At 38.6% G+C, this 144,179-nt stretch overlaps 1 protein-coding gene across 3 annotated transcripts; it reads right to left on the bottom strand.

Annotated features, from left to right (window-relative positions):
- Nucleotides 1-23,251: 23,251 nt before the first annotated feature.
- On the bottom strand, nucleotides 23,252-115,113 carry RELCH (RAB11 binding and LisH domain, coiled-coil and HEAT repeat containing). Of its 3 annotated transcripts, XM_075212946.1 has the most exons (30): nucleotides 114,535-115,113; nucleotides 97,292-97,381; nucleotides 92,797-92,868; nucleotides 92,631-92,686; nucleotides 86,623-86,736; nucleotides 84,633-84,812; nucleotides 83,499-83,590; nucleotides 82,412-82,711; nucleotides 81,146-81,221; nucleotides 79,277-79,372; nucleotides 69,986-70,098; nucleotides 69,245-69,335; nucleotides 67,089-67,160; nucleotides 66,130-66,270; nucleotides 65,824-65,988; nucleotides 64,811-64,958; nucleotides 56,737-56,893; nucleotides 54,749-54,872; nucleotides 54,541-54,589; nucleotides 51,748-51,827; nucleotides 51,371-51,477; nucleotides 50,957-51,056; nucleotides 45,383-45,465; nucleotides 44,752-44,815; nucleotides 42,354-42,492; nucleotides 41,676-41,792; nucleotides 38,358-38,446; nucleotides 33,507-33,577; nucleotides 24,591-24,707; nucleotides 24,025-24,136 (listed from the first exon to the last, which is right to left on the bottom strand). In XM_075212946.1, the coding sequence occupies exons 1-29, from the start codon at nucleotides 115,073-115,075 to the stop codon at nucleotides 24,593-24,595; spliced, it is 3,642 nt and encodes a 1,213-aa protein (XP_075069047.1). In that variant the 5' UTR covers nucleotides 115,076-115,113; the 3' UTR covers nucleotides 24,025-24,136; nucleotides 24,591-24,592. The 3 variants fall into 3 exon arrangements, with proteins under 3 accessions (XP_075069046.1, XP_075069048.1, XP_075069047.1); XM_075212945.1 differs by lacking the exon at nucleotides 24,591-24,707 and having other exon boundaries at nucleotides 23,252-24,136; nucleotides 114,535-115,111; XM_075212947.1 differs by lacking the exons at nucleotides 24,591-24,707; nucleotides 92,797-92,868 and having other exon boundaries at nucleotides 23,252-24,136; nucleotides 114,535-115,111.
- Nucleotides 115,114-144,179: the final 29,066 nt, after the last annotated feature.

Below are 144,179 nucleotides of genomic sequence, written 5' to 3'. Positions count from 1 at the left end.
TGATAGAGGTTTAGTGCTGTCTTCCTTTTCCCTCAGTCTGTTTCCTTTGATGAAAACCTGCCAGTAAAGATTGCAGCTGTGATGCGGTCTCACTCTTCTTCGCTGTCTGTCTCCTCGTTTTGTCCAGTTTGCATATCCTAGGACAGAGGGAAAGTGAAAGAAACATTGTGAGGTCTGTAACACAGTGTCTTTATTAAATAGTTCAAGGTTACACTTACATCTGTTTTAAATTTAAAAGCATATCACAATCGTAGTGTGAGATCCCTATTAATTAGAACATGGGACCTGCAGTTTCCTCGACGCGTTTCTTTGAAGGTCTGGACTTTTTCAAGAGATGGTAGGCTAGTGGGGGACTGTGCCTTAAATATAGCTCTCCCTAGTTCACTGATTGCAGGTGTGTGTAGGAGACTGATTGCGGAATGAGTAATTAGGAAAATGTGGCCTTTGGTTGTTGCAAAATATACATGTATCCAGCATCCAGGCACTGTCAGGACAACAGCAGCAAGGCAAGGTCAATATCCAGGCACAGTCACACAAGAAGATAGTCAGAACAAGAATGCAGGCTACATACATGCTTTTCAGTTGATTAAGCAAACCCGTGGCTGCAGAAACAGGTAAGGATTGTGCAGGGCATGACCCCTCCCACTTTGCGGAGGGGTCAAGACTCTTATAGGCCCCTATTTATGTTGCACTGCATAATATGAAAGATAGATTTCAATCCTTATCGAATAGATAAGGATTTAACTATATTTCATATTTATCAAAAAACCTACGTAGGAACAGCAGTTCCAATAAACTGCTGTTCCTGTGAAGTAAAAAAACTTATCACTGCCTCTTCATGCAAGCGTTAAGAATTGCGATCTTCTTTCCTCCTTTCATCCCCTGTGCACATGCGCCTACAAAAAAAGCTCAAGCATGCGCACAGAGAACCCTACTGTAGTGTACTAAACAAACTTGAATTATGTGGCAGGGAGGGATCACATGATCCCTCCACACATGCGCTGTCCAGTTCTGCTCTTAAGAGCAGAGCTGACAGCAATGAAAGTTTTCAATTTACGAAAATGTACGAAATGCATATATACACTTTTATGGATACTGCTCATTAAAATGAACATAGATGCAAATATCTGCTGTGATGCAATAAATGATCATAAATGTCAAGTTAACTTAGTTTTGCGGTTAATCGCCGAAAACAATTTAACAGAAGAATATTGTTTGATAAAAAGGCCGCATAATGTGGTGTCACGAACACGCTCCCAGCTGCGTGACTTTGGGGATGTTTTCTATATGAGGTCACATGATTCCATCCCGCAGTCTCTCTTTACGTCTCAGGTTGTAGACCTACTGAATCGCCCCCAAACAGCGCTCCCACTCACTTCAGGTTTGCTACCATCTATTGAATATGGGCAATAGGACCCCAATATACTATCTCACACAAGGCTTCTAGCTATTCACAGACTTGCAAGACCCACATTGGCAAGCGAAGTGTTAACTCTTCACACCTCCAGATTGTTACACAAATGTAAATGCAAGCACACACAGCTTGTTAATCAAATGTATCAACAAATCACACACTGGCATTCAAAGGGTTAACTTGGTCGAGCTATATTCTTCTAAACAGGCTAATGGATTTGTTAGAGTATCAAAGACGCAACATATTAAATTATAGAATATACAAGTGTACAGGGCATAGAGATATAAAAAAAATAATGAATAAACAATTAATAGATTGACATAACAAGCACAACAGTTTAAAATAAAAGGGGTTACATTCAGAGTGTCACTTACATGAATTGCATACTCTGTGCCATGGGATATTGGTAAGGAAGATGGACAGCTTATCAATGTGGATTGATTTGCCCAAAAATCTGACAATTTGTTGTAACTGGTCTGTGTTTTAAAGACACTTCCACACCTGTCTCCGCCCCCAGAGGTTGTGTCTGTGATACTTTTTACAATCCCCATTTGCATGTTGCCTGATTTACTACCCAATTCTATTATGTGACCTAACTTTTCTATGGAGGGTCATACAGACCCAATTTCATTATTAATAAATTCCCTATGAATTTGTCCATCTTTTGATGCCAAACAAGATGGAATTATGACAATGTGACATACCTTTTCCAAAGATATGTGATAACTGTTTCCGAATACCACCAGTACCTGTCATTCACAACCCTGGTGTGATTTCTGTACCTTGGTATGGAGTAGCACCCAGATTTACCAAAATATGAACTATGAAGACATTTTCCTTTGAAGCCCATATTTCTATATACATGTATAGGCTTTCAAATGTGGTCTTTGTCTCCCAGATTCTCACCTAGGCATCTTGCTCTCTCATTTACATTTAGTGGTTCTTTGTGTTTACACTACCTATTGAAAGGAAGTCAATTAGGAAGTGGAATACATGATCAAAAACAATGGATGCCTGTGATCTGGATATCTTAAGCAGGTCTCCTCACAAAAGGGTTTGCTCAACCTAATTACCTCCTACTGGGCTAATTGATTCCTTTTTAAAAATATTTGGTCAAACATTTATCGGAGTTGAAAATCAGGTTCATTTATGTATCAATGCAATATTTTATTTGGGCCCTGGCATTTAATATTGTATTTCATCATATCAGATTTATGCTCTCATCTTGACATGTGTTTTTTTCAGGAAAATGCTTACAAAAACTTATTTTTTTCTTCATTTTTATTTAAAAAATAGAATATAAAACTTACAATTATGTCACACAACATGATTATACAATACATAGACAGCTTAATGTAATACTAAGAATATAATTTAATTACCTTACATATTCCATACAACTTATTTACTCAATTTTAAATACATTTTTAAATACATTTTTAAATGTATTTTTAAATACATCTTCCAGGTGCGGTCATTTTATCTGAGTAGATTCTAAACCTACTCCAAGAACCTACATTCTACATAAAACCTACCTCACTTGATAATTGAATAAGAGGATTATTTAAACCTATCCTTTCCTCATATCAGCTTGTAAATTTAAAACATGAGAACATTTGTAACTTAAGTGTATTAGGTAATAGTTAAAAAAAGCTTTCCCATATTTCAAAAAAGAGTTTACTTTATTTTCCTTGTGCAAAGCGGTTGTTTGTGTGTCCACATTTGCAAAACACTCTTCCGAACGACAGCTGAAGAGCTCAAGAGTAGTTTTCTATTTCCCCTCATTATTCAGGAGGAGACCATCACAATTCCCAATACAGCCCACTCCGGGGATAAAGGAACATAGTTTAAAAGATGTGATGATGCATAATGATAAACCTGTCCCCCAAACCGTCTAATGTATGGACATTCCCACATACAGTGAAAAAACGTAGCCTTTGAGCTATGACATTTCTGGGCAACGATCGGTTTCAACTAAACCCATAGTATAACCTCGGTGTGGGGACAGATAACCCCTATGATATATCTTATAAAACATTTCCCTATATGTACTTGCTGGTAATGTCTTAATAGAAAATACAATTGTTTTAAAGACCATATCCAAAGTCACCTGATGAAAAAGATCCACCCAATAAGGCAGTGCCGAGCGTATTTTCGTATAATCAAACATTATTTGTAAAACTTTATAATGAACATAAGTAGCCCCCCGACCTAATATTGGCTTAGAAATTACTATATCTAATGAATTAATCCAGTCTTTGGCTGAAAGATGTTTAATGACCAAAGAAACATAATGTTGAGCCTGCTGTATATGCAAAGATGTGAATATCAGGCAGATCAAATTTCGCACTTATCTGAGCTACCGTAAATATTTTCCTAGCTTGCTGGTCCACCAATGATCCTATGTTAGAAATTCCCATATTCTGCCATACATTGAATAGAAATGTAGGTTTCCCCTCTTGAAAATCATGGTTTTTATAGAATGGTAAATAAATCGAATAAGTACAACTAAGCTCATATTTTATTCGCATTGTAAGCCAAACTTTCCTTGTAGTAAATAGTAAGGGCTTGTCTATCCATTCTTTCAATAGATCTTGTCTAGATAGATGTGAAAAAGAGACCAAACTACAAGTAGGCACAAAAGAACTATAAACTTCCAAATTGACAAACGTTTCAGGCATGGATCCAGTCACGAACATACCTAAGAATCGCTGCTTGATTATATATCTTTAAATTCGAAAAGTTGATTCCCCCTCTCGATATAGGCTGTTGCAGCTTAAGAAAGCCAATTCTAGATCTCTTAGCTTGCCAAATAAATTGACGGAATTCCCCATCTATCAATTTTTCATCTACGGCAGTTAACAGAACTGGCAAAAGTTGCAGCGGGTACAATATCTTCGGGAAGATTATATATATTCTTAGATAATTTAATCCCCAGATATGTCAGTGAATGAGATGCCCATGTAAACCCAAAGGTTTCTCCCCCATATTGGTTTTGTAACCAACCCCAAGGCTATTGCTACAGATTTTCCTTATTAACCGTAAATCCAGACACCTTCCCAAACTGTGCAAGTTTATCAAGCAGTGGTGGTATTGAGGAGTGTGGATCGGAGATAAACAATAAGTCATCAGCAAAAGGTACCACCTTTACTTCTTCTACTTCTTCTACCCCCCAAAAAATACCATGGAAATCTGGCATCTCTGTCAATATTCATAAAAGAGGATCAAGGGCCAGATTAAAAAGCAGGGGCGATAATGATCATTACTGTCATGTACCAGGAGTCATAGTTATTGGTTCGCTATTAATATCATTTACAGATAGATATGTAATTGAATTATTATATATGTATTTAACAAATTCCTCTTCAAATTGCCGGTACTCAAATATAAGTTGAAGGTGCTTCCATGAGATTTTGTCAAATGCTTTTTCTGCATCTATACTTAACAAAACATCGGCATCTGCCTTCGTTATATGTGATTTAACAACAGCTGCAATGGCCGTACGTACCCCTCGCACCGAATGTCGACCTTGAGTAAACCCCAACTGATGCAATGTAATCAAATCAGAAAGAATGCTTTGTAATCTATTCGCCATTATTTTAACAACAAATTTAAAATCCTGATTCAACAATGTGATTGGGCGGTAAGAGGATATCTTTTTCAGATCTTTTTCTTTTTTTGGTTTATAATATGTTCTTAAGATCAGTATATACAATGAGAGGATGACTAACACCTCCCCCCCCCCCCCCCCAACTAATGCCTCCATTCATCAAAATAGACCCACTTGATAGCTAAGAATTCACAATCCCATATTATAGTTAAATTCAGCCAATGCAAACTTCCTAAAATAAAGAGGCACGTGGATGCAGTTTATTGTCACCTGGTCCACACAGCTGGATTGAAAACTTTCTTAGTTAATGCTGTAATGGGAGATACTATGGTGGAAAATGATTTAATAAATCTCCTATTAGTGAAGCCCATACAACTGTATGGCCTAGAGATGGGTGGGGATTGGTCACACCACAATTGCCTGAAGTTTCCCAAAATTCATAGTAAATTTTTCTTGGGAAATTATATAACAACTACTTAGCATAAAACTGGTTCTCCCTTAGCTATTGTATGATCATTTTAACATGAGGATGATGTCAAAATAGACTGCCACAAATAAAACCATTAAAAGAATTGCATTTATAGGCTGCTGAAAAAGCAACGGTGCACTACAAAGGCCAAATGTCATCACAAGATACACATAATGTCCTGTATGAATGCTCTTTTCCACTCATCACCCACTTTGATCGTAACCCTGTAAATCGATCTTGGAGGAGATTAAAGCACCTTTAACTGGTCAGAGTTCAAAGGCAGTGGGTATTTATTTGGGTCAGTTATTTTGTTGAGACCTCTACAATATATGTGTCACAACTATATTGCGTACCTGCTATTGTTGGCGCAACTCAGAAGAAGGTGCGGAATCTAACATGCCCCTGGTATTCACCAGGAACCCCCGCAATAAAGTATGGACTCCACTGCAGGGAAAAGCAGGTCTCGGTCCTTCCACGAGTCAACAGCGAGATACAAAGAAGTGTCAGACAGGCCGGGTTGGTAACATTCTGGTAGTACGAGGTACACAAGGATATCCAGAAGAATGATGAGACAAGCCGGGTCGATAATGTTCAGGTAGCGCAATACAAAGGGAGAATCCAAATAGGGGTGGTCAAACGGTCCGGGTCAAAAGGTCACAGGCAGAACAAGGATGGTCAGAAACAATGCAGAAAACTGGTAACACACACTATAACGCTGGAGGCAGTAAAGCCCTGATACTCTGGCACAGGTGTCATGACAGGAAGTGCCTTATAAAGCCCAGGGGACCAATAGGATTCGTAATGGGTGGCAGCGCCGTGCTTAGCTGCCGTCGCGCTATCCAGTAGCGTCCCATTGCCTAGCAACGGGACGCCCATGCACAGACAGCCGTGCCAGGCGGCCGGGACTTCCGCGTCTGGTTGCCAGTGATGTAGGCGGCAGTCCCGAGGAGACAGCGGGACGGTGCCTGACAATATGCAGCGGTGTAAACCACCATCCTTTTTAGAAACCAAACAGAATCTGGCTCGGCTCCAGCAGGAGACTTGGACGCTCTGATAAAAAAAATTCTCTAGGTTTAATGTATTCATCCAAAGCTCTAGATTCAGGGACGGTTAAAGCATAACTTTCCCTGTTGGAAGATTAAAACTGGAATAATTCCTCATATGAAGAAGAAAGGTATTTTGCTGTTTTCTTACTGAATGCATCATAAAACTCCTGATACACATAAAGTAACAACCCAGTAATGAAACAGCAACACAGACATGTAAGGAGAGACAACATCCCATCCAAGTATTCCTCCACTGGACTACTCCACACTTAACCAACTTATATAAAGCTTGTGCACTGCCAACCAAGGGTAACCCAAGATTAAATGATATGTGCATGAGTATCAAAAAGAAAGAAATCTTATCAGTATATATTCACTCTACTGATAAGAAAAACTCATTTTTATTTCTTAGAAGGAAATACCTTTAGGCGGCAGTCCCTGTAGAAACCTAAAAATATGTTTAACTGTCCTCTACTAGTTATAATAACTCAGCGTCAATCCTCTTCTGGTTGTGGAGAAGGCTTTTGCTTGTGAACTTCTTATATTAACGGCCAGCTTGGAGAACCTGTGAGCAGTCTGGTTCCTTTTGTTTAGAATCATGTTTGCTGCAGTGGAGATCACCAAAACAGGAACTGAGATGGCAATAGTAATGACCCAGGTCCCAGCCATATCCACCTTGGTTTTTCTATCAGGAAGAGTCAGTATTTTATCTCACACCCATTTACAGTTTTACTATTCTACGTTTAGATCTTAGTCTCTCTTATGCCGAATGTATTTTTATTTCTATTTTTATATCATTTATATTCAATTATATCACAGTCTAAATTCACCTTTATTTTATGTATTTAATTATAAGCATTTTATTTCTATTTAATCTAAGTTAAATGCAATCCTGCAATCGTATTTATTTCTATTCTTGACATTACTTCCTCTCTCGAGTTCATACTAGTCCAGGCTTCCCTGACTCTTCTACGCCCTCCTCTCCTTCTGCTCTTGTCCACTATATCAAAGAACTGTAACAATGAACAAGCTGCAGAAGGAGAAAGAAGAATGAAAAAGACAATTAACTTAATAACAAGGAAAACAAGTACAAACTACACAGAAAATTGGTACACACCTACTAGGATAACTGGTAACTTGTGACAAACAGTCATGACCAAAAGTTTTGAGAATGACACAAGTATTGGTTTTCACAAAGTTTGCTGCTTCAGTGTTTTTAGACCTTTCTGTCAGATGTTGCTATGGTGTACTGAAGTAAAATTACAAGCATTTCATAAGTGTCAAAGGCTTTCATTGACAGCTACATTAAGTTCATGCAAAGAGTCAATATTTGCAATGTTGACCCTTCTTTTTGAAGACCTCTGAAATTCACTCTGGCATGCTGTCAATCAACTTCTGGGCCACATACTGACTCATGGCCGCCAATTCTTGCCTAAACAATTCTTGGAGTTTGTCATAATTTGTGGGTTGTTTGTTCGCCCGCTTATTCAGGATTGACCATAAATTCTCAATGGGATTAAGGTCTGGGGAGTTTCCTGGTCATGTACCCAAAATTTCAATGTTTTGATCCCCCAGCCACTTCGTTATCACTTTTGTCTTATGGCAAGGTGCCCTATCATGCTGGAAAAGGCATTGTTCTTCACCAAACTGTTTTTGAATGGTTGGGAGAAGTTGATCTTGGTGGATGTTTTGGTACCATTCTTTATTCATGGCTGTGTTCTTAGGCAAATTGTGAGTGAGCCCACTCCCTTTGCTGAGAAGCAACCCCACACATGAATGGTTTCAGGATGCTTTACTTTTGGCATGACAACAGACTCACCTTTCCTTCTCTGCACAAGCATTTTTCCAGATGCCTCAAACAATCTGAAAGGGGATCAGAGAAAATGACTTTACCCCAGTCCTCAGCAGTCCAATCTCTGTACCTTTTGCATAATATCAGCCTGCCATTGATGTTTTTCCTGGAAAGAAGTGGATTTTTGCTGGCCTTCTTGACACCAGGCCATCCTCCAGAAGTCTTCGCCTTACTGTGCGTGCACCTGCCTGCTGCCATTCCTGAGGAAGCTTTAAAGCACCTCCCTTCTTTTAAAGCTTCCAGTCTGTTATTCTACCTCAATCAGCATGACAGAGTGATCTCCAACTTTGTCCCCGTCAACACTTTCACCTATGTTAACGAGAGAATCACTGACCTGATGTTAGCTAGTCCTATTGTGGCAGGGCTGAAATGTAGTGGAAATGTTGTTTTTGAGATAAAGTTCATTGTCATTCATGGCAAACAGGGACTTTGAAATTAATTGCAATTTATCTGATCTCTCTTTAAGACATTCTGGAGTACATGCAAATTGCCATCCTAAACATTGAGGCAGCAGACTTTGTGAAAAATAATATTTGTATCATTCTCAAAGTTTTTGGTGATGACTGTTTGTCACAAACGCCCAGCCTGTCCCAGATACAGATATCTGAACAACTGGCCGTGACTGGCATCACCTTAGTGACTTAGCAATGAATACACCACAAAGGATATATTATGGTTTCCTTACGTTCACCAGAACCACTTATTAATGTTTCACACTTAAATCATATACAGATGTAGCATGAGACTCCCTGGCCTTCGTAAATTCACAAAGAATCACGGAGAATACACTAGATTAAATTTATTTAATCTGAAAAAAATTTCCAAGGCTTAGTTACAAAAAAAAAAGTTAACAAAACATACAATAAGTTTGCACAAATAAGTTTCAGAAAATAAAATAGGAAATAGTTAATAGTTAAAACTAGTTAATACTTACTAGTTAAGGCCTGATGTGTGAGGGAACACAATTGAGCAAAATGTGACATTTCAGTCTTGATAGACTCCCTCCTGAGACACAGTAATGTCTAAAGCAGAAGGTTTTAAACCCTTCTTACAGGCTCTTCACCCCCACCTTAGTTATTACATTTTCAATTAAGTCAGATTGGAAAGCTCTGTGTCATTTTGAGAATCAAAGTAAATTATCTATCACTAAGATATATGTTTAGGCACCTCAGAGAATCTCTCACCTCTGCTCAGCTTGAGTGGCTAGATGGTTTACAATTTTGGGGCTTCAAACTCCTCCAAGATCCTTATCTGTCTGGCTAATTTCAAAAGACACTTGGTTAATTGCACAGGTCACCCAGGTCAGTCAGCAAAAGCATACTTTAAGAGGCTACATAAAATATACACATTGTCATACATTAATTCAACAGAAAATAAGTCATTAGATATACTCATAATCGGCACACTGTATATACACACCAGAGACAAAGGCACCCTATGGAAATTAAACCTAAAAGGTAAGCTGCAGCCTGTAACCCCACTGCCTCACAGAACTCATCTACAATAGTAATTACAGTTGATAGCAATGGCAGTTGAACTGACTGGGTTCAGCACCTGAACGGAGATGGGTTTAGATTGTCTAAAGCACCTGGTCCTTGATGTAACAATGCTCCTCTGAACCACTTTATAATTTCCCACTTCCTTCAGAAACTTTAACAGATTTTAGATGTGGGAGGGAGGGCACAGAGCTGATTAAAATTGCAGCCATCTGCATACATGCCACAGTATGAAGGCAGAGGTGTCACAAACTTACCTGCTTCACACTCCTGTGCTGCTGATTTCCTCTGCCTCTGTGAAGAACTCAGTACTTTCTGGTTTGGGCAGTCACATGATCATGGCTGGGAGGCGGCATAGTCTACCTACAGAGTATATAAAGCTCACTGACACTATAGCAGTGTCAGAACAACAAGTGTCTCAACTTGACTGACTTTTAGCCCTTGTTCAGTTCCTGTGCGCTCGCTCCCTGAGTTGCTATCCTCTTCATTGACCACTTGTGTACCAGACCCTGGCTCTGTCCTGACACTCCATCTGCCTCCTGATTTTGTAACCGCATTGCCCTCCTGTGTAATAGATTCCGGCTCCGTTCTGACTATCCATCTGCCTCCTGACTCTGTACCCCATTGTCCGTCTGTGTACCAGACCCTGGCTTGTTCTGATACTCCACCTGCCAACAGTACCTATTACTTTATTAACCATTCGTATATCAATTCAGACTCAATTACTCCGATTGCTGTCATTTGCTACTTCCAGCTCGTGCTGTGTCCATTATCGTATGTTACACCTAGTGGCAGGTCAGGGTGACCATGACCTGCGGTTTCTGTGCAGCTAAACCCAGCCTGAATTGTGGCGGTTCTTGGTGAATACCATGGAATAAGTTAGACTCCACACCCCTTGTCGGTCAGCACCAAACTAGGTTAACACAAGGAATCCTACCTCTCAGTTTGTTATAAGAGACCAGTGCAAGCATCTAACAGACAAGGTCCGTATCCAGGTAGATGTCAGGGCAGGCAGCTAACCAATAATGTACTCCAAGCAGAGGTCAGGACTACAGCAAACAGTGGAAGTCAATATTAAGACATGGTCACGCCAGAAAACAGTTCGAAAAAAATGCAAGGTACAGTAACACACTATGTATGCAACTATCACAATCATGAGAGACAGAGGTTCCCTGTACTATAAAGAGCAGGGAGCCAATCAGAAGGCCCCAACAGAACAGAGCCCCTTCCTAGTGATTCATTACACAGCAATCATGTGATCACATGGCGCTGATTGCCTGCCTGCTTGTGTGTTGCCTAAGTAACACAGCAGCTGCAGAAACAGTTGAGGGTTGCGGTGTAGTGTGGGTGTGCCCACCAATCATGATAGCCATTCATACCCATTCATTTGAGGAGTCAATGTATTTCAAAGGGATTAGGAAAACTATTGAAATGATGATTGAAATGATATGACCCAGCATGCCCTGATTGAGTTTAACAAGCACCATCCTGTCCAAGCAGGCAATGGCTGCCAAGATTTGTAGTTCCACAATAGTATTAAATCTTTAAATTTAAAAAAAAAAATATTTACTTCACAAAGCATTTTCCTATTATTTTCAATTGGCAAAGCTTTAGTCAACCATTGAAATACATTGTCTATTGAAATAAAAAATAAATCTCACTCAACTTACTTGTTTTCAGGTAATCTCAACTGTCTGAAACCAGTGTGGTTATTTTTTAAAGCTTACATGGCGATTTTGCAAATGGATTGTACACACTCTAGACTTCAAAAGCCACCATACATCTCCCAAAGATAGATATTGATTTCTGAATTGTGGAGGGTTTTAGAAAATAGAGATTTACCTGGCAATTTGCCATTAGTATATTACACAATTTGCGAATTGCCATACAAACCACAAAAAAGAGAGTAAATTTGGTCAAAATCAACCTTTGATAGATTTCCCTCTGTGTTTATACACTTCTTCATTCACGTCATGTAATGCGCCGGTCCCACAGATAGTATCTGTCTTGTTACCTGCAGTCCATTCATCTGGAAACTTCCATGTTCCAGCATCAGACATTATCCAGTTCATTCATTCAGCTACATTCAGATCTGAGCAGGTGCAAGTCTATTGCACTTCAGGACCTCCTCCCTCTTTTTCATTGGCTAAGCACTTCTGGAGCACTATTTAAACCTCCTGGATTCACCTGTCTGATGCCTGTTCTTCAAGCTCACTTCCTGCAGCCTTTGGTTCTGGTTCCTGTTCTCCTTGTGGTTTGCCTATGTTCCAGTCTGCTCTCAGTTCGTGGTCTGTGCTAAACCATCGCTGCTCCAGTACCTCTCTTACCATCTCCAGTGTACTTTATCGTGTCAGCTCCGGTTCTCTCATCGCTACCACTCAGAGCCGCTACTGCATCTGTGACTCATCAGCGGTTACCACGGGCTACCTCTGCTACTCCAGTCTGCTCTCAGTCTCTGGCCGTGTTGAACTATCGCTGCTCCAGTACCTCTATTACCATCTCCAGTGTACTTCATCGTGACAGCTCCAGTTTTCTCATCGCTACCACTCAGAGCCGCTATTACACCTGTGACTTATCAGCTGTTACTACGAGTTACCTCCACCACACCAGTCAGTCTTCAGCCTCTGGCTGTGTTGAACTATTGCTGCTCCAGTACTTCCATTACCATCTCCAGGGTACTTCATAGTGACAGGCTCTGTCCTCTCGTTGTATACCACACAGCACCTATTTTCTTAGTGACTCATTGGCTGCTGACCATCAGCCTATATATCATTGTTGTGCCTGTATTTATACCACTCGTCTGTGGACTCCATCGTCTCCATCCACTTCACCTGGCTCCCTCACTTCGTTCTGCTGTACACTCACTCACGGGACCGCGACCTGCAGATTTGGTGCAGCCTAGACCATACCTCCTTGCGGGGGTTCCTGGTGAAAAGCACCTGTCTGTGAGACTCTGCGCCCGTGGGTGGGCCTAGCCATGTTCAGCAGAGCCTATGGATAAATTTCCTGTAAGCCAACCGTGACATGTCATGTGTATTAACCATAAGTGACCACATTTATAATGAATGCATGTAGCATCCATGTTTCCATATGTTGACTGATGTTCTTCAAAATGCTTTAGTTCATAATGGAAAGGTTGAGACTTGTTTTCAGTGCGAATAGTTCATTACACTCTCTCCATGAAGTGTTAGTAAATACATTGTTTCTTGTTCTCCAATGGGCAGTTCGCGGATTTATTTTTAGGATTGGAAAAAAACCAAACAAAAATGTATCCATTAGTATTTCATTAATTGATAAAAAGTTTCATGTTTGTGCATGGATAAAGGCTGGTCAAACGGCCGTTGTTTGCAACATGTGATTCTCCAGAACAAATAGATTACCCGGTACTCAGTTTTAAGGGAAATTTTATGACTAGTGTTTCCTTGTAGTGCGTAATCTGTCAGCCACCATGCAAATGTCAAACTGAAAAAATGAACCACTTTAAAGGATTAACTACATGTGGAAAATCCCTATTTGGCAGGACTTTGACATATATTGACACATGATGTATGTGTACCAATGAAGAGTGCCCATAGCAATTAAACTTACAGACAATAAAAAAACACAAAAAAAAACAAAACTGTATCCTTGCCTATCAGTAAGAATAAACAAAGGCCAGTAAAAATCAGACACCCCACACTATCACTACAATACACTTGAAAAAGTCATACTAAAAATTCTGAGAATGTGTAGGACTATTAAACCTGGCTTCTATAAACTCAGGGAGATCTTTATATGATGCAGTGTTCCCTATTTTTAAAAATGGTCTATCCCTTTTATTTCCACATATTTTATGCATTTAATTCAAATCAGTGCACACCAGCTACAAAAGATAAAATAAAATATTCTTTTTCAATATTTTATTATGAAAACATATGTATAGAATCCTACTTTTTGTGGTTTTGGAAAGGTGGATTGATGGTGTTTTCTGAAAATACAAAGTCTTCTGAAATAAATAAGGTATAATTTATGTGGCTACTACAAGAGCAAATTACAAATACTGATGTTGAATATGAACAGCCCAAAAATTGCCAAAACAAGGGTTATAAAATCTAGATTTCCAGTTGGTCTTTGTCCTCTGAAGGTACCAGACTTACCTCCCACAGTGTATAGGGTAAGTACTTAAAAGAAGAAAGATTAAACATATGATCTTGCAATATCCATGACTGGGAAAATATTGTCAATAAAGGAAGATCTAATAATAATATACAGTATTTTAGTTTGATCATTGGAGACAGTGGCCTGGTTAAAACAGATATCATTGGGAAACATAAACTAACTGAATATTACAAAAATAGGCTTTAGAAAACCCAAAAGCAGCTGCGTAAGTTACTTGTGTATAAAATGATCCCTGAAAACATTGTCGGGCTCAGCTGTTCTTTACATCTGGACCACATACATCCAAAGGGAGAACTGGTCAGATTTGACAGTAACAGTCCAGAGATGACTAGAAGCCAGACCCAATATGCTTCCCGTTGACAGTAGACCAGTTTGACAAGCCCATGGGAGAGGATTCTCAAAAGGATGTTAGAGTACTCATTTAGGCAAGAAGCTCCCTCCCTGAAATGGAGAATAAGGAGCAACTGGTAGAAACTGAACTCACACATTACCCATTAGATACTAAACCTGCACCATTTGTGCCAAGTAAAAGTGAGTAGTGGGCTACTGATAATCTGGAAAAAGTGGTATAATTCATAACAATAGCAGCTAGGTCCAAAAGGGAGAGACGGCCTGCCCAAATGTTTTGATGCAATGGGTAATTCAAAAAATGTAGGTGTACATGGTGTTAAAAAAAAATCATAACCTGTGGAGTTGAGGCCAATGAATGAAAACCATTGTGTAATGTATGAAATTAATTTTATAGTTGTAGAAATATGGTATATCTTTAGACTTTTGGATTTATTTTTGGGGAATTGCAATTTGTATATTTAGTTGATTCCCCTGTAAGCAAAGTTGATAAAATGTCCTACTCCTCTCAGGTTGGTTGCCATGGAGACAGGATTGTGAGGAATAAGGTATAGGAATATACAGAGGGGATTTGGGGGGGGTGAAGCTATTTTTTAAATTTTTCTGGAACTAGGAGAGGAAAGTAATCAAGTGCTTTGTACCCTGTTCTCAAATGAAGACCTGTCTTCTGAGGGACAGAAGACTTCTGCTGCAAGGGATTGCTGGGCAGGGATCAGAGGGACAAAAGCTGTACAGAGAATGTGGAGATTGTTGCTTTCAGGTTATTAACATAACCATTGAAGAATATAGTTCCTGCAAAGTGATTTGTTAGAGGGACTATTTTTAGAGAGGGACAGTACAACAGAGTACCCCCTTATAGAACAGGATATGTTTCATGCACAACGGTGTGAAAATAAGTTTTTGCTTAAAAACAATGCATAATAGAGATATAATTTGTATCAAACGTTCTGTGTGCATGATGCTACTTGGATGCCACATAGTACATCACCAATACTATCCACAATCCATCATCTCAGTGATAGTCAACCAGAGACACCACAGATGTTACATCATTATGTCTCACTGACTAGTGAAAGTCAGCTTCCTACAATCATTAAACTCATCGGTAGTGTGATCACATGTCCATGGGTTCCACTTCCATTGAGCAGTTCCAAAACATGAAAATTTCCAGGGCAGTTTCTGTTGGCCTGTCAAAGTAAACTGTAAATCATGGTGGTCATGCAAGAGAGTACAGTACAGTACTGTGCAAAGTTCTGGCACATGCAGAAAGTATTGGTTGCACTGAAGCATTCCTGACATCAAGAGCTCTGTTCTAAGCAGCTGTCCAGCTGGATCCAGTCATTTGATATGAAACAAATGGATATAAAACAAATTTCTACTGTACTTCCAAAATGTCCTAATACTTTAATAAAGTTATACAGAGCCTTAGTAACAATGCACATTAATCTTTCTCTAGAAAACGTGCACGAGTTATAATATGACTTTACTTCTCTTTTTGTGAAAGCTATGTGATTTAGTCTGAACTATGGTTAAATTTTGGATGTGAAACTAACTTGGTTTGACTGGCTATGGTTTCATAGCCCTGGGAACACAAAAAGTGACTTCAAAGAATGGTTTCAACTTTATGATGGCTGCAAGACCATCAGACATCAGATTAAACATTGTGGAATCTCTGCAAAAGTATTTTGTTTTTAAACATTACTAATTGTTCAAGCAAAGGATTAGATTGCTGTTTTTTGACACATTTTTATTTTATGTATTACTGACAACTTTCAAAGCAAAGTCTTACAGTACCCAGAATACTTGCCAAAATTTACTAACCTTTAAATTACTTTTTGCTGTAATGAAAGGGCTCATTTAATTTTACAAATAAAATGTTGCCACCCCAATAGTCTTAACAACATGGTGGAGTATTTTCACTTTCATGAAATATTTATGAGCAATACTTACATGTCCCCTCTTCCTAAAGAATGAATATGCGCCACATGATACTGAGAATATCAAGTGGAACATATGTATCTTGCCCGTGTTTTTGGACCTGCGTCAAGTAGCAGGTACCTGCAATATAAAAATCACTCATTGAATGAGCTTGAATAGAGAAAAAGACTAATTCTCCTGTTTTGTCACTGTGTGCACTGCAATCAGCATGGAGCAAAGAAAGAATGTCAGAGAATTGCCTGAGGATGTCAAACAGAAAATTGTAGCCAAGCATGGACAATCTCAAGGCTACAAATCAATCTCCAGAGATGTTTCTCTTTCCACCGTACGTAATTTTATAGTAAGTTTAAGGCCCATGACAGTGTAGCCAAACTCCCTCAATGTGGCAGAAAGAGAAAACTTGATCAAAGATTGCAGCACAGGATTGTTTGAATGTAGAAGCAGCTCGATCAACTTCCAAATAGATTCAAAGTGATCTTCAGAAACAAGGTACAACAGTTTTAACTCACACCACCTGTTGCCAACTCATTGAAAGAGGGTTATATGGTAGGAGGGCCCCACTGCTGACAGTGACATAAGTAAGGCCAATTGGAATTTACCAAAATACACATAAACAATCCAAATTTCTGGACGTACCGTGGCCAGATAAGATCATCAAAGCTTTTCCATAAAGCACATCAACTCTATGTTTAGAGAAGGCAAAATGAATCAGAGAATTTTCAACTAAAAAAATGAAAAAAACCACCAATTTCCTCTAGTCAAATATGGATGAGGTTCACTGATGTTTTGGATATGCTGTGCTGTATTTGACACTGGATGCCTTGAACATGTAAATGGCGTAATGAAATCTTGAGATTACCTGGCCATTTTGCACCGCAATGTTGAAGACAGCGTCAGAAAGCTGGGTCTCCGTCAAAAGTCATGGGTCTTCCAGCAGGACAATGACTCCAATCACCATTCAAAAACAGAGGAATGATTCAAGACAAAATGTTGGACTGTTCTTAAGTAGCGAGCAATGAGTCCAAACTTAAATCCTATAGGGAACATGAGTAGAGATTTGAAAGCAACAGTTGGGAAAAGACACTGTTCACTTCTGGGAGAAATGGAGCAATTTGCACATTTATAGTTGAACACAATGCCAGTAGAGAGGTACAGATCCATTACTATAGGAAGCTGTTGATTGCAGTTATTTTGACCAAAGGTTGAGCTACCAAATACTAGTGTGTCAATTATGTCAATGGTATATCTTTTCATTTTCTGAAAATTCAGTATTAAATAAAGAATCAAAAACAAAGAGTATGTATATTAACAGAAAAAATTCTGGAGAACAGAATGTAGTTAATTGCAACATCTGTTTAGAGGAAATTGTGAGTTATTTAAAAAAAGTGCAAGGTAGCCAATATTTTTGGCCATCACTATACGGGTCAAAGACACCAAGTAAAAAAAAATAAAATATCTTTAAAAAGAGGGATAATCTGTATACCCTATACCCACCTCAATGCCCTTGATGTTCTGATTCTGATTAATCGTGTCCACTTGGGGTTCTATTGTATGAGCAATGGACAACCTGTCTGGTATCATTTTAAATGTGTATGAGGTTGGAAAATTAAGGGGTCTCAGGATCAGGTCACATGTTTTCTCTGCATATCTACTGAAAGGATAAGACTAAAAATTTTTTAATTAAATTTGTTAGTGACTCACAAAAATGAAGACCTTTGATCAAAATATTTAAGCTTGCAACTTTTCAAAATACGAACCAGTACCACATATTGTGGGTGACCATGCTGCGCCCACATGCAGTGAAGCAACATCCCATTGTTAAGCAACGGGACGCACTCGCTTCGTTCTGTCAGTGGTCAGATACAGTCCCACCAATGAAGGGCCATTTCCCTTTATTTTAAGCTCCTCCTAAGTTTTGGTGCCAGAGTATTGGTATTTCAGCATCTAGTATATTTTTATGTCCCCTGCCATACAATTGTTCTAAACTGGACTAACTTTGATCCAGCAATGTGAAGAACAGGGACTGGTTATGATTGGGGTATAGGCATTATCTAGCGGAATCAGAAGATTATTCAATGTACCTAAAAGTATAAGATATCTACCCCATGTAGCCATTGCTTTAAAATTAAGATGATGTGCAATAAGGCTAATAACTTCCTCCACCTAAGAACACATGTGTAAGACAGCAGCACATGTAATACATGAAGTTACCGCAGTCATTTGTCTCCTGGGGAAACGCAATAAATCCTGAGTTGATGCAGAGTAAAGATGAATTTTCAGCATTTGTGATGAATGGTTAGAGCTTTAACATTAAAGGACACTAATTGAATGACAATAATATGTAAAATCAAATAGCAGATCCCAGGCTTAAAGAATACTGTGACCAGCAATTTTGAATATATGGAGGGGAGAAAAGGGTAAGGAGGGATGGTTAGGTGACAAATTGCACTTAAAAGTGCTAGCCAGGTTTGGTGAGTAAGAGATAAAGGCAAAGCACTGCAATCACTTCACGGAAGTGTTCCACAGTATTAGTGATTGTAACAAACTTACTTTGGTCAGTGTGGACCCACTGTTTTAAACAATTGTGTTATCATCCATGTCGCTATCATTAAAAAAGTTTTCCAACCATTTCATGAAGTACTTCCAGACCTGGGCATTTGTCGCATCGATGAAGCATACAAGTTTTTAAAACTGAAGAACAAACAAGGATTTCAGTTAGGTCTTTGTAGTCCATCTTTAGTGGTAGAGCAGCACCTAATAATTTTAAAGTTTTGGCAAACACACAGAATGCAAACCTCTTGCAGCAACACAGACACCACGGAGGTCACAAGGAACAAAACTTCGACAATCCAACTTGAATGTCTGGAAAACGGTCTTTGATAGCAAGATAAAGCTCTTTCAAGTTTACTAGGAGTAGACTTTTCTGTTTGTGAATTATTTTGTACTTCTGTACCTGAATAACGATTTGTACAAGGGCTTTCCCACTATATTTTTGACATTCTGCCAGTATACCATGGGTTGCTTTAAATTTTTTCAATTGTTTCACAATGTGTTCTGTGACATTAAATTCTTCTGCTGTCTGCTTAATTGTTCAGCTGTTTAATGCCAGAGTTAATATTTTAATGTACAACCCTTTGTAAAGTACATTGTACATGGCCCTATAGTTACATTACCCCATTAAGAGCAGCGTGAACAGCGTTGGCGAGGTCAGTGAGGTCATCCAGTGCGGCCGGCGTCTTCTGTCTTCGGGATTGATTGAAGTCGCTTCAGTGAATAGTCGTGATGAATCCTCATCGTGGAAGCAGCCAGCCGGACTCCAGATGTCGTGGTAAGTGTTGTCGGTGTAGTCAGCAGCGATCTTCTGTACCCCACCTGTCTCTCTGTCTCTGGAAAGTTTCAGTTTTGGAAAGAAATCCTCTTCCCATCAGTTTCTGTTAAGTTACAGTTTCTGTATAGTAGGGTTATCCCATTGCCTCAGTTTTGTTCACTTTTTGAGTATGATTTTTAACCTAGCATGATTCCTTGTGTAAACTATGTATGCGGTACAAGAGCATCAGAACATTAATTTCATTTTTTTTTTTCTCCACTATGAAACAGAGTACCATACTGATTTTTTTGTGTGGTAGTAATGTATAGCTTTGTTTAAGCACCTAAAAAAAATTGATATATAATGTTGATTTAACCTAGCAATTTTAAGTCTGTTCCAAAAGCTAGCATTGTTGCTGTAACTCAAAATGTAAGTAATTTGGTTTTGATTTTTACATTCGAGAATAAAAGTCACCATAGGAGTCCAAATTTTCTGATGATTCCTTAATAAACACCCGTGATACTTCAAATAAACTGGAATAAATAAGCCGCGATTAGTAAATAGTTTAATACATTGAAAATCAATATTTTGGAAATTAATGGTAAGACATGGAGATATTTGGCAGAAATAGTTTTTTGGACATCCTCTTAACCAAAAAAATTTCGTTAAAATCCAAGATGGATGGTGGACACACATGGTTGAACTGATGGGAAATGACCCTCAAAAGAATCTGAAATCTGGACTACTGCAAGGAGATTGTTCTGGATGAGGTTTCAGCAACTTCTTCATTTTAAAGTAAAAGCTCCCGAGAAGCCTGATTCCCCACCACTTTGGTAGTTTAGTAGTTACAATGGACACAAAGAAAAAAGGCTCCTGAATGTCTTAATTCAAATTTCAAAATCTTACAATATGGCTGCGTCCAGAGCAGGCATGTGGTACTTCTTAGATAAAGATATCCATATGCACCCCACCAAAAATGTGCAACCATTTAATACTGGTTTTTCCTTCACATTTCTCTCATTTTTATATACGGTTGACATTTTAATAGTACAATGTATTTCCATTACTTTTAATAAAGTCAATTAAAATAACATACTCTCAGAGCCCCCAGGAGCAGTAATACAATGCAGAGACCTTCTCTGTAAAATTCAGTAAAATATTGCAGATACACCTCCAAAGTTCTGCAACAAGGCAGCAGTAACACAGTACTGACTGTGCCTAGAGATGTTTCCATAAACAGACTTTAGACCCCGCACCCTACTATTTATGTTACATTGCTGGTCAGGACATGTGATATTAGCTGATAAAAAGGTTGATGTAAAGCAGGAGGAGCATACCATTAAAGTGCAAACCCCACCTCTAAAAACCCACTTGCCCATAGTAGGAATGATGTTAATTGTTGGTTGGAAAATGAGAATGATATATATTAGTCAAAACTGGTTACACTAAAAAGACACAGTACCAACAGAAAATATATGTTTCAGAATGGTCACTGTGTACAGAACTAACAGGTAACAAATAATTGTCACTTTCATTCATGACAATGTTAGATGGAAGGGTACGGGCATTTGATTTTTTTTATTTTAAACTGCTCACTAACTTATTACTTATGACTTATTACTGTAAAAAGGTGTTTTAGTCATAGATGGGGAGTACTAAACTTCCCAAGACAAAATGAACTGTGTGATGAAGTATGTGTTGCTGGTTTAAAAAAGTTACTAATCATAAAGTACACATTGAATTACTAAAGCACAGCTTTACACCTATAAATATACATACATGAATCGATAAACACTGCCTAAAAGCACTAAAAAAACAAAAAACAAAAACAAGGACGACCAATATAAACATATGAATTTAAAGAAAATGCTTTTTTAATTGAAAGAAAAAAAGGTTTGTGTAAGTTATTCATATATTAAAATCAGGTAATATTTTCCAAAACGTATGTACAGATACAATGGAGGTTTCACAAATACTGTATAGTGAAAACACAGTGTCAAAACGGAAAAGCTTCCCATAATAACCCATACAACTGTGTAAGACCATCTTATTTCACAGATAGAAACATTGTGCCCTCAGGTTGATGAGAATACAGAATGAGGAAAACACTGTTTGATAAGCTACTTCCAGTTAATCTCATTTGCAACAATTTAGGTTAGAATCTTTCAAACTGAAAGACTAAAAAAACCAATAACCCACAAAAACAAAAAAGAACCACAACAAATTTTGCTGACCTACCAACATCCAGCGCCAATTTTATATCTTCAAATAATTTATTTCAAATCTATACACAAAGGTTAAATCAATTTTGGGAAAACACATTAGTGTAAAAAAGACATACACTCGCAGGCATTCAGAATGAATCGGTTAATAAAGCATAAGAAACAAAAAACTTGCATTAACTCTGTTGTAAATTACAAATGATAGTTTATTTTTCTATACATCTATAATAACAAATCATTTACACCTAGTCAATATTTCCCTCCTCTAAGTTGTCATCTTGGATGCTATAATTTAAATAGTCTAAGCTGGTCTGATGTTACATAGTCATGAATGTGCCTAGTGGTATGTTACCTGCATTAATAAACCTACTAACACTTTATCGAAATTTGAGAGTGTGATTTGTTTGTGTGCTCTATTAAACAAAAGTTTATATGAAATTGTTAAATTGTATATTATTGACTTGAGTACATCTGACATTTTCTGGGCCTTTAAAAGTATGTGAAAATAAAAGTCTACATAAATACATTATGCATTATTGTGGAATAGTTTAATAATACAACAGACACAATTAAACCACCAAATTACTTTAATGCAAATGTGCAAACTCCGGCCCGGGGGGCGATGGAAATGCTTGCCTTGCACACAGGACATTTCTGTGCAGCAAGTCTGCAAAGCCAGTCACTTAAATTCTGCCTGCTTAATTATAGAAGCACATTCCTGCTAACATGGCCACTTGCTGCCGAGGACGATGGACATGTTTAGTTAAGTATAAACTCTCCAGTTATTTCATGTACATTAATTTTAATATGTAGCATTAATTGCTCTTTAGGTATAATGATCTTCATAATATACTGTAGTGGTCAACCTGCAGCAATTCTGAGAAAAATCAAAGCATACAGTTATGCTGTTCACAATGTGGGAAATGGACGACAGAAAAATAAAGTGTAACAAATAGTAACCAATTGGCTTTCCTCGTTCTCAGCCACACAATTTAAAAACTAAAATATAGCAATTTTAAAATGAGATCTATAATCAAAATTAGATTTGACAAATGCAGTGTAAAATGAAAGGGATGTATTAACATTTGGACCACAGTCCTTATTAAGTTTGGTCTCTCCCCCATTTAACACCATCTGAAGCTCCAATGGAGTCCCCTCACCTCTTGCTGGGGGGATAGGTAGGAAAAAAAACAATCAAACAAATAGAGCAAGACATTTGTCCAAAACTTAACAACCCCTGCATTTCATTTTATTTTTTTAGAATCTGACAGCTGTCCTGACACTCCGCTTTTCTAGCATCTTTTTATCAGTGAAGAACTTTTAGTCACAGCTGCTATTGCATGGACATCAGTAGTAACTGTAGCAAATATAATTAAAACAAAACAATAACAAAAAGGAATTTGTTTTTAATATTAAAATGTTCAAAAAGTTCAGTAATATTTTAGAGACGGCTTTAAATTTTTATCTACCATTCTTCCCATTAAAACAGAGCTGCATCATACTTATAAGCTACAAAACCACCATGGTATCACCACACTCCTACATAATGACAAATGTTGAGTTTAAAAAAAGAAAAAAAGAAAAAAGAGAAGTGGTTGAAAATCTCCAAAATGATGAATGTGTATTTCTTATGTTTATCCTTCTACCAGAATGAATCCAAAAAGGCACAAGGTAACTCTGGTTGACTCTTTTCTTATGTAGGTAAAAATCAAAACAAAATTGTTTGGTATTTTCATAATTTAAATACATAGCAATCTCTCACTTTATTACTTCATGACAATTAATATAAATTTACATATTTTAAGTACCATTGCAATTTGTGCAGTATTTAACAGATAGAATTGCCAATATTTCTTTCAGCAAAAAATACTTTTTCACTATATATATATTTATATTTTTTGTATGTATAAAAAAAAATTAGACAAAACACAGAACAGAGACATGGTATAGGCTAAGGACCCTGCTTAAACTTCAACTACAGTTATTAACTTTCAAGTCAACCGACATGCTGATATTCTAATGAAGTGCAAATATCTTTGGAGTTTTAATAAAATATATTACAAGAACGTAAGACAGAAAAAAAAAAAGGCAAGTACTTCAAGTACAAGGAGCAAGTGGTCCATCATTAGTGTTTTACTGGCTGGCAGGAAGCCATTTACTTCTTACGCTGAAAAACATTTGCCAACATTGCACCGGATGTTGTCAACTGGCCCATTTTGTTCAAAAACTTGGTCTTTGTATCTTCGCTCACAAGGCTTGCAGCAATTGACATGGAACTGAAAGACATAGATTGCATATAAATGAATAAAATAAAAATCACTGGCATGCCATCTATATAAATAACACAACAAATAAAAAACATGTGTGGTCTGGGCTGTATTCTTAAAGCTTGAGAAACCATGAGAAATAATAATAAAAAAAAATTAAAAAAAATACTACTAATGCCTAATTTATCTTATTGGCTCCAGAATTCTCCAAAATATTTTCACCCCTAGTAATTTAAACGTTATTAAAGTATTGATACATCTATAAATGTCACAAAAACTATGGAACAAAAATTCATTAAGTGGTGTATAAGAAAGCTCTACAAAGAGTGAAATGCATTTTACACAGCTATAATAATCCCGTGCACTAGCTAATGCTCACGGAATTGTTTTTGGTTGGAAAAACCTCAGCAATATAAAAGTGAACTCATGCATTGTACGTAAAGCCATAGAAACAAAAACTCACTTCTAACCCTTCTTTTCAGCGCCTGACTTGGACAGAGACCAAACGTTCCAGGATGGAGCACGAGCACACGAGGACATGGAAAACAGATTTGCCGGAAAAAGACAAGCTGAGAGCATTCTGGAATGAGAGCAAGAAAAGCTGAGAGTGGAGAGAAAGACGTACAGTGCAATTCAGTGAGGGTAACAAGGAAATGGAGAACAATTTGGAAGAGGCAGAAGGAAAGGAATGACAGCACTAAAATAGTCTTAAAGAATGTTCTCAGCCAGCTTTTAACTCTCATGTACTGTATCCACATGCTCCATCACCAATCTGAAACGTCTGGATTTGGTCATATTTTCATACAAAAAAAAATGTCTCTTGGGAAAAAAACAAAAACTGGATATATGATAAAACTGCGTCTTATATGAATATTTATGCTGAAACCTGTAATATAATAAAAGATCTGGAGTGACAAAAAGGTCAAACTACTAAGCAAATAATTGGTAGGGCATATTAGTTTGCCCTATGAATAATATTTCTTTAAAAGCAAAAACATTCATCAGTACTAATACATATTAATAATTTATTAATGGGGTATTCTTCAAAATGAAATCATATGCGCTCACAGGAATCAGTCTGCATGTACTTAAAATCTGGACCTGTCCAATTTGTCACATGATTCAACTTGAATGTGTTCCATACATAGACAAGTTAAAACTACCATAGGCTCATGCTGGCACTCATTCCCTAGCTCCCCACTCCACATTCTTTGCTCTAGATCAATCACCAAAACACTGGAGAGGTTTTAATATTCTCTGGACCAGAGTGCTTACATTTTCATGAGAACATGCTTAGAGTCCCTTACCTTAAGATGCTTGAACGATAAAAGATGTCTACTATTTACTTAAAGTTGTGGACAAACCAATAAATTGAAATTTGTCTGAAGGTGGACATTTAAAAAAATAAAAAAAAAGTAAAGTGTATTTGCATACTGGAAATATTAAATGGTGGGTATGTAATAAAAAATAAATATACATGTCACATGCTCTGCTTGCCAAATTTACTTTGCTCTAGTGATCTGATGTTTTGGCCTTTGTCCCATAACCTCCCCTTCCCTCCAAAAGCCTTTCTGTCAATCTTAATCATGTGTAGTAATCCTCTCACAATAAAACAGGTTGGAAGCAAGGACTAGCTGCAGGGTGCATGCTTTTATGCCATTAGGCGTGTGGTCGGAAGAACAGAAGCAGAGTAAGGAAGTAAGACATGCTGCAGCAAGTACAAAGGGTGCTTTTAAGTGTGCGGGACCACTGTGTGCGAGGCCTGCTCTATGTGGGAAAATAAACAGAGACATAGGGAGCAAATTTTGCGAGCGACTGCGATATGCTTACATTGTATTGATCTCTGGTACATGGCAAATTGGTGATGTTTTAATAAAAAAAAATTAAGTTAACGCACAATGGAAGCGCCACCATCTGTTTGATCTTTTATAATGGATTTTTGCCAATGAAGATCGGGTTTAAGATGGGGAGCAAAAGTCTGCTTGGTTTGGAAAATACAAGCACTGTGAGAAGGAAGGATTTATCACAGACATTTATATATACAAAAAGTATTTGGATTGTTAAACAACATTTGCACAAGTGCAAATGTTGACATATTGACAATTTATTATCATTTTGTGCACTATGAACTGTCCGTATATATATCTCAATATAGCTTTATCTCCAGTATTTGTCAGCATCTGAAATTATCTAATCTCTCCTTCCCTCTTATTTTTATAGGACAATGGCTAGAGGCAAGCAGTAAAGTTCTGATGAACCTTCTAGGCTTGAAAGCCAAGAAACATGCCATTAACTCTAGTTCTCCTAACATATTTACCATGACAAATACAAAGGAAGAATGTCATGGCACTGCTTCCTTCATTCAAGTCATGCCCTTTATAAACTCACATTGCACAAAAGTTAATGATTTTTTTTTTATTCAAGTCACCCACTTTACAATAGTAGCTTTGGTCAGTGTTTTAAGATGGTGGTATAAAGTGGGAGCAACATATATTTAAACTAGAACCATATATACCTTTCTAGGAACCAGAAGAAAATTGTGTCAAAAACTATGCAGCAGACTCATAGAAAAGAGCATATTGGAGACAGGGAACAGTAGGAGACAAATACATTGATACAAAAATGTAGTGTAAATGTTTAATTTCAAGATTTTGGGGACAGATCAGAGCTTTTACATGAGACAGGATTGTTTTAGAGTTTGAGCTTTGTATCTCTTGGGAGATTTCAGCTTTTGTAGAATAACTCACTTGCAATTGAAGACTAACATGAAACTTATTTGAAAATGTTCCTGTTGTTTCAAAAATAAATTATGTTTGTAGCACCAAAAATGGATTTCAGTAATTCCATTGTATGTATGTAAACATTGTTCTGAGTAAACTTCACAAATGTAGGGTACTGTGTATAGCAAGTATAAACTTTAAAATATAACATAAAAATAGCCTTCTGTAAAAGAGAATGTGATAACCAAACAATGCTGTTGGTGATAGTTTTGCCATAGAGCTCTCAGTAAGAAAGTATTTAAAATAAGATCTGGAAGGAAGATCTAAAAAGAGGAAGCTATTAGAAAGGAAGCAGCATGGAGCAAAAGGGAACTTCCCTTTTCAGGACAAGTCTTTAATTCATATGCTCTCTACACTATGAACATATTTTATAATAATATACCCTACAACGGGGTTTTAAACACACAAAACAGCTGTTAAATCAAAAGCCCCTTCAGGTGCAGTGTATCTGTGTCTAGCTTTATTTGTGAAGAATGATCTGTAAGTGCGGAAACAATGGATAGTAATTTGAAATTATTTTTAGCTTACTATACTATTCCTTGTCTCTGTATTCCCTAGTGGTCTAGTGTGACAGAAAGTGGGGCACTGTCGTGACCGGTCCGCATGATGCTACTGCGCATGTGGGAACTGCATTATTTTCTCCAGCGTACCCTCCATGGCGAGCATTGTGAGCAACTCGGTATAATACCTCGGAGCAGTACGTACGTACGTACGTACGTACGTACGTACGTACGTACGTACATGTACTGTATAGGACTGCTGCAATTCCTGTGTACAAGCATCACTGGTATTAACACTATTGATGGTACACAAAGGTACTGCAGGTTAAACACAAACAGATAGCTTGGTTAAGATCTACGATATGTGGACTAACATCCATATCCAACCAGCAGTAGCATATTTACAGACACCCAATACAGAAGTGGAAGTTGCGCAATCAATTTATAGGTTCATAGCAGTTGCTTGAAAATATTTACAGACACCGTAAGGTTCTGCCAATAAATATACATATTGAATGTGAAAATAGAATACTGAAAAAACAGTACAATACATCACAAGCTTTATAAATGGTTACAGACAAAATATATGTATTATTAAACTATGTAATAAATAAATAAAAGTAAAGCCCCATTTAATTGTAGAACATCGTAGAGAAATTCAGTATATAGGCTCAATTTTTTTAAAACAATAATACAGGATGTAGTAAATGGAGAGATCATGCCTATGCCATCTTTTCTTGATTAATATAAAATAATGTCCAACTCTGGTGTCAAGCATTGTAGTTTTACCACTCAAACTGTTTCCGGGCTCAGAATATCACCAGCTCATCTGTGTCAAAACACACAGGACACCCCAGCAATTGAAAATAATTGGGTAAAATGGAAGGTGTGAGGAATTTGGAATTATACTACAAATGTTGCCAGTTTATGGAATAGAGTTTTACACTTTTGCCAAGGTAATTTCTTTTTATGTTAAACGCGCTTTCAATGACTTTCCATCAACCCAATGCCACTCAGCTAAAAATCACATACTTACACATACAGTTGTGGCACTCTTGCACTTTTTCACATAACTTATCACACTTCCATGTAAACGTAAGTTGAAATTAACATTATTTGGTCTCCACAATTTTTCTCTGTTAATAAGCTTCTTGCAGTTCTACTGACAACTGCAAACCGCTCCAGTTCTCCCAACAATGTTTTCAGATCTGTCCCAGTTGTTCTAAGGGTTTTATATTAGGACCCATTGCTGGGCAATACAGAACAGCTCAGTGCCTTGTCTCAAAACACTTAATAAAAGCACCTAGAAATGGTTAGAGTCACTGTCCTGTTGGAAGATCCATGACCTTTGATGGAGACCCAGCTGTCTGACACTGGGGTAAACATTTAACTCCCAAATGGTGTGGTAACCTCCAGATTCCATGCAAATGTTAAAGGCACCCAGTGTCAGATGTAGCACAGCAAGCCCAAAACATCACTGAACATCTACCATGTTTGTCTGCAGAGGTGGTGTCCTTTTCTATGAAAGCTTCTTTTTGCTTTACTTATAAATTTGGCTTGTTAAGGTGTGTTTTGACAAACCCCAGTTGGCTTTCTTATGCGACTCTCTCCAGTGGGTCCCATCTGGGCTTCCTATCATATAACCCCTTTTCACTGAATTAGCAACTGATTGTGGGAGTTGAAATTGTTGTAACTTATGTATGAATGCCAGCTTCCATTTGCTTGGCAGTGAAAGCAGCTACATTCTCTATTTGAAGATTGCAGTACAGGATTTTTCAATCAAGTTTTCTCTTGTGGTCATGTCCAGGATGGTTGGTTACGTACAGTGGAAACTGGAGCATCAAGGTCTCTGGCGATTGTCCATGCTTGACTACAAAACACGAGAATGAGTCCTTTTTCCCTCTTAAAGCTTGTTTAATGAGTGATTTTTATATTACAGGTGTCTGCTAATCAGCACATACGTGTCCAGTTCCAAAATCATGAGTCACCTGCTTTAAATCAAACTACATCTAAAAGATTCCAAAAATTTTGTCATGCCCATTTAACAAATTTTGTGTGTAATTTTGTTTATACAACTTAGTCATTAGTAATTTTACGGCTTCTTGTGTTTTCCCCAATACAAAGCAAATCAAGACATATGGATACTAAAATATTTTTTAATGTCAACAACTTTCTGGACAAAAATGGTGCATTATTAGAAAAAAATTGCAAGAGTGCCAATATTTTTGACCACAACTATAGCACCCAATTGCATTTCACACTGCCAAACTTGACATTTTAGCTCTTCATACAAACAAGAAATACCTATAACTGGAAAGCTGCACTTGAACAAATCCCCTCTCTCACCCTTCAGAACATTCATTCAATTGGCTACTGCTGGGCGAAGTAGATCTCTTGCAGCATATATTAAGGCCACACACACTGGTCAATCTTTATCTCTCAATTTGGCCATGAAGGTCGCTGGTCAAACTGGACAAGATCAGGGACAGAACAGCCAAATCAATTGCTGCACCATTGCAGCCTGCTAGTGTGGTAGTTAGAAAACCACAGACAAAGGATGATCGGGGCTATAGGGGGTCATCATCTGACCATATTTTGTGGGAGAAGGGAGAAGAGAAAGGGAGGGGAGTGGGAAGAGACAAATGTGAAGGGGGCAAACAGAGAAAGAGGTGGGGGAGCAAGGGGAAACAAGGGAAGAGAAATTTGGGAAAAATGGGGAGAGAAAGGGAAGTGGTGAGAAACATGAGGTTGGAAAGTGAAAAGGGGTAGGGGAGGAAAGGAGATAGCAGAGATGAGTGGGTATAGCCAGGGCCGGATTAAGGGAGTGGAGGCCCCTGGGCTAAGGGGGCCTCCATTCCGCCGTGAGGGCCCCCCCGTGATCCGAACTGCCCGCGCCCCCCCCCGGGCACTTACCTCCTTCTCCGGCGCGCTGTACGCTCTTTACTGAGGAGATCTCCTGAGAGTGAGACTCACGAGACCTCCTCAGTAAGGAGACTACAGCGCGCCGGAGAAGGACCGCAGTGAAAGTGCTCAGCAGCACTGATCGCGCCAGGGGCGCCCCCGCTCCCGACCGATCAATACTGCTGCTAAGCACTTTCAAGGGCTCCCTGGATGCCATAGGCCCCTGGGCTGTAGCCCAGTTAGCCCTATGGTTAATCCGGCCCTGGGTATAGCGATAAGTCCCCTCCTGGGACCTGCTGCATTTTCTGGCTATATAAACTAGTAATGTCAGCTCTCAAATGCATGGTATATAATTGCAGCTCTCATTCCAACATATATTGTAAGTCTCCCATGATTATAGTACACAGTAAGACTCCAAAGCCCCTCTGTGTATATATCCGCACAATCGATTATACTGTACAGTACAGAAAAGCTGCCATGCCCTTAGTATACAGTGCAGCTCCCATGCATACACTATATAGTGCAATCACATGACCCAGTATATACAGTTCCTTGTGCTGCCACTGAAAGTATTCTGCTGTCGCAGTACTCAGCTGCTATTAGCCCGCACTGTCATACTTAAATTGTTATTTTTTATTCACTGAACTCCAATTTTCTACTAGGGGGGGGGGGGGGTCACAGAATTGCAATATGAGGTACACCAATGTGCTTGGCTTTTGTAGGAGAGGGGTTTATGTATACACACACTGTACTCCACTTAGTAAATTTAGAAAGAAAAAAGTTATACTTTGTTGTTAGCTGCTCATAGCTGTTAAAAGCTCTATGGCTACAAAGTTCACTAAATGAAAGAACACCAATAACCTATGAAAGAGCAGAATGCTACTAGACCATGAATGTTGGCACCCAGTGAGCCCCTTCCTTTTTAATTGCGCCAAGATGGAGGGCCACATTTTTACACAAACACAACACTCAAAACAAAATAAGAAAGCCTTCTATTACCACCAACCATTTCTCCTCCTTTATTTGGTAGAGGTTCTGTCCTCTTCCCATCAAGGGGGTCCTCTCTCACTGCATGCTCTTTTTTTTGTTTTACACACCTTACTACCCCCTTCCTCTCATGCCTCCTTGGCCTCTTCCCTATGATAACCAAGACTCCATGTTTCTTTACATTATCTGCCTGTTGCCCAGTCTCACATATGCTCCTTGTCTCCTCTATGTCTCTTTGGCCCAATGTCCCTCAGAGACCCAGTCCCCTTGCCTCATGTCTGCATGTTTCACCTTCATGTCTCTTCTGCCCATTGCTTTGCCCCCCCCCCCATATAGTTAAAATAAAAAACAAATTATGCTGCCCCTTGTCTTTCTCCATTATTCCGTTACACTGAATGTATTGTCTGCCCCCTCATCTCATTGTCTATGCCACTGTGTGCACTGTCCCCTGACATATCATCTACTTTCCTTGCAACATTGCTTATAACTGTCTTTTTCATTGCTTATACCCTTGTTTAACTCATATCTCCCTTCCAAAACTGTTGCTTGGCCCTTGCCTTATTGCTTATTATTTGACACAAGCCGGTTGTCATGCGTGTTCTTTTTCTCTGTTCCTTACACCCTTTTCTACTTAAGCCCTTTCCGCAGTCTCTGATCCAGATCCTGTGCACATGACAGAAAATGACAAGCAATTCTGTCCAATCATCGACTCCAATGTACATTTTGCATAACCACCAGAACAGATGAATGAACATCCCTTACCATCTACTCTGCAAAAGTTTACAGTACAGTCAGCGATCTGGCTAGGTGAATATGCAGTCAAAAGTATACATGGGGTTGTGACAGGTCCTTTCCAATTCACACTCATCCGACCTGCACCCCGAGCCATGGGTCATTCCGTGAAATAGGAATGGATGAATGATATTCAATAAGTAGCCTCCAAACAAAACTGCTGCTCGTAATCCTGAAAGATACCTCTAGAAAGTGTGGCAGTAAGGTTTAGAGTAAAAGGATAGGTTAAAAATTGCAGTTTCTTTCAATAGGCCCTGATCAAAACAATATCAACTGTTGTGGCCAGCTTTTGGAGCTCAGTAGCCTTTTCAGTCATTGTGGGGACCAGTCGAGGGGACATTTAACCCACTGGCAGTCTGAACCAGATAGCTGTGTCCCCATCCTTTACCTACATATCCTATTGGTCAAATAATATTTCCGGATCTCATCAACTTAAAAAAGGTATGACTGATCTGGGATAATGCATCTCCAAGTTACTGCCTCTGTTTATATAATGTGCTATATAGGATAGCATACTATACTGTACTTTAATATACTACACAGCGATATCCTATATGGCATATCATTTTCAGGACAGCACCCTGGAAACATGAGATCCATCAAAGTAGAGGAGAGAGAAAATCCTGTGCTCTCCCCACATCACATCAAATGCTAAAATAGTCAAATAAGTAATGAAGGTAGAACAGTTCATTGTAATTATAACAAACTGTAAAGAATGTGGGGAGGTGAGAAAAACAGTTTTAATGAGCACTAATGGGTAAATGAATTGCATCATTAAGCACTGCTCCAACAGCACAATGCTTGACAGAGGGCAAGGCTATGGTGACGCAATGGGGTCATCACACCCCCTCCACACTTGACACCTGCCCTCCTGGGGGAAAAAGAGTAGGAGGGGGGAGAAACTACAAGTTGGCAAGTATGTTATTGTTATTTACAAAAATAAATATTTAACAAATTTAACAACGGGCTCAATTAAGGATGATTTACTTAATTTCATTTATTTATTCAATCAAGATTGGTACAGTGGTAGTTGGGATTGTGGGATACGATTGTGCTGTGTATGAGGTTGGTTAAAGACCAGTACAGAAAAAGTGTCAGTAGGAGCCAAAAATATAATTTCAATGTCTACATAAAATTTACACACAAAACATTAAGCGACCACAAATTTCACCACTTACCTTTACACCGCAACCTCTCACTCAACAGCCATGTTCTTGTCAATGTTTTACTTTAAGTTATTCAATAGTTGTGTTTTACTTCTATTCAAGTATTAAACAGGCAGCCTGAACTCCATATATCTATATACTAGTGACATTTATCATTTCTTTAGGTGTTATAACTGAATTGCTCCATGATTACATTTATTACTACAAAATATGCTATGACGCAGCCGGAAAGACTAATTAAAAGTGAACCTACCCTTGAGGCTCCTGGACGGTCTTGTTTTCCACCTTCTGCTCACATTCTTTTATCATGGAGCTTAAAATAACCTAACAAAACAGAAATACAGCAGAAATCAATAGCAGAAATAAATTCATCAGACCGTGGCTCTGTATGCCCCATTATCTATGTCCAGGAGACAAAAATGCTAGCCTATATTGTTTTAGATAGGTTCCCTGTCGACACGTATATAATAAGTCAATGCTGTAATTTTTAAGTTTTGGACAGTACAGGAAAGCTTTCCAACTACTTTTTACAAAGCAAAAGGTAACACATTGTAATTATTGAATAAGCCCTTTCAGCTGTGCACCCACATTTTCATTTACACCAACTACACCAGTGTTCTCCCCAGGACCTAATTCCCGGGTGCTCCACCCGACTGTTTCTACCGAGCTCTTATAGTCTAATGAGTCCTATTATACACAGGACAAAACATTGTTTGCTCTATTATAATAGGCACTGCAGCCAGCAGAGTGTGTTACACCATTGACCACCAGTCTGATCTGTCCTGGCAGTCAGTTCAGGCAGGTGTAGGCAATAACCTCCATCATTTTTCATTGTTATTGTCAAGCATTACACTGTCCACACCCTACTACTTAAGGTCACCCGGCTAGTAAAATTTTCTGATAACACTGCAAACCGTACAATCCTGCAAACATTGTAATAAATATTACTTCCAATTACAAAGATGCAATGCATGCAATTTAGGCCAACCCGTGTGGTAAAACGAGATATAAACATTCCGATTTTACCCCTTACATGGCACAAAAGCTCAGTGCAAAAGATGGGCTCCCCGCACCTAGGAGATGACCATCCAATGCGGAGCAGCACTAGGTCCCGCCTGGTACCCCTTGGCCAGTGGGTACCAGGGAACATATATGAAAATCTACAGCAAGCGCTGACCCCCTAAAAAATTAAATAGTACTACCTTCTTTATCTAAATAATTGTTGAATTGTGCCCCTCAGTATAAATAATGAATTGTGCCTCCTTAGTATAAAATTCCTAATAAATATGTCGACATTATTTAGATAAAGGGGGCACTAGTATTTCATTTATTAGGGAGCCAACACTGGACATAATGCAGAGTAGCTTTGGGCATGCCTAAAATGTAAAAGTAGGTTTTTTTTTGTTTTGTTTTTTTATTTAGTTTTATATTTTTTCCACATTTAGGAACATCTCTGTGGGAACCACGACTATGATTTTTTACTAAAAAGATGCGGTTTGCCATGTGTTTTGGATAAGCTCCGCTTCATGCATGGGATGGAAGTAAACTTCCAATGTAGCAAAATTGGGTAGCAAAATTGGGGTTGCGGTTTGAAATCTTTCGAGTTTAAAACAGTGCGGCTTGCCCTTACTAATCCATCAAATTACAAACCGTACAGCAAAGCCTCTGAAAACCTGTGGTTTGAACAAACCATAGGTTAGTAAGTCTCCCCCTTACTGTATTAAGATAAAATAGTATGTTTACTGCTCTACCAACATGTTGCAATTATGAAAAACTACACTTCTTACAGTCAAAGAACCTCCATATTTACTAGCATCCAAAAGTTGAGTAGCAAGAAGATTAAATACATAGTTTTGGTTTTGTAAATAGGCACACTTTAACAATCCCGATTAAGATCAGACTTTGTATTATGAAAAAATGACAGAGACATATATACACCCCATTTATAAATAAAATTTATTTTGACATTACTACAAAAGTTCATATAACATATGGACATAAGCTACTCTGCTTTGACAACCGGATTTCTCTGAATATTTGCATTCAATAAAATGCATTTAAATACGACATAACTTATAATTATTCATGCCCGACGTACATAAACAGACAAGCTGTGGTGCAGTTTATAAACTTCCATGCTTGTGGCAGGAAATCCATGTGACATTATGACAATGTAAGGGATATTTCTTTGCAGGGCTGCAATACCATATTAAGTGCATGAGACTTACCATGCAAAGTTTTACAAATACTGTAAATCCATGCAAAATGTAATAGCAATTGACTTTAAGAATTTTGACTTTACAGGAAGCCTAGTGGAATCTCAGATGACTCATCAAGGTCTGCCATGGTGTTACAAAAAACTTCCTCTCCTCTCCCACAAAAATGATCCAAGCCTTAAAAAGTACACTTGGTAGACATCTAGTGTCCCACACTTGGGAGAACTAGGTGAAAATGTGGAGGTTAATTTCACAAAAATGTATTGCAATCCTTCAGGAAGTGTTTTTTTACATTTTATATAATGACCATAAAATAAAAATATGTTTAATGCAATATGCTACCAAAAGAAAGCCTGAAGTATGTAGCCTTTGAATTAAAATATTTTCCTGGCAAAGCCAACAGCACAGAAACGCAAGATTATTTTTTTTTTTTAGTCACTAAGGTGCAAAATACCTTCAATTATGAGTGTTTAATGTGGAAGATCAGCCATAAACATCAGCATAACCATGTCTCCAGTGAATACATTAGCATTAGAAATTGAAAAGTTTTGTATGAACCTAAGGGATAAGCCTATTTTTTTCCCTTGAAGATACATCTGCAGAAGTCCAAATGAAACTTGAACGTATTCCTTTACTGCTATGGGGAAATCCAGAATTAGCTATTATAGAAGGCTTAAAAAAATGTTTAGAATGGCCTTAAAAATAGTCCCAACCTCTAAAATCACCAACATATAGCATACTTGCCTACTTTTTTGTTCCAAAGAGCTACTCAATTCCACCGGGTGCATGGCCATGATAATGTAAATTGCATAATCAGGACCACCCTGACAAGGCAAATCCCATTATCAAGGATCTGGGTTGGTGGCTTACTCTCGCAGGACAACTCCCAACAATTCCTGAGTCTCCTGGATATTTTGGGAGAGTAAGCAAGTATGACATTCTGTGTATGAGAATTGGCCACTGAATAGCAAAATTTCTGTCTTTCAATCTGCTCTAAAATAACGTACCTATCACATATGCACCGTAAACAAAAGAATTAAACATGTTATTTACTGCATACTTCAACTGTATACTTTCTTATAAAAACTGTTTTACATGATAGATATCTTCTGGTTAAGAAAATGAACGAATATAAATAAGAGTTAACATCCCATGGACTGGTAGAAGCATGATTACCATTCACCTGATAAACTTTGAATAATAACATGAGATTAGTTTTACAAGAACTTCTGCCTAACCAACAGCTAACTTAAATGCCTTGGGCATTATTTACGACACAGAGAGGGAGGGGCACAGCACTTTAGCCAACTGTTCTCAAGATTAATGTGTGTATTAAATAATGTGACTAGCCATTTAGTTAAGATGTACAATTAGTCTTACAATCTTCAATGATGCACTACTACTAGGATACATTTGGATGGAATGGATATTAAAAGACTTACCGCCTAACATTTTAATTGCCCAAAGAAGGGCATTAAATGGGAGATTCACATATCTAGACCCCCCTCTTTCTAATTTGCCTTTTTCATATGTAACAAATAAGTATACACTTACCTTCTGGGCGAAGACACAACCCTTTTAGTACATTGGGCTGGGAGGGGCTAGAAAGAGGGGAGTCTTAGAACAGTGAATTTTCCCATTAAGTTTTTTTTTTTATACAGGAGGCACTTATTCTTGTGCCCACAGACAAATACATGGATTTCTGCTGATTTTTGGACATAAATCAACATTGGGAGATTCGTAGATATATACACCGATCAGCCACGACATTACCACCACCTGCCTAATGTTGTGTAGGTCCCCTTCGTGCCGCCAATACAGTGCTGACTCATCAAGGCATGAACTCCACAAGACCTCTGAAGATGTCCTGTGGTATCTGGCACCATGAGGTTAGTAGCAGATCCTTTAAAGTTCTGTAAGTTGCGAGGTGGGGCATCCATGGATCAGACTTATTTTTCGAACACATCCTACAGATAGTAGATTGGATTTAGGTCTGGGGAATTTGGAGGCCAAGTCAACACTCTCTGTCATGTTCCTCAAACCATTCCTGACCAATTATTGCAGTGTGGCAGGGCACATTATCCTCCTGAAAGAGACCACTGCCATCAGGGAATACCGTTGCCATGAAAAGGTGTGCTTGGTCTGCAACAATGTTTAGGCAGGTGGTAAGTACTCCCATGGTCCAATTCTGGTGCTCATGTTCCCATTGTAGGCGCTTTTGGGGGTGGACAGAGGTCAGCATGGGCACTCTGACCGGTCTGCGGCTACGCAGCCCGATACACAGCAACCTGCAATGCACTGTGTGCTCTGCCACCTTTCTATCATAGCCAGCATTAAACTTTTTTAGCAATTTGTGCTACAGTAGCCCTTCTGTGGGACTGGACCAGACGGGCTAGCCTTGTGCGCCCATAACCCTGTTGCCGATTCACCAGTTGTCCTTTCTTGAAACACTTTTGGTAGTTACTAACCATTGCATACCTGGAACACCCCACAAGACCTGCTGTTTTGAATATGCTCTGACCCAGTTGTCTAGACATCACAAGCTGGCAATTGTCAAAGTCGCTCAGATCCTGCTTCCAATACATCAATTTCAAGAACTGACTGTTTACCTGCTGGCTAATACATCCCACCCATTGACAGGTGTCACTGTAACTTGATAATCAATGTTATTACTTTCACTGTTTTTTCTTTTTAATGTCGTGGCTTATTGATGTAAATCAGATTTAAAAGAGACATGTTTTAAGGAAATAGTGGCAAGAGTCCAAAATAATTTCAGTAGGTAGATAGTATGCACTGTCAATGAGTACGTTTTCAGACCAAACCCTTCCCCGCCACTGAAAAACATAAAAAGTTTTGCTTAATCTTTAAGATACACCAACAGTTCTTACCTCATGTTCAGGGGATAGATGTTCCATATCAACACGTAGACATCGGAGTCCCGGTAAAAAGTGATTTACCATTATTTCTTCTGATATGACTACATGTAGTTAAGGCATTTTGACAAATGTTTGCACTACATCTTGAATCTTAGATCGTTATTTGCAGTCTAATATACATACATCTTTCGTAGCCTTTTAAGGTAGAGATGAGCACACTGTGGGCAGCATTTAGAGATCGGAATAAATAAATTTGCACATGAGCAAAACCATGTCAGGCAGCAAATTTAAAAACTGCACACAAATTTAGAATTGGGTGGTTTCTAGCTTACCACTAATTTGTAGTGTAAAATTAAAGCTGCCCAGTATTGTGCAATTACATACTTAAATTGATATGGTTGTTGAGAGGTGTGAGGTGTACAGTCAAATCACCCATTTGGGATTACCTGTTTTCAGAATTTACACTTTTTCATAGTCAATATTTTGTGAATACAATTTAGTTTGCCCATTTCTCTGGATGTATACTATTTGTTTCCTTTATTTTACAAACACAATATATTGTACTGTGACATACCTCCTAATTTAAAATGTCTAAACTGGGACATGGCACATGTTTCTGTGTTGGGGGCTTCTGAAGTGCGAGGTGAACCCCAAACATCCATCCCTCCACCGAAAACACTCTTGAATTGCCTTAAACGCCATGGTGAGCGAGGACATGCCTCTCCACTTTACGCGAGTTGGACAAAAATGCCGACCGTGGAACAGCATAACACTGTTCTAAAAATGGGAGAGTCCTAATGAAATCGGGACGTTAGGAGTTATGCTGTCATAGTACTATATAGTTGTTTTTGTTATGCAAATGAAAAAACAAAACAAAAAGGAGCCAGCAGTATCTGTAAAAAGGAAAAACAAACACATCCCAAATTGTGCTCAAATAACAAAAGTGAGTTAGCCTTGTACCAACATGCACAAGAAAAAAGGACTTATCAGATTATCTCTCTATGAATTTGCAAACTTTCCTTCCTGGTAAAGACACCTGGGGTAAACGTATCAAAGTGCAGATGTAGAGGTTAATAGTGATTTTATGTGCAATCTCGCCCGAGATTCAACAGAGAGGGGCGGGAAAAAAAAAAGCAAAATCATACTGTTAGGGCTGGTTATTCTTAACATTATGTAAAGGGATTATATGTAAGGGGGAAAAAACTTTGTGCCTATGTGCATACTGCCACTAGTAGTGCCACAAGTATGTACTTTAAATGGTGTCCCCATCTGGAAATATTAAGTGTTGCCACATCAGAAAAAAATATTATTGTTTCACTGGTAATTAAAATTGTATGCCACTATAATATAATAAAATAAAAAGATTGTTCTTATATATAATGACGAAATTTGGGCCACTAACTTATTCTAAAAATAATTTGGCCTCCATAAGATAATAATTTTTGCCCCTTTAAACAAGAAATCATGGTTAATTAAAACTTGTGTTGTGACTCTGCTATGCTAACATTGGTCAGCAGTGAAAAGCTGATATGTTTACTAATCTCGCCTAAACAAAGCACAGTGTTGATTCTGGTGATTTATCACAGCAATCTCGGGCGTGTTGATTATGGCGATTTACTATTCACTCGCACTTTCATACATTGGCAAACTAAAAAAAAAACAAAAAAACATGCAAAAAAACTCACATAACAACAAAACAAAAAAACGCTGAAAAAGGCAAATCGCAACTTGATATATTTTGCCCTTGGAGTCTATTTCAAATTGCTTTCTGTGACACTTTTCCTTATTTTACTTGAAACGTTAATCGTCCTACACCAGTTTTTCTCTTAGGGTTGGATTATATACAAATACAGGAGGTGTTTATAAATATGTGTGTCTACAAAAGTATTGAGGGGAGAAAATGTTACATCTGATTTAGAAGTGAAAATGATTATTATTGACAAAAGTAGGTCGTAGAGGTCATTAATAAATCATAATTGTGAAGCATTGAGTGCTAATATATTGGTGTAGTTAGCATGCTTTTCTCCTATATATATATATATATATTGCACACAATTGCTGCAAGGTAATCATATTTTGCAGCCTTGTACGTGCTCAGAACTGGATCTGTGAGGAATACTACAACGGAGACATCTCTGCCGCTCATAGATCCCGGCACCTTAACAACAGGGAGCTCAGATAAATCACAGATTAAACAACTGCAAATCCAGTTTGAGCAGAAATGATTTCAATAAAGAACAAACTGTATAGGAAATTAATTGACTGCACTAAGCTTGTGAATCACCACAAACATACAGTAACACACACCAAAATATTTGCATAACAATAGATATGAAAAAAGGAATAAAATAAGCGTTAAAAGCTGGATGACCGTACAAAAGAGGAAGGTGTTGGGAAGGAAGCAGCTATTGATTGACACAACACTGGAACTTCTCCTTTATAAACACAAGCTTGCCATTTAAGCTAAAATATCAACATGCAACTTGCACAACTGACTGAACTAATTTTAAATGGACTGTGCAGGAAGTTATGTGGCGGTAACACCAAATACACCACACATCTGCATCACAAGACAGGACAGAAAGCGGCTTGCTGTCTCTCTGTGTGTGTCATTAGTACAGACATACTAAAAGCAACATATGGAAATTACAGCAATAGAAATACTGCCGAAAAGATACCAGGAGCTTATCTTTCATGGAAGAAGAAAAAGATGCCTGGGATGCGAAATTCATCCATACAAGACCTCAATGTCCAAGTCAGTGATTCAATAAATATTTAGAGGTTTAAGACAGGAATTAGAGATTTACCAAACCACATTTTATTTCCCAGCAAGGAGACACTGCTGGAGAAAATGAGACATCCTAAGAAAAGAGGAAGTTCTATGCATGCTCTATATTTCAGCGGTATAGGATTTGTTTTTAAATTATGCAATCAAATAATTATACTCCTTTCTTAATGCAGATTTTAAATGAGATCTTTTTTGGCTAGAAGGAAAGAAACTGTATTGTGTTTTTTGTTCATTTGTAAGTTGCCCGTTCCCTCAGCTGCACCTTTTACCCTGAATGTAACAGTGCAATCATTCTCTGTTTAATGTAAGTAGCATCCAATATTTCACAGTTCACATGTGAAGTTTTCCATACACACTTTGCATAAACATGATATAGAGATATAGTTCATAGCAATTGTAACTTTTCAAAAACCATCCGATTCCTACCTAGGCTGTCAAATTTAGGTCATGTTGGGGCCTAGTCTGCAATGGTCTTCAGTTCTCCTTCCTAGCTAAAACAGACTAATGCTTTATACAGAGTAATTCCTCAGTGAAAAGGATACAGCAGCACGATAGAGCACTGTAAGCTTCAAACAAGTAAGTAGCAATGTCCAGTCTCTTGGAATCCACTGACTGTTGATTATTGACCAAAGATAATTTGTGCAAATGGGGAAGAACAACTAGAACACAAAAACAAATATTACAATTACATTTCTTAATGGCTTTTATTTTAAGTCTTTTCTAAAATTTTAGTCATGCTAGCGAAATGTAAGAGGTAGAATAATTCTTATGTGAAACAGTGACAGAACAATGCGGTCTGGGAGAGATTATGTCTACTGAAGACGGTTTTGGTGAATACAGACTTCATTATTGTACATATTCTGTATGTTCTATCCTGGGTTTGGCAATATGCACAAGCTGAATACATACTACACTTGTGTTTTGTGTGCTTTGGTTTCTAGCTAAATTGAGGATTGCACTCCACCGAGAAGAGCTGCATACAGATGTAAGTAGTGTAGAGACTATGGACACTGTATATGGATCTGAATAACTTTATCCATGGTGGTGCTTTATCAGAAGCGGTTCCTTCCTTCTTGCTTATAAAACAGTCAGACACATGGTGTAAGCCACAAGTACATGATGAGAAGCTACACACTGTTTGTGTAGCCAAACATGTCCATTGCATACTTTTGCTTGTGCCAAGCATGACCGAAAATCAGTCTAAAGGAATGGTCACTCACATTCATCTCTGAATCTTGGCTCTGCATTAGGTCCAACTCTCCCAAATGTCCTGATTAGCTCAATCTGCAAGGAGTGCTGATCTTGATATTGAGGGTCTTCCAGGAATGAAGCCAACTGCATTTTCACTCTCTCTAATAACTACAAACAAGAATGTTTACAGAATTAGAAACAAGCATAGACATGGGTATTTCAGATAAACTTTTATTTTTGATTTAGTGGTATTTGTCTTTATATATTATTTCTTGCCAAATTCACTTTTAAAAGAATAAATCTAGCATTTCTATTCACAAGAAAAATAAAATACGGTTTGACCTCATAAAATAGTTACTAAAATCCTCAACACTGTACTGCTTTGGGATAGCTACTTCTTACATAAAGACACTAATAAAACAACATTCCTCTGTTTAGGTTTTTTCTCATTTTCAAGCACTTTGTTGTTTACTAGCAACAAAGCTGTGTTAATAATTGTAAAGCTTGCACCAATTTTCATAAATGTCTTCTTTTTCTTTACCCATTGGTTTTCATTCTGTTAAGCTACTTCTTGTCCTGCATACTTTATAACAAATAAATAAAATAACTTACAACATACAGGACTGTGCCAAAGTCTTAGGCAGGTGTGGAAAAAATGCTACAACATAAGAATGCTTTCAAAAATGGAAACGTTAATAGTTTATTATTATTATTATTATTCAATTAACAAAATGCAAAGTGAATGAACAAAAATCTAAATCAAGTCAATATTTGGTGTGACTGTCCTTTTCCTTCAAAAGCTTCTATTCTTCTAGGTACACTTACACACAGCTTTTAAAGGAACTTGGTAGGAAGGTTGTTCCAAACATCTTGGAGAAATAACCACAGATCTTCTGTGGATGTAGGCTCTCTTAAATCCTTCTGTCTCTTCATGTAATCCCAGACAGACTGGATGATGTTGAGATCAGGGCTCTGTGGAGGCCATAATACCACTTCCAGGACTCCTTGTTCTTCTTTACAATGACTATAGTTCTTAATTACACTGGATGTATGTTTGGGGTCGTTGTCCTGCTGCAGAATAACTTTGAAGCCAATCAGATGCTTCCCTGATGGTACTGCATGATGGATAAGAACCTGCCTGTATTTCGCAGCATTGAGGACACCATTCATCCTCACTAAATCCTCAACTCCATTTGCTGAAATGCAGCCCCAAATCTGCAAGGATTCTCCACCATTCTTCACTGTTGCCTGCAGACACTCATTGTCCAGCCTTTCGGCAAACAAACTGCCTTCTGTTGCAGCCAAATATTTCAAATCTTGACTCATCAGTCCAGAGCACCTGCTGTCACTTTCTGCACCCCAGTTCCTAGGTTTTTGCTCATAGTGAGACGAGACCCTTGGCCTTGTTTCAACATTGAAGGTATAGCTTTTTGGCTGTAATTCTTCCATGAAGACCCCTTCTGGCCAAACTTCTCCAAACAGTAGATGGGTGTACTTGGGTCCCACTGTTTTTTTCCCAGTTCTGAGCTGGACATCTTCCGATTTCGAAAGCAAAAAAGCATGATGTGTCTTTCCTCTGATGCCCTAAGTTTCCTTGGCCAACCACTGCATCTACTTTCCTCATCATTGCCTTTCAAGATGTGATCTTCTTTTAAAGAAGCACAGTCTGCTTTGAAATCTTTGCCTGGGAGAGACCTTGCTGATGCAGTATAACTACCTTGTGTCTTGTTGCTGTGCTCAGTCTTACCACGGTGTATGACCTGTGATATGAAACGGTCTTCTACAACCTTACCTTTGCAGCAGAGTTTGGCTGTTCCTCACCCAGTTTTAAGCCTCCTAACACAACTGTTTCTGTTAATGAATGTGTTTTAACCTACTTTGCAAATGATTATCATCACCTGTTTGGTATGATTGGTTAATCATACACCAGATTATAATCCTACAAAATCCTCAACTTTGCGCAATTGATGCTGTTTTGAAGGTAAAAAGTGGTCACACCAAATACAGATTTGATTTTAGATTTCTCTTACGTTCATTCACTTTGCATTATGTTAATTGATAACAATAAACACTTCTATTTTTGAAAGCATTCTTACTCTGCAGCATTTTTTCCACACCTGCCTAAAACTTTTGCACAGTATTGTATATATTCAAGGAACTGGTTTTTTTTATATGACAAGGCATATCGCTTACATTTTATTGCACAATTTGTAGATTTATCTCACAATTCATAGAATGTTACAACTTGTCACAACCTAAAATTATTGTTCTTCAATGGAAAACATGTGATACAGATCCATATGCCTGTGAGCTACAGTTTCAATAAAGTAAACTGCACTATCTGCATGTATTCCAAGAACTGCTGCCTTGACCATTTTAAAATGTCCTAGAATTTCACATTGTGCTAGCATTTCAAAATAGTCTCACCTCCCTCTGGGTAACAGTCTCCATGATGGTGCCAAAAGCTGGGATTGTGGCAATTCTTACAGAGCTGCAACAAACGAGAAAATTGGCTACTTACATGTAAATACAACGTAATCAGACAAGAGAACCAATTTTATGGCTTTTTTGTTTCTAGTTATTAAAGGGTCAGAAAAAGTCTAAATAAAGGAGAATTAAAATGAGTCATTGAAATTGAAAATCCGGGGTCACTGGACAAGATAACAAGGGCTGGAAGAAACTTGCTTGTCAACTAAGGATTCACACAGCGCTCGGGAGAGTCAGCTGTACCCAGTCAACATGCAACACACATTGTTTGATAAACGCATAATAGACCACGAATAGCTATGATTGTGAATGGGCAGTCTATAAACCTGGCCTCTTTATTTAAATTATTCACTATAACAGGCATAGAAGTAGTAAAAACGTATAAAGCTCATGCTGCATTATCATTTTCTTAAATGGGTAAGTGAAAATGGTAAATATACTAAGAAATATTTAAGAAATGCTTCATCAGTTTGTATTTGTGTTTAAGTTTAGACTGTTTTTATTTACACACAGTGTAAAACATTTCCAACAAATCAGAATGCTCAGTGTATAAAGCAGCTAGGAAACTTACATTTCTGGATCGCTGGAGAGAGTGATGAGGGCAGGGACAACTCTCTGAGCTACTAAAGTCTCATTCACCCCCTTTACCAAAAGCTGAGGGGTCCAAGCAAATAGAGAGCCATGGTGTGGTGTACAGGAGAGCGAGCAATGTCACGGAAGGCAGAAAGGGGGAGAAACACAAAGTGCAAACAAAGATTAGAAACGACTACTCGCAGGCTACAGTATTATATAGGCAGAGAAGATAGGACAGTAACCTGAACACTGTTCAGTCAACAAGATAATCTCCAAGACTGTATAATGTTATTAATGACACTGGACACAAAATACACACATATATACTGTAGATATATCAAGAAAAGCTATTTGATGTGCATGAGACAGCATCAATACTGATTGAATACTGAATTGATTGCTAAAACCCACAAATAAAACACTGCAGATTGCTAGATAACTTGAGTGTGGATTTCATGTATTCCAAAAACATATCCACCTGGAAATTGAAAAGACCTTGGATAACAAATTTGACTATGATGATACCTGGCCCAATCAATGGTTTAGAAGGATTGACAGGTAGCTGTCGCACACTGGGCAATTAGTGTCTTACCAATGCCTTGGCTAGTTAGAGTATTTCCGTCTAGCCCAATACATCAAAGCAGCTGAAACTGCCTTCCACAATGCTTTAGTATCCCCTTAGACTTAGACCTTCTAGGCAACACTACTCTTAATAACCTCTGTTCTCACACATTAGTCTCAATATATTGGATAGAGCAAGTTTTCCTTTATTTTTTTTACATTCCACTTTAGATCTAAAACTTGGCTTTCAACACATGCAGATTTGTTACTTTCATAACAGTTCTCACTTGTCTATGGAGGCTTTTATGCGACTGACTGAAATGTCTGTGCCTTAACAGCTTCTCTTTACAAGGCTTCCATGTTATATTTTCTGCAACTTGTTTGTCAAGCTTACATAGCTGTTAGTGAGATGCTAATCTTGACCTTTTTGTTTGTGTAATCAATATGGAGAAGACCTACAGTACAAGCTTCCAGTGATTGTTTGCCCCATTCTGCTTGGCTAGGATTTCTCATTCTGTATCCACATACTGTGGTCAAAGTAGTTCAGAAAGTAAACACTAATTTACCCTTCTAGCAGCTATTCACTTCTGACCCAGGGGGGCCTAGTTAGGGCCCATATGGACCTATGGATTGATTGGTTTTCTGCAGTATATTGAAACATAAGCAGTCACTGAATAAAATGTATGTAAACAGAACAAAACAGGTATGGACTCATCTGTTCTCCAAATTTATTATATATCACAATAATTTAAATGCAGCTGTAAAATTATTTTTTATTATTATTATTATTTCCAAAGAAAACGTGTAAACTTCCCATTTATAATGGTCTTCTGTTCACTTATTCGCATATTTTGGAAGTTGAAAATCAAGTAACTTTACTTTTTACACGTTGGAAAATTGGTCTTAACACAACTGGCTGGGCATTAGTACAAATACGTTCCAAGCCCATAAAATTTTAGGTCTACAAATTGCAACATTGTTTACAACTTTATACTGGTGACTAAAAAAAGATCCATATCACAGAATACTTCAACAACACTGCTTGCTTCTAACATTCACAGACATATGTACAAGATCCCAAAAGCTGCATTACCACCTATGTGGCAGAACATTTAAATCTGCCACCTTAAATTGCAGAGATGGGGTGTCAGAGGGAAGACCAATCAGAATCCATGAAGACTGTCATTGGGCTTCTGATTGGTCCTCCCCCTTTCCACAGTATCAGACTATGGGAGAAACCTCCTGTGTGCAGTTGTTTTTCCCAAGCTCCAAGTAGAGGAATGAGAATACAAATATTGGGTAGTAATGCAGCTTTAAGGCAGAGCTATAGACGTCAAAGTGTAACTCCACAAAAGAATGCTAAAAATTATCTTAATTAAATCATTATGCTGTGTGATACATATTATAGGAATAACTCCTGTTACTTGACATAGGAAACACATTGTGGACTATTTCCATGGTTACAGAAGTTTCTAAAGTCAGATATTCACAAAAAGTTTGCCAAAAGAAAGCCATAACCAAGACTTCACAATCTGATTTAGGACAGAAATCCTATTTCACGAATCATGGCAACATTGTGCCAAGAGTGGTAGTGTCCACATTCAAGGTATTGTTCTGTGAAGTCATATAGTCTGTCCTGGTTGGCTGTTTATAGCAGTCCTGGCCAACCTGCGGGCTCTCCAGGTGTTGTGAAACTTTGCCAGTAGATAGCTAGTTTATAGCTGGCAGGGCAGGCTGGGACTTGTAGTTTCACAACAACTGGAGAGACGCAGGTCGGCCAGCTCTGATCTATAGTCTGAGAAAACGGTCACATGTGACAAGGAGGATGATAATGCGACATATACCTCCCCACATTGGAGGATAGCCTTTACAGCTGAATGTGTTACGACAGACAGAAGTGGAATTTAGTAGTTAGGAAGAAGGCTTGAGGAGAAGAAAGAGGAAGATTAGAGAAGCCTAAAATTAACATAGATTGCACCCCAATCAACATACTGCACTCTTCCAAGTATGGAAGTAGGGACAAAGTTTAAATAACCAACATCATTTTTTAAAGCCTGAAGATTCTATCTTTAAAAGTTTGTGTTGAAAAAATAAATTGCACTGCATAATCCATAACATTAAGGGGAAATTCAATTCGGCCAGGAATAATGCTGCGCTAATAGTATTACCGTTATACGGTAATTTTAAGATGGATTTCTGCTCGTGGCTCCCTATGCCGAGAGCAAAAATCAGCATTAAAGATTACTGTACTATCGGTAATAATGCGCACTATTACCGTATGAACGTAATGCGGCCAATAGAATTCCCCACCCTTAGGAGCCAATTCAATTATTCCTAAAATAACGCGGCCTGCGCACTATTACTGTTACGGTAATAGTATGCAATATTACCATTAGTATGGTAATGTTAACGATAATTCTTACACACAGCCCTCGGGCCTGTTAAAATTACTGTAATAATGGTAATACTATTAAAGCCGCGTTATTTCTAGAATTGAATCGGCCCCTTAGATGTGGCTCTCTCTCTAGGCATCAACATATCCAACTATTTAGTTGTTAATTTAAAGCAACATATTACAAATGCCATAATATTATTTATGCTTCAAGTGTTTCTGCAAATTGTTATAAACCTTTTCTGGGAATTGCATGCCAGAAAACATGTAATAGTACTGTATGCATATGAACTCAAGTTTCGCTCTGTACATTTCAATGTTTACACACCATCTCCAGGAAGTGTTCTAGCTTTAGGCATTTTATACAAACAACTCAAACATTCAAAATATGACAGTTTAAGAAAGTACCTACATGCTTCCCACACAAGACACTTTTACAAATTCTTCACCGAGAATATGTTGTCAAATCAGTCACCTGTACCAGGTTAAATTAGCATTATGCAATGATCCAATTCTACAATGGCTGGGAAGAAGCTGTGCAGAATGGCACTAGAGGACATTCTACTACTGACAGTTCAGCAAAATGACAAAAAGTGATCTATACTGAATTACATCCAGTGGTGCAGGTCTTAAAAAGCAAAGCAAAAAATCTGCAGTTCACACTATTACTAACCTGGCCCTTCCCAAGAGTCCTGGGTACTGCTCTGTGCAGCCGTTTTTCTAGAGTCTCTGAAAAAAGTCTTCTAGGAAAATCATGGTTGTATAACTGCACAGTTATTTGTGTGGGTGGGAAGACCAATCAGAATTCCAATGACAGACTGCAGTTTCTGATTGGTCCTCCTGCTCACACCTGCTCTATGCATTAATTTTAAAGACGCAAACTTAAAGCTGCATTACATCTTGACGGAACATTTAGATTAGTCCTGTTACTTTTTCATCTCAGTCAACTGGAAGAGGATAGATCCATTGTTGTTCTCAATTTTCACAATTGCTACATTTATTTAAACCAAAATAATGTGCACGCAGACTTAAATATGAAACATTTTCAGCAATAGACAAAAAAAAAAAAAAAGTATGAAACAAAGAAAACAAAAAAGAGTTCAACTAATATTTCCACCCCCCATAAAACCTCTACTTTCAATATAACATTTAGAAAACACATTATTCTCATTCACATCTAGTATCCCCCAGCAATGCATTTCCAGCAGGCAAACCACTTCAAAGCTGTGTGGAAATGACGTCATAAAAAGTCAATGACAATTTCTTATACCTATTCTCATCTGGAAATACCATAATGCATTGCACATTCAGATGAAAATGGGCAGGAGAGGTTGTAATACAGATCGGTTGACACTAAAAGCAATATTTTCATCAAGCAATGAATAAACCACTGAAAACTATGTGGCATGAACATGAACACCATGCAAGTAGAAGCTTGGGACTAGTCAATGCACATGGATACAAGTTTAAAAACCGCTGGTTTAAACAGTGCACATCCCAAGATCTAAATATTATCTCCATTAGATAAGTGTGCAATGTAATGCACACATAAAATACATTAATACAACATTTGTAATCAGAGGTGTACAGAATAAATCTCATACAGAGCAAATTTGTTAAATAAATAAATAAATAAATTAGGGAAGTGCAGAAGTTTAACCACTACATTTTAACGTCTAATACTTTTCCTAATACTGTATGCACATGGCCAATCTATTCCTGTGGAAAGTCCCCTGGGCTCCCCTAGTAAAAACCTGCAATCTCATGTTAAGTGCAAAGTACAAGGCTTACAACCTATCCAATGTCAACATCAGAATGATGTTAGAGATAGTCATTGCCTAGACTGTTATCAGCAACACCTGTTGTAGTGCAGTCCAAGACAAAGCAGTATTAAAGGTTTTCTCCACTCATATATAAATGTACTCTCATCTCTGTTCAATATGTAACATAATGTGTATACATGGGTCCAGTGCATAGTCATATTATCATATAGCATAATTATCTAGAGACATATTTGCATTAGAGGGCTGATAGTTGTTTTGTCGAGCTTGCAGGTTCACCTATTCGCAAATACATTTTCAACAATGCCATAAGCACATTTAGATACTTGGGTTTATTTCACTTAAGGGAATCTGTTTTGCCGCTCTGTTTAACATATGCAGTGCTTGTTTGTAATGTAGATGAACTTAACAGACACCCCTCTCTATTTATGTGGCCAATACTCTATTACAAAGTGTTAGTACAATCACTAACAGCAACACAACCAGTTACTAGATTTACTAAAGGGTGGTTTAATGAAACGGCCAGTTTCTGACATTTTTTCGGTGGTTTTAAAACTGGCAGATCTAATAGGCCAACCCACCAGTTAAAAGGCTGAAAATCACAGTTTTACAAATTCCCACCCCGATTTTTAACACAATCAAAATAAAAATTATTAAGGAATCCCTCCCAAATAAAAAAAAAGTAAGATCCTAAACGCAATATTTGCTTTACTGAGCTATTCAAGAACATTGCATAAGTAATCTTTCTGCTCCATCTCCAACACAAATGCATTAAAATAAATATTAACTGAGAATACAATTTCAGTTTGACAACTCTTTTAAAAAGAACATCACTAACCTCAAATATTCTTGCAGCAGTACAACGTACAAGTGCAGACGTGTGGACAACCCCATACCAAAGCACAGTCAATAGCAACTCATGGTATGCTGGATTAGTCCTGTTAGAGAAAAACAATCTCAGAAATCGTTTTAAGAAGTCATACATCATTTTAACTCTATGCTTGAAGCTCATGTGCAAAATATCCCTGGACCATTCTTCAAGTTTACCCCCTCCTTTAAAAAATTAAAACAAATGCCTCAGCCAAAAACTAGAAAAAAAACAAAAACAACTTACGGAATCTTCTTTACTTAGCCATAGCTCCAGTAGTACCTCACCCCCCCCCCCCATCTCTTACTTTTTTCTCTCCCCCTACCCTGTCCCCTCTTTTCTAAATTGTCATATTGCCCATATATATTTATCACCCTTACTTACCCCAGTTCCACAAAAGATGCTTTTAGACTGTCTAATGATGCATGCGATAATGACAGCATGGTCATTACATCTTCAAGGAAACAGACTAGCAGCTTACGGTCTTCTTCCTGACAAATTTTAGCACAAAGGGATGAGGGGAAAAGCAATGGAGACATGTGGGAAAAAGTGCCTTGCAAATAGGCAAGGCAGAAAATAAGCAACTATTGCAAACAGATGAATGTAAAGGGAATTTTAAAAAACAAACAGGAAAGAAAAAAAAAGTTAAAAAAGCAGGGTCATAGCAACCATTAAGTGGACAATAAGTCAACTGCCCTATCTTTGGTTCCACATTCATCTTGTCTAATCAATTACACAATATAATTTTATGGACAACTCACCTGGTTGTAACATGTCAGGACTCCAGTAGCATAAATAGGGACAGTAGCTTTTGTGAGGACACCATTTCCTGCTGCCGATTCTAAAATATATGGTTGTATGCAAGTATTACATATATGGTACAAGTGAAACATCAAATGTGGTATGTAATTCTACCTTTATAATGGGCATCATGGTTTAGACTAAAAGGTAGGGAGGGATACAATAAAACACTCAGCCACATGCACTCAATAATATACATGGAGAGAGGTGTTTAAAAAAATGCATTACATAGATTCTAGTGGGATGGCCAGCTAGGAAAAGATTTTGGTGGAATTTGTATGGTTCCATAGATTGTAAGCTTGCGAGCAGGGCCTGTGTGTTAATATTTAGATACTCATACTGACAACATGTTGGTCTAGCCACACCCACATTAATCTTGCCTACACATGCTGGAGTTGCTTTTAACATTCTAAGGGGAAGATCCAATTAGCAAAAAATATACGTAAAGTGTCTGCTGCAGAGACAGTTTGTGCGTATTTTTTAGTGAACTATCCACTGATTTTTGCTGGCACCCCATAGAGGTATATTTTTACTGCACTACCAGGAAAAATGCTCAGGTAAATTGGGTCTAAGGGACAGCTTCAATTGTCCGCGATGTTCTAAGAAACATCGCAGACTCCCTTTTTTTTTACCGATATCATGGTAAAAAGGAACGTGGATTTTAGCTTGCACCTTTAGTGGGTGCGAGCAAAAGTCATCATTACATTTGTAAAAAAGAAATCTGCGCAAGGTGTCCTGTGATCATTCCGGAGGCACCTTACGCAGATGTTTTATTATTTGAATCTGCATTTTTTTATAATTTGAATCTTGGCTATATGCTGCTCTAGACTCACTCATATCTACTGTATGATATAATAAGATACAAATAGGTTTTGACATCTGGACCACCACTTTCAGGCACTTCCTGGGTGAGCAGACGGACCCCTCCCTTGAAGCTTTGCAGGTTTTGCTATCTGGGCACAGACCTAGTGAGGTGGCCCCTATAATTCGACAGGCATCAATGGTCTGGACAATATCATATACTCTACTTGGAGGTGAGGGGCTGGACCTGGACACTCCCTTGTGGTCAAATACTAGTTATAAAGAGTTGGTGGGGTTGGAGGAATCAGTAATGTGGTAAAGAGCCGGAATCCATATAATTGGTCAAATATATATATATATATATATATATATATATATATATATATATATATATATATATATATATATATATATATATATATATATATAGACAGTCAGCTACTAAAATATGTGCAATTGAGAGAGTTCTTCCAGTTATCCAGTTAACACTCAGTTCTTCTGATACCTGCAGCTGAGGCACGCCCTATGTGCCCAGTTTCCTGGGGGTCTGCCTCAGTTAGCGGATTCTCAGGTTAAAAATGTGTTACGGTCTGTAGGTCTTTTTAAGACCATCTGTGCTTTATCCCTTATTGCTACATCGGGTGTCTCCGGGAGAACTGGATCCGCTCAGAATAAAATGGGAGGCTGATCTGGGGGTTCTCTCCGATGAGGAGTGGAGTTTGATAATTTGGGGGGGGGGGGGGGGGAGGGGTACTAGACATGCCTCTTGTCTTAGATTCCAGCAAGTCCACTTTTATATGTTTCACAGAGTATATTTGACCCCAGCTAGGGTGCACGGAATGGGAAAATCTACCTGCTTGGAGTGCCCTAAATGCGGGGACCCTGAGGGCACTTTTGGCACCTTCTCTAGACACACCCAGTTGTCCAGTCTTCTACTATACCTGTGACCCCTCAGTTGTGCCCCAATCTTTGCCTGTTTGGCAATACATTGGAGAAGGAACTGGGTAACACACTGTTTAAATATATATTTACTTTGGCCTCTGTAGCTAAGGTTATTATAGCCAGAAAGTGTATTGCAGATGAGCCAACTAGTGTACGTCAGTGGACCACTTTACTTACTGAAATATAGAGACATGAGCAATTCATAAAGAATTCATGAATTCTTACGGTGTAAATTGTAGAATATACCTGCATTGTGCCTTCAGTTTACCCTTCTGTGTATTTATCTGTGTTACACCAAGTTATAAAAAACAAAGCAAAGACAAAAAGATGCAACAAAAGAAAAAAAAAGTGTCCAGCATCATTAATTTTAATCAAGTGTTTAAAAACAAAGAAAATACACTTGCGTGTCTGAAGCCCAAGTTCTAAATCTGAATCTTAAACTACATTTAACCCTTGGCCTGCTAAGAGCAGTAATCCACATCTGAACTGAGCCCTAACAGCGCACTAATTCTAATAAGACACCTTATATAGAGACTCATTTGTTACAGTGAAAACATGCTTTCAATTAGCTCCGGGGATCGCGATTAGGCGCGGCTGCGCATGTAAAGTGACAATATGGTACCGCAAAATCGTGGATTTTCCTCCGCAACCCTATGGGGTCACACGGAAATCCGCAATGTTGCGAAATGTGTTGTCGGTGGGAGCGTGTATCAGCGATCTTTACACTTAATCGAAAATGCCCCTATATATTCTATTTATAGGAAATAGTTGTGGGTTTTCCATAATAATTAGCAAAGGTATTTGGGAGCTCATTATGTGATCTACTCCCTGGGTCATTAGTAGGTGTACTTCAGGTGTTCTCTTGTGTGTAACGGACTAGATTTCAAGTGTTACAAACCATGACAGGTCAGACAAAATAATACGTCAAATTGAAGAAAATGGAAGAATTGTTATAATTATGCGTTTTCAATAAAAAATGTTGCAGGCTGGTTTTAATGGCAAACACTTACCAATATTTTCCTCAGACAGTCTTAAGATTTCCTGGAACTGAGGTTTTACCTGAAAAATAAATTATTCTGCATTAGCCATCTAACAAGACATTTTGTAACATGCAATATAAATAAGTGAAAAATACAGACTGCAATCCTAAGAGAGTTAGATCATGTATTCCTTTCTAAAGAAAGGTGTATTCACGGATACAAAAGTGTAGATTTTTACCTTTGTGTTTGTAAATATCTTTCCAAATGTCCTGCACAGCCGCCAGAAATACCTTGAGAACTCATGAACGCAAGCTGTGGATGCAACATTGATGCGGCCCACTATCTCAATTAGTTGGGGTAATCTGAAGAGGCATAGAACAAGTTGGGTTGTTAGGCAGTTTTTTTTACTATGTAGATGTACCGTGTTGTCATAATGACAAATCTGTCTATAAATTAGTCAATTTCCTGAATGCAATTAAAATCGGATCTCATATGAAAACATGAAAAATGTAAAAGTTCTCAAACCCTAATAAAAGTTACGATGTTTGACATTGTATGTAACCTTATTTTTAAACCAGTAAGCAATTGTCCACTATCAGCCAATTCAGGCTCACAGAGATGCAACTTCAACTTAAGGGAAGCTGGATACCTCGCCACTCATTAAGCTTAGATTTACTGAAAAGGTACTTCATTCTATATATATATATATATATATATATATATATATATATATATATATATATATATATATATATATATATATATATATATATGTTTGATAATCAATTTGTTGTTCTTTGATATCAATATATAGTTATTTAATTACATTTATATAACTAAATGTAGCTGTACAGCCAAAATGAAAGAAAATAAACAAAATAAGGCTTTTAAGTAAAGAAGAAAACCCCCCCCAACAAAACAAACTTTGAGGCAACTTTTCATATATTTCAAAACAGTGGTTTAATTGGAAATTTAAAAGTGACGGTATGTAATGGGAATGGAAGTAAATGGAATTTGATCGTTTTAGGTGGCAGAATGACATACCACCATATACATTCCCACTTCGACCACCGTTTCATAGTAATAAACACACGTGACAAAATTAAAATTAGGAAGATCCCATTGTTTGGGAAACTGAAAAAGCTAGTGGCATATCCAGGACAGGTGCTGGTTGGTAGTACACACAGCTCCATGGGGGTATCGAATGATTGAATTCGGCACTAGGTGCCGCAATGTGTCTCAGAGTTTTTTCTCAAATTTTTGCTCATATTTCCTTGCGTCCCATAGGAGCTGCAAGGAGAAACAAAGTGGAAATGTTGTACTGTATTGGCTGGTAATGTGCACAGCTAGATATTGCGGTGATGTCCGGAGGCACATAGCTGGCAACTGAATTCCCCCTCATGAGTTATAGGGGTGAGAATAAAAATGAGCTATTCTATTACTGTAAATGTTGGTTTTTGCACAAATACCTAATGTGAGAAGCAAAGCTACTACGGGAAATAGCGACTAATTTATTAGCCTCCTATGAGTGCAACCAAAGTTTCATGATAATAGAAATGCTTGCTCTCATTGTCTCTCTCTCTCTCTCTCTCTCTCTCTCTCTCTCTGAAAACTGATATGTAAACAGATAAAAGGAACCAACCAAAGCAGAAAACACTAACTTTAAATGTGATTTATCAGCTCAAAACATGTGTGATAGAATAACCTGTAATTGATTTGAGAAAACACTCCTGTTCACCCTTACTTACAACATTTTTGATTTTAGACTTCGTGACTCGTTGAAATATGAGTCAACGAAACATTTTTCCTTTGCTTTTAGAACTTTTATATTTTACACATTGACGCTTTATAGACCAAGTTTACAAGTCAAGCTTGCAAACCCAAGGGAATTTTAGCTAGTGCCTAAAAAGTGGTCTTCAAGTATCTGATTACTCTGCTGAATGGATTGTCCTTAAACATAATGTAAAAGCTGAGAGTGTCCCCATGTGTATAAAACATGTGAAACATATGGATCAATAAACTCTGGTCCAGGAACTGATTCTACTGATGCTACCTGAATGCATACTTTTTACATTTACAGGTATCGTCTCATATACCGTAAACACTTTTTGTTTTAATTCATTCAACTGAAGAATCAACATATTAAAGTACATAAATAATTCATGTATTTAAAACAATTCTAAAAAAAATAATAAAAAAAATAAAATAAATGGAAATCCAACTCACAGTTGATTAACAACCCAAAGTAAACTTTCCCAGCCGGTGGTGCCTTCATGTTCCAGCTGGTAATCATAAAGCTGAAGTAGCACAGCCAGCTGTTCACGACTGCCAATGATGGTTGCTACATCCTGTAGAGGTGATATAGGACGAGGAAACCTAGTCACTGTAGAATAACAACAAGAGCAAGAGTTAGACACAACTTTTACAACATATGTAATAATTCCTAGGCCAGAGAAATGGAAGACTACAAAAGGAAGAGCTCTCCCCTATTCCTAAGAGCCTTCACACAGGGTTAACAAATACAAAGCAAACAAAACACACTAGAATTTTATTTTCTGCTATGTTTAACCACTTACACTACATTTAGTAACCATCAACAAATCTAATCCGCGTTGCACGATCATTGTGGAAATGTCATAGCAACCAGGGGGCTTTCCTTTGAAGCCAATCAAAATAAACATTATTATTACCCATATATGTTGTGTGTTTGCTTGTCACCGTTTCTCAGGTAACATCTGTATTTTAAACCATGACACACTTCTGTGTGTACTGCCATTGTTGAACAAGAGCAATCACTGTCAAGCAAAGGTTCCTGCTAAACGGGCAAGAACTGTGAATGATTCGGTTTCTGCTCCTTTGATCATCACACACTGTGTTCAAAATGTTAAGTGACAGCGGAATGCTAGGTTATCTGGCAATTTCATCATGTCATCACTAGGAATTCTTTGTATGCTGCCCCCTTTCTTTCATCTAAACCTATAAATTATACACATCAGTATGTTGTACCACTGTGCAAATATAGCATATCATCGCATATCAATAAAAAACAAAAACAAAACACCTTTTAAAAACTCAAATGTTACATTTTGTTCCCGGACTCTAGAACCAGGACACTTCTTGTATAAGCTACTGTTATTTGGTATTGTTATACTTCAGAGAACTTGGGTCACTAAATGTTGTCACATAGAGTATATTTAGGGTTACACTAATTAGGTGAAAGTAACTAGGAATAATGAAAAGTGTATTTTACCACATTTCTTGTTATGTGCACATAAAATAAAGCAAAATATATTTCAAAGATGCATCTAAAAAAAGCCCTATTTGTCCTGAATAAAATACATTAAAAAAATAATGCATTTACTTGTGTAGATTAAAGGACTAAAAAAAGAAAAAAAAAAGTTATTTCCAGTGAAATTAGCAGATCACCAAAAGGTGATAAAAAGATGTTAAACTAAACTAATAATTTCAACAAACAGGTAAAACAGGGACATTTCTAAAGTATAAACAATCCTTGAAAGTCAGAGTATAAAGACATAGAAGCATTTCAATAACAGACCACAAAGAAATAACATTTGTCTTATGGAAATTTCAAAGCACTGATCACACTATGATACAGACGCACCTTATGGATAAAAAAAGCAAGTTTAGCGTCAAGCATCACTAAACTTTTACATATCAATCTGTTCAACTTTATTAACATGTCACCTTAGGCACTTCTCACATTTAGATTTCTTATATCATGGAATACAAACTAATTTATTCTGTAATACTTACCATTGATTAAACAATATTCTTTGATGAAAAAAAAAAACCCTCTATACTTAAATTTTCTTAATTACAAACAAAAACCAACCAAAAATACTGAGTCAATCTTACTTACCCCATCCCTGGCTCTTCTCACCTCTAAGGGAAGAGCTATAGCACTTGTCAGAACATTAGCAACCTCTTGAAGCCCTACACTCATAGGCACTGACCATGGGGCAAACCAGGCTAAGTGGTCTAGCAATACGGAACTTTGAGGATTTGGGGAAGGAACATGATGTCCAGTTTTTTCATTTTAAACTATACAGCGCACAGTGTTGGGGAAGTATTTTACTTGTGTAAACTTGTGTTGAGCAACGCTGCCTGCCACCACTCCTATTGCAATGCATGACAAACATAGGAGAAGGTGGCTGTTGGGACCCAAGACGTGTAGGAAGTGATAGCAAGGTTTGAAGCTACTGCACAAAGGTAAATAGGCCATCCAGTGAATGAATCATCAGATAGGTGACAGCCTGGTGCTAGAATGTATTATTTGCTACACACATTTTTATTTTATTTATATGTTAAATGCTTAAAACATAAAAAGATGTTTTACAAAAGGATTCATATTTTTTAACATCTCACTGCATATATTATGCAACTTTAAATTCACATTATTTTTCATTCTATGCTTATTAATGTGGACACATACTCTTCTACTTCAAGAATTGTTTTAGAGTATTATTTTTTAATTTATTTTTTTAACACTTTTATATAACTTAAGAAATTAGCTCCAGATGGTTCTGCTGTTACTCCTTGTGAATTGAAATCTAGCGTTTTAAATATGTCCGTTCCGACTAGTATAGATACACAGATAGATATGCTCTTTGCTCACAATAGTATACATATACAAACGCTACATTCCCTGGGTCTGCAGGACTTTAGGCATTAAATGACAGTTTATTTTTCCAGGTACCATCCCATTTCCCTACTCCCATTCCTTACAAAATTCTCGAACAACTAGTATAAAACCATTTAACGCACTTTCTCACTGTTAACCCTCTCCTTGACTCTACAAATCGGGCTTCTATCCTCTCCACAATACTGAGACTGCCCTCAGCAAGGTGACTAATGATCTACTCTTGTCCAAGCCTTGGGCTTTCGACACATGTCCTTTCTTACTTGACACCCATCACTCCCTTAGTCTTCGTGGTACCATCCATTCCTGGTCTACCTTCTCCTACCTCTCTGATTACTTCAGTGCCTGATCATCTGACACCTGCTTCACCCTTCTCCCTCTGTCTGGGTCCCCAAGGCTCTGTTTTTGGCCCATTACATGTCTTGTCTTGATCAACTCATCTGGTCTTTCAGCCTTCAATATTATCTTTATGCTGACTCTAATCTACCCTTCTCCTCCTGACCTCTCTACTCTCCTTATATCAGACTGCCTCTTTCTGCCATCTCCACTAGAGTCTACCTTAAGGTTGATGGTGTCACCCTCTTCTGTGCCATGCTGCCTGGGGGTAATGATTGACTGTGCCCTCAATTTCACTGCCCACATTTAGACCATCGCCTAATCTTGTAATTTCCACCTTTGCAACATTGCTTGGATGCACTTTTCCTATCCCTGGATGCCTGCCACTAAGACCGCATTCTTATATTCTCTCACCTTAATTATTGCAATCTCCTCCTCTCTGGACTGTGTCACCCACCCTCTTCCTTCTGCAATCTATCTGAATGCGGCATTGCGATTAATCTTCCTCTCCAGCTGTCTCTCTGCAAAGCCCTCCATTGTCTCCTCATTCTCTCCAGAAAACAATTCAAGCTGCTTACCCTAACCTATAAGCCATCTTCAAGGACTGCCCATTCTACATCTACAACTCCCCTACTCAGCCAACTCTGTTCCATTATTGACCTTCTCTCCTCCTCACACCACCTCACAATCCCGCCTTCAGGATTTCATGCACGCTTCTCCTCACCTTTGGAACTTCCTGCCTTACCTGGCCAGACTCTCTTTCAATTTTACAAGTTCTCCCTCAAAACTATCTTTTCATGCTTGCTACAACTCTCAGGCTTCACTTACCATTTCCACCTCTTTCCCTCAACCAATACTGCCCCATCCTAAACAACTCAGTCCTCTCTCTCCACCTACTGCTTCCACTTGCTGCCCTCCAAAAATAAACATTCAAGAGGAGCAGGGAAGCAAGTGAAGGTAACTCTCACAAGCTTGGCCCTCTGTACCTCCTAGTCTTTTTTATAAAGGATTCCTTTGTTATAGTTGTGTACACAAATGTTGTTACCCAAATGTGTGTATTCTCTCCGATCTCGTCATATCTTTCTGCCATTTCATCTTGGATGTCCTCTTGCCACCTCAAGCTTTCAAAAACTAAAAATATTCCCACCAACCAACAGAAGCTATCAGCTTGAGATCTTTCTGTCAACAGAATAAACTCTACCCATTATGCTCGCTGCCAACATGTTATCCTTGACTGAGAACTGCCTCTTGTTCTACACATTGAATCTGTATACAAATCATGCTAAATACATCAAAGAAACATTTCCATAACATGCATGTAGCTCAAACAAGGCGAAAACTTTAATTACTTTACTTTTAACCAAAACAACCTGTGTTCCCTCTCATATTAAGCATAAACTATAGTGGCTTTTGTTTATCATGAAACAAAGTAGGAATTGAAATGCCTTTCAAAAAGTAAATGAAACTAAAAACAAAAAAGGATATTTTTATATTTCCTAGAACAAAAACAAAGCACTTTATTTTTCCTTTTCTTTCTGTTTTTTTTTTTTTTTAAACTAAGAAGTCCACTTCCTTATTCCATGTTCTTAGTCATATATATAGTGCTAAAATGTCTGTTAATTGGCATTAGGAGGATACGTATTGAGTGGTTTGGATCAACCACAGCACTCACACTTTCCTGCCCCCCAACACGACAAGTTGATAAGGGATTCAGTACCTGTACGAAGTCTGAACTGTCCTGTTTGATTGGTTGCGTAGAATGCCCAGACCCTGGCAATGAGCAGGTGTCCCTCGTCTCCCAGGGCTGAAGGAGATTTGCTAATCAAGCTTTGCTGAATGAAGTATTCACTATGATCTTGTCCTATTTTTAAACTGTTCCATCTACAATGTAAAATTAGACTTTCTGGATGTTTACTACTCTTCTGTTACTATACCAAATGCATAACCTGAATCTCCACAAATGATATTCCCAAGAGTAATATTTCTGAGTACATAAAGTTCACACAAGTTAGACAAGTTCATGTGTGTAAGAAAGTTTCAAATAAGTAGGTACAGTTTTCTGTACACAGCCTACAAAAACGCAACTCACTAAGGGGAAAATTAAATACAAAATGCCCCTGTAATTTTTATTTCCAGGTTATCACTCCCGGAAAATAATCATTTTAATTTAAAATTGTCAAGCATTGTGTAAAACTTCCCATCTAAAAAAAAACAATACATTGACTATTACAATCCAAAAATATACTGACCTGGGGAAGGCAGTGTTCTTCCCCAGAAAATATTGCCAGCTGGGTGGCATTAAGTAGTAGCCTGGTGGGGGCAGTTGTAATACTTTGCAATAATATTGAAAAATGTTGGAGGCCATTGCCCACACCTGCTAGGACTGGTCAGACTGGAGGTCAGTGGTCTAACACACACACTGCTGGCTGTGGTGCTCACATAGTGCCTGCTATAATAAGAGAAACAATGATGGTTTATTCTATTATAATAGGACTCTGTTGGGCTCCAAGAGCAAGTAAAAACAGTTGGGTGGAGCACCCTGGAAATAGGTGCTGGGAACACTGGAAGGTAATTTGGATCAGACTTTCCACAGAGTCTTACAGCTCTGACAATGTGATGGGAGTGCCATTTTCCTGAAACAATGGAGGACTTGGAAAGAATGCCAGAACAACGCATTCTTCATTACACTGGAAGGAAGATGCCACCTTAAAAAGGAAGTATGCAAATGGACCTAATTCAATGCTTGCAAGTCTGAAATTCTATAAGTTGAATTATAAAAGGTGGCCAAGAAAATGACAACCTTTATAATTAAATTCAATAGTGATAAATCCAAAATGGGATCATAGGGAGTCAAATACAAATTTCCCAGGACTGGAGCAAGATTACACTTTGGGAAGTGTAGTTTAATGGTGGTCTGATTATTGTTATTGTCTTTATGAATTCTATTACTAGATGGACTGACCACCCATTTAGTACTACAAAAGGGTGGATAGGGCCAAAATCATAACTTTAATCAAGCTTAGTTAGGCTCAAGTACTTGTTTTCTGCTTTCTGGAGAAAATTTTGTACCTAGGATAACCATAGCTGTAGATGATCAAAGTGTAACTATTTTGCAAACCTGAAGAACTTTTTCCATATCTTGACTTATTTGGAGTTGGAAGAGCTATTTATGGCTTTTAACAAAGTATCAAGGACCTTCAAATCTCGGTGCTGGAAAGCTTGCCGAAAATGGTCAGCTAATAGGGAAATGGGCTATGTATGCTCCACTGTCGAAAAAAAAACCAAAAAACCATCAGGCCCACCTTTCTGTTGTAATGGTGGCGAAAGGAATACCCAAATATCTTATATACACCTTTGTGCTGACAGAAATCATCTGTGCTGGTTTTATTTTCTTTTGAAATTTGCAGTTTAGAAGAGGCACTGTACCTTATCCAGCTGGACTATGCTTTGTGAAGGCTGCTATTGACTACAGCAGAGGTTGACAGGACTTTGATGACCCAACTTCTGCAGGTTTGAAATAGCCTTGGACTGTGTGCCAACACCAGAATATTATATAGGTAATGGACAATTTTCTATTTTCTTGCAGGTTCCAAATTAGTCAAGAGGTGACAATATCCTTGTAACCATATAGAGACCAAATAGAAGACGTCAAAATTGAAAATCAAATTCCTGTGCTGCCAAATGGAAAAATCTCTTACGGTCAAATAAATAGGCACATGAAGATAAGCATCTATAGACCCCATTCAATCTGACTTGTGCACCACAGCAATTACAAATTTCTAAAGATTCCATCTAAAGTTTTCATCAGAATCCACCTCTGTACAAAATTGAACATTCAAGCTTTCATCATAAACTCAATCTTATATCCCTGGGACAACAGGAAATAACAATTGTCTCAATCTCTTTTTGTGTAGTCCGTTCCGAATTGTAAAAGGCCTGGCACCACCCGCCTGACCAGTTCGATCAGGCAGATTCTCAAAAGGACTTGTTAACTTCCCCACATAATATTAATATTCAAACCTTGGCTCTGGATATGCAGAGGAAAGAACTTTGAGTTCCTTTCCAAGAACCTTTCATATATTCTATTCCCAAGATCTTGTTTTACTGTTATTTTAATAAAAACAATTTCTGTCTGGACCACTCATTTGGCACCTTCCTCACTTGTTCTTGGGAATAATGCTCAGTTTTTATCCTTTCACCAAATTTGATCAATTTGTCAAGATTTGTTTTTTACAAACAGCCTTTACACCAGCAAAATGAACCGGTTGCACCAGCAAACAGAATTGAAAATCCACTGTAACAAATAATTGAACTTAGGATGACATCGTTGGCACTGGATGTCAGAACACCCTGGACAGGAAAAAAGAAAAAGGTGAAGGCAACTCTTTAACAAGATTTCTCAGCAATCCTCCATGTTTCCCAGACACTAAGAATTCTGTGGTTAAATGGTAATTCTAACTAATACCATATACTCCATCAACAATCATTTCTAGGCCCTTTAACTTTACTTAAACTAGAGAAAATTACACAGATTAGGTATACAAAAACAAACACAAAAAAACCCCACAACATTCTTTAATAGCACATTCAGTGTTAGAATGAATTGTTAGTTTTTTTTGTTTTTTTTAGTATTCATAACTATAAAAGTAAAAACAACTAAAAACAATTTTAAAACACTAATAAATCTAGTTATTGTCTTATCTAGCACAAAATGTGCCTGATCATAAAGCTGCAATGTAGTAATTAGTAGTCATTATACTGCTCAAAAATTTGTTAGCCATGTAATTAGGGAGCATCATACTAGGTCTGTATTCACACAGGAGCAAAAATACATTGAAAAAATACACACCAAAAAAACCCAAAATATAAAAACAAAAAGATCAAAAGAAAAAGAAAACCAGCAGTAGAGGTTATTACACAGTCTCACATGCTGGGACAGCTGAGTCAGATGCAGGAAAATCACATAGCCAGCAGATCTATTTTAAGGACAAGTAGACTGTAATAGAAGTTGGAAAAAATCAAAATCAAATTAAACTTTGTGTGTATAAACCACCAGTGCTTTAAAACCACTATGGTATGGAATGTAATTAGAGACAAAAAAGAATGCTTGCTTGTTTGCCAATAATTGCAAAAAGCAATCCAATGTATACACTTACACAGCCCTGGGACACAGAGCTTCACAAGTACACTCCTGTGTGAGAATGGAGAGCTGGCAAATATGATTACAGATTTTTTTCTGTACATGAAAACAATTACACTACCGAAATGACCATTGTGTTTGAAGAAAGATATGGATTTTCATACCTTCTATCTGCAATATTTCTCCCTGAAGTTTGGCTTTATTCGTAAATGTTGCATTCTGCAATACGGTGGCAAACAGTGAAGGGATAAGGGACTGCAAGGCAGAGAGATACATGTGTAGCTTGTGTTCGTCCAGCCCGTGTTCTCCATCCTTAGGTTCAAGGGAAGCAAAAAAAAAAAAAAAAAATATGGAAAAAATATATAATTCACTTACAGCCATACAACACACCCTATTTAAATACACCTTGCTTAGAATGAACTAAAACCTTAGCATGTTGAAGGTTAAGCCATAAAATGCTGGTATAAGATTTCAAATGTCTAAACGTCGTAGGGAGTGGCAAGCGCTAAACACATTACAAACAGTCAATTCACAACAATCCAGAGAATTATAGTATGGTGACCACAATAGAAATACACCTCAACAGCAATATCAATGCAAAACAGCTACTACCCCAGCTGGGATCAGTAAATCACCCATTAACATAGATAGTATGTTGCAATGGAGGGCGCTAGATAAAAGTTAGAATAATGTCTCAAACAGATCAAATCCCATTATAAATGTAGTCAATTATAGCATTTATGCACTTAACAGTTAATAGCCGAATTACAGTTTAGGACACATCTATGGCAGTTCCTCAGACAACAGGATTAATGTTGACTTTGTATAATAATCCTCCAGCAAGAGGTAGACCAAGCTGTTATGTTTCCATAGTAGAATAGGATCCCACGGTACATATTACATACCACACTGAGTAAAAGAGCAGCATATGTCATTAATGTTTCTTGTAATACCTGTGATAAGGGGCAAAGAGGATGATATGTACAAGTATCATCATCATCATCATTTATTTATATAGCGCCAGCAAATTCCGTAGCGCTTTACAATTGGAAGTACACTGCAAATACTTGTCTGGGGGACATTTTTTAATTGTCCTTTTTCTGGATGTTAGAAATCTCAACCCTCCTCATGTATGTGTGCGACAGAGAAGGCAGCATAAAAGGATAGCTGAACTTACCCTGAGGAGCTTTTCAATTTTATTGAGTAGTGTAGGAATTAGGTGAGACTGGAGATTTCCTAACTCCATCGTCCATGCAGCATAGGCTGGTAAAAACACCTGATGAGTGGCACTCACTACTCTCTCTGAAGGGTCACCTAGGGCTGTCAGTAGAAGTTCAAAACCCTGGAAAAACAACAACAAATCATGTTTACAAGTATTATACAACATCACTTTTGCATGTGTTTTGTATTATGTATATATGTTTTCTCCGTACTGAAAGGAGTTTGTGATTAGCAGAACTGAGTACTGTAGAATCTATCTTACCTGCTGATATTTGTCTGGATCATCGATGTACCCCATAATTATGCCAAGACTTTTAATCACAGCTTCCCGCACCATATCAGCTTTGTCTTCCATTAGCATTTGTTGTAACATGGACAGCACAAGAGAACTCCTTATCTCTTTCTGAAAGTTGACAAGCATATTTAGTTTTAGGAAACACATACACCAAGCTGTATTACAACATAACACTCTTCTTTCTTAGCCACATTGTGTATTACAATGCTGTGCCATACATTTAAAAATTATCAGAATGGCTATTTATATAGAGACTGGGAAAATAATACTAGGCTATACTTTACGTCCATAGAATTACAGTTGTCCTCTATTAGCAATATATTTACAGTGCTGCCTTTTAGTCTTTGTTTACACTTGAAGCATATGGATAAAATCTTAGAAATGTTTTACTTAAAATCTTTCAAGTGTGCTCATAGCCTACACAGAGTGATTACACATATATCTGGCGTGTGCATTCCCATCTATTAGTCAACATTAAGCAAGTGTAGAGGTAACTGACATAAAAGCCTATGTTATGGCATGCGAACACATGCTGCTATCATAAAATAATTGTTTCTACTTTTTGGAGCAATAAAAAAAAAAAAAAAAAGTTACAGAAAAAAAAAATTAAAACCTCACACAAAGAAATATTTGGATATCAAACTAGGTCAAAGCGCTAAAATAAAAGTACACGTTTGGTAGATCTATAAATGTTGCCCCAAAAAATAAATGAATAAATTACAAATTGGGGTATCTGTAACCGTAATAAAAGGATGGAATGACAATTCGCTTTTTTCCATCTGCAAATATTTTTCTAGAACCTTTTTTGACCATATCTTTTGTATTAATACAAAAATCACTAAGTTTAGTTTATATTTCATTGAAGTACACAGATTATACAGACATCCCCTGTTTTAAGTTGTTGCCTATAAATGCTTAAAACTTACAGGGAGGTAAGGTGCTAGATCTCCACATGACTCTGCCACAAGTAATCTTCTTTCTGGGTATTTGTGATTGATCTAGAAGACAAACACATCAAAACTATATTAATGGCATTGGTTAGCAACATGTGCCTATAAATTCAGGAAAATAAAATTGAAATAAAGAATATTTTTCACATAGGATAATAAGCCATTGTCTGAAAAAGCATTTAAAAAAAATATTATAGAATATGAGAGATCACTACAAAAAAAACCATACACAAATAGATGTCAAACAGAAATGTAAATTACTTTTACAATAGAACAAAAGCCCTTAGTAGGATATTATGAGAAAGTGTAAAACGTTTGCCCTTGCTCTATAGAACTCAGAACTACCACGTCATATTATATGTAGACAATAATCTGCACTTAGACAAACAATAGTGCATTGCAAGGAGTGCAAATACAATTTTATTTTTACATGTAGGAAAAATGTTGCCTGCTTCTGCATGTAGCACACAAGTAGCGTACAGCTTTATAATTACAGTGCAATTTAAGTTGAGCTAGAATGCACCCTTCTCCCAACTTTCAATGCCTATCGATGTACACGGTTTTGCCAAGGTGCAAAAACTGAACTTTCTAGCTGGATTTACAGGCCCTATATAATTAGGGAAGCAAGTAATTCTGTATATACACAGAAGTGTTTCAAATGTTACAGAAATATAACCTGATGGAAACATCAGATGATTTTACATTACTCCAGGCTTTGTAAAATCACAGAATAGAACCGGAGATGGAACACACTGCAATTATGAATTATTTCTGCTGTGCAGAATATTTCAAACTTCTAATTAGAAAAGCAAATAATGGTGTACACAGTACATCTATCAATAACATTTATCAGTATGTGTTATCTAGCATACCTCGCAAAAAGCAACACACACTTCAATGTATTAGAAATGTAGTTTGTACAATATAAGCAGTCTACATGTCGGAAGCTGGAAAATTTCAATTCTCTCTACTGTCCTTAAAAGGGGGTTTCCACTTTATCTAACCCTATGTACCAATTCATCTCCCTTCCTAATAGTACTTTGGGGGTGATCCATTCCCTGAAATCCCACACAATTTGTTCTATTCAGCAGGGTCCCAGCACTCACATCAAAAGGTATTCACTGCCATTGGACTTTTTCACATTTTGCTGTTTTACAACATGGGACCAGAATGGATTGATTCAAAACTTATTCTCAGTAATCAACACAAGGGACTCCATAATGTTAAAGTGTAAAAACAATGAATCCAAATTAATTATGAACAAAAAAAAAATGAAAAATTAATATTTAGCCCCTTGCTATATTGTTACTATAATTTTCTCTGAAGTAACCAGATTTCTTCAGAAGTCACATTAACAGTTTATCAGAGGCCACTTAGGTGCAGTTAAGAGGTGTCCATTTTTTTTATTTATTTTTCTTGTCTAACTGGCTATCATGTCTTATGCTGTCCATGCAGTCTGTTTAAGGCTATTTTGATGTGGTTTATAAACAAGCCCTTTGCTTCATGTCAGCCTCCATACTTCGGAGGTGAGGGAATTTGATTTCAACTGCATTTCAGTGTTGTTTAAAGCTTAGGCGTTAGTGTAGGTCTTGCAAACATGAGGACCCTTGAGACTGGGAGGTAAACTTAAATGTTTTACTCAAAATATAAACTAATACTTCAAATTTCACTTTACTAGATACATACAGATTTGTAATAGTAAGGCTAAGCATTGACCATACTGGGCATTTATATTGCTATGCAGCTGGTATCCTGAACAGTATCAAATTAATTGGATGCAGGAATATTTCTTTTATATTTAAAATTTATTGTCTAACCAGCACTAGACATATACATTTTTTAAATAAATAAAAAATCTACTGTTAGAAAGGCAGTCCATAAAGATTATTTACTATGAATACAGTGCTGCACCAAGTAGGAGTATACAATCCTGATTGTCAATGTAATCATATGCATCATAGAAAATTGTGTAGTTTAAGTGATGTGGTAGTGTTTATATTGGTCTATCTAATGTCGTCATTAGTGATCAAACTTTGAAGAGATGGAGACAGAAGATACAGAGCTTAGCATAGGTGACTCATTGCTCCAGTCCATTCATCATGGGGACAATAGTTAACAAGTTGTATACTAACTTGTTCCCAACACTGAGGTAAAAGCTCTGCTTCAACTCGAGTTGGTCCAACATGGCGAGCAAAAGCGACACATCCAGTTAAAATCATCTGCCTAAAAAAGGAGACAAATGTACACAAACATTTAAATTAGCACAATTTAAAAGAGAACTAAAAGCACAGGCAATAGCCCCCCAACAACAATAACTAAAAAAAGAAATACACAATCAATTATCCAGATGGCCAAACACTCACTTGGGGCCTGTAGAACAAACTGCTTGAAAGAAGCCCCTTCCATGAGTTAAAATAATAAACGCAATATGGTACATACAGGAAGAATTACAGCATTTAAAGTATCCTCTGCTAGACTGGACAAATAATTGGGGTGTTAAAGAAGGTGTCATAAAAGCAGCAAGATTCAGATTGGCTGAAGCGGTGTAATACAGTCATTATCCTCGCTAAACATGGCTTTCTCTATTGGCTTAAAGGAATGTACAATAAAACCGTTTGTGTTTAAGTGCACCCTGTGGTGTGGGATTGTCGTATTTTACCCAAAGTATTCAATCATATTTAGCACAAACTCCTCCTGTTCACTTCTGCAATTCTCATAAACACCACAAATAGATCACAAAAATTAATTAGGTAAAGGAAACAAATTATTACTCCACCAGGACAACCACTTCAGGGGTCATTATAAATCACTAATTAAGAATCCACTTCAGCAATAAACAAGCCCAGATATGCAGCCAGAAAAGTAACACATACCTTTGCTCATCATCAGGGCGCTTTATTAAATTAAACAGTATGTGCAGAAGCTGGTCTCTTTCTTTAGGTTCTGGGTGGAGGCAGGCAGTACACAGTATAAGTGGTATCAGTTCCTGTACATCAGGGAAAAAGATGGTCACAGAAAGTAAATACAAGAGAAAATACAGACACTGCAGAAGTCGCAGAAGCAAATTTACTTTGATAAACATGTACTGTAACTTATTGAGGCATTATAAGGTGTGTTAAACGCCTGTGGACCAAACATTTGTGGTTCTAGTACTGTCCAGAAAAACCCAAAAGTGCAGGCGATTGTGTGTTACTCTAATCCTTAGATAAACAGGGATTAGGGGAAGTGGAGTAAAAGAAGAAATAGACAATATGCAGAATATGAATATTGACCATGGTGAAATACTGGGAAAAAATAATGGGGAAAAAAGTAATTTAACCCATATTAACTGACCAAATGCTTCCTTTCCTTTTCTAAATTGCCCCAGACAAAAACAATTAATCAGATTGGTTACTATGAGTTAGAGAACAACATTACTCTTTGCACAATGTTATTAAATTGGCCCCATGGCGTGGAATCGAAGGGAGATATTTATTGTAATGTTTTGATGCTATACTATTTAATGAATGTATGCTATATATGGCTTTATTATTATTACTACAGTTGATTTGTAAAGCACCACAGTACTCTGCAGCACTGGTCAGTGGGGAAAACAAGCACATACAAGGTAGCTAAGATAAATGTAGATATGAAAACAAAGGGTAGCGAGGGCTCTGGGAAAAAGAGCACAGCCGAGTCAAGAGGAGCAAGTATGACCAAGTGTAGATTGTGCAATAGTATACCAATGTGGGAGTAGGGTAAGCTCTAATAAAGAGATGGATTTTAGGAAACAATTAAAGAAAAAAATTTAAAGGATGGGGGAAGAGTCTGATCGGGCACAGTAGGGAATTCAAGATGTGGGAAGCAGCACCTTGAGAAGTGTTGAAGGTAGAAGCGAGAAAGAACTGTCAGACTAGGCGATGCACAGATCAAAGGTAGATCTAAGAGGATGTGTGGGAGAATATTTCAAGATAACATTTGGATGTGGAATGGAAAGAGAGGAAAATATCAATCTTGCAGCATCATTTAGGACAGACTGAAGTGGGACTAGATGGGTGAGGTAAATGTCAGATAGGAGGAGGATGCAGTAGTTGAGGCAGGAGATGAGAGAATGGATAGATTTGGTTGCATCCTAGGTAAGAACAGGCCAAATTGTAGCAATATTTTGAAGGTAGAGGCAACTGTAGAGGAGACTGGATGTGAGGAATAAAGCAGTGCAAAGAAGAGTACGAAATCAAGTTTAAACACCAAGGCAACAATCTTGGGAGACTGAAGAAATTGTAATGGTGGTTGAGGGGATTTGAGGAAAGGGGAGTTATGTACAAAACAAAACTTATTGAGCTTAGCAAGCGTTGGGACATCCATGTGGCAAGACAGATAGTGAGAGTGGAGGGGAGGAAGTACAAGAGTTAGAGTCATTGAAGAAGTGGCTAGATAAGTAGGAACTGAACTAGGAAACTATTGTCATGATGGTCAAGAATATAGGGTGTGTAAGAGAAGAGGTGAGCAGCATGTCAAAAGCAGCAGAGATGTTTTGGGAATGGGTACGTGTTAGATTTCGCTGTTAAGTAAAATATTAATCACTTTTGTGAGGGCAGTCTCAGTGGAAAGCTAGGGACAGAAGTCTGATTGCAGAGAGTCGAGAAAAGAATGAGAGGAGAGAAAGTGCAATAGGCAATTGTACACAAGTTTCTTAAGTAGTTTGGAGGGATAGGGAAGCACAAGAATAGGCCTATATATGGAAAAAAGAAAAAAGTCTAAGGAGAGAGGGGGTTTCTTTAGGATTTGTAGAGGTGCATGAGTTTGTTACGAGCCGCGGCTCGCTTCTGGTGTCCCGGCCGTCACCTTATTTCCGGAGTCTGCCTGGCCGTTGCCAAGGCAACGGTCGGACGGCAGCTGTTCTAGCACCGAGTCGCGGCAACAGGGGACAGCCGGGCGCGTGCGCAAGCGATGAATAAGCCTGTGGGCTAATTAGGTTATATTAGTTAATCAAGCAGGGCTGTAGAGGACTTCAGAGCTAGGCTCTGATTGGCTGATAGTTGTTTTTAAGGCAGTGAGGTCTGAAGCCTCACTGCCGGTTATAGTTTGCTGTTCCAGTTTGCTGACTTGCTCCTGGTTCCCTGTTGCTGTCCTGTGGATACTCTGTTTGGTTCTCCTGTGTATGACCCCCTGCTTGCATTTGGGGACTGCCTGTTTTCTTGTGACCCTGACCCTTCTGGCTTGTACTTTGGACCCTGCTACCTTGCCCATGTCCCCGACCTCTGGCATGTTAACTGACTACCCTGCTTGCTTGTGACCCTTGACCTTGGCTATCGATTGACTACCCGCTGCTTTCTACCAGTCTCCTGGCCTGCCGCTGTGGTCCTCTGCATGTGGTCCTGCATTATCAACCTACACTACATCTGGAGTTAAGTCCTGGGGGCATCCGAGTACCGGTGAGCGCGTCTAGCTCTAAGGGATAGATAACTTCTAAAGGTGAAAACCTCCGTCCTCTAGTTCTGTGGGTTGGTGATCAGCGCCAGCAGCCTAACAGTGTTTAAGGGAGGATTGAGAAAGAGCAGAGCATTGGGAGAACATTGGGGGGCATGTTGTAGGGTAAGATGATGACTGCAGAGATTTTGTCCTAGGTTACCGGGGAAAATAAATGGAGGGTGGAATGGGGAGTGTAGGAGAAGATAGGTGGATAGGTAGTGTCAGGCATAAGAAGATGTCTTGTTGAACAGTGTCGTTTTATAGGTGGCAGAATTATGTAGTAAGAGGTATGAAGGGGACGGGAGTGCAAGTGAGCAGAGAAGAGAGTGGAAGGTGGCAGAAGCATCGGGGGTTAGAAGACTGGGTGGATATTAGAGAAGTGAAGTTTACTACGCAAGTGAAAAGGGTCAAAAAAGAAAGGATGAATTTATAGTAGCTGAAGTCGGCATTGGAGTGAGATTCACTCCAGTGGCATTCAGATGTGCAGGAGCATTTTTGGAGATGGTGGGTCTGTTTGCTGTGCCATGGAACTGCACTATATAGGATTAAAGTGAGTGTGTTGTAGAAAAAGGCAGCCAGATCGGAGAAAAACAGTGTAGCTAGAGAAAACAAAGGTAGTTTTAGTGAATATGAGAAGTGGATTGGACTGAAAGTATTTAGGTATTGCTGTGTGTGTGGATTTTGGTGCAGGTGGAGGCACAAGAGGTAAGGTGAGGTTGAAAGAAAGTAAGTTGCTATCTGAGATTGCTAAGAAACTAGAGATGGAGCAGAAGCAGAAGACAAGGTCAAGGGAGTATCTATTGAAGTAGGGGAAAGATTCAGTCTCCTGGGATAGATCAAAGGATGAAGTAAGCAAAGTAATTTTGTGGCATCAGAGACAGTGGGGCTATGATTAGGAATGTTGAAATCACTTAGTATGATTTTAGGTAGGTCAAAGGATAGGTAATAAGTGAGCTAGACAGTAAAGTTGTCAAGAAATATTTATTCTGGACCTGGGCAATGACAGCAACACGAAGAATTGGCATGCATAAATATGAACACAGAAGTATTCAGTAGTGTTTTCTGGGAAATATGCAGTGGATAAATCAGGCCAGTGGTTTTAGAAGGGAAAAAAAACAAAACAAAAAACAAATTGACTGTAGATGGATGGCACCTATGATTTATGTTAAGCACAGGGGCTTTGGATACTGAATTTCTTCATTTAGAAACCATGGGACTAGTCATTATCAAGTATGACATATTATTGGTCCCTGTATTGTCCCCAAAAAATGTTTTTGCGTGAAAACAACCTGTGAAACTGTGTACTTGTAGCACACATTTATTTAAATAAATTAACTTAATATTTTTGAAACCCCACAATACAAATAAGGGTATATTATACCTATTTACATAATACAACAGAATGTCACCTTTCACCCCAGCAGGAATAGCATTCATATTATTATTTTTTTTATTGGTTAATGGAGTAAAAATACAGCTTTAAATAGTAGCTTCCACCCCCAATCTGTAGAATACTGTCCATTTATAACATTATTATTTTGCAACTTCAGTAAAAAACAAAAAAACAAAAACACACAATAAAACCTATTAGGTAATTACTTCAAAACTTTATATCAAAACATTTAAGATTATAATGAGCAGGTCTATTTCACTACATGTGCACATTCCCAAGCCTACCAACAATTTCTGTTCAGAAGGATGAAACTAGCAAAATAAACAAAAGGAAACTGACATAGCTGTGGGGTACTATAATAGTACAGCGGAAAGCCAACAATTAGACAGTGAGGGCAAGCTAGAGAGAGACAGTTAAAGAAAATGATGCTCACATCCCTACTAAATTTGTGTAATACTTTTAGATTAATACATTGAAACAAAACAAGTATTTTTGTATTACCACCAAAGCAAAATACTGAGTTTTGCAAATCCCACCTACATACTGTCTGGAATGATTCTGATTGTGGCAATAGGCCTGATTTAACAGAAACAAATAATCATCTAATACCACATGTATTTTTTAATAACCCTGCCTTCAAATATTCTGACTTTATATCATAAATATAGGCTCTTTGTGAATATGGCTATGTAAACAAAACAATTACCTCTCATTCTGACATTAGTCCAGGCTATTTGCATTTAGACGCTTCAGAAACGTTTTAAAGAGTTTCAAAATGGTTGACTGACTGTTGTGAATTTTGTAAAACTTTATGTTTATTTGTGAACAATTTTTAATATTTTGTGTATTGTTATTTATCATTTGTGTAGAATGGAGACCTCTGCGAGAGCAGATGAGTTGCGACGAGAGATCAAAGATCTCTCTACCGCAATGCTCTCCCCATAGCTTCAGCTGATGTTAGCCATCGGGCACAACTTCCGAAAATCTGATTTTTGGAACTTGTTAAATGGTGCAAAATTGCATTTGAAGAGACAGGGACAGCAGCAGATATCTCAATTATCTTCTGCAGCGAACCAGTCATACTAGCAAGATACTTAAATATGCCGCTATCCCCCCGAAAACAATTTTCGTGGATTTTAATGAACAATGTGTTTGATAAATAGACCTCTTAAATTCTGTAAACAAAATTACATGAGAAATTGTTGTATATTGTTGAAAGATAGTTGTATTTGAAATATTGTTAAAATGTAAATAAAAGCATTATCTCTCTCTGAAAAGTGTAAAATTAGTTTATTTTTCCCTTTAGTAGGATTTTGGATAGGTTATTCAGCAATGATCATCATTAGCTATTTATATAGCGCTACTAATTCCGCAGCGCTGTACAGAGAACTCACTCACATCAGTCCCTGCCCAATAGGAGTTTACAATCTATATTCCCTAACATACATACATACATACATACATACATACACACACAAACACACACACACACACAGACAAACAGAGACTAGGATCAATTTGATAGCAGCCAATTGACCTACTGATTCCTGAGATAGGAATTCTTTTCAAGGCTTCTGAAGCAATTTTGCCCAGGTTGAAGGGATTGCTTTAGTTTTCCTGGACTACATTAAACACAGGAGTTCTAGACTCTGCACAGTTGCCATAACTGTTAAGCACTTAATGGTCGGTGTGCCTTTCAAATATATACTAAAAATATATGAAACATATAGTGTAACAGTTTACCATCTGCCACCACTCACAATCCTGTATTTGTCTGGTATACAACGCCAGAATGATTTTTTTCTCTCTCAATACTCCAATGATCTTTTGACCTGGCACTGTACACTTACCCCACACTTGTACCTGTACAGATGCTATCAAGTACTAGTGCAATACAGAAACATTTTCTGGGCTTCGAAACACGTTTGCATGTTAAGTTAGCCACACCTACAGCAATCCTGTCACTTGTCTGTCACAAGAAGATCAGTTTCCAATTTGGCCTCACACATGGGTAGTAAAATTGGACATGTTTGAACAGAGCAGTGAGATCGGACAGGATTTAGCTAGAGCGATCAGCAGGTGGCCATACACAGGCAGACAGAGCTTTTTCTTCAAAGAGTTTTTGTGGTATACCTGAAAATAACCCCACTGAATTTCCTACTGCTCATTTCAGGTTTACATATCTAGTGATATCAGGCCAATTTATCAATACCAGTAGTAAACAGAGTATCTCTTCACATCATAATATACTACTTTAACAAACAAGCGATGTTAATAGATGTATAAACTCATTTAAATAAAACCTACATGAACATCGATCGATGTCATCACTTATATGACCATTAGGAAAAACTTGTATGATAGAATAATGCACCCTGTGCTGTAAATTATTGCGGACATCACAAATCATCTTGGATTGCTGTGACCTGCTGTCATGCAGCTGGTCGATAATCTTGAATACATTATGCAAGGCTTAAATGTGAGTTTTATATCCCATAAGACTGGAAAACCACAATTTCTCTTAAAATCTGACTGGCAGATTTACTGACCTATTCTTGCAAAACTGGTTAGCGATCTCACTGAAATGAAAAATCCAAATCCAAGGCTTGTGAAAGGTATAGCTTTAGTGAGGTTTTAAAGAGATAGGATAACAACAATATCAACACTATAGGGCAGATTCAATTGCCAGCAATGTGCCGCCAGACATCACCGCGATCTCTGGTTGTGCACATTGCCAGCCATTTTGGTAGGGAATCTCCGCTTATATTTCCTCGCATCTCTACAGGGTGCAAATGAAAATATGAGCAGAGAATGCAGCCACAAGATTGGCGCAATGTGTCTCCGTGGATGTTTGAGATACAGCGCGCTGAACTGAATCTCCCACTATGTGTTACATTCAGCAATAGAACATCCATAGTATTGATTCAATACTAAACTGTGCAGAAACTATATTGTGTCTGTAAATGCATTAAATCATTTACACTAGCTTGTGCTGCCATCAAGTGGTCTTAGGTACCAAGTGTACTGAAATGCACATTTTCAAAATGTACAAACATGGAGGAGCCTAAATGACAATTAGCCTTACAGGGTAAGTGTAAAAAGTCAATGAAATCAGTGGTTCCCATACTGTGGTGCATGTACCCCAGGAGAACCTCAGAAGAGGCATTTCAGCCTGCACTATTAAACACAATATAACAATTTACTCTATTAAAAAAATACAAAAAAACTAAAATTGATTTTTACAAATATTTTAAATACATAAGGAGCCACTTTGTACATTTATACACATTAGGCTGCACAGGGAATATACACACTTTAGGTTGTACTTGAGAGCACGTTAAGGCAGTGGTGGGCTCCAGGTTCCCTCCCCCATTGGTCTCAATTCTGAATTATTTTGTGCTTTAAGCACTGCTGAACTTCTAACACATAGAAGACTGAACGTCGCATTAATTGACAAGTTGACTTCAGCATCATGCGACATCCTAGATTAGTAGTTGTTGGTCACAGGTACTTCCGGAGAAGTGGTCATGTGGGTGAAATCGACATGGTTTCTGAAGGCATGAGGGACATTATAAAAACTCTAAAAAAAAAAAAAAATCTTCCTATGATTTCTTGGCCTTGGGGCTACTGGAAAAGATTTTCATAGAGAACTGAAGGCCAATCCTAAATGTATAAGTGTGTGGTGTATTTGTGTCTTTGGGTACTATTTACATCTAAACCTGCTTTGTGCCAATATATGTTTCCAAGACTTTGTTAAAGTTGCAATTTTCAGAGTACCAGGAGTTGTTTTTATTAATAAAGGTCTTTCATCATCTAATTCAATTAAATAAAAAGTTACATTTGCATTCATCATGGATAAAGTCAACAGTGCAGGTCCTGTGTACATTTTTGTATGTACACAGGGGTATAAGTATAGGGGGTGTGACAGCTATGGGGCCCTCTTTACCCCCAAGGAACAAGCTCTGCTCTGCTAAGTGCAGAGCACAAAAGCCAAGGTGGGGGGAGGGGAACATAATTGCAGAGTCCACCCAAATTTGCTTTGGTTCCTGTTGGTGCAATGCTCTGCCCTTGTGTGTACATATACCTAAAAAAGGAGTTCCTACTACTGAAAGTGGAAAGGTGACAAAAGTAAATACAATTAAGGCATCAGCAAAATGTATCAAAACCAAACTTCTTTAGTTCCAAGCTGATATTTTTGGACCTTGACTGTAAAACCCAATGTAAAAATAGATGCGGCCAATATTTGTGTGTAGAATAACAGAATGCAGGATTTGCACTGCATGCAAAAGAACAAAAAATGCATTTGCACCCCTTGCAGTGCAACACTGTCTGGGGCAAATACTGCACCTAGGCAACATTTACACCCAACACTAAGTAAGCCAGTGTCTGTTTTTGGAATTACGAAGGATCACAATACAGGTCGTCTGAGAACGCTAACCATAACCCGGTGTCTGAAAGTGGGTATAAGAAATACCTGGTCCAGGGCTCCATTGCAAGGACACGGGGAGAACATACAAACTCCTCACAGCCTTCTGCTGAATCACAATTAGAACCTAGAAAAGGCTGACTGTGACTGACTTCTATCTTTTTCACTCTATTCGAATGTGATTTCAATTTTACAAGCTGCAGTTCAGGGATATGAAAATTATCAGAGATACTAAAGACCCCAAATCTTTCCATAATTTTAAATCTTTGCTGCCTTAAACCACCAGATACTGGGAAATAGAGAATATGGTCGATGGCTGATCATCCTATACCAGTGTCTATTTCTGAAATAAGAACAATCAACCACATAATATAGTGTATATACAGAAAACAAACTATTGTGCTAGTTAATATCTAATAATCATAATCTAAATAGACAAACTTAGAAAGGCAGAAAATGGGAGAGGTGGGGAGGGGTTCACATGTTAAACAAAAATATTGTGGGAAAAAACAAAAGCCAACATACTACATCAAAGCTGTGTGAACATATATGTTTAAAAACATATATGCAGATAATGAATGCAGCAAAAATGAGCTTACTCACTACTATAATTTTTTTAATGCGTTGACAAAAAGTACAGAGGTAAAAAAAAAATTAAAAATCACAAAAACAAACCAGTTCTCAATACTGGTATTATTTTGTCAAACACAAGGGCAAGTGGCTGGGATACCATGCAGTACTACTGAACTCACCTGGCACAGATGTACAACAGTTTTCTAGAAGTAGACGCATGCACAAAAATAAAACTGTCAACTGAATTAATTTACGATTTAACGCTTGCATACTTTAATAAAGGTACACTATACATAGAGCAGCTAGATGATATCGTCATACCTCACGCTTTGCAAGGAGCACATTTGGGACAATGTGAGGAAGGCAACGTCCAAGCATCAACATGACTCCGTTCTCACTGTCAGCGATCCGAGACACCTGCAATACAAAGACAGCCTGTAAGCAACTTACACAGACCAGACATAATGGGAGTTCTGCCATTATGTATGGAGCCATGATGATATTTACAGAGAGATTTGCCATTTTGTTAAAATAATTATAGCAGAGCCCAAGGTGACACAAAGACGATGGACCTGCAAGCATTGTTAAAAACACTGAGTAATATAGAACTTTTTTGTGTGTATGTTTTTTTAATCTTAATTTTAAGCTCTCATTAGTAGTGTTCTTTCTATTTCTTTTTTAGTTTGCAGTTAAATGCAACAGTGAACACTTTTGCTAGTTGTGGAGTATGGTGCTAAATGTTGGTACTATATTGTACAATAACCAAGCTGAAACACAATATATATGTGAGATTTGGTTGTAGTTGCCTTGTTTACTGAAATAAAGCCCATGTCTTATTGCAATACTAAAAATTGTTGTACTGCAATATCAATATTGCACTTCACCAAAATTCAGTTTTGGGTAGAAAACGCTTACATTTTTCCTTCAGAAGGAACACATACTCAGCTAATAAGATTTAAATGTTATTTATCTGTAACTGATTCAATCAGGAACAGAAGATATTTATCTGTAGGTATGCCATTTTAGATATAACTGAAAAAACTGAACATAACCCAACAGAACACAGTGTCCCCAGATGCAGAATTAGAAAGTGATAGCTTATAACAAAGGACCTTTTAGTTTTACAGAGTAGAATAAAATCTGTTTTCTATTCGTACAGACACTATGTTTGCAATAAAAGATACCTTTAAAAACAAATTACTCCTCCAATGAACTTCTTAAAATATGTGGCTACTCTTTATAGCTCGCAAAAGCATTTTAAAACATTCCTTTGAACTTTTATATTGCTGTTGTTTTTAGTCTGCTTATTTCTGCATTTACATATTTCAGCCATTACTACCTTGTGCGTTTGACATTTCCTTGCATGAAACCAGAAAGTCTATCCTGTAGTAGTGCAAGTGTTCAGTTCTACACAATGTGTTGACAAAATTATAACATTGTACCTCATTTACACCACAGTGTAAAAAGCACAAATACAAAATACAATGTAGTATCCTCCAACCCCCATATCCTCACACACACACCAGCAAGTGTTCATGTAATCAAAAACAATATTTTCCAAATTACATCGGATGGTTATTGTATACTGCACCACTTCAAGTGAAATAGAAATGCAGATATGATCATGACCAATTAAATAAATACAAATAAAACATGATCCACCAGCAGGATACAACACAAGTTTATCAGAGATAAATACCTTTTTTAATCTTATTTTTTTAATATAGATTTGAGGGTGATTTTTTTGTTTATACTGCTGTTTTAGGTAGAATTAGGGGTTGTAAACTTTAACTGCCGATTTTATTATATCTGTGTTGCTAATGGTTGCAGCACGTAATAACAGAACCATTTGAAGTGCTTTGAAAAAATATACATTTTAGCGCATTTAACAAAAATGATAGAAAGCTAGTAGACATAAGAGCAGTGTACTTTTAGTGGCAGATTCAATTGACTGCTTCACTCTCGAGAGTAACGCGGCCTGCGCACTATTACCGTTAATACGGTAATTTTATCCTGGATTTCTGATCACGGCTCAGGGCAAAAATAAGCGTTGAAATTACCATACCAACGGTAATAATGCACACTATTACCGTAGTAACTAATAGTGTGTGGCCCACTTTACTTTTGAGAGTAATGCGGTCCAATGAATTTGCCCCTTAGAAGAAGAAAGACTGAAAAAAGTTTTATTACCTCTGAACCCAAACGACTGTCAGCTGACATGCGGCAAAAAGACAGTAGTGCATGATGAAAGGCTGGTGACAGTTTTCTACGGAGAAAAAAAACAAATGAAGTTAAATTATATTAAATATACGTAAATGTAAAATAACTATTAACAATTGAAAATGACTGTGTTGATTAAAACAACTTTATTTTGTTGATTTAGCCATTAAAAATTCAAAGAATTGTTGGCATCTTTGTATTAGAGGGTCTTCCATATTCCCAAGTGATTTTAGTGCATATATTGCATCTATTCTGAGTTGTACATTGTAACATACAAGTTCATGCTTCATAAAATGTATTTGCTACATGTTAACGCTGTATTCAAAAGCAGCTTTATAAGGTAGTTTATTAGATGAAGAGTAAATATGAGGGTGCTGTCAGAAATTGTCAATTTCCATTTCTCCTCCAGACAGCACCCATCAGAGAAGAACTAATGATCAGTATGGAGGGAACATAATCTAAAACTGGTGAGTAATTTTAGGATGTCCAGAAATATATTTGTCCACCATTTGGTATTTATCTTGGACCACATATTTGACCCATGGGGAAATAGTAATGTAGAGGCTTTATCATTTTGTAATGACCATGAATTATCCTTTCAGTAGTATGTATCCTCAGTTTAAAGAATCAGGCACATAAAAGTAACTGTTAAAAGAATAAAAGAATAAAGGGAAGATAAAGGAATTTTATGAACATGTCAGATAAGAGGAAAGTACTCCTTTGACATTTTTATAATTAAAATTCTAGTTAAAAATAGTTTATATGTGCAGTGTGCACAGTGAGCCTGGAGTATAATATATACAACTCACCTTTAAAAGTGTATGTTCTATTTAGCTTCATCTATTATATTGCAAATAATCCAATACAAAATTAAAAGAAAATATAAATATAAGTCTGATTAAAACAATAGAATGTCGAACCTTTTAAACATTAACTAAATAATCCTGGCTGCATGGCTTTAAGACTACACATCAGCATACGTTTTATACTGCTTAACAGCCAAAGGGGGGAGCAAGAATAAGGAACAATTTCCATGTCTACATTCCTTACTCAAGGACTAAATTTTGCCAGGAATGCCATTTTATAATAGACATGTGAATACCTTCTGCCTTTACTGTATTTTATTTACTGTGGAAGGCCATGTTTCTTTTTAATCATTTGAGCTAAAACTTACTTGCTGGTTGTAAACAATTATTAAAAAGGAGATATGTCCTTAAACAGCTCTGCACCACTTACCTATTAGGTTGGTCAAATTTGATGCCATCTTTAAGTGGCGGTGTACAGAGAAGAGTCTTCTTACTAATCTTTGACAAGTCCGGGCTGGGTGGAATATCCTGTGACAGCTGGAAGTCTGTTTCAGTGTGCTCTAGAGGCAGGCTTTCCTCTGTCTTCTCACATTTGCTCTCACTGTCTGACGTTCTTATATCTATATAATAGTCACTTTCCACTGAAGTCTGGCCCTGTAGTCTGCTAGGAAGCTGCCGGGTTTCAGGGCCAACCTCAGTCACGGAGCTCACTCTGAGATCTTCAATTTCCCTGAAACCAAACAAATTTATAATTATATATAATAAATAATTGTATCATGGTTCAGATGAACCCAGCGTAACATATTTAGAAGGAATTGAAATAACAGCCATAAGAAACCTTGGATATTTTTGGAATGAGAAAGCACAGGGTGAAGTAGTTGTCCTTTTTATAAGATCCAAAAACATGCAAGCTTTACTGTGACTGTAGTCTTGCTCTATAGAATGTAGACCAGACAATGCCAGGATAAAAACTATAAACATAGCAGGTATAATTCTGAATACTTTAAAGCTAAGAAGAGTAAAATATGAAAGATATTTTTCAAATACTGGAAAATTAAACTGTGAAATTTGTGATTCTCAAAAATAAAAGTATTAGTGTATATATATATATATATATATATATATATATATATATATATATATATATATATATATATATATATATATATATATATAGAGGGAGAGAGAGGGAGAGAGACAAATGACCACTGGCTCCTAGACACCACTTCCTCTTACATCTCAGGAAAGCGATTCTCCCCCTGCTCTGTCCCCAAGCAGCAGAGGGGAGAAATATTGCTGAAAACTCAGTCTGGGGGACAGGGGGGAAGGGTTAGTTCAACACAAAAACGTTACTGGCGCCAGGGAGGCATTAAACATCCAAAACGGTGGTGATGGTAGCAGCAATCAGTAATTTTGACTAGATTAATGAATGAACATCTTCATATTTACATATTACACTATCAGGTTAATCAGTGAAAATGACAATGTCCCTATACCCCAGTAGCAGCATTACATACCTCTGGAGAGTCCTAATTTGATCCAGCAACGCTGCTTTCTCATCATTACATTGCTGGATTTTATTCTCTAGTTCCTGCACTAATGCAGATGGCTAAAAAGAAAGAGGGGAGATTATTTTCTTCATTATAACACTGGGCAAAAATCTTAATGCAGATTTCTGTCCACACATTTAACATTTATTAGTTAAACAACATGTTTACAAGTGAACCGTTACATTAACTTAATTCTCTTTTAATATAGCACAGGAGTTTTTTCCCACTGCTGTGTCCAGGAGCGTGGAGAAAACCAACAGGCACTTAATAGCTTTTATTTAGTCTTCTTATTTTCAGACTCCCATTCAAGCAAATGGAAAACCATTGTATGGCATTGAGGACATGTGTTGTGAGAAATGTTTAAAGAAAAAAAGTTTTGACTCATCTGAAAGGAAACCCATTTCCTTACATCTGTAAAACTATTTTCTTTTAATCTTTCTGAATATTTTCATAGAATTATAATTTAAACAAATGTAATTGTTAAAAATAAAGACACCTATAGCTCTAAGACATAAAAACAGAATTGTAATCCACATAGAATAATTTTAACTCCTAGGATGAAATACCCACGTCTTCCCATCAACTTGTCACTTTTTCAGCAAACAAATAATTAAAATATTGTTGCAAGATGTTCATTTTTACTAATAATTTTAATTTGTGTATTGTTTTATATTTTATGCTTCAATAAAAACAAAATTGGAATAAAATCAAAATGGAATTGTTTAACTTACTAGTTTGATAGCAGTGGATATTCAGAATACAATCAGTATACAGTTGGTAACATCTGAGGTATGGTGCACTTATTTTATCATGCACCAGGGATGCCCCTACCTCCATCACAAGCAACATAATTTAAATAATGTTCAGTTCTCTCATATTTGCAATATTTCCCCACTTTTGCAGTGCACAATGTTAACTGTTACATGCCAATTGTTAACATCACAACACTCTGGTGGAAATGACACAAATAACGTAAAGTGCATTTGCCTGCGATTCAGATTTGTCAGTTTTTAATACCAACACACAATGAACCAATTCACAAATTACTTCCCAGTCTTGCTTGCACTTAAAGGATTTCCTTTCCTCGTCACATAAACTTACCTGTATAATATGCGGTTCCATCGCAGGTTTCTCTGCATTTGGAAGGGGCTCAAGATTAGCTTCCGTTACCCCAACTGCAATGTCCACTGTGTCCTTGACTACTCCAAAGCTCCGGTAAAGCTGCAACAAGTCTGGAGGCTTTGGGATGTTCAATCCTACATCATCCCACATTTCAAAGTCCTGAAGAACACAAAAATTTATATAATAATATCATCTATATCTCTCTCTCTACATTGTACTTTGCTGGAATTTTCTTGTACAATTCAAAACATATATGAATGTTTTCTCCAGGGAAAACTATTCGATTTTTCTGTCTCATTTTATGTCAAATAATTAGATACAAAAACAAGATGGCATATGAAACTCATGGAAAATACAGGTTCAGGTGGTAAAGTTATTTAAAACAATACATTAAGACAAAACTTAAAAAGTAGTATTTTGTGGAATTACCATGTTAATATTCAGTCCTGTCTTTTCTTTAGCTTTAATGTTTCTTGTTTACCCCAAACATTCAGGTTCTCTGAAGCCTCCAAAGATATCCCACTGTTCATTTATATGTTACTGACCTCATTCAACCAGAGAGCATTGTTATTGCCCTTCCACAGAGTAGTAAGACAGCAGGGTTAAAGTCTTTGGGGCAACCAGGGGATCAGAGGTAAGCAAAGGAAAGGGATTAATTGGTAAAATATGGAACTCCGTGCAATCAGATAAAGTTGTGGGTGGAGTTCTACTTTAAAGAGGTTTTATACACTTTAAATTGTATTATGACTAAATCATAATTATCTACAATAGGACTTTGATTAAGTCCTTCACCCGTCGCTGTATTTAGCAGTGTCCCAGCACTCACATTTAGCAGGGAACTTACTAAATACAATGAATGGTTGGTGGTCAGGGGATGAGCTAGTACTATTATAAGGAAGTGGGAGGATTCAGGCACAATACTATTTAAAGTTAAAAATCAATTTAAATAAGAGGTTTCAAAATGTCCCTTTCTAATAGAATAACCCACTTTACTGACAGCCTAGTCCCTATTTACAAAGTATATCTTTCCTTCAAACGTTGTGCATCTCTAAGACTATTGTTCAGATCCGATGTACAATAATAAAAAAAAAATAATGGGACATTAACAATTACTCCAATTGCTGTAACGGTCAAGTTACAGCAGCTCTCCAATGTTTATGATGCCTAGTCCCTCTTCACCTGTAGTTGTAACTAGGTAGTAAATGTAGAATCCATCATCCACCTGCAAACATTTAGTTTCTGGTGGAGTTCACCAAAATAAAACACATCATACTTAATTTTTTTCTGGTATTAGCCTGAACAACTGACAAATAATAAAACAATAACATAAGCTGGTTCAACTGCTCCCCTTCCCCCAAACCAAGAACACAGTCCACTCTCCTGCTAAGATGGGCCTAGTATACAGCAGTGCTGGTGACGCCTTCCCTCCTAAATTTCCCATTAATATGTAAGCTTGTTATTTTTAAAATACCCTAAATTACTGCTACATTTGCTGTTCTTTTTTTTCAAGCGGAAGCAGCAAAAAGGATGGTAATACTGCACAGTTGGACACTTTCAGGGTGACGCTGGATCAAAGGTAAGTAGAACTTTGTGTTTCATCTCATCTTTGTGACCATCACCATGTAATTAATAGTGGACTCCTGAAATATATACTGCAACGATGTTGAGGCCGAGATAATCTGCAACCCCCAACTGATGAGAATACAAAATAGTTAGGAGTAAGAGATATGTTAACACAAGTACAAAATATGTTCTGCCCCAATACAAATCATTCCTTTAACCTGACAGTGCCCAGTACCTATGGTTACAAAGAAACGTCTGGCACTCACCATGGACATTCTGAACCCATAGGATAGTGATAAAGATTGTTATCATAGCATATTCACATATGTGAAAGGTAGCCAATAAATATTTTAAACACTGACAAAATATTAGATGCTGTAGAGGTCAAATAAAAGACACACATTACCTGATCATCGTTTTCATCAGAAAAAGTTATAGAAGTAAGTTTGTTGTTATTTTTCAATAAATATTCATTGACAAGAAAATTCAATGCTCTTTTCTCAAGAGGTTTTATAGGCTCCTAAAAAAAGTAAAGCAAATATTAGTATAACAAACAATGTATTTGAGGCTGCTTTCACTATTAAAACATTAAGTGAAAATGTACCTATTCACTCTTCATAAGCAACCTAATCAAAAAGGCTGGACAAATGCTGCGATAGTGACAGCTGTACAGGTCAGAAGAAAATGACAATACCCTTTAATAATCTGATGGAAATGAGATGAATTATTGTTGGCCAGGTTGGTAAATCTGTCGGTAAGAAGCCCAGCATTGGCCTACTTTACAACCACACAACACAGACCTCGGTAAACACAAGACAGACACAGTTGCTCCACCTAAACTATGTTTTTGGATAAACTGGACATGGATCTTGCCCCTCAGCCTAAGCATCAGCCCGTGTTTGGCACCAGCATAATTAATCTTCCCTGGAGCACCCTTTGTCATCCCAGGATCTACTGATAAACATTTCTCGGCTTAGCACATCTGTAGGCCTCTAAAGCAGCCCACTTCTGTGCAAAACATCTTAGTATGTTGAAATCCATTAACACATTTTTATAACACTAAACTTTCAAAAGGACAGAACAAACAAACTTATGAAAAACAGGCTATTAAAAAAAAATAATTAAGATTCAATTTAAAGGAAACCTGTCACCATGTCCTATGATGTGCACTGTCATAAGCAAATAAAACTGGGTTTCCACAGAACTTTGTTTGTGAGAGAGCATTTTATTGAAAGCTGTGAATGTACCATGCTGTCATTGGCAGACTTCTCCAGCCCTCACACGAAGAGGGCAGAGAGGTATACAGGATGCCAGCCTGGAAGCAAGCTTGCTACTCTAAATGCTGAAGTCTGAAGGCAATTTGAGCTGTCCCATATGTCCGCAGCAAAGAAAAATTATGTGGCAGTTTCTTTCTGCAGAAAAAGAATCCACCAAAAGCCATGGGAACTGAGCGAAGGCCTCAAACTGAGCAGAAATGGAATTAAACGCCACAATGGAGAATGCATGCTAGAGAAATTTCCTTCTTCCCGCAGAAGGGTGCTATGGCAGTGGAAGAGTTGAATAAGCCTGGAATTTCAGGCTAGCATTGGTCTTCCCACTGATGCAGCTAATCCAGAAAGTGTTGAAGAAAATACAGGGACAGACTGGTGAACACATGGGTATAAAGACCAGATGCTACTATTATTCATTCTTATTTATAAGGTGCCACAAAATATACACAGCACTGTACAGAGTACACACACTAGGATAGTATAAGGTAGAACAGTACGGTACAACAAGCAAGCAATACTATAACTCTGGAAGCTCAAAGGACAGCTAATAAGAAAGGCTGAGAGAGTGATGGTGAGCAAGGAATATTCATCACAAGCTGGAAACCTGTGCCTAAGATTGTGGGCACAGCTAACAGTTTAAGAGCCATTGAAATGGTGCAAAAGAAAAGCAAGAGTGGAGTCGGTGGGCAAAAAGCCCAAAAAGGAGCTGGGCAGAGTAGCTGGAGAGCAAGTTAAAAGTGGTGGATACAGGAAGAGAGGGCCCTGCTCAAGGGAGCTTACAATCTAAAGGGAAGGGTAGACATATCAAGACACAAAGGGTGAGATGGGGACAGGGTAGCAAGGAATGAGAGTGAGAAAAGGAGAACAGGGGAAGAAGGGATGAGAGGGAGAGGTAGCCAACAAGGTGAAGTAGTTAAGTGGATGACTAAAAGGCTTTTAAGAATAGGCGGGTATTGCACGTTTGAAGCTGCACAGATTGGGAGATTTCTGATAGAACAGGGGAGATTGTTCCAATGGATGGGGGGGCAACGTGGGAGAAGTCTTGGATACCTGAGTTAGATGAGGTTATCAGAGGGGAGGAGAGGCGATCGACATTGACAAATTGCAGCGGTCGGGATGAAGTGTGAACAGAGAGGTGGTCAGATGTAGGCAGCAGTGGAGTTGGTGAGGGCCTTGTATGTAAAGGTGAGAAGCTCAAAATGAATCCTGTAGGGGACGGGGAGCCAGTGTAAGGCTTGATAGAGGAGGGAGACAGACGTGGAGCAGCGAGAAAGGGAAGGAAGATAACTATTAGCGACATTGAGTATAGAACGCTGAGGAGTGAGATGGGAGTGAGGAGAGGCCAGTAAAGAGAAGGTTACAGTAGTCCAGACGAGAGATGATCAGTGAGTGAATGAGAGATTTGGTAGCATCCTAGGAGAGGAAAACAAGTGCAAGGTAGCCACCAGAATGTCTTTTCATACCTTCACAAGACACTATTGTCTGGATCAGCAGTGTACTGGGGAAGCTGGATGTGAGCATTCAATTATTAATTTGACAAGTTAAGGAACATTCTTAAAGCCTATTAAATACACTCTGATAGACAAAAGAATATAATGTAAACCAATGGATCTGTAAACAATTACTGACAACAGTAAGGAACACATTAATTTCAATGTTGCCTGCAGTGTTCAGAAGCAGTAACACAATAAAATAGAGTTATATAGGAAGGCCTACTAAGTATGTGTACACTCTTCTTTTCTTAGGAATTAATGTATTATTTTAAGAATGAACAGTTTTTACTTCTAACGATATTTCAATTTTGGCACAGAAATTAATAAATAGGTAATTAATGTCACACAACAGATGTTTCATTTTTTTTTCCCCATCAGAAAAAAAACATATGCGTGTGTGCATGCATACAGATGAATTCATTTATTTTAAAAAAAATTAACATTATTTTTCTACCATCAGCACAAGTATGTTTAGCATGATCTCAAACGCCTGAGTGTAGGACACGAAAAATCAGCATGCAGGGTCAGCAGAAAAACTGCTGAGGTAAACAAATTTTTCTACTGAGCAGTTAAACACTTCTGCCAAGATATTATAGGCAAGCTTTTCAAGCAAGCCCAAATAGAGGATTCCTGTACGGATTATCAGGAGACATGCCGGGTCACCGGGAACATGGGGAGTGCAAGCCAGTATCTTAAATTTAAAATTCAGTCCAAGATCAGTTTAAAATAACTCAGAGAAATGCTTGTTTTTTTTTTTTAAAGATCAAAATTCACCTAAAAGACTAACTACATCCCAAATTAACCATTTCGCCATCTTAAGACATTTTAAGCTGCTGTGAAGCATTTGCAACTATAAAAGACCGTACTGCAAGAGAGTAGACACTGAAAAGGTCATTAGCCATGCACGATATAAATTATAGCTGCAATCAAGTATTGTTAGAATAGCGTCAATTTTATTTAATTTTTTCCGGCCTTGAAACTGCTAACTAAAGTGACACCCAGGCCAGCATTTACGTTTACAAATCCTGGTTTTGTTTGTAAACTGCCAAACCTCAGGATTCATCAACATGCATTTTGGCGGCTTAAATCTCAAATTGCATCAGTGAGTTATGATGGTGTGCAAACCCTTAAACTGCAAAACATCTGGTTCTGTTATGATGTCTGGCAAGATGACATCTATCCGACTTACCAATACATGTGCCATGCAAATCGCAAGTGGTTTCTCACCGCTAAGCAAATCACAGAACGGCCACCTGTGACTGGCAGAGTAGTATGTGGTTCTCGCCTGTCACAATAAGATGATTTAGCGAAATGCTGCTTGATAAATGTATGTATGTATTCCAACCCACAAATGCAGTTTGAGACCTTCCAGGTTTGCATATTATTTGATGTGTGGTTTTACTTTTCGTAAATTGCGTGTCTTATAAACCGCACGTAAAATATCATGAAAACCTGTGGCTTGTTTCTGGTAAATCCTGGCCCCATACTTCAAAACGAGTAGACAGACTTGGAAAAGAAACGAGTAGGGGCATGAGATCATTAACATATCAACACAAATTGTCCCCCTAACACCACAGAACCCAGCTTCTACTCCACAAATGTCTGTGCGATACAGAGAAAGATGGAACCTTATCTAGCTGAATACTGAATTTGTGTGATGTAACGGTTGGGCCCGTAACTATAATGACGATATTCACTGTGCATTAAGATGACAGCACCAAAAATGGGCCAGGAAGACTAACGCATAAGGGAACAATGCAGATAGCAATTCATTATTAACAGTTCCATTTAGGGCAAAAAAAACGAGTTGATGCTTTGATGATAAACCCTCTTGGAGACTTGTCCTTTCTTTTAGTATAATATTTCAATTTGAGAACCTTGCGTTTTGGTGGTTTCAATCTTCAGTAAGTTGAAGAAGTGATGCAATACAAACAGATATGCTCTCTAAATGAGCCAAAAAGGGATCCACTCATTTAGTAGCAACATATATTACAAATCTACCTGATATGTCATGTGACATTACAAATATTGTACTTGTAAATCTATGAATATTTCAAGATTTCTTGGAGTATTACATTTAAAGAACACAAGCTGAACCAGTGTTCATGAGAATGCAAATCACAGATATAAAAATAAAAAAAAAATATTGGGTATTAATTAACAAAATGGTAGGAAGGTCCTGATTGTAAGCTTACGATTTATAGAAACACCTTTTGACCCCCCAAATCATCAATGCTGTATGACTGGATATGGCCCTAGTAAGTACTTTTTCTCAATGCAGACTGACTGCACCAATATGCAGTATGTGGCACGTAATAAACAAAGAAAGAAAATTACCATGAGAGTAAAATGTTCAGTGTTCTCCCCAGCACCTATTTCCCGGGTGCTCTACCCGGCTGTTTTTACTTGCCATCCGGCTCTTGGAGCCCAACAGAGTCCTATTATACGAGGGGGTACCCAAAAGAAACCAGAATCAATTTATAAAAAAATAGTGTATGTATTTGTACATTTTAAAACTTCAGTTACCTGCAAAGTACTCTCCACTTGAATCAATGCATTTGTCCAAACGTTTTTCCATTGCTCAAAACATTTTTTAAACTCTTCGTCGTTGATGCCTTTTAGTACTTTTGCCTTTTTTGTTTCACCTCTGCAATATCAGCAAAACGTTTTCCTTTACGGCCTTTTTTCATTCGAAGAAATAAAAAAAGGTCGCGGGGGGCAAGATCGGGTGACTACGGTGGGTGAAGCAAAGGTATCATGTTGTTCTAGGCTATACATTGCTTAACACACATCGCTGTGTGGGCAGGTGCGTTAGTCTCTCTGGTTAACAGCAAACACTCGGGCATGAAATGAGTTGCAGCAAAATTTGTGCTCCAATTCCTCGTTTAAAATTCGTTGACAGGAACTCCATGAAAACCCAGTCCACTCCACATTCATCGATGGTCAATCTTCCAGAATGGCTTGACAAATTTTCATAACATTTTCCCCTGTTCAAGGACGTCCGGAACGAGCTTGATTGTCAATTGACATTTCACCTCGTTTGAAACTGGAGAGCCATTCAGAAACTTGTGTTTTACTTATGACAGCTTCCTTGTATGCTGTTTGTAGCATAACAACCATTTCTGCTGCATTTTTTCCAAAAACAAAACAAAATTTTACAGCAGCACGTTGTTCGTGTGAATCAGCCATCACAAAAAATAGGTGAAAGATTGACTAACTCGTTGACAAAAAATATCACTGGAGTCAAACGATACCTTCCTCCCGCAATGTCGGCAGGCATACTGGCTCAGAATTGTTCTGCAAACATTCACCTAGCAGCGGAAGCCCATACTACATGTTCCCCGCCTTCTAGAACATGATTCTGGTTACTTTTGGGTACCCCCTCGTAATAGAATAAACCATTGTTTTTCCTATTAGAACAGCACTATATGAGCACTACAGCCAGCAGTGTGTGTTAGACCACTGACCTCCAAGTCTGATCAGTCCCAGCAGGTGTGGGTAATAACCTCCAACATTTTTCAATATTATTACAAAGTATTACAACTGCCCCCACCTGACTAACTCTTAATGCCACCTGGATGGCAAAATTTTCCAGGGAGAACACTGGCGAGCCTTAAAGCTTTCCCCATAAACATTCACAAAAATCATACCTGAATTTCAGGACTTGATTTATAATTTTTTCGTTCCTGCAGAGGAACGTCGCTTTCTGCAATACAGAAAAATTGACATTCTTAAAAAGGTACAACCATATTGGTTGCCAACATTATTTATGTGAATAAATAGAACTAGGTAAAAAGAAAATTGTATGTACGCCACCTGCAGCCAATGTCAGGTTGACCCTGAGGGCCTGAATGGTGTCCTTGGCTTTCCGTAGTTCAAACTCCAGGACTGGACAGGGATTTGGATTAAACACACACAGGCATCCAACCAAGAAAAGGGAAACAAAAATAAAAATAAAAAGCAAGGATGGGTGTGGAAAAAATATATTTACAGTTTGTATTGAAACAGAAAACATGCAGTCTAATGGTACTTATGGAAGCATGCAGCAGAGTTGGCTTAGAAAACCGACATTGTCACTACTGTAGTGAAACTAATCAAACCAAATTCAGTTCAAGCTGTCTGACAAAGAGTTTAGACCGAAGGATATGAAATAAAAAGTGTGTCCTAATATTGTGCCAGTCTGGCATAAGATTTAGGCTTTCCTAATGAGCAGATGGCATAGAGTGCTAGTGTCACCCACATTCCGCTTGAAAGATGTATGTGTATAATCTAAGACAGGCAGCTTTTCTGTACAGAAAATAAAGAAGCCAGTAACACAATCAGCAGCATTACACAAGGTAAGAGTTAAGTCATACTATAAAGTCCAAAAATGAGCTACAGCACTGCAGTCTCTGTTTAGTTTAAATGTACAAGATATAGCTGCTCATCATGGACTTGGGGCACAATTTCTAAATCCTACCAAGTAAAATAGGTCAGACAGCAGAAATCTCTGCAGCAATAGCCATCTAGAAACAGGGGAAATATGTATGGCAGATAAGACCAACAGGTTGTACCTGTCCATTAGAATTTGAGGGTCACTAAACAAACTAGTTGTTAAAACATTAAAAAACACCTTTACAAATACTCATGTAAAAGCTTCGATATTATAACAGACCTGACAATACTGAAAACAGTTATGCAGCTTAATTCTGCAGTCAAACTAGGCTTAAAAAAAGCTCCCGCAATAACTCAATAAAAAAAAAGACAGGGAGTCAGACGTGCAAAAATAAACAAAAATAAAATTGCCTCCACAATTCGTTTTCCCGCACGTTCTGTATTTTTTACTTCTGATAAACTTATGAAACCTTGTGTTTCTGAATGCTACTTGCACCTCTTATAAGTGGCAACTTGCAAACTAACTCTATGGGTTCTTCAACCTTAAGGAAGATCTACCCAGCACTGACTGGTACATACCAAACACTTTTCAGTTGCTGCGCACAGGAGCCATCTCTCTCCAGCACCACTCCTATTCTTGCAATTAGGACACCGGGAGCACTTATTTTGGAAACCTCTCATGGAAAAAAAAAAACGCATGAATAGGGGGAAGGGGGGGATAGAGACTGTTTTTGGCTACCACAGGCTGGAGCAGTCTCACTATAACAGGGACACCCGACACATGCCCCTGACCTGTCCAGTGGTCCAGATATATGCTGGCAGGAAGAGCCACAGTGCTATTTCAGCACAGGGGTGTTGGTCTCTAGGAGGCTTAATGATGTATCACTGCTTCAGCCACATCTTTACTCCAGCTGCATCTATATGCTGGATTTTGCATTGCGTATATCCAAGAAGCGTGCAACTCAAACTAAAAAGATAGATCAGGCTGCATTTTTGCATCTACGTTCTTGACACCTCTTTGAATCCATATATTTAAAGTAGCTCCTAATTTAGAATGTTGAAATACTATTTACTACTGAAAGTTCTACCTAAATAACTCCTGCACCCCGGATGCTTTGCTTGCTGGATATCCTAAAATAGGATATTTGGTGTTCCACTGTATAGTACAACAGACCCTATAGTCTGCGTTTTCACCCCTATGCTAGTTACACACAGATGATGAAAAGCATCACCTGTTGAAGCGTAGGTGATTTTTAACAAGCTACAAGGGAGCTTCGAGATGGAATTAGGGAACGGTTTGAAAGCTGTGTTGTAACATAGTGTACCGACACAGTGGTTTGACAGGTGTTCCCATAGAACCTGTTCATTTTTGGATACCCGGGGTCAAAGAACATTTAATAAGCTTGTTGATAACCATTAAACGCCTGATATCAACACCTGTCTGTGTAAGTCCTTAGGTCCAATGTGCACACTTAGCTCTTATATAGCAATGAAAAACAATATCTTAGTCAAGTCCTGTAGTTAATTTGAAATTTGTTTCCTTAAGCTAGCCAATACCTTGCTCATTCCAAATGATGTGTGAAGATGTGCTGGTGTTGCTAGCTGCTCTGTGCTACACAAATACAAAAATGTATTTTCCTACTAGCAGCTGTTAAGATGATTGTAATTAATGTACAACCCTCCATGTGTTTCCCCAAGTGCATTCCTGGTCACAGATTATGACTGCCGGAGGGTGTTCATCAAATCTGTGCATCATAGTCAATCGTTTGGTTTGAATTAGATCACAACTCTTGAAGAAATGGGGTGCAAAATGCCAATGGTATGTATGCTGGGTGGAAGGAATGAAAGACCATAACAAAAAAAAAATGCACAAAAAAACAGCAACATAAGATTCAGGCAAAATGGATGGAAAAAAAAAACCTGTGTCAGACGGCCAGAAGCCAATGGCAATGATCAGACAAACACATCAGGTTTAGGGGGAAAGGCCAACAATAACAAACACTCTGCTGCATGTTTCTGTTTGACAGAGGATATTTTTACAACTTCTTTTGTTACTTAATTGAATAATTTATTAAGGTTTTTGCTAATACTTTAATTGTGCTACCCCCCCATACTTCTATAAACAGTAATAGTACAGTCAAAGAACATGCACAAAGTTTTGAGTACAAGAGCTTTGTGAAGTACAGATAACAGTTTGTAGAAAATCTTTCACACACATCTAATCCTTAATTTAAAAAAAAAAAAAAAAAAGCTAGGATACAATGCTGTAAAAGGTACTCCCGTAAGGTCAGGTAACCTACTGGCTCTCGTGCATTTTTACACTACCAAAGACGTGTGAAAACAAGTGATAAATACAAAATGCTTTTGGAGCTCACATCCGGATTACTGTAAGCTTCCACAACGTGGTTTACCCAGGGTACATGCATGTAGATAAAAGATGAGCTCTGGGAAGCACAATGCTACCACAGCACTAACAATGCTTGTAACGGAGGCAGAGAGATACTAAAAACAAAAAAGTTTCGATCTCAGCCCAATTTACACGTATTCTATTGGTGTTAAGAATTGTAGTAAAATGCATAAAATTAACACCTTGAGTATGAAGCTGAAAGATTATTTAACAACACTCCACAAAAGGGGCAAACCTGAGCTAAAACCATAGCAACAAATCAGCAATTCACTTTTAAAATCAGTTAAATCAGTCTAATGCAGGTTAGACAATGAAAGCAAATACGTAACATGTTGATCAGTTACAAATCTGCTCTAATATCATAGCAAGAATAACCTTTAGTGATTGCTAAAAAATTACTAATTGTAAAGTCCATTTTATTTGTAAGATACCGTACATGACATATTCAAAATTTGCAGTTTTGTCTCAGCAGGATTCCAGCAACTTACCCACTGTAGTCCTAGTCTGCACACCATAGCCAATTCTTCCCGAGACTCAAAGGAGTCTCAGGAAGAAACAATTGTCATAATATACAGAATAAGGTGCCATGACAAAAACTGCCTAAGAAAAGACCTTTATCATCAATAATTGACAGATATAGCAAACACTGTAATTTAAAGACCATAATGTGTGTCAGGTAACCAAAGTGCCTAAAACACACTGCTGAAGCCTAACCATTGGATGTAGTTTCTACAGTTCAATGAATTTAAATCATCTCCAGCTTTCTAGGAATACAGTCAAGTAAAAATCCAAGAAATATCTGTAATTGTAAAATTAATTTAAACATTTTGAGTCTCTTCCTAGTCTCAGAATTGTCTGCTGAACTTAGGGGTTAGACAAACTGAAATGCTTTATGCAAACTACATAAACAATTTTTATGCTGTGGCTATTAAACACTGTCAAAATATTTTATTTCTCCAACAAGTTACTAAGCAGTGGTTATAAAGTATGTTAATAAACTAAAATGGTTATACTGTTGACATAACACAGCAGGAAACATCAGCACTGTTCATGTATTCAAAATAGTAATACCTGGTTAAAGGGCCAATGCAACCAACATTGCATTTTGCAGATCACAGAACGTACTGCTCAAACACACAGTGCTTAGCTCGCTGCAAATCTAATTGCAATAATGACTTTATAACAGAAACACATTGAACAGTATGCTGAAATTTTTTAAAAACATCTGTTTTATATAGCAGTTTCTGTTGAGCAAAGAAAAATTTGCGTCCGCTTCAGTTTAAAATGTATTTATTGGCAATACTAAGCAAACATAACATTAGAAATCTCAATAATCGGTTACTTAGGACTCTATCTTCCATAATGTTAATTCTTTCTTGGTAAACTAGTCAGTCAGTATGGCTGCTCATACTCATTAATAATTGCAAATGCAACCATAAATAAAGTTCCCTGTGCAGATACATATGTACATACAAAATGTGTATGACTAAAAAGATTAGGAAAATAAAGTATTATTTACATGTTACTCACCTGCCACTTTCTCATCAATCTCCCGATTACCATCATCAGAGTAGCGAGCAAAGTCCAGCGAATCAAGAGTACTAATGCTACCAGCTCGATCTGAAACAGAACACAAAGCTGGTAAGCCAAAGTCCAGTCATAGCTTTTCTCATGTGAATCACAGAAACACCCATAAAGTCTTTTCCTAAAAGAGTACTAGCATTACTTAAATTTGACCATACATATTTATGACACCTAAATAGTTGCCGACATGTCAGTACTTCCCATTAAGGGCCATGTGATATTACACAATGTACTATGGTGTGAGATCTTTAAACAACAGAAAAGGCATACTAAGTCTTCCATATCCACAGTTTTAGTGTCCAGTGATAATATGAAAATTATCGACTACTAGAAATTTCTGCTGTCCAAACATCACCTTAAAACAAAAAGCCCACAAGATGCATTGCCAAAGGACAGTCTGTTCAATGTTAGAAGTTAAATATTTCATAAACATTACAAATTGCATACTTGGAAAATTCAAAATTCTGTACACACATTTTAAAAGATTCACTCTTGATTAAAACAAGGAAAATGTTCCTTTTGGATACATTTTCAAGACAGGTATCATTTTGATGTGAAGAGTATAAGGAAAAGCTTAAAATGCTGCAAATGGCTTGAAAACTGACATTAATGGCTCATTCACATTTATTCACTGTTAAATGTGTTTTTTTTACCACTTGAAAAGCACATTAAAAATAGGATGAATGGTTTCTTATCCGCTTGTTGAGTTGCCTTATAAAAATGTTAAAGTGCTGAAATATTTTAGAACTTATTCTCATGCATTACTGTAAACTACCAGCACAATAGATTATATTGGTAAAAAAGCAACATGTGGGAAAATTGCATGGAAAATGTATTTAAAACACACCTTCAATTTCTTGCCTTTTGAGCCATTTTCCTAGTGCATATGTGTGAATAAACTCTAAGGGGCATATTCAATTGATGGCGGGATCGCCGAAACTCCCACGCTCAAATCCTGCGTGTGAAAACCGTTAATACGGTAATTTACTCGCTGGATTTCAGCTCGCAGCTCAGGGAAATGCAGCGAAATATTACCGTATTAACGGTAATATTTTTTGAGCGCCGGATTTTCGACGATCCTGCCGTCAATTGAATATGCCCCTAAGGGGCATATTCAATTGATGGCGAAAACGCCCAAAAACTTGCACTATTACCGTTATTACGGCAGTAATAACGGTAATAGTTTTAACGCCGCGGGGACTTCAAAGAATTGAATATGCCCCTAAAAGTAATTGACATATGTAAACTATGGACCAACACACTGGCATAAAGTACTTTAAATCTACAATGCATTGATAATGTATGTAGGTTCAAAATTACTAACATTCCGACACTTTAACCTAAGGTATGAAAATAAAAAAAATAGAAGACTGAGCACAGGCTCGGACTGCATGGTCCACCCTTGTGCACTACACTTGTGAGAAGAAAAAAAAAAAAGATACAGGGAGACCAGGGATGCAAAAATAGAATTACTACTATAGTATTTCTGTCCCAGGTCCCCATGAGATGAGGACGAATTATTAAATAGGGGATAAGGGGAAATCTACTTCTACAGAGGTGAGTGGCAAAAATGTGTATCTAAAGAGGTGAGGGAGGCCGAATGTGTTATAGGGAGAGGACATGACTCGCTCGTTCAGTTATGTAACCACACACACCACTCTAAGGGGCGTATTCAATTGTTCAGTCCGGACCTCAGAAAAACTCGCGCTCTAAAACTATTACCGTTAATACAGTAATTACTCGCTGAATTTCAGCTCGCAGCTCCTTCAGCGATTAAATTACCGTATGAACGGTATTTACGCGCAATATTACCGTATTAACGGTAATAGTTTTAGAGCGCGAGTTTTTCGGAGGTCCGGACGAACAATTGAATACGCCCCTAAGCGTTACACACGTTTTGTCACTTGGGGAACAATGTATGGGAGGTATGGCATAATTACAAAGAGATTGCCCTTTTGCAGCAGTAAATTCCACATATTTATATGGTTAATTGTAGGTGGCAGAGTAAATCCTAACTTTCTTAAGTATTATCTTTCAATGAGGACTGACAACAAAGGTTGTGCACCCCTGTTCTAAAGTGACAGTGGAGACAACAGACTGCCTCTCCTGTAAAGCAGGCAAGTGCATCCCCAATTTGGAGAAGAGTTGGGGGCATTAAAATACAACAGAGGATGTGAACAATGCGGTGGTATAGGAAGCCAACTTAAAATGGAAGCTGGTTTGTAGCAGTCCAGTGTGAGTGGGCCCCTGGTGTCCTCATGATATATTTAATTACTGTGGATGCATGGAGGAAACAGGAGTCCTGCACAGTCCACAGCAATTGTATATCCAGTATATACAATACACAAACAATCTTACATGTAACAACACTCCTTCCAATACCATGTGTCACATACAATCATCACTATGCAGACCACTAAACCAACACTATTAAAATATACCTCTCCAAACGGAATACAACCAAACACAATGTGCATACATAAAAATACAATATAGTACAACAGCATATGAATTGCAACAACTGAGAAACACTTTTGCACCAAACACTTCCATTGTTTTCCATCTGTCACCCGATTACCATACTTTGCTCCATTTTAGCAACTTTTGAATTCTAGTATAACATAAAATGCGCTGTCAATGACTATGTTCTGTCTTTTACAGCTATGCAAAGGACATTTTGACTACATGGACATTTAAGAACAGGAGCTAACTACTATTAATATTTTGTTGTCTAAAAGGAAATTTTTCTAGTAAAACAGCATATATAAAACCTCAACAGGGGCTCGCATAACCGCCAGTAACAAAAAGATTCAGATAGGCAGCCGTTCTTACTATATTATCAACAAAGTATTTGGGGCATACTTATACGATCATATGTAGCTAATTTTTCCTTTTATATAAAGTTAATCCAATATATCCCAAATAACTACGGTTTTCAGTTGTCAAAATGAAAACTAGCAGGAAAAAATATGTTTACACAAATCTGTAATTTCAAAACCAAAATACAACAACAGCCAGATGTTTTAAATTGTATTTATAGACCGGCTTTACTTCATTATTAACAGAAATACCCAATCTGATCATGAATATTCTGGTTCTAGGCTGCCAGTTTCCATGGTAACATATACTATCCCCTGCTGCATTTCCCAGGCCTTTGTGTGTGTTAACACATAACAGACTATACACTGGCATGAGAATTCTACATTTACATCTTCTTAGCATTTATTGTAAATAAATAAAACACAGAAGAATTACACCTGTGTGAACAGATCCTTGGTAGAACACAGAATAAGATTTACTATGCATCTCCTATGTAATATATTTTTCCTGTACAAACAAGCTTATGGGTAACTGGACCCCATATCTTCATAGAGAAATATGATGAATTCACCATTTATCTCCTGTGTTACATTTCCCAGACAGGAGGGGAAGGGGGGGGGGGTTATATGTGCCATATGCCAGACACATAGCACAATCACAATCCTGCTCTGGAAAAACTTGAGTATGCATGCATATATCATGTGAACATTTTGGTGAAAAGTAAACCTGGATTCCCTAACCAAAATCCTGCTCCTGCCCCCTTGTACCTGCTCCCTCACATACCAAGCAAACCAGGAACAAAATTGAAGTTACCAAGTGTATTCATAAAGCCTCAAACAGTGATTTAGGTTATAAAAAACACCCTATATTTTTCATGGAATTGCCCCTTAAAGTAAGTGGGATTTAGTTGTAAAGCTGCCCAAAACACAAATATTGCATTCAAAAACAAGACCTCGCCCTGTTAAATTGGATGAGAATCAGATTTTTATTTGGCATGACTGAAAACCTGGTTAATCGACAAGTGCAATCAGTATGTATGTGGGTGACCGGCTGGCATAATATTTTTATTTGGAAGAGAATTGAAGGACCTTAATCTGTGCAAATTAGACTCCAAAGTGGACAAAGTTCACTTCTTCACAAAAAAATAATATGTAAAACGCTACAGTTTCATTTTACAGATCTATATAGAAAAACCCCACAAAATTGCTCTAAAAAAATAAAATGTTTATTTTAATTATTTTTTTTAAAAAAATTTTTTTTATAGTAAACATGCAACTTTTATACCACTTTGTAATGGTTATGTGCACACATGAATATAAAATGCTGACCCTAAGTCATCTCCAACACCTGCTTGTCCCAGGGCAATTATAGACCACTTTATTTAAAGACTTTGTTAGGGGAACATAGAGGGCTCAAGTACTATCTGCCACCAGGTGCATCAAGCAGCATTTAATAGAACACAGGAGGAAGTTTAAAGAGACAATCATATGTTGTCCCTGATCACAGGTTAGTGATACAAACAAAAATCATTTGTTTTAAAAGTGCTCTGATTCACAAGCTATTGGCCTCTGTGTTACTATATTCATAATCATTATAAGAACTCCAAACTAACAATCATTCTGGCTCACCCAACATTAACTTCCCAAACAATTACCCATCCCAGCAGCTTATGAGACAGACAAGGCATAAACATACAGTACTGACGGCTTGTAAATAGGCATTATGTTTTTTGTTTGGCGAAACACAATCTCACACAAACAAGTAAACCATTTGTGTGAGACAGTGGATCACTAAAGCAATGGTGTAAATATGCATTATTACCTGTATTAAGTAGAGAGCTGCAAGGTTAAAAATACGCCATTCAGGGACATGAAATGTAAAGTGTATAAGCCTCAAAACAAGCTGCAAAGAGGAGAATCTAGATGCTCCCACAAAGCATTTCCTTAGAGAACCTGGTGCTGCAAACAGATATCTCTCCTACAGAGGTGAACATGGAAGATATCAGAGGGGAGCTGGGTACGCACACTAATGACTATATGAGAAGTGTAATTGGGCAGTCTTAACAATGAAACAATGAGGTGTAATGGGGAACTTTGGGCGCACCCCGAAAAACCTGTTTGTTGAACACGTAATCTATTTATACTTCACAGCTCTAACTCCTGTTCTCCTGAAATAATGACTATACTCCATGCTAAAATGACTGAAAGAAATAGGATTCCTTAGACTAGAAGCTCCAATGGGGCAGGGACTGATGTGAGAGTTCTCTGTACAGCGCTGCGGAATTAGTGGCGCTATATAAATAAATGATAATAATAATAATAATAATAATAATAATAATGAGCTGCAGGCTTATACAAAGGAATTAGTACAAAGTTTATTAAAAGGAAAATTATACTTTTAAAATATACTTTTTGCCAAGTGTATCTGCTCCTCCTCCTGTCATGCAGCAAAGTGCAATGTGTGGTATCAGGTTTAAAAAAAACAAACATGTAATATTTCATGGCATTGCTGTGTTTGCCCAAGATAAAGTATATTTGCGTTCACATCTAGAATGCCTTCATACAGAAGGAATCCAACACAACATATGTAGCTAGGATTTGCATGAAGGACTTTATTCCATGAACACTCCTTTCTTTCTCTATATCCAACTGTATTTCCAAAACCAAAGACTTTTCAACTGTTAAAAAAATGCATCTCTGATCACTTTTATACATCTACAATTGCCATGAAAAGAGTATTTAACTCATCAGAATTTCTACATCAATGCATATTTTAAACAGTGAATTTTACCAGATCGTCAACCAAAAGCTAATATCTGAAATGAATAGCAAACGAACAAGATATTGCCCCCTTGAACTCCTTAGCAGCTTTAAATGCCATTAGACATTTCTCCCAATGATCATTCTCGCACAATGCTTGGAGAACTTTTAGCTCACTCCTTACAGAACTGCTTCAGCACAGTGACATCTGTTGTTGCTTGGGCATGAACTGCAGGTTTAAGGTTCACCTATAACACAATGGAAGTGTTTGTAGCTACACCATTCAAAAACAAGGAAACAAAAACACTAGCCATTGTTATGTGAATTTGCGTTTGTTTTTTATTTTGTTTGTTTTTTTATGATAATCTTCTGATGATAAGGGCCACAGTCAGACAAATTTATATTGGGAACCACCGGCCTACATCAGGTGGGGAAAAGGTGGCAATAACTTCTTCACACTATAACACTGTATGTTTGATTACCTTACATAGCAAAAAATAAGATGAAAAATGTTATATACTTCTATCTTAAATGGGAAGAGCCAATTCAATAATGAAAAAGTCTCTGTTCTGAACATCTGGAAAGGTAAAATACCAAGAATTAGCGTAAGAAAGTTGCAGCACCCCAAGTCAAAGCGAGGCATAAACTTTCCAAATATCACTAACTAGATTCATGCTGCCATCCTAAGAAACCTTAAGAAATTAATTATTGTTTGTGGGGAGAAGATGAAATTTCCTATTAGTCAGGTGGTTTGTGTAGGAGCATTTAGTGAATTATGCACCTTTCACTCCTGAGTGTGCAGTACTGGGGCAACACTGGGATAGTAAAAGGAGGGAGACTCTGCTACTAACTACTAGTGTGGCAGCCCAAAAAAATGATCTTTCAATTATGGATTCACAAATATACTCCACCCTTATCATTGCTTAACAAATTAGAAAAAGAAGAACAGGTCCAGCAATTATTGGACACATGTGAAAGCTATATCAACATCATTCCAGTCAATTAGGAGTAAGATAGATTGTGTTGCCCCAATTTAAATACTAAATGTGCCATTTTTATAAGAAAAAAAGTAAATTAAAAACTTGCTACTACAAACTTCTGTACTACTCATAATAGTGCCAAGAATGGTGGCATTAAATAACCGCTTTCTGAATATTGCTCCCAGACTAGAACCTAATTGTTGGGTGCTTTGGAATCCAAGGTGGATTAGAAGGTGTGTCAAATATATACTGATGGCAATTTTTCATTTTGCAGTAAACAAAGAATGTTATCCTAGACATAGGAGCCCATATAGCTGCTGTTTAACCCCAGAACCCAGACAAAATAAAATGCAGCTTGTTGATGGGAGTTAATCAGACAGCCGTTACATTTGACAACTAGTCTTGCACTGCTGCAGGAAAGACAGAAAAGATGACTGCAGAAGACAGTTTTTGGAAATCTTTAAGTGTTGTGCATTACATACACTGCATTCAAAACAAAGCCTACAATTGGTACATGTTCGCAGAAGGCTGTATAGACCTTCCAGGAGCAAATTAATAAGCCCAATGTTTGTAATAATAAACACAATTATAAATACAAAATTACTCAAGTGCTTAGAAATCTATCCAAAGGCCATCTTTCACTATCTACTTAGGAGAGAAGCATTGTTAACTTCAATCATTGTGGGTATGGCTTGTAGTCTCCTAGATAACACAAATGTTTTACCCAGCTGGATTGGTAAACGACAAAAGGATCATATCACTAAGTTTGAGGTGGAAGAACAGGATATGCTATGTAATGTAATTTGAATTTTTGAACCCACATCAACAGCCATTTTTTTTGATCATTACACAAGAGCCACAGGACACATCTTTTGAGGTCATGATAGAGCATTAGGAAATAGTCCAGAAAGCTTTCTTTTTAAACACAGCTAACATCAGTCCATGGAGGAGGGCTTAAAAATGTATCCATTTAGGTACCAGATCATTAGAATGATTACTTCCATTAATATAATTGGGCATGTCTAAGCAAATGGATATCTCAAAAGATAGGATGGAAGAACGCACAGGACATTTTTTTTGTGAACTAGACCTTCATTTTTCAGACACATTGAAAACATTTATTTCATCCTTATTTTATAACGCCTTTATAAAATGCACCCCGATTGTTCGCCAACTGCAAGTCTACTGTAACACTTTATATAAATATGATTAGTATGTTTTTAATGTATGCATATTTAAAGCAATCACTGATTTTGAATAGAAAATTGCAGATGCATAACAGCAAGCTGAGAAACTGAGCAATAGTTCATACTTAGGGTTGGATTACCCATATTGCTCAAATCAATTATATTAATGGCTTTGTGTGTGATGGATACTAAGTATCTCACAAAAAGCATTGCTGTTTCTTGAGGTAAAGGCATTAGGGTCATTCCATGTAAGTTCACCCAGCCATGACACCCACAGACTCAGATTTTCATGAAACTTGGTACACTTGATACTATCACATGTCTACCAATACATGAAAAATTTATATTCTCTAGGCCTCATAGTTTCTGAGACATAGAAGGTCAAAGTTATGTAAAATTGCTCAGAAATGCCACTCCTGATTCTCTAAGGGGGAATTCAATCCCCCCCGAAGTACCGCCACGGAAAACCTATCACCGTTATAACTACCGTAATAACGGTATCTAAGCACACTATTACCGTAATATCGGTAATAGTGGGCAGGCCGCGTTACTTTTTACAGTAACGCGCCCAATTGAATTCCCCCCTAAGTGTGATATGAGTGTGGATTTATGAGTAATCCTACATCACTTTGACCCCCTATATCTCAGAGACTATGAGCCCTAGAGAAGATAAATGTTACACAGGTTAGTAGATATGTGGCAGTATCAAGTTTCATGAAAATCTGAGTTAGTGGGTGTCATGGCTGGGTGAACCGACATGGAATGACCCATTAATAAGGGTGGGCACAAGGCTAGTTGCTTAAAAATGTGCATCCAGTATCTAAGATTTGCGGTACATTTTACATTTACTAAGTGCTTGAAACAGAAAATGAAAATGTATCTTTTTGGGGTTTAGTTGCTTTAACCAGAGTTTCTCCTTCAAATAAAAAAAACATTGAAATCTTTGAAGCATTTTTCACTCCACTTTTAGAGAAAGTTGGTAGCATAAGGTAAGACAATAGGGTACAAAGTACTTCAAATAAAAAAGTTTATTTCAAGATGTAATGATTGCGATGCTAAATTTCTAATAAACTTTTGAAAATGCCCTATAAAACAAGAGGGCTGCCCATATCCTCTTGGACTGCTTTTATACCTCTTTTCAGTGTCCTGGTTTGGTTTTATTAGGCCAGTGTGTCATTCTTCTGCTTTGTAAACCAAGATTACTTCAAGAACCTGAGGGCAGTGCCGACATGCTGTAAAGCAGACTGGACCAGTAAGATCTCAAGTCCTCCAACCTGATAAGTACCGAAAATTGGGGTCTAAAAAGGTGAGAAAATGGGCCCCCAGGAGAAGAACCCATATCTTAAAAAGGTATGGGGGTGGGGAAACATTACTTTTTAAGAGAACATAAGCAAAAGGTGTAAACATCATTTAAAAGTTATATGTTTAAAGAAGAACATGTTACGTCTTTAGATGTACAGTGGTGGTGCTATCCCAAACAAACATGTCACACTCTTCTTATTACCATCAAAACGCAAATAAACAGTTTTGTTTGAACTTACAATTTTAAACACAATACCGCAAGTGGTTACCCAGCCTGAAGCTGTTCCTAATTTGAATCATTTACCACTTTACTTTTAGAAATTCTGTTTTCACTTTAAATACATTCATTGTTGTCAGGTGTATATTAAATTATTGTTTGCTCACAAGGGAAACCTAAACAAAAGAAAATTCATATTTAGTAATGGACTTCCTGAAAACGGATCACACTACTTGTATGTGCTTCATCATAGACATAATACCACTTTCATACTGCCGCCCCTGCAATATCCCGGGTTTTTGAAGCCGGGTTTTTGCAGGGTCTCGGAGCGTCCCAGCTCAGAAACACCATTCATACAGCACCTCGGATCCGGGAATTTCCCGGGTTGACCCCATTCATACTGCACAACTCTGTGCCCTGGCAATTTGTGGGAGTCATCACCAGAGCAGTTTTCATTGGCTGAAAAATGGTGAGGTCATTGAAAGGTGACTGGTTAATGCTGGAACACAGCATTTATATGTCTCATAATCTGGGGATGTGATGATTCACGCAATCAATATAATAATGTGTATAGTATTTGGGATCTAAGTACCTTTCTTCATCACTCAGCGACTGAACTTATCATTCGGATTCCTGCACAATATTTACAAAAAGGTATGGTAAGAAGGTGTGTACCAAGATATTGTGATTTAAAGGTGCAGGGATAATAACTATTGGTGCTTAGAATTGAATTTTACTCTATGGTAATAAAACGAGGCAGCAACTTGACATGTACATTGAGCTTTCTTGTTTGTGACCCCTCTGTGGCTGAAGAATGAGCATTGAAGAATGAGCATTATACAGCTGCAGGGACTGGCTAAATGACCTTTACTACTTATATTTCAAATTTAGTGTACTTGTAGCTCTATTCTGGTTGATGTTCTTAATTTTCTCACAATCCAAACCCAATTACTACATTTTACTCTTTCCCCTTTTAATAAAGAATAAAGAAATCTGAGAGATCACCTTCAGTTCCAAAAAATGTATGTACACAGCAAAGTAGAATCACTGTGAGATATGCTGCACACAGATCTGTACTATAAAACATACCCCTCACCATTGCCCCACAGTTCTTCATGATTCACTGACAGGCAGACAGCCAATCATCTTGTTTTCTGTGCAACCCGGGTTGAAAAACCCGGGTTGCACCATTCATAGTGCAGGCAACCCGGGTCCGACCCGGGAATTACCCCTCGATAAATCCCGGGTTGAAGACGCGGGTTTTTAGACTTGTACCATGCATACTGCACCAAGACCCGGGTCGTTTGAGCTCGACCCGGGAAAAACCCAGGATTTTGGTGCAGTATGAATGGGGTATTAGTCATACAATCAATTATGTTTGGTCTGTGTGACTTCCTTCATATTTAGTCATTGTCACACAGTTTGGTGACATGGTAGAACAGAGCAGTAGAAAGTCATAGCGATCTATCAGAAAGATTTAATTAGTTTAGTGAATGTCTGATTAGTGGCTATAGGTTTCAGCAAATCTGCATCATATTCATGAAAAACGGTGTGTGTGGTCTATTTGCCGTGTCTCAATATTCAATCAAATCAAATTGTTCAAACAAATATGCCTTGTATTTTCCTTTAAAAAGTCTGCCTGTACTTGATATGTTACCAACACCAAAATACTATTATGTCTGTGCCAAATTAGTTTTTTTGTTATTTGCATTAAAGCAATAGCAACATATTAGTCTTGTAAAACATAATTGGCAAAGACTTTCTACAAAAAACATTTAATGCATAAGGATTTCAAGACACAATAATCATTCTGTATCATGAAATAGGTTATGCAATTTAATTAAATTAATGCACAATATAGAGTATTTGTGGAGGTATTAAAAACAAACAAAAAAAAAAACACCAATGCAGGAAAGCCTGCCCTTATAAGGGCTAAGCAGAGTACACAAATATATATGTATATGCAACCCCAACACAAATGTCCGTGGGTGTTTTGAAATGTCAAATAAAAGTGTATCTAGTGTATGATTGTAGGGTAAAGCTGCAATACCCCACATATATACAGTTTTCATTTTTGTTAAACAGCAATAATGTCCTCCTATAACCCAGTCTACCCTTTGCAAAATCTCTCTGTGGGGAAGGCATGTGGATGCTACGCCAAAATAATTGCATTTTAGCACTCAAGCTAGCTTTCAATGAGAGTCACCTGATCTGAGTCACAGTATTCCCCCCATGTGCATAGTGGAGAGGAAGGAGGGGTAAGGGAATTGTGTTGTGAACAAGCAAGCCAAGAAAAGGGGCGTTACACATCCGCTCAGCTCTTTACATCATATGTTGTATGACTGTAAGAGTCATGGGGTAAGACACGACACTTACCAAACTGCAAATTATTAACAGCTTCAAGACAAGAAACAGGGTTATTTTCTTACAATAAGCCAGACAACAATGTGTAAAAAAACAAAAATATCTGTTCATGGTATTGCAGCTTTAAAAGGAGGAGATAAAAAAAAAAAATCAAGATTTTTTTTTAAAATAATATAACACATACAATTCTTCTCGAGTTACAGCTAGCGTACACTGCGATATAAACTATTTCTGTTCCACTAAAAAGCTGTGATGGCTCTTCCTTCTTCAGTACAGCTTGGCCTCTCATAAGTCATTATGACACTGAACTTAATGAGGACAGCTACTAATATAGCTCATAGTAGACCATAAAACACAAGTAGCTGTACCTTTGAGTTACGTTTTATATTACTTTCTGCCATGTAAGTTGTCTGTTTTCAATATATATGATCTATACCATTTATTATATAACGATGTAATGATACATGGCTGTTTTTTAAAATCTTTCCAACCGTTTTGACTTTCTTCAAGATACTGTATATTGGGTGCAAACTGCAGCATTTGAAGCAGCACAATTTGATTTCCTAAAAGGATTTAGTCTTCTAAGCCCCAGTCATGCTAAAAATGTTCTGAATAGGCCTAGAAAACACAAAGGCTTAGGTGCACTAGCACAGACTAAGGTCACGGCGCAGGCAGACTTTTGCCATGGGTATATTAATGAGGTTAGCATTTGGAATTTGAAGTCATATTTCCTAAACGTTTGCAATCTAAGGATACCATGTTTGAATTTTCTTATATGCTATGAAAGTCGGCCGGTTCTAGTGGAGCGCCTCATGTGTCCACCTGCAAACCAAGGGACAGTTTACTCCTCAACATTCTGCCATGGAACTAAAATAAGCTTGTGAGTTATGACACATCCTATATTGAAGTCACACTGGTTAATATATTTCTAATCAAGTTGAGCGAGTTCCGCATTTAAGACTTGTTATGAACTGCCTTTAATTTCAGCACCTAGGCAATAAACTTAATTATATAGTTGAAAGATAATGTTTCACTATAGCAGATGTCAAAATTATGAAATCTGATCATGGAAAAGTAGATGACATATCTGCTGTGATACACATTGCCTTAGCCCCAATCTGCATGGTGCCCATTAACAAACATTATATTTTGGTGCAAACATGCATTTAAACTACAGCAACTTGTCAGTAATCAGCTTTAAGCTGTCCATTTGGTTGCTATGGTTAGTGCAAATTTTGCATCTAAATGTAATGGAGTCCAAATGACCCCTTTTTTCAATTTTATTTAATAAGCATTTCCATTGCAACTACTGTAAAATCCTACTGCACTATTCTGGTAGGCAGTTTTGATCCTGTTAAGACCTTTTTTTACTCGCCAAAATGAATGAAACATTCCGATAGGGTAACCAAGGTCCGGAGGTTTATTCAAAACCTAATTATCTGGTATCGGTAGCTTATTCAAGTTATTGTTTTGTTTTTGCAAAGTGGTTTGGCCCTTCAGATTAATTTATTGGCTTATTCATGAAAGCCTTAAATGTTTATTAAATACACATTTGCTTTCTAGCTTCCCTCTGTGCTTTTCTGCAATATTTTTCTAACACCAGTTTGTGTCATATACCAGGACAATGGAAATACAAACTAAGCTGCTTACTGAGCATGAATATATCCAAAGTAGTGTTGTATTGTATCTCAGCGCATCAAAGGTCAAACAACTTTGATGACATGGAACAGTGATGGGCAACAAGCAGCCCAGTGAGCCTATCCGTGGTCATCATCAATTTATATAGCGCCATTAATTCTGCAGTGCTGTACAGAGAACGCACTCACATCAGTCCCTGCCCCAATAGAGCTTACAGTTTAAATTCCCTAACATACAAATACATTAGGGTCAATTTGATAGCAGCCACTTAATCTACTAGTATGTTTTTGGAGTGTGGGAGAAAACCTGAACACCCGGAGGAAACCCACGCAACACACCGGGAGAACATATAAGCTCCACACAGATCAGACCATGGTCGGGAATTGAACTCATGATCCTATTGCTGTAAAGCAGAAGTGCCAACCACTAAACCACCGTGCTGCCCATGGTTCCCAGCTCCTTCCTGTTTTATGACTCATGGTCCTTTTTCGCAGCTTTATGCCACATCAGCTTTTACTAAATAAGTGGCTTAGGGGTGTTTTTTGGTAAATGGGTCTCTAAAGGGTACATGTGGTGTTTTGGGTGAGTGGGCACTGTGAGTGGTCTGATGGGTGAATAGGGGGGTCCATTTGGGTCTCTTTCTTTGACTAAATGTATTGTTTTAATTTATTTTTCAGATTATGGGTAACGTCTGGCTTTTTCAGGTTAGAGGGCCCTTCTAGTGTTTGGCCATCACGGCTATAAAGATTTAACTGGAAAGCTCAGACAAACAAGCTGAAAGTAATTTGAAAGTGGGCAACCCTGATAAGAATACAGGAGACGAGTATGTTTAATAATATGCATTTGTTGGGTGAACTGTGGGGAAAGCAACCTGAAAGCATAAAAAAAAAAAAAAAAAATGATAACCCTTAAGTTGTCACACAAATCAGAGATAGGTTAGTAGCCTAAGACACACCAACCAAATTCAATATTTAAAAGCACAAGGTATTTTAATACAAATGAAAGAGCTTTATACTCCTGAAAACTTGAAATAACTGCTCCGCAATTAATGTAGAGATGTGACAGCACAGCACTTTACAGAACAGCTATAACATTAGCAGAGACAACAGTAAACACCTTACGGACCAAAAAAATATTCTGACATTTGCTAGAAACACAGATGAAGCATCCATTAGTTTTCTGCGGTGGTAAAAAGCTGAAAATGGAGAAGGTGAGAACCACAATACGATTTTATCCTTACAAAAATAAATAAAAATAAAGCGATCAATCTTTAAAAATAAAGTTTACCTCAGTCACACAAATGTTTTAATTGGGGTGGTCTGTGGTTTCCACATAAAAAAATACATGCTATTAAAATGAATAAAGCAACATGCGGTAGTGTTTTCCGCTTTGTTTCTTTTGTCCTTATCTCGTCTTTTCAAACTCTTGAGGATATTTATGGAGTGGTCACACATCCTTCATTTAGAACAGCAAGATGACATAAATGGAACGCTCTTGTGGCATCTACAGACCATCGAAGGCACATTATAAACGTGATACGGAAAACAGCCTGAATAAGATTATAAGAATTGCTATATAGTACTAGTTTTCCAAGGGCAGCCTTCTTTTCCCACACAAAATCATCAAGTCAAAGGGGGTATTCAACTGTCAGCGAGTTGTGTTTTTTTTTACCGTGTTAAGTAATATGAACGCTGTTTTTTATCATTTTCGAGCAGGTTAACTTTACCCGCAATTCAATTCCATTTTTAACGCTATGGTTTTTTTCATGAAACGGTCCTCTCGCGCTCCAGTAGAAGGTCTATTGAAAGTATAGGGTGTGCGAGAGGTAGTCTCGCAAACACAATTTTTAACGCACGGGGCCAGTGTTCCTTCTTTTTCAATTGAATTGCACAAGTTTTCCCGCTGCTCTAACTCAAAACGGTCGCTATTGCAGTCAAAAACCCGCTGGAGATTTTTTTTTTACGCAGCGGGGAAAAAAAACAAAACTCGCTAACAACTGAATACCCCCTAAAGACCTCGTTTTCCTATAATTCCTGCTCTTGATAAGTTGGAATAGGTCCCTTATAAACGCTTTATCTTAGTTTGGCGTCTGAAAGGGAGCAAGGTGTGGAATTTATGGACCTAGTTCAGTCACACGGGTGTCCTAGCTCAATTGTGTTTGGTGAGACCCAGGTTGCAAAACCTGGGTCTCACCATTCATAGTGAAGGTGACCTGGGAATTATCCCACCAAAAGTCCCAGGTCGTTAGACCCGAGAATTAGACCTGACACCATTCATACTGCGCCTCGACCCGGGTCGTTTGGGCTTGTCCCGGCAAAAACTCAGTTTTTTGCAGTATGAATGGGGTATAAGAGGCAACAAAGTGCTTCCACCTCAGGGAACGTAACACCTCAACATGACGTAAACAAGCCCCCAGTGTGGCGTGACACACTGGAACGTTATACACAGTTGAAATAATGGGAAGTACTCTGTAAATGTGGCACACAGTTTTAAAGTCATAGGAAATAACAATTTACTGACATAAACTATCCTCCCAACAGCTGTATAAATTTACCTAACAGAGTGTGTGTTGACACACCAAGTTTGCTCTTTTTTTATTATTTCCTTTGGTGGGATAAAAATGTATCAATAAGTTTTGTTTTAATGAGTTTCATGCTTTTGACTGTTAACCCCGCTCCCTCCCACAAAAACACTATAGGAGTAACTAAAGACAATAACTTTAAAGTGTCTTTTTAATTGAAATACTAGCATGTCTGAGGCACGACAGTGTCACGTGGAGAGAGACAGCCCATGACATTTCTAATGTGAAAATTCTATTTCAGCAAGACATTCCTTTTACTATAGTAGATGGAGCAAAAAAAATAAAAAATAATAATAACTAATACAGTATATTTAAAAAAGGTACTTATATTGGGTGCAGATTAAGATGGCTGCAGTTATGATGCTTCAGATATGCTCTTAAAAAACAAAAACCTCTCCATTTTCTTCAATAAAATTCTACATAAAATGTCCAAACACTTATGAGTCACCCAAATCTGGAATTGCATTATGTAATAATACTTGCACATACAGATCGGTATCTGTTTCATGAAACCCCACACTTGTTAGAATTGATATTGAGCTATGGCTTTCCTAAAGAAGACTTGCTGTGCTGGACAAAAATGATTACCAACATTACAGTACAAATAGCTTCATGTGACTCCCAATATGTCTAGAAAAAAAAAACCTACAACAAAATCCTACAGTTGTGGGCTTATATAGACACAGGCAATTTCTATAAATGAGACAAGTTGCGAACATCAGCACTAGTTCTTGTGCAAACTGCTGTGTAGGAAAAACTATACACATTTTTTCATAATAATCAGAACAATCCTATTTTAGACTAAGCCGCAGTTTATGCATGTTTGTTTCCTACAAATGTATTTCTTGTGTTGCTGTACTGACACCAGATGATAAATGATGGTGCCAGTATATTAAAATACAACATCAATAACAAGTGCTTTTCAGGGTTACATATCTCATCCACTTAGCTTATATCAGCAGATAGACACAGCACCGACTACTGATGGAAGATTGGTAAATTAAAAGAAAAACTAAAAGCACCAAAGACCAAAATGGCTTTTACCAAAAATTACTGTGAAACAGTTACCAACTATTTCCGTAGACAGGTCTGGGATAAACACATACCCACCTAATGCTGACTAATTGACAGTACACACATGTGACATAATGGGTAGGGCAGCAAAATTGCAGCTATCCAGGCAGATCAATAAGGATTCACAAAATGTTGTCTTTGACATCCTAAACATACGCTGCTGCAATAAATGAATGAAATATACAGCAGCGCAGAGAAAGCTGCAGAACTGAATGATATGTCAACATCCACACACGACATAGACACACCGCGCCCCCTGTCACTCACTCAGCTGTCCACCGGCGGTGCTCGGGTTGGAGATGCCGGGTGCGGGCGGTGCCCCGGCTGTCGGTCTCTCGAAGTTGCCGGGGTTGGAGAAATAATCCCGGAGCCGGGGCAGCTCCCTGCCAGTCTCCAGCAGCTCAGTGTGCAGCTCCAGAGCAGTGAGCAGCAGCTGATCCCGCAGCAGTTGTGCCGCCACCGCATCCAATGGGACCCGGCTCGGCTCACCCGACAGCAGGTTAAGTCGGTGCCCGGTGGGCTGCAGCAAGTGGGGGTCATTCTCGTCCGAGAGATAGCGGGAGGCGAATGGAGGACCAGGGCGGGCGTCTAATGGGGATACATCTTCCTCGTTATCCTCATCTTCTTCTTCTTCCTCCTCCTCTTCTTCTTCTTCTTCTTCCTCTTCAGCGTCTTCTTCCGAGTCGCTCAAAAATGGGTTAACGCTGCTGCTGCTAGTGCTGGGACCCACAACACCCGAGGAGCCAGGACAACCGGGAGTAACACCCGAGGAGCCGCCCGGGCCAGAGCCTGCTGCAGGGGCCGCCATCTTGGAATGAGGCGGAGACCAGAGCGGGGAGGAGAAAGTGGACAAGGACAATATACTGGGAGACACCTTACAGCTATTCCACACACAGAGGAGGAGGTTCCTCCTGTCACATAGAAGGAACATGCCTGTTATGTCCTATAGTCTGTCATATTGTCTAGGAAATGGAGCCGTATGTTGGGGAAAACAACAATGCACAACGAGATTTTTTATTATTATTTTTATTCATCTTTTTATTTTATTGGGAGATTTTTATTACACAAAAAAGCAAAAAAAAAAATACCTTACACTTCGTAAAACGCAGCTTAGTAAATGCAGACACATTTACCACGAAAACATATAGTGGGTGTCATCAGTTTAGGAGTCAAACACACATTTGGGAGCCAATTGAGTTTATCTGTACAGGCCTGTATGCCAGACCAAAAGGGGGACATTTTTAAGATTTGCAATTTATCAGAATATCAATATACACGCCAGAACATAACATACACTGTGGTACATAATATGAATGTCTCCTCATTTTAAACGCACATTTACTAAACTGCCTCATTTTCACAGTTCTATAATAATCTAGTTGTCTTTTCCACAATTACCTAAATTGAATGTCATAAGGTATTAAAATGTTTTTTCCTACATTTAATTAATCCAGGCCATGTTGCTGTAGTTAGAAAACAAGAGCAAAAAGTGGAACAATATTATTATCACATTGAAAAGGAGTCAGATTGGCCTGTATGTAAGAGTTGGTCAGAAAACCATTTATGGGCCCTTGACAAAAACATTTTATAAGGTAATTTAATAAACAGGTTGAAGTTAGCTTCTTTTTCTGCCGGTTTCTTATTCATTTCTTATTCATGTTCCAGCTTCTTATTCAGAAACTTTATTTTTAACGGATTAAATCAAGTTGATTAGAGTAACATTAAAGGGTGCCCCTCACAAAATTGCAATTGCATGTAGCCTGGCCTAACATGGGTTAGGGCATGAAATCTGGTGGCAAATTGGGCACAGTCACTATATTTTGTCATTTTGAATAAGTAGATATAGTTTTGCAAGGGCTAAATCCGGTTGGGCCACAAATTTGATAGTGGGATGCAACATAGGGTGGTCAGTTACATACAACCCACTTGTATTTTGCCTGGTCCAACAAGGTTTTGGGCATGAAATCAGGTATCAAACTGGGCACAGATTGCTTCTGGCATTGCACTCACACATGGTTTAGCAATGCTCCTTACATTGATAAAAATGCCTGATGTCTGTGTGTATGACATTGTTGTGAAACATCAGGATTTTTCTTTTGTTTCTGGCTTTCAAAACCACCTGGATAATGATCCAAAAGAGCTGTTCAATGGGGTGCATCCAAGAGTCCCATGACATGTGTGATAAAAAATTCTTACCCTACCAAATGTGTGATAATTATTGTCAAAGAAAGAATAGGCTGTTTTTTTATCATTTTGAATACGTAGCTGTAGTTTTGCAAGCGTTAAATTCCGTTGGGCCACAAATTTGATAGTGGGAATCAAAAGAGGGTGGTCAGTTACATATAAACTCATAAAAAGCTGGTTCTTCAAAATGATCCCATGTCATTTCTGGTCTACATCAGGGCAAATATTTTGTAGTAGAAAGATGCCTGGATACCCAGGTTGATAGTGTCATCTTTCCATATATGGACAAAGTGATCTGAGTGATTTTGCAGTTATTTTGGGGCCACATGCTACTATTCTGGGCCATTATTGTCATGGGTGTGGCCAGCTTTTTTATTGCATTTTTGTTTTGCAACTGATTGTCAAGTCTGCCCAAACTATGCACTTGTAACTCTAACATCATGTAACATTAACTAATAATAAGTCTTATTATGTATTCCAAAATCTGTATGCTGCACCCCTTTCACACTCTGCAACAGTCCTCCCCTTCACTTTAACCATAACAGCCCCCACTCTTATTATCTGTCAGTCTGACTTTAATTATTCAAAACTATTGTTGGTATTGCAGGTATAAGGGCAAGAATATTTTTGAATGTAATACATTTTTTACTTTTTTTTACAATTTCAAAAAAATAAAGTCAGGGGTGGGCAATAGGTTTTGATTACATTAATTTTTTAAAGCATGTTCATTGTATGTCCATCTCTGCTATTTGGAGTAACTTAAATAAGTGCTTAAAATAAATTACCTTACACCCATACCTTTTGATTTTGACTCATTTTCTTTATAATACTCAAGTTAACCTAATGAACACTGAAGGGGTGACATCAGATCTCATGGTTTCTAAAGGTATTTACAAGCATGTATACATATATTAACATCACAAAAAGACAAAATAATCAGGTGCACAAACAATTTTATGTTAACATCCAAATTGTAATAAACAGCTAAATCGTATAGAACCACTATTCCTCATAGAGAAGCCTCAAGCCTCAAAGAAGAGACAAATTAAAAAAAGGATTGTATATTAAAAAAATGTTCATTAAATAATCTAACAGACAAGTACTAATACAGAATATTACTCTTTAAAGAATATTGCCAAAAAATACTACAACATTTTTCCAATATCCACCAAAATGTAGAAAATAGAGCTAATCAGTAGTCCTTAGGGAGATACAGACATGCATACAGTTGATTAGATGTCATCAGAGAAAATGTGGAGCAATAATACACAGACCCTTTCAGACCAAGTTGCAATGTCTCCCAGATGTATCTCAAAAACTTGTCTCAAACATCGTTCAATATGTGTAATCCGCTTCTCCTTTCATATGAATAAGTGTAACAGTCAATGATTGTGAAGTTGCAGCGCTTAAATATTGATATTATAAACAGAGTAATCACTCACATAAAGTTGAAGGCAATAGTACAAATGTAATCTTCCGCCTATTGCTTATGTGTTTCTTCAAAATACAGCGATGTAAGGCCAGAGGGTATGTACCGAGATAAGACAGCTAGAACCATGCAAGTATGGTGTTCACCTATAGCATTGTTGGCTAACCTGTGACACTCTAGGTGTTGTGAAACTACAAGTCCCTTATTGCTGGAAGGGTATGCTGGGACTTGTAGTTTCACAACACCTGGGGGTAAATGTATCAATCTGCGGGTTCTTCAACACCCGCGTGTTCAGCCTCTTTCGCGATTAAATTTCAAGCGGCGCTGCATTGTAAAGGGAAGTTAACCCTTTACAATGCAGCGCCGCTTGAAATTTAATCGCGGAAGAGGCTGAACACGTGGGTGTTGAAGAACCCACAGATTGATACATTTACCCCCTGGAGTGTCACAGGTTAGCCAACACTGACCTATAGGAACTACTTTTCCCTTAGAGCTATATACTGTTACCAATACTCTGCTGCCCCAAGAATTTGAGCACATTGTAGTAGTGTCTTATCTACAGAGGGACTTACTGTGCAAAGACTTAAGCCTGTATGCAGCATTCACCTGCAGACTGTCGGCTGAATAGCTAATTCCTCTCTTAGAGGCCTATGGCAAATCACTACCTTTGCACATATCCCTTCCCCTAGCGGCATCAAATAGGGTGGCGCAGACTTCGCAAGAAGCACATCTCTGTGAAAGAGAGCATCTATTATTATATTTATTATTATAGTTATGTCCATCTGATGTTTTAAGGTCCGAGACAATGAAGGTTTTATTGCCTTTTTAAATGTCCTCACAATCACGTCTACTAATGGGGACCTTATCTTCTCGAGAACCCAATTTTCAGACATCTTGTCTTCTCTTTAATGGTCTCCCATCCTTACAAAAGGACGCTTATGAGACCTTTCTAACTGTGGTTGTACTGCGGCAGTGGTATAGGTTTTCTGGCATTCAGAATGGGTGGATTTTGGCAATGTTACCTAGGAGGCAGCAGTACTTGTTGAAGGACTGTATGTGGGTAGAAAAGCTTAAGGTGGAGTCAATCTCACCAAGGCAGCGGGTGTGGGGAACCTGAGAGAGGGTGATATTGTCCACAGTCAGGGAAATGTGGCAGGTAAAAGTTGCGGGAACTTAATGAGCTCAGAATTTGACATGCTGAAATTAGGGTGAATTTGGTCATCCAGATTGAAATGGCAGAGAGGCAGTTGGACATATGGGCTAAGAAAAAAGGAGAAAAGAAAAGGTAGATCTGAGTGTCATCAGTGTAAGGGTGATAATGTAGGTCAAAGAGACTTATGAATTCACCAAGAAGTAGTACAAAGAGAGAGAAGACTAATGGGCCTGGACAGAGCCTAGATAACTTTCAAATGAAAGGGGGAGATGCTCATAGAGGTAGGAGGTGAAACGAAATTAATCACTGTCACAAATGCCAAGGGAGCAGAGAGTGTTAAGGAGGAGACAGTAGATGACAGTGTTAGAGGCAGCAGAGAGGTTTAGTAAAATGTCGAGGGTAAGGTGACCCTTGGAGTTAGCTAGGTACAGGTCGTTGGTCAGTTGTAAAAATTTTCACTTAAAATAACAATTGGGCATACCTTGACATGCAGGTAAGCATCAATACACTTGACTCCTGGATTTATTAAATAAAAAACATCAGGCGAGTATTGTAGAAAGATAATATTATAAAGAAATAGTAGAGTCATGGGTCAGATGCGAGCAGGATAGCTGGGAGACAGGCAAAAGGTCAGTGCAAGAAGCAAACATGGGTAATCCAAAAACAGACCGAGGTCAAAGGGTAAAGGGGTTCAAGCAGAATCCAGAGCCAAGCCAAAGGGTTACAACAGGGAATCAAACCAAGGTAGCAAAGGAAACACTGGAACAGGTCAGCAATGTGTTCAGGCACAGGAACGCTATAACCGGCAGGGAGGCTAAGCCCTACCTGCCTTAAATAATCAGATTGTCCATTCAGAGGACTGAAGCCTAATAAGCCCCAGAAGGCTGCTTAATAAAACCTATTTGCGCACGTGCCCAGCTGACCCAGATGCGCGCTAATTGTAATAGCGTTGCGGCCTTTGCCCTGGCATCGACCAGGACAGAGCTCTCAGAAGTGACGTCCCAGCTGTCATGACGACAGCCATGATGCAGGTGAGAGCGGGTGGCCGGAAGACACCACTCGCAACATGAAGTATCCATTTTTCCTCTTTGTAGTTGTATTGTGCTAGTTTGTTAGCTAATATTACATATGTTGTATCCATTTTCTGGATAAAATATAGATTTAATAATAATTTAGAGAAAGGCATTGATAGACAAAAGGTTTACTGACATGGGTATATTAGGAGAAGATGTTAGACAAAGTCTAGTTTTTTGTAAGGTAAGAAAAGAAGATCTCTATAGGAGGGGAACCTGGTTGGGTACCATTTAACAGCTCTGATTATGCCGACATTGTGTATAACTACAAAAAAATTCAGATTTCCAGAATGCTTATAAAAAGAAAGAGCAGACTTACCATAAAAATGAGACTGTAGATGCCCGACATGCATCCGTTATATACCGATTGCTGGGAATAACGGCAGTTTAAATTTACAAAACATCATAGCAATAAATGATGATGATGATGAATAGTGATATTTCTGTATTTAAAGTAGAGATGGTCACTGACCCCCGTGTTTTGGTTTTGGATTCGGTTTTGGATCTGGATTACCGTCGTGTTTTGGTTTTGGTTTTGGTTTTGCAAAACCGCCATTGCGTGTTTTGGTTTTGGTTTTGGTTTTGTTTGGTTTTGTTTTGCTATTTTTTGGGAAAATCCATGTTTTTGGGCCTAAATTAACCCAATTTAGTGCTCCAACTGTTTTAGAGACAAGTAATCTAATTGTTGAGGTAATAAATCATCCAAAAAAACAGTTTAATTCTTCGTTGGTAGGCCTATTCTACACACAAAACAGATTGTCTTCCTCTCCATCTATGCATATTGGCAATGCAGCCATCGTCTTTGAATGTATATTACACCCTACACTTATAGTTAAATATGTAAAGAAATGGAAAAAGCCAGTTTGCTTTCTGTCTCTCAAGGCCCCCCTCCACTTGTATAAAATAGCAAAAAATTCAGCCATTATAGACTGTACAATATTAATTGACATGGAGAAAGCCAGTTTGGTTTCTGTCTCTCTAGGCCCCCCTCCACTTGTATAAAATACTAAAAAATTCAGCCATTATAGACTGTACAATATTAATTGACATGGAGAAAGACAGTTTGGGGTCACTCTGTCTCTCTAGGCCCCCCTCCACTTGTATAAAATACCAAAAAATTCAGCCATTATAGACTGTACAATATTAATTGACATGGAGAAAGCCAGTTTGGTTTCTGTCTCTCTAGCCCCCCCTCCACTTGTATAAAATACTAAAAAATTCAGCCATTATAGACTGTACAATATTAATTGACATGGAGAAAGACAGTTTGGGGTCACTCTGTCTCTCTAGGCCCCCCTCCACTTGTATAAAATACCAAAAAATTCAGCCATTATAGACTGTACAATATTAATTGACATGGAGAAAGCCAGTTTGGTTTCTGTCTCTCTAGGCCCCCCTCCACTTGTATAAAATACTAAAAAATTCAGCCATTATAGACTGTACAATATTATGAAAAATGGACAAAGCCAGTTTAGGGTCACTCTGTCTATGACACCCTACCCTTAAGGATAAATTGCCCTAACAGCAGCCTTTCAAGATGGTATGTGATATGGAAATGCCACAAGTCCCTTTCCTCTTTGGGGGTAGATTGCACCCTACACTTACATAGAAAGTTTTAAAAAGATGTTATCGGCATCATCTTCAGCTTCATCCTCACCCTCATCAGTGTGTACGTCATCATCACAGACTATCAATTCATCGCCGCTTGAATCCGCCATTAGAGAACAGTCAGTGCTTGGATGTCTTGGATGGTGAAGGCCTTCCTCGTGGAAGATGTAGTTCATTTTTATAAACATCATTTTCTCCACATTTTTGGGAAGTAACCTTCTACGGCGATCACTGACTAAGTTCCCTGCTGTGCTGAACACTCGTTCAGAGTACACACTGGAGGGTGGGCAGCTTAGGTATTGCAAAGCAAGTTTGTACATGGGTTTCCAAATGGCTTGCTTTTCTTCCCAGTAAGGAAAGGGACTGTCTGACATTTCCATATCAACTACCTCTTGAAAGTAATCCTCCACCATCCTTTGCATGTTTATACTCATATTGGATGGACTTATGGGCAAAGTGACACTTTTTTTTAAAAAATCCTTCAAACCAGCCCAGATGTTAAATTGTTCTCGTCTGCCCCCTGTGTCTTCCCTGCTTCTTTTTTGGAAATTTAATTTTTTACGAGCAACAGCTTGAGAAAGTGAAGGAGGACACGTCGTCAAGCCGAGGCCCAGTTCAGCGGCCAACTTGCTGAGCAATAGCTCCTTGCAAAAGTTCACATCTCGCTCATTTACAAGTAAAGACTCAATGTAGGTTTTAAACCTTGGATCAAGCACAGTGGCCAAAACGTACTGATCCGAGTTCAAGATCTTAATAACTCGAGGATCATTGTGAAGCGAATTAAGTACTTGATCGACAAGGCCAACATACTTTGCTGAATTGCTTGCTTTCAGCTCCTCCTTCATTTTCTCAAGCTGCTTTTCCAATAGTCTAATTAAAGGAATGACTTGGCTCAAACTAGCAGAGTCTGCACTGACCTCACATGTCACAACTTCAAATGGTTTCAGCACCTTGCACAGCACTGAAAGGATTCCCCACTGTGCAAGAGTGAAATACATCCCCCCTCCTTTCCCAATGTCATGACTTGTGCAATATGCTTGGATGGCTTTGCGCTGTTCCTCCATCCTCTGAAGCATGTACAGGGTGGAATTCCACCGAGTTACCACCTCTTGCTTAAGTTGGTGGCAGGGCAAGTTAAACTGCTCTTGGAGCTGCTGTAATCTCCTACATGCTGTGGCTGAATGCCTGAAATGGCCTGAAATTTTACGGGCCACCGAAAGCATCTCCTGCACCTCACGGTTATTTCGTAGGAAGCTCTGCACCACCAAGTTGATGGTGTGAGCAAAACAGGGAATATGTTGGAAATCACCCAGCTGTAATGCTCGCACTATATTGTTGGCGTTATCTGAAATGACATACCCTGGGGAGAGTCCGAGTGGTATAAGCCATGCATCAATCACATCTCTCAGTTTGCGTAACAAATTGTCAGCCGTATGCCTGTTAGTGAAGCCGGTGATACAAAGAGTGGCCTGCCTGTGACAAATGTTACGTAGTGGTGTACATGCTGCTGCTGTTCCTGCTGGTGAAGGTGAATGACCAACCCAGTGGGCTGTCACAGTCATATAGTCTTTGGTTTGGCCACTTCCACTTGTCCACATATCTGTGGTTAAGTGAACAGTGGGCAGAATGGCATTTTTCAGCGCAATCTCTACATTTTTACACACTTTTTGGTATAGTTGTGGAATAGCTTTACGGGAGAAATGGTGTCGCGATGGAATTCTGTAACGCGGACACAAAACCTCAATTAACTGTGAAAAACCAGCTGCGTTTATTGTGGAGATTGGACGCAGATCTAACACTAACATTGCAGCCATGGCGTCTGTGATTCGCTTGGCGACTGGGTGACTGCTGTCATATTTGCTTCCCCTCGCAAATGATTGTTTCACAGTTAATTGCTGAAATGTAGGACTGCTCATTTTATTCACCTGCCTCTGGGATGACGATTCACCCCCAGCAGCAGCAACAGCAGCAGCAGGACTAACGCTTTCTTCAGAGGAATCAATAATAGTGCCGGAGTCATCCAGCCTTAAGTGGGATGCCGGGCTAACTCCGAGCGCTACTGAGGATATTGATGAGGATGGTGTGGTGGGTGTATTTTGTAGCCGTCGGTATGTCGGTGAGCGGAGGGTCTTAGCTGATGAGGGAGTGCTTGTATTCTTTTGGGAAGAACTTTCAGCTTTTCCCAACACTTTGCCATGAACTCTCGTTAAATGGCGTAACATAGACGAGGTTCCAAGATGGTTAAGGTCCCTCCCTCGACTGACTGTGGCTTCACATACACTACAAATGGCTATACAATTGTTGTCTGGATTTGGGTAGAAATAATTCCACACATAAGAAGTGGATTTTTTTGTTTTATGCCCAGGCATGACAATGGCCTTTTTCTTGTCACGTGCCAGAACTGCTGCCACTGGTGCAGGACTTACACAAACAACCTCATCCTCATCAACATCCTCATTAGCGCCCTCGTCGCCTACACAAATCTCCCCCTCATCCTCTTCTAATTCCAAAGTGGCATCCTCAATTTGGGTATCACCGGCTACACTCGGGCTATTAAGGCACACATCAGCAGAATGCTCACGATTAGACATCCCACTGTTGGATGGACTCTCCACAGGGATTGTTGTCATTTGTGAATCAGAGCAAATATTCTCCTGTAATGCCTCACTGGTATCTTGCAGCTCAGCTTTGACGCGTAACAGTAGTTGTGCACCAATTGTAGCCTGGGTAACTTTTTGGGATCTGCCACTAATAGCCAAAGGTGAAGGCCTCATTCTCTCTTTGCCACTGCGTGTGTAGAATGGCATGCTTGCAATTTTTTTTTTATCGTCACTTAACTTTTGCTCAGTTACACTTCTTTTTCGCTTCAATACAGTAAATTTTTTTTTGGTTTTTGTTTTTTGCACTAATTTGAAAACACTCTGTTGTTTGACATCGCCTTGGCCAGATGACGTACTGGGAACACTAACATCAGGACTGGTGACAGAACCTGGTTGCTCATTTAGATCATATGTGGACTGCTTTGAATCCATTCTGAGCGCAAACCACTGAGGAGTGCTAAAAATTATTGAGTAGATACTGCTGACAGATATGACTTTTGACAGCCAGAAATATTAATGCACAATTAGGGAGGACACCCCAAAAACACTGAGGAGTGCTACAAATTATTGAGTAGATACTGCTGACAGATATGACTTTTGACAGCCAGAAATATTAATGCACAATTAGGGAGGACACCCCAAAAACACTGAGGAGTGCTACAAATTATTGAGTAGATACTGCTGACAGATATGACTTTTGACAGCCAGAAATATTAATGCACAATTAGGGAGGACACCCCAAAAACACTGAGGAGTGCTACAAATTAATGAGTAGATACTGCTGACAGATATGACTTTTGACAGCCAGAAATATTAATGCACAATTAGGGAGGACACCCCAAAAACACTGAGGAGTGCTACAAATTATTGAGTAGATACTGCTGACAGATATGACTTTTGACAGCCAGAAATATTAATGCACAATTAGGGAGGACACCCCAAAAACACTGAGGAGTGCTACAAATTATTGAGTAGATACTGCTGACAGATATGACTTTTGACAGCCAGAAATATTAATGCACAATTAGGGAGGACACCCCAAAAACACTGAGGAGTGCTACAAATTATTGAGTAGATACTGCTGACAGATATGACTTTTGACAGCCAGAAATATTAATGCACAATTAGGGAGGACACCCCAAAAACACTGAGGAGTGCTACAAATTATTGAGTAGATACTGCTGACAGATATGACTTTTGACAGCCAGAAATATTAATGCACAATTAGGGAGGACACCCCAAAAACACTGAGGAGTGCTAAAAATTATTGAGTAGATACTGCTGACAGATATGACTTTTGACAGCCAGAAATATTAATGCACAATTAGGGAGGACACCCCAAAAACACTGAGGAGTGCTACAAATTATTGAGTAGATACTGCTGACAGATATGACTTTTGACAGCCAGAAATATTAATGCACAATTAGGGAGGACACCCCAAAAACACTGAGGAGTGCTAAAAATTATTGAGTAGATACTGCTGACAGATATGACTTTTGACAGCCAGAAATATTAATGCACAATTAGGGAGGACACCCCAAAAACACTGAGGAGTGCTACAAATTATTGAGTAGATACTGCTGACAGATATGACTTTTGACAGCCAGAAATATTAATGCACAATTAGGGAGGACACCCCAAAAACACTGAGGAGTGCTAAAAATTATTGAGTAGATACTGCTGACAGATATGACTTTTGACAGCCAGAAATATTAATGCACAATTAGGGAGGACACCCCAAAAACACTGAGGAGTGCTACAAATTATTGAGTAGATACTGCTGACAGATATGACTTTTGACAGCCAGAAATATTAATGCACAATTAGGGAGGACACCCCAAAAACACTGAGGAGTGCTAAAAATTATTGAGTAGATACTGCTGACAGATATGACTTTTGACAGCCAGAAATATTAATGCACAATTAGGGAGGACACCCCAAAAACACTGAGGAGTGCTACAAATTATTGAGTAGATACTGCTGACAGATATGACTTTTGACAGCCAGAAATATTAATGCACAATTAGGGAGGACACCCCAAAAACACTGAGGAGTGCTAAAAATTATTGAGTAGATACTGCTGACAGATATGACTTTTGACAGCCAGAAATATTAATGCACAATTAGGGAGGACACCCCAAAAACACTGAGGTGTGCTACAAATTATTTAGTAGATAATGCTGACAGATATGACTTTTGACAGCCAGAAATATTAATGCACAATTATGGGGGACACCCCAAAAGCGCTGGGGAGTGCCAAATATGAAGAAAAAATAATAAACCTCTATCCTCCTCTCTGCACTAGCGATTTTGGTTAGAGCAATTGCAAGAACAATATGGTATTCTCTGTCCCTGCTCTAATTAGCCTATGACTACACCCTGCTCTCTCCCTCTGTCAAATGGCGATGGATTGCTGTGGAGGCGTGTATTTATAAAGTTGAAGTATCGCGAGAACCGAGTCCCGAGATCCGACGACGTCACAATGACGTTCGGCCTCGATTTGGATTCGGAATGGGCGGGAGAGTACCGAGCTGCTCAGCTCGGTACTCGGATACCCAAAGTTCGGGTGGGTTCGGTTCTCGGAGAACCGGACCCGCCCATCTCTAATTTAAAGCCACAATGCCAGGACCCCTGTGTAACATAAAAGTGTTTATCGTTGAGAAATGTGATTCTACTGAGCTGACACCATCTTGTTACCTGTCAGCCATTTTGTCCTTTCACAGCTTTAAGACAGCTAGTTTGTACAAGTTATTCATTATTAGTTTTTTGCTTGCAAGGAGCTGCCCCCATGGCCTTGAATATAGATGACAGGAGATAAACCACCAACCCCCGATGGGAGAATGTAGCAAGGTCTGTACAAAGGAAACATGCACAATATGGGTTTACGACAAGACAGAAGATAAGACGTTTTGGGGCGTAGTTTGGTGAAGTACGCAATTCTGTATACCCAGAGTGCTATAAAATTGTCAACTTGTAAACAATAAAGCAGAGAATATTTTGGAAACACAGAACTTGCAGTGTGTTTCATTCTCTCCAGCTGTATTGAGCTCAAACTAATAAACAGACAATTACAGGTGAACTGGATCCAAAACCCTCGAGTAAAGGCTCGAGGGTCTTGGATCCAACAATCGTATTTGTAATTTTAACAAATACCCTAACCCTAATCCTAACCCTAAATTTTAAATTAGCTATTGAAGTCATCCTAGCATAGCTGCTTTAAATACAGAAATATCATTGTCGCTATGATAAGTGACATAAATAGAAACTGCTGTCATTCCCAGCAGTCGGTATATAGCAGAAACATGTCGGGCATCTACAGTGTCATTTTTATGGTAAGTGTGCTTTTTCTTGTTATAGGCATTGTGTAAATCAAATTTTTTTTGTAGGTATACACAATGTCAGCAGAAGCAGAGTCGTTAACATGACTACCACCAAGGGAACATTGGGAGAAGTAAGATTTAATAAAACATAAGTAAACTAGACATTTAAATAAAAGGGGTGAATCACCTATTTAATTGAAATATACATCACAAAGCCTGGATCGCATCACCCATGGAAGATTAAGTGAAGAAAAGTTAAGTAGTTGTGCATGATTGAGTGGGCTTGCATGGGACAGAACTGTTATGTGTAAGTAATACTTCAAATTTAGCTAAACAACATATACAGTCATGGCCAAAAGTTTTCACAAGTATTGGTTTTCACAAAGTTTGCTGCTTTAGTGTTTTTAGACCTTTTTGTCAGATGTTGCTATGGTTTACTGAAGTAAAATTACAAGCATTTCATAAGTGTCAAAAGTTTGTATTGACAATTACATTAAGTTTATGCAAAGAGTCAATAATTGCAGCGTTGACCCTTCTTTTCGAAGACCTCTGCAATTTGCCCTGGCATGCTGTCAATCAACTTGTCACGGTATCCCGAGGAGAAACTGTATCCTTTCAGTTCAGCTGGGATTGGTGTGACTTCACCTAGGGGCACGGAGTCTAACAAAATGGAAGGTATTCGCCAGGGATCCCCGCAAGGGAATTTGGACTTCGTGGCTTCCACTCTGCAGGTTGCGGCCTCTAGAAAAGTTCCCAACGAACTGTGAGAGAGAGCGAAGGATTAACAGGTATTCGTCCATGGAGAGATAATGAAGAGGTAAAACAACTGTGGTGGTCTGTAGCCGTTACCACTGAGGTGTGGAAATAGAAGAGAAGATCTGCGGTGTTACCACTGAGAGTGGAGTTTTGAGATGATCCGCAGTGTTTCCACTAAGGAGGGAGAAATGCTGAGATGATATGCGGAGTTACCACTGAGGAGTGTAAATGCTGTGATGATCTGCGTTGTTTCCACTGAGGCGTATAAATGCTGCGATGATCTTCGGTGTTACCACTGAGGAGTGGAAATGCTGCGATGATCTGCGGTGTAACCACTGAGGAGTGGAAATACTGCGATGATCTGCGGTGTAACCACTGAGGAGTGGAAATGCTGCGATGATCTGCGGTGTTACCACTGAGGAGTGGAAATACTGCGATGATCTGCGGTGTAACCACTGAGGAGTGGAAATGCTGCGATGATCTGCGGTGTAACCACTGAGGAGTGGAAATGCTGACAGCGACACAGAGAGCGCAGGATCAACACACACGGGAACCCAGGAAAAGGCAGGAATCACTAGAGGATAGTAATAGCCGTAACCCAGGGAGCTGCTTCCAACACAGAGAATAATAATTGACTGAAAGAACCAGCCTTGAGTCAATGGTAGAAAGGCTAGATATAGGGGCTGGTTAATAGGAATGCCAATGACAGGCGGGGCAAGGGGAGAAAGGCTGGCGGTTCTGCGCATGCGCAGAACCGCCAACAGAGGAAGGACCGACCGGCTGGATCAACGCCAGTGAGAGCACCCGGGCAAACGCTGCAGAGGACCAGAGGAAGTGTGCTGGCGGGGACAGAGCGAAGGGGCATTAGGTGAGTGCACCGGCTCCCAGGCATATGCCACGGGAGACCGGCATGTGACAGTACCTCCCCCTCTAAAGGTGGTCACCGAACACCTAGAGCCTGGATTCTTCAGAAATTTGGTGTGAAATTTCTTTAGTAGGAGGGGAGCAGCACACACCCAGGAGCGTTCCTCGGGACCGAATCCCTTCCAGTCCACTAGATATCTAACTCCTCCTCTAGAAGTCTTGGAATCCAAAATACGACTGATCTGAAATTTGTCACCTTGTTGAAGGAGCGAAATGGTAGTAGGCGTAGAAGGGGAAGAGAACCGATTGATGATAAGTGGTCTTAGTAAGGAAAAGTGGAAGGCATTGGCAATGCGAAGAGCGGATGGTAGCTACTGTATAATTTAAAACAAACAGGACTGATTACTTGAGCTATTTTATAAAGGTCCAATGTAGCGAGGAGCAAACTTCATACAAGGCACGTTGAGACGAATGTTCCTCATAGACAACCACACCTTGTCACCAACTTTCAGGAGGGGAACAGCTCTGCATTTCCTATCCGCAGCTAACTTGTAGCGAGTAGAGAATTTCTTAAGAGACTTTCGGACTTCAGACCAGATGGATAAAAAGTCCTCTCGCAGGTCAAAAGGTAGAAAGGCTAGATATAAGTTCTGGTTAATAGGGTTGCCAATGAAAGGCAGAGCAAGGGGAGAAAGGAAAGAACCGCCGACAGAGGAAGGACCGTCCAGCTGGATCAACGCCGTTGAGAGCACCCGGACAGCCGCTGCAGAGGACCGGAGGAAGTGTGCCGGCAGGGAATGAGTGGAGGGGTAGCAGGTGAGTGCGCCGGCTCCCGGGCAGATGCCGCGGGAGAACGGCGTGTGACACAACTTCTGGGCCGCATACTGACTGATGGCCGTCCATTCTTGCCTAATCAATGCTTGGAGTTTGTCAGAATTTGTGGGTTTTTGTTTGTCCACCCGCCTCTTGAGGATTGACCACAAGTTCTCAATGGGAATAAGGTCTGAGGAGTATCCTGGCCATGGACCCAAAATTTCGATGTTTTGATTCCCGAGCCACTTAGTTATGACTTTTGCCTTATGGCAAGGTGCTCCATCATGCTGGAAAAGGCATTGTTCATCACCAAACTGTTCTTGGATGGTTGGGAGAAGTTGCTCTTGGAGGATGTTTTGGTGCCATTCTTTATTAATGGCTGTGTTCTTAGGCAAAATTGTGAGTGAGACCACTCCCTTGGCTGAGAATCAGCCCCACACATGAATGGTCTCAGGATGCTTTACTGTTGATATCGACACAGGACTGATGGTAGTGCTCACCTTTCCTTCTCCAGACAAGCATTTTTCCAGATGTCCCAAACAATCTGAAAGGGGATTCATCAGAGAAAATGACTTTACCCCAGTCCTCAGCAGTCCAATCCATGTACCTTTTGCAGAATATCAGTCTGTCCCTGATGTTTTTCCTGAAGAGAAGTGGCTTCTTTGCTGGCCTTCTTGACACCAGGCCATCCTTCAAAAGTCTTCGCCTCACTGTGTGTGCATATGCACTCACACCTGCCTGCTGCCATTCCTGAGGAAGCTCTGCACTGGTAGTGCCCCAATAATGCAGCTGAATCAATTTTAGAAGACGTCCTGATGCTTCTTGGGCACCCTGAAGCCTTCTTCACAACTATTGAACCTCTCTCTTTAAAGTTCCTGATGATCCAATAAATGGTTGATTAAGGTGCAATCTTGCTAGCAGCAATATCCTTGACTGTGAAGTCCTTTTTGTGCAAAGCAATGATGACTGCACGCGTTTCCTTGCAGGTAACCATGGTTAACAGAGTAAGAACAATGATTTCAAGCACCACCCTCCTTTTAAATCTTCCAGTCTGTAATTTTAACTCAATCAGCATGACAGAGTGATCTCCAGTCTTGTCCTTGTCAACACTCTCACCTGTGTTAGCGATAGAATCACTGACCTGATGTCAGCTGGTCTTTTTTCTTTTTGTGGCAGGGCTGAAATTCAGTGGAAATGTTGTTTTTGGAATAAAGTTCATTGTCATAGCAAAGAGGGACTTTGGAATTAATTGCAATTCATCTGATCACTCTTCATTCTGGAGTATATGCAAATTGGCATCATAAAAACTGAGGCTGCAGACTTTGTGAAAAATAATATTCGTGTTATTCTCAAAACTTTTGGCCATGACTGTATATTTAACCTGACTATGCTCACATAAGGTAAGTGGCATTAGATAGTCCTTCAGATTAATAGAGGAAATTCATAGGGGCCAAAGATCTAATAGTGTTATTATCACACTTCTGGTATCACAAATGGAACCCAATAGCCAGATAGTTCTGTAGTAAACAGGATTATTTTGATATATATAAATCTCAAGTATCCAACAAGTGAAATCCAAAGTCTCAAGGCAGATAAAGATCTGGTAGAAATATCAGGAAATTGCAATCCAAATCACAAGAGGGAGCAAGGTTCTGTAAAAGCATCTAGTTCAGATACAAACACAATACTCAAGCAAAGTCTTGAATACGGGAAGTGCCTTTTCTAGGCCCAAACAGGAAATGAGATGTATGATGGCCCGGACTGGGCGGCAGGCTTGGCAGCAGGCCCGGACTAGGTGGCAGGCTTGGAAGCAGGCCCGGACTGGGCGGCAGGCTTGGCAACAGGCCCGGAATGGGCGGCAGGCTTGGCAGCAGGCCCGGACTAGGCGGTAGGCTTGGCAGGGACAGCACTTAGAGAAGCCTCGGGGCAGACAGCACTGTGAGAAGCCTCGGGGCAGACAGCACTGTGAGAAGCCTCGGGATAGGCAGCACTGTGAGAAGCCACGGGGCAGACAGCACTGTGAGAAGCCACAGAGCAGACAGCACTGTGAAAAGCCACAGAGCAGACAGCACCAAGTGGTAACTGGGGCTGAACCGCATAGAGTGGCAACTCGGGCTGAACCGCATAGAGGGGCAACTCGGGCTGAACCGTATGGACAGGCAACTCGGGCTGAACCGCATGGACAAGCAACTCGGGCTGAACTGCATGGACAGGCAATTCGGGCTGAACCGCATGGACAGGCAACTCGGGCTGAACCGCATGGACAGGCAACTCGGGCTGAACCGCATGGACTGGAAACTGTTCTGGAGCAGGCTTCAAGGGCGGCGCCCCCACTGGAGCAGACTGTAGCTCAGGAACAGAGACAGTGGCTGAAGACTCGGAACTGGAGACAGTGGCTGAAGACTCGGAACTGGAGACAGCGGCTGAAGACTCGGAACTGGAGACAGCGGCTGAAGACTCGGAACTGGAGACAGCGGCTGAAGACTTGAAACTGGAGACAGCGGCTGAAGATTTGGAACTGGAGACAGCTGCTGAAGCTGGCGCCTCAGGACAGGCGGCTGGAGCTGGCACCTCAGGACAGGCGGCTGGAGCTGGCGCCTCAGGACAGGCGGCTGGAGCTGGCGCCTCAGGACAGGCGGCTGCAGCTGGCGCCTCAGGACAGGCGGCTGGAGCTGGCAGTCTGGGTCTCTTCCCAGAGAACAGAAATGGTGGAGCATAAACAAATTTGGAATGCAGAGAGGAAACACATGGGATGGTTCAGTAAGCTGACGTGGTCTATGGATAGGACAGTCCTGTAAGAAGTGCTCACTGCTGGCACAGTACAGACACAATTAATTTGTTATTCTGCGCCGTCGCTCCTCTTCGGTCAGATGGGGGCGTGGACCACCTGTGAACTGGGAATTAGTTACCCCATAGTTCTTACTAAACAGAAAATTTGTAGAAGCACAATTAAGAGGTGCTGTTTGCACAGGTTCAGCAGCAGTAAAGGTGGATTGAGACAGACCAGCAGCTTCTGTATTAGGAGAGACATAATCAGACAGTCTCCTGAGAGGGTCCACAAGTAAAGAGGAAAATCTAGCAAGCTGAGAACGTAGCAAGATAATGTCCATCTGTAAAGTTTGTAGCAGTGGCAATTCCAAGATTGGTGAAACAGACATATTGCAAAAACCAAATGAAAAAAGAATTGCAGAAAAAGGTCCCAGAATAAATATCTTCCACACGACTCCTTAGCTGTTTTTTCTTTAGGCTGGTTATACTGTCACGGTTCAAATACAAAGTGCAGCTCAGGAGCCAGGAATGAGGGAAAACACACAAAGTTTATTGCTGGAATAACAATCTGATGGTGTAATACTGAATATACAGGAAAATGCAAGAATAAATACCGGGTAGATGGCTGATGTAGGAAAGTGGTAATATGGAGAGCTCCCAGATAGCAGATAAGCAGTGATATGGAGAGATCCAGGCAGCATGAAACCACAAGCACAGCAGAGGGTTGGAACAATAGGATGGGACAACAATAACCAGCAATGAATGCTGGGATAGACAAGTATAAGAAGGACACACCCAGGTGTAAGGAATAATTAGTGAACAGGAAGGTTAACTCCTAAAGCACAAGAGGCAGGCACAATTGCAGCACCTCTGGTGATCAGAGGTACTGCTGCTAACACATAAAATGAACACAAATACTGCACAGTGCAAAACAAACAGGGACTGCAGGATGCAAGCAGCATTCAAAAGGGAGATGATGCAAAGCAGATGGAGGCAGACCATGACAAGTACTGCCTGTGGAAAAAAGAAGGCCTGCAAAACCCATCATAGGGTCTGATAGAGGACTGCAAGCAGATTATGGAAAGCCCCTATGTGTGGATTGTATACCTCAAACTAGGAAATAATCAAACAAATTCAAAAGTTAAATGAATGGATGATGACATCTTTTGTAACAAAATAATATTTATAGACACACCAATGTGTGAAGAACAAGATTACAGATAAGGTTAGACATGGAGCATATGGCATGTCCTTCTACATATGAATCATGGGAATCGCTTGATGAGCAGGATGAGTTCTCCGATAGTGAAGAGGGTGAAATATGTGAAGAACCCAGGTCATTTAATTTAGATGTATGCATAAAATATCAGACCTATTGGCACTGGTATCGTTGGTATAATTTATTACATATATGTGGAACAGCAGTTGCCTGAGGGCTCTGAGTGACCTTATTTGATATACATACATACTCTTTTGTACATTAATTTAGATATAGTGGAAGTATTACTAAAGAAGATTTTAAAACCTATGGGAATTCCAGATATACCTACTTTAACAAGATTACAGGATACATTTTTGAGGAAAGTCAGTGTAAACACAGAGTGTTCTTTGTACATAAAGTTATTAAAGAACTTATTAAGAAAGAGTGGGAGCAGTCATAAAGATGCCAGTCTAATCCCAGAAGGATAGAGAAAATGTAACATTTTTTAGTTATTGAAAACAATAAATTGGATTTGAACCCAAAAGTAGCTGTACTAATAGCTAATCTTTCAACAAAAATTACCATTTCTTTAGCAGTTGGAGAACCATTGAAAGATCCCATGTTAACACACCCCAGAAACGTACTACACTTCTGGCCGCCCTTAAAAAGTCACATGCAGATATAGTTTTCCTGCAAGAGACCCACTTAACCGAACCTCATGCAACACTCCGAGGAAAGCTCTTCTCACAGACTTTTTTCCCCTGAGCTGCCTCTAAGCATTGAGGCGTGGCCATCCTGATAAGACCATCTGTCCCACTGGTGGTGTGCCGCTCGATCGCTGACCCGGAGGGTCGTTATCTTATGCTTATAGGCACATTGGGCCAGCTTCCAGTCACCCTAGTATGCTGCTATGCCCCAAACAATGCCTAAATCTCCTTTCTTCAGAGACTTTTCAGCCGTATACATAAACATGCCAAAGGCAATTTTCTTATGGGAGGCGTCTTTAACATGATTCTAGATCCCTCTCTAGATAGATTGCCATTGCTCGCACCTTCATCTCAATCCCAGGCACACTCTGCATGGCAGGCTACTAGATTTGCCTCATTATTAAAGGAGAATTCTCTTTTGGATGCTTGGCGGGCGGTTAATGGCACCGATAGAGGTTATACTTTCTATTCTCAAACCCATAATGTATACACTCGAATAGATTACTTCCTGGTTGACGCTAAACTAGCTACCAAGCTTCGCGGAGCTGAGGTTCACCCGTTCACCTGGACAGACCACATGGGTATCTCTGTTCAGTTGGACATAGGAAATCTCCCCAAGCTAAGTCCAAACTGGAGGTTGGATGATTCTCTTTTGCTTAATCCTGTGACATGTCTAGAGATTGCAGAGGCCCTCACTGAACTCTTTAATCGTAATGAAACCCCTGAAATATCTTTGTCTACGATCTGGGAGGCGCATAAAGCCACAAATCGTGGACGCCTTATTAGCATAGCTTCATCCCAACATAAGGAAGAGCGAGAACAGATTTCCACGCTTGAGGCTCATCTTCTCTCCCTGCTCACCCAGCATCAAGGCTCACTAGACCAGTCACACCTATCTATCCAAAAAAACAGCCCGTATCCCTCAAATGGACTCAGCAGCTCTTTTACGAGAAAGGTGACAAGGCGGACTCCCTACTAGCCCGGAAACTCCGTCAGAGGCACACACGTAGCAGCAGACAACACCAGACGGACTAGATCTCATCCAGCATATCAATGAGCGTAAACTACCCTCTCTCCTTTTATCCCTCGATGCCGAAAAGGCATTTGACCGCATTGGCTGGCCCTTCATGATTAAGACCCTCTCGGCTTATGGCTTCAAAGACCGCTTTCTTAAAGGGGTCTCTGCCCTGTATGTCAATCCAACCGCTTCTGTTCAGGTGAATGGTTGTTCCTCCCCATCTTTTCAAATTCAAAATGGAACATGACAAGGTTGCCCCCTCTCCCTACTTCTGTTTGCACTCACCATAGAACCCCTGACCTTGAAAATACGACAAAATCCTAACATCTCCAGCATACAACTATCCTCCAGCATCTATAAGATTGCGCTCTACGCAGATGACATCCTCCTTACCATTACTAATCCCCTAACATCGTTACCAATCCTATTTCAGAAGCTCGATAATTTTTCTACAGTCTCGAACTTTAAGGTTAATGCGGCCAAGACGGATATCCTGAATCTCAATATCCCACCGAAGTTGAAGCAGCTTCTGGAGCTAAATTTTCCATTTCACTGGAATCCCGATAGTATTAAATATCTGGGTATAGCAATTACTAGAAAGGTAGAAGACCTCTACCAAGCAAACTACCCCCAATTGATAGCATGCCTCAAAAAAGACATGAATTCTTGGGACAAGCTGATAATATCTTGGGTGGGCCGGATTACATCAGTGAAGATGAATTTGCTCCCCAGGCTGCTTTACCTTTTCTATACACTCCCCATCAAAGTTCCTCCCTCTACATTTAAAATGTTGCAAACTTCTATCATGCGCTTCATTTCGTCAAATAAGAGACCCAGGATCTCTGCTCATATTCTACAATGCTCTCCCATGGCAGGTGGCCTCGGTATACCCAATCTTCGCAATTATTACTATGCGGCATGTTTAGCTCAATGTGTCCAATGGCACTCTCCGCCTGGGACCAGGGTTTGGGTTGATATAGAATCAGATCTAGTAGGAGGCTCATTGATTTGTTCTATCCTCTGGCTTTCAGCCGCACAGCGCCCAGCCCCCTCTCGAACTCACCCAGTAATAGCCCTCTCCCTTTCAATTTGGTCTCGGTGTAGTAGAATGGCATTTCTATCTCCTGCCCCCCAGATACTTATACCTCTTTGGTTGAATCCAGCTTTTACACCAGGCCTATCACATCCTATGTACACAAAATGGGCAGGGGAAGGTAAATTATTACTGCTAAACCACATAACAAGGACTCTAACGTTCCCTCAGTTCTCAGAGTTGACTGAACGGTGCGGGTTTGCGATGGGACAGTTCCACCAATACTTACAAATCAGACATTATCACCAACAGGTTAAGGTTCAGTTATCTGCTAGACCCCCCACTGTGTTTGAGTACTTATGCCTATCAGGAGCATCCTCAAAAGGTCTAATCTCAACGCTATACAATGCCCTACTCCCCACCTCCACGGAAGCCAAGGACCGTTTTCAGGCACAGTGGGAGGCAGATTTGGGAACATCTCTAGATCCAGAAGAATGGTCGGACAGCACATTGTTCCATAAGTGTCCGTATCAAAGAAAACGCCAATAAATTGCTGCATAGATGGTTCAACGTTCCCTCTAGGCATCATATTATATACCCTCAAACAAGTCCAACATGTTGGAGAGACTGCGGCCACACTGGCACCTTCATACACACATGGTGGGACTGCCCCAAATTGCGCCCGTTCTGGACAGAAGTTTTTGCATTAGCAACAGCTATTCTCGATACTCCTGTGCCCTCCGATCCTAAGCATGTATTACTGCCTCTACCTCTCCCAGACCTTCCAACACACACCCATAAGCTTCTTCGCATATAATCAGCGCAGCTACCTGTCAAATAGCTGCCCACTGGAAGAAACCCACACCTCCAACGCTCCAAATGGTCTGTGGTCGGATCTGGCACACCTATCAGATGGAACACATCACCAGCGTGCTTAGGGGCTCCTCCGTGTCCTTCAACAACGTCTGGTCTCCCTGGGCTTCATAGAACAACCAACCCCTGCTTCAATTCTAGTTGAGCCCGATCCGTCACAGGAAATACCAGATTGAACTGTTATCTTCTGCTAAAAACATAAAAGCGTGAATTCCTCCTCACTTCCCCTAACCCTCCCAATCTGTTCTTTCCCCCCCATCTTACCTTGTACCACCCCCTTACCCCTTCTTCTTTATCTTCTTCCCCATTATTTGTATAATTTAAAATAAAATAACATCTTCATGATGCCATGCTGATATGAAGCTGAATTTGTTTTGTAAAAGCTCTGTGAGAAAGTGTCATACATACTGTTAAATTCATATGTGCATTTGTCATCTCACTAATGTACCTTTCAAGAATTTTTCTATTCTGTAATACTGTTCAAGATAAGATGTTAATAAAATGTATTTAAAAAAAAAAAAAAAGATCTCATGTTTAGAAAGATGAAAAAGTGTTTTAAAAGATATTTCAACAAGAACCACAGTTTAATCAGTGGGAGCTGTAGCTTCATTCTCCAGGGCTCTCATGATTTGGATTGATATATTATATAAAGATACTCAAGAGAAGATAGAAAATAGAGAGTTTTTACTTAAAAGTATGGATACTATGAAGGAGGGTATTGTTTTTCTCTGTGCAGCCTCATTGAGTGTGCTTACGCTTTTGGCAGTCTTCTCGGATGCCCAGTCTAAAAAACATTTTGTCACGCTTTTTTTTGAGGGGTCCGTACTTTTCAGAGACAAATTTGGACTCTATGGTCCATAGCATTACACTCTTTACCACATGATCAAAAGAGACCCTTATCTGCTTGCCAACGGTTTAGGTAGGCAAGGAGGTATCGGCAAATAGACAGTCGTCCAAACAGCTTGGAATTAATTCATACAGACAATCCTTTCGTATTCCTAGGGGCAAAGAAGGACGATTTAGGCCTTACAATCCCTAACGACATGGAGCCGATGCAGCTTCTGGGGGTAAATATATTAACCAGTGGATTCTGCAAGTCGCAAAATATCTGGCGACTTTGCAGGGTAAATATAAAACGGCAATGGCTTTCAAGGCTTGGGTTAAAGAAAGGGTTTTCACTCAAATTAGTAAAGGTATCTACACTGACTCTTTACACAAGAATGGTAATAAAAAGTTTAATAGCTTGCTTCTTTGATGCAGTAAAATGGATTTGGCCTCATATCAGACCTTTTTTTTTTCTAGCACCATGGGATCTTGATTTTGTGCTAGATGCATTTGTGTGAAGTCCTTTTAAAGGACATTCCACTCAAATGGTTTACACTCAAAGTATTATTCTGTCAGCAGGAGAGCTGCGTGCGTTATGATGCATAGAACAGTTACTGCATATCTTTCAGGATAAGCTAGTGCTACGGACTAATCCAACATTCCTATCTAAACTAGTGTCTGACTTCCATATAAATCAGGAGATTACATTGCCAGTATTTTGCTCACAAGCGAATAGCCAAGGTAAGAAACACTTGCATACGTTGGATGTGGTGAGAGCAATATCCATAGACCTTCAGAGAACAAAAAACATTGAGAAAGGCTGGCAAACTTTTTGTACTACTTGTGGGAGCATGACAGGGGCATGTTCCATCAAAGGATACCCACGCAAGGTGGATTTGTGAATTCATCATGCAGGCATAAAAGGAGAAAGATCTTGAAGTACCTAAAATTTTGAGGGTACATTCAGCAAAATCTGTGGCATACTCTTGGGCAAGGAAGTCTCAACAAGTAAAATTTGCAATCATCATATGTTAATATTAGTTGGGTACATCCCATTCGTTAATGGTGCCAGGATGTCAGAAAAAAGGAAATTAACAAATTATATTTACCTGTTAATTTTGTTTCCTCAAAGGATGCCATTGCAGCCTCAGTTTTTCCACCCTTGCTTATTATACCTTTTATAAGCAGCTTTGGAAGATAATCATATACACCATGGAAGAGGGGAAGCTACATTATACTTTCAGAAGTGTTTTCTTTTCTGTCTCTGTTCAATAGGGAGTTAACTTATTTGTTAGGGCTGCCGTGGAGTCCTTGGAGGAAACAAAATTAGAAGGTAAACAAAATTTGTTTATTTCATTGTAAATTAAACAAGTTTTCAAGAAAATAAAAAGTAACAAACAAAAATAAAAAAAACAGTACTCCGAGTCAAAACTAATTCCATAAATTAAATTCTAAATTTAAAACTGGTGAGAAATAATAGACTGTTGTGAACGAATCAAGAATAAATTTAATTTAATTTGTAAAAGTACTACAGAAGTGGTAAGATATAAATATAGTTAAAGGTAAGGCTTACTGTGTCCACAGACTGTGGAATAATGGGAACTGTTTTATTCCATATTTACTGGCAAGATTGTATACTCAACCACAGTGAGCCAACTAATGCCCAAAAGAGTATTTGAGAAAATTAGATATCTTATTAAATTAAGTAGTATATAACTCAAGAATGAAATTAAATATGAATGAACAAATAAAGCAATTACACTTCTCTAAGCCAACAAATTAAGCAACCAGAGACTAATAGACAACTCTAGGAATTAGAATAAAAAAAATGATGTAGTTAAGAAATGTATCTTCATTTGCATTGCAGGATGAAACCTAAGTATTGTCTTAAGCTGGCCATGAGTCTGTTTCTTAAAGTAGTGAAATGTACTTGGTAGATGGATGCTCTAGGAATGAAAGAGAAATGTTTTCATCAAGGAGGGGTAGCTACTCTGTATACAACGTGTTCTGGCGTCAACCATTCTGTCTCAATATGCTGAGAGGAAGCAGATTTGTTTGGATCCATTCTCCATAGCTTGAGAAGATGTAGGCCTACTTAAGATAACTTTAGGTTCACCATTCCTAGTATGACCATCTTGATTGGGGGAAAACCCATGTGTAGTGAATTATATTAATAAGCAGTACTGTGGTGATTGGGACAAATTCCTACATTCTCTTCAACATGTCCCTGGATAAGTCTGAGTATTTTGTAATTTGTGAGGCAACTTAGCACTGCTTGTAATGATAAACATAATTTCATTCACTGTAAAAAAAAAAAAAAAAGTGAATGTTAGCAGATCGGCTCTCAGTATTTAATTTCCCATGTTTTTCAGCTTAGGCAACCTTTGAGCACTGTCAAACAGATGTTCCATATTGGTAGCAGCGTGTAGCAGTGTCTGTAGAAGTTTTGCTGATATTTATTATTTATTAACATTTATATAGCACTTATATATTATGTATTATGATGCGCTTTACAGCCCCAGTGGAGCTTACATTATTCCCTACCTCACACACTACGGTTAAATTTGTCAGAAGCCAATTAACCTATCAGTATGTCCTTGAAATGTGGAAGGAAACCGGAGCATCAGAGGAAACCCACGCAAACACAGCGAGAACATACAAACTCCATACAGATAGGACCTTAGTTGGAATCTAACCCATAATCCCAGAGATGAGAGGCATGAATCCTAACCATAGTGCTGACCAGATATCAGTTGTGGGTATGTTATATTTTAAGTGAGTGCACTATTGCGCTTGGCCGGTGTGGGTTTTGGTGTGTGTGCGCTGAGAATGCGGGTTCCTCCACCTAGTAAAACTAGAAAAATTTATACTTACCTGCACGTAGGCGCGGAGTGCAGATTGAAGTAGATTATCATGGTGTGGTGTTTAGGTGGTAGTACGTGGAGTGTAGTATGGTTGGTGGGGTTGTGGTCCACAGAATGAGTTAGTTCCATCTACGCCAAGCTAAAGTAGGTAGAAGTTGGTAGAGGTGTTGTTAGAGAAAGTTATTCGGGGGTGAGTGGTGGGGAAGAAGGTTGGGTATTAGGGGAAATGAACAGGAATTGGAGGAAAGAGAAAATTGGAGTGGTGGATGGACAGACAGTAGGGGGAGGATAGTGGGGAAGAAGGGAGTTTCCCCTAGTGGATGAACATGGATTAGGGGGTAAGAAGGTAGGGGGTAGTATATGAAGAGATAGAAAAAGTGATGGGCATTAATGGTAGTAATGGGATCAATGTAAGGACTAAGAATATTACAGATAAGTTAGGGTGAGGTGATTATAGTGCACATAAAAAGGTACATTGAGACAGTTACTAACTCTGTGTAAGTTATGACTTTTCGATATATTAAAACTTTGCATATTTCACAATGATACTCCATTCCCTTTTATGCATTTAGTCAATCATTCGACATTTGAGCATTCTGGAGCCACACACTGGTCATAATTCTACATAGGAGAGGAGTAGTGAGCAACTCACTGCAAACTGCGAGGGCAAAAGCTGATCACCAGCATCAGACAATATTGGATCACCAACATAAAGATTATATTACAACATCTAAGGGTAAGTGCTAAAAGTTAAGTTTCTGTCTATGCTTTTTGACAGTATTTCATAACAGGATATTTCTTACTTAATTCTTCACCTTTGATTGAAATACTCTTGAAGGAAAAGACAAAGTGTGGAATCCCTTATAGACTTCACTTTATTACATATTGGCTGCATTCACAGCTGGAATACCTGAAATTCAGGAAATACAAGAACAGAGACATTTCTTGTCTAAATTACATACAGACAAGTCTGAATGTCTGTTTCACATACATACGAAAATCCGAGCTTGCTTGTATTTGAATTGATGTGAATAAGAGTCTGGCTATATCTGTTTACATCTGCCTTAACATGACTTTGAAGGTACAGATTAATTGTTGTCTTTTCTGTAGTTTTCTATAGCTATTTTTACGTGTAAATTTTGTGTCTCAAGGTTATGCTGTTTAAAAGGAATCAATAAGAGCATTGTAATTTTTATCATGACATTTGCCTACCAGATGCTCTGGTTTGTTCTCCCAAAGCCGTATCTTTAGTTTTCATTTTGGATATAATGGTTTTCTTAAAGAGAGACTAAATAAATGTAGCTGTGACTGGACTCTCATTCCAGCATTCAGTCTCAAAATCGGAATATGATTCAGGGCACCCAAACCCTACTTCCTTAGTACTTTAAGCAGCACAGAATATATTTCCAGATCTATTTACCCAGGTCCAAAGCAATGAAACATACATGCCCTGAATATTTAATACAGGATTTACAAATGTCAAGCTTATTTTGTTGTGCGGAAAAGGAAAAACATAGGCTGCATCTCCTGTGAAGAGATGGAGAGTGTACTTTTCACCTGGAAATGTTTTTCTTCAGCAATACCATCTTGTAAACTTTTGAGATATACAGAGGACACGTTCTATTTTCCATTCTTCATCAAGCTGAAATATTTAAAAATATCTTGTGCAAAAATAAGCATTAACATTTAATTTGAATATACATAAAAGAGCGCATTTTAATTAATTTTCCTAGAGACACTCCATGGTAGCCATAACTATGAATATCTTCCCTTTCTAGCTTAGGTAGAGACAGGTTACAAAACACACCACGGACGATATATTAGGTAGCCCCTCCTCTTTCTCTGTGTCTTCTGAAAAATACATAAACCATATAGCAATCATTGGTGAGAAATTGTGTTGCCATGGAGTTTTGAAGAAAAGGAATTTTCAGTAATTACAATCCGTTCTTTTCTCCTTCCAGCTCTATGGCACTCATAACTATGGGATGTACCAAAACAATATAATAGGGAGGGCCGCATAACGAACAAACTCAGCCAGATATGCTGAAAATTAAGAATTTATTTAGAGGCTGAACTAAGAGCATATCTCCCAAACTGAGCATCCACGATGGACAGGAAATCCAGATGATGATGATGACTAGTGAAAATATAAAAAGATGACTATCAAGCTGCTTTGCAATCTCTGGCACCTAACGTGCATTAATCTTATACGCCTGTTTAGTACCTTTTCTGATCCGCAGTTTTCTGTCATTATTATCTTTTAAATACGGACAGAAGGACTGCAGTATAACTTCCTGATTAATGTGGATCATAAACTGTCTTGGGTATAAATTCTGGTTGGCTCTTAACACATTTAATCAATATATCTATAATATAAATGTCTAGTGGCGTGTGTTAGTCTGTCTGTGTGTGTGTGGAAAATATAAAACCAAGCTGCAGCGCCACCTGCTGGGCGGAGTTATACACTGACCTACTAAATTCTTAGTGTGTGTGGGAAAAAAAAATCAGAAAGGGCTGAAATTTGGTATACTAAGATGTTTTTAATTTGTTAATTTAATTTGTTAATTGTTAAAAGTGTTTATAAAGATTTAAAAAAATATATATATATATTTCTTGAAGGAGAAGTGACAGTTGGGAGTGGTTAGTGGTTGCCGGGGGTGACAGTGGGGAGTGGTTGGTGGTTGAGGCCTGGGCTATGGCCCAAATGCATGACAAGAACCTTTTTAACACCTTAAATAGCTTGATTTGACTAGAATGCATGAGTATCATGCACGGGTTAACTTGTACATTAATAAAAGGCTGCCTGCACCACACTGCTTGC

Source organism: Mixophyes fleayi, chromosome 5 (assembly GCF_038048845.1).
Source record: "Mixophyes fleayi isolate aMixFle1 chromosome 5, aMixFle1.hap1, whole genome shotgun sequence".
Taxonomy (NCBI): Eukaryota; Metazoa; Chordata; class Amphibia; order Anura; family Limnodynastidae; genus Mixophyes; species Mixophyes fleayi.
The sequence above is the reverse complement of the archived record's forward strand: the minus strand, read 5'-3'. Positions and strand labels throughout refer to the sequence as shown.

Excerpts from the sequence above, each read along its gene's own strand:
- RELCH (XM_075212945.1), bottom strand. The coding sequence starts at position 115,075 with ATGGCGGCCCCTGCAGCAGGCTCTGGCCCGGGCGGCTCCTCGGGTGTT. Across the intron at positions 97,382-114,534 it reads CACCGCCGGTGGACAGCTGA|ATCGAGCTGGTAGCATTAGT; the intron begins GTGAGTGACAGG and ends GTTCTGTTTCAG. Across the intron at positions 44,816-45,382 it reads CTCTCCAGCGATCCAGAAAT|CTCTGTAAGAATTGCCACAA; the intron begins GTAAGTTTCCTA and ends CGTTTGTTGCAG.